This window comes from Zosterops lateralis (assembly GCF_965231275.1).
Source record: "Zosterops lateralis genome assembly, chromosome: 1".
NCBI lineage: Eukaryota > Metazoa > Chordata > Aves > Passeriformes > Zosteropidae > Zosterops > Zosterops lateralis.
This window is the reverse complement of record NC_139762.1, coordinates 153,496,860-153,607,202: the sequence shown is the minus strand read 5'-3', so window position 1 is coordinate 153,607,202 and position 110,343 is coordinate 153,496,860. Positions and strand designations below refer to the sequence as shown.

At 43.9% G+C, this 110,343-nt stretch overlaps 1 protein-coding gene across 3 annotated transcripts; it reads right to left on the bottom strand.

Annotated features, from left to right (window-relative positions):
- Window positions 1–7,095: 7,095 nt before the first annotated feature.
- Window positions 7,096–76,868, bottom strand: SLC45A4 (solute carrier family 45 member 4). Of its 3 annotated transcripts, XM_083885182.1 has the most exons (14): window positions 76,669–76,868; window positions 73,769–73,875; window positions 69,736–69,818; window positions 68,836–68,939; window positions 66,254–66,893; window positions 63,390–63,512; window positions 44,186–44,267; window positions 43,416–44,034; window positions 19,244–19,432; window positions 16,661–16,840; window positions 15,475–16,550; window positions 15,275–15,374; window positions 14,090–14,301; window positions 7,096–13,242 (listed from the first exon to the last, which is right to left on the bottom strand). In XM_083885182.1, the coding sequence occupies exons 8-14, from the start codon at window positions 43,657–43,659 to the stop codon at window positions 12,880–12,882; spliced, it is 2,364 nt and encodes a 787-aa protein (XP_083741308.1). In that variant the 5' UTR covers window positions 43,660–44,034; window positions 44,186–44,267; window positions 63,390–63,512; window positions 66,254–66,893; window positions 68,836–68,939; window positions 69,736–69,818; window positions 73,769–73,875; window positions 76,669–76,868; the 3' UTR covers window positions 7,096–12,879. The 3 variants fall into 3 exon arrangements, with proteins under 3 accessions (XP_083741308.1, XP_083741310.1, XP_083741309.1); XM_083885184.1 differs by lacking the exons at window positions 63,390–63,512; window positions 66,254–66,893; window positions 68,836–68,939; window positions 69,736–69,818; window positions 73,769–73,875; XM_083885183.1 differs by lacking the exons at window positions 44,186–44,267; window positions 63,390–63,512; window positions 66,254–66,893; ... (1 more) ...; window positions 69,736–69,818; window positions 73,769–73,875.
- Window positions 76,869–110,343: the final 33,475 nt, after the last annotated feature.

The following is a 110,343-nucleotide window of genomic DNA, read 5'->3' as shown; positions in this document are numbered from 1 at the left end:
AGTTCAAAAATACTCTGACCATGTGAGCTATGAAACCAAACATGAAATAAATACACCACATATCCCTCATCACACCACCTACAAAGAGAATAAAGCTACACAATAAATCATTAAAAACCACCAAACAGAAAAAAAAACAGCTCTACCCAACCTGAATCCCTCCATACAACACACAAAACCCCAGTAACACATTTCAGAAGTCTCTTTAAAAAAGCTACTTAAATTAGTTCTACCTCAAATACAAACAAACTCACCCATGAGGTTACCTTCACTCAAAAACCAAATTACTCACAATAAATAATACCAAAAAAGTCAGACAAAACACTACACACCACCTAAGAACCTCATATTGAAAAGAAGCCACATAGAAGGGCCACTATTAATTAAAATTCCAGGAGAAAAGAAAATCTCGCCACTTTAAACACAGAGAACAACAGAAAAAAAGGAGTTTCTCCAATCAATTTGAACTCCTTTTGTCTCCATAACTCCTTTTTCTTCTGGGAGCACCGGGGAGGGATTGGTGAGACGAAGCTGAAAAGGAAAAATGCCCCCCCAATAAACCCGCACTGGGTTATTTACCTGTTTGGTACAAAGGTTTGTCCCTCGGCGCTTCCCGAGGAAATGCTCCAAATCCAAATGCTCTTGTAGTCTCCCCATGAATCACACCCAGAACCTCAGGATAAAGTCCTCACTCCCCACAGCTCGATACTCAACTGAGCTGAGGCTCCCCTTTTAAACAGCCCCCGGCTGGAACCGCCCCCTCGTTATCCATCACAGCTGCACCTGTGCCTGCTCTGTCCCCCCTCACTGTTCCCAGCTCACACCCGGGGCTGCTCTCTCCCCTCCCCATCCTGTGCCATCTCTCACCTGCAGCTGCTGCCACTCCGAGGCTGAGGGCAGAGGGGACTTGCTGTTCATTCCCGGGACGGTTCATTGTCTGCACCTGACACGATGGGGCACCGGGCTTCCCTTGCTGTGGATAAGGACCCCTCTTCTCCTGCAGGTGCCCGAGGCTGAAACGGGGACTCCACCCCCGAAAATCCATATGCCTGAGGATCATAATTCCCAAGGAAATTCCCCAGAAATCGTTACCCTTCATTTGAAATATTTCCTTTGGAATCACTCCTGACTTGTCCTTCTGTGGAAGCGTTTCAAACATTCATTGGAGAGTTGAGGAGCCGAGTTGGCTTGTTTATAACTTGGCTGACAAGCCCAGACAAAACCCAAACACCGAGAACTCCAGCACTGCTGGCCCCGCCCCCGGCCGCCTCTGGGCCCCGCCCCCGGCCGCCTCTGGGCCCCGCCCCCTGCTTCTTCAAGTCCCATTTAACCAGAATGATTTTCTGGGGGCAGGAGCACCCAAAGCCAGCAGAACTGACCTTAATCACTTTTGGGGGATCTCTCTTTTCTTCCTCACCAAACTTCCACTGTCAAAACCCAGCCTGAGGCTCAGCTCCCCATCCCCTCAGTCTCTCCAAGGACCTCGGCTTGGATTTCCCAATCCAACGAGGCAGAAATCCTGCTGTCCTTATTGTATATCCTAATTGCAGTAATTGCTTAAGAAATAATTGAAAGATATTAAAAGAAGGAAGAGAAATTAAACAAGAGCTGCCTGCACCAAGGGCCATCCAAGGGTTGCTAAAATCCCTTACCAATCCCTTGGCCCTTGGGGAGGGGGAGCGGATTCCTCACCAAAGCTGGTGGGAAGGAAAGGGGAGTTGCCAGGCCCACCCCCAGGTGTTTAGAGCAGAGTTGGGGCTCCCCAGCCGTGTCCTAGCTTGGGACTAGGCAGAACAGCTTGTCCCTTCCTCCCCGGGAGCCCCATCCCCAGAATGAGGTAAGTGATGCAGGGGCAGCCTGAGCTGGAGATGACAGGAGTAGGAGGGGGGTGACCCAAAGTATCCTTTCCCCCTGTGTAGGGGTTGAGAGGACAGAAACCATCCTTCCTGGTCAGGTCTGAAATCCAAAAGCCGTTACCTGCATTAGTGCTGATGCATCTGACGACAGGAACAGGGATAGGACAGTGTAATATTAGTGTGGAGGGGGCGTCAGGAAAACCCAGCTTGAATATCTTTTTTCCTAGTGCTGCTGCCTGGAATTTTTTTCCCCTGTCTTCGCCTTCTGACTGGGCTTTTCCCAGCTGCAGCCTGTCACCGTACTTCATGCTCAAGACCTTATTTCAGCTTTTGTCCCTCCCACACATCTCCAGCCTTCAGCTTTTGGACCTATGGGCCCCTCCCTGACACACTGTTTGTCCTCTGCCATTAACAATCTCTATCCCACCTCTCTGCTGATTTCATGTGTTCAGAGTTCAGGTGTTCAGCAGTTCTAGAAAGCCCTTCCCAGCCCCAGAGTTTTCAGCTCTGGACCCATAAGCTTTATTTCACGGCCAGCCCGGTTCCTCCACCTCCACATTCATTTTTTCTGCCTGTCTGCGCCAGGTGTAGCTGCCCCAGGTTGAGACAACAGGGTCCTTTTTTTGTCTCTAGTTGTGCGGTTTCAGCTTCAGCTCTAGAAATGCTATCCCACCTCCATCCCATTAATCTTTATTCCATTACCAACCCCTGGGCACGTGTCCCATTTCACAGTCGCTTCCCAGGTCTACACTCATTATCCCCTTTGAACTGTGATTGCAATTGCAGCACTGCAGTCCCCAGTGATTTCAGCTTCAGGCCCACAAGCTTTATTTCACTGCCAGCTCTTCTGTTTCACTTCTGTCTCCACATCTTCCCAGCAGTGGCACAAAATGCTGCTTCTGGTTCTCAGAGTACGATTTTTGCTTTTGCTCTAGCTTTGTGTTGTTTCAGCTCAGCTCCTGTTCCCATAGTCCAGCCCCAACCTGCTAATCCTTACTGCAGCAACAGCTCTCCAGTCCCTACCCCAGCCCTTACAGCGATTTCAGCTCCAGCCCGCAGTTCCCGTCCCGGCTCCATATTCCCCAGAGCAGCCCCCCAGGGGTTTTACCCCAAAGCCTACCATCTTTGTGTCTCCTCCAGCTCTGCTGTCTCAGCTCCAGCTCCTCAGCTTCCCACTGCCTGCAGCTAAAACTGCTACTGCTTCTCACTGCAGCCCGGGGCTGTTGAGAAGGCCACAAGTCAGTCATTGTCATCACTTCAATGTCTTTAGGAGTTGTATCACCCACCCTCCTGGGTTCTCAACCTTGGGGACACTTGAAGCCCGAAGGCCAACATGTATCTCCCCCCTTCCCCTGGGTCTCAGCCCAGCACTTGTCCAAAAGCCCCCTCAGCTCCCCCAGGCAGCACCAGGGGCTGGGAAGAGCCACTGGGCCCCTGCTCCCTCATCCCAAAAGGTGTCCACGGGTTGATTCTCGGGGCCTGGAGCCCTCCGAGCCCCCACAGCCTCAGCCTCTGCTGGGTACCACGGGGCAAGGGCTGGTAACCCCCCAGGCATCTCCTGCAGGCCCTGAGCTGCAGCGCCATCCCCTTCTCCCGTGGGGAGAACCCTCCAGCCCCAGCATTTCCACCGTTCCACACTGTTTTGGGCGTGCCTCTAGTGCCAAGGGCTTTATTCCACATCCTGGGGCTTTCTGTCTCTACTGGGCTCACAACTGCTGTTTCAGCCCTAGCCCTACAACCTTTACTGAATTAACATCAGATATTTAGAAAAGAAAAAAAAAAAAAACAACCCACAAAAAACCAAAAAGAAAAACAAACAAAGAAACAAAAAACCAACCGAACAAAGAAAAAAAAAAAAAAAAAAAAAGAAAAAAACAAAACAAAAAAAAAACCCCACGAGCCAAAAATAATGCATTGAAACAAGCAAAATAACGAAAAGATGCACCAAATATGAAAAATATCGTTACTTCTAATAAAAGCAAACTAAAATAAGGAAAAGTGCAAAAAACTGCTGCTTTATTTCTGATCCTGTAAACACTGCTTTAAATCCAGAAACTACAGAAGCGCTTCTCGCCGGCCCCTGGTAGCCACAGCCGGTCGTCCTGCGCCGCACCAGGCCCCGCACCAGGCCTCCGGCCGCCCTGGGTACGGCTGGCGCCACTGCCCCAGGACACCGGCGGCCCCCAGACACTGGCGCAGGCGGACGCGGGAGTCGCGTCCGTGCTCACCCTCGCTCCCCGGGCCGGCAGCTGCGGGCATCCCGTCCCGGCGCAGCGGCGCTCCTCCCGGCCGACCGACCGCGCAGCTCCAAACGCCGCTCCCCGTCCCGCCGCCGGACTGACACCCCCCCCGGCCTCTCAGGGCGCTATTTATGCCCCAGGGCCGGCCAGCTCAGCCAATCACAAGCGGATGCAGCCCGGCCCCGCCAATCCCTGCTGAGGAAGCGCCGGCCAGGTGAGCCCAACCAATCACAAGCGGAGGCAGCGCCGGCCCCGCCAATCCCAGCTCGGCTCCGCGAGCCCCGCCCGCTGTCCCCTCACGGCCCCGCTCCCGCCAGGGCCGGCGGATCGGGGCCGGGGGGTTCGGGGCCCGGGCTGAGGGCGCGGCGGCGTTGCGGTCGCGATCGGGACCGGGAGCGCTGCGGGCGGCAGGAGCCGCTCCTGCTCCGCCGGCAGCCGGCGCTGCGCCGGCGTCCTGCCGGCGCTCCGGGCACGAGAGGACGGCGGCGGCGATTTCCTGGTGCCGGCAGGGCCGGGCCGGGCCGCGGGGAACCCCCGTGCCGGCCCCGGGACCCCCCAAATCCCGCCGCTCCCCGCGGTGCCGGGGAATCTGTTTCCAGCATAGGTAGAAAAATCTCTACGAGAAACCTCAAAAGTCGAGGACACGGGGTCTGAGGGGAGAGCGGAGATTCTGGTATAATTTTAAAACGCATTGGGAAAAATAAATCTATGGAACAGCTCATTTCCTCTCTATGGAAACCTCAGAAGTAAAAGCTGCTCGGTCAATTCCATAAAGCATTCCAAAATCAGGGTCCTGGGGAGCGACGTTCGGGGCAACTCGGCTGGCTTCGGCTCTTCGGGGAAACTCGGCGCTTTCCCTCAGCCGTCGGCTCTTCTCGGCTGTTCGGCAACACTCGGTCACTTTTCACCCCCCCCGGCTCTTTTCGGTTGCGAGAAGCATTACGTCACTTTCGCCCCTCCCCGCCGCCATCTTAGTTGTGGCTGTAGCCAATTCTGGTCGAGCCGCCATCTTTGTTGTGGCACGCTTAAGGACCCCGTTGGTGTCTAACATAGGCGCCTGACTAAATCCACTAACCTGAACCCGGCTGCTGCGCGGCTGAATCCACAGCCCGTGTCCCTACATCTGGAGAAAGCACAGAAAATTTCCCCCGGGCGGCGCCGTGGTCGGGGTTTTGTGCAGGCCGTCAACTAGACACACATGGGGTCTTCTCATTTTCCCGCCCTTTTCGCCGCCATTATTAGAAGGTCAAGCGCCCCGAGCCGCGCCGCCATCTTGGTTGTGGCATCCCCCCCAAATGTCCCCCTCGGCTGCTCGTACAGGCGCCTGACCACATCGCCTGCCCAAACACTGCCGTGGCGCCGCTCAGCCCCCATCCAGTGCCCGCGCACCTGCGTACGCCGCGGAAAATCGCTCCCGGGCGGCTCCGTGGTCCAGGTCACGCACAAGGAGCCGGCTGCCACGCGCCCGGGGTCCTCGCATTTTTTCCCACCTTTTTGGCCATGATCTTTCGGCGCTCGGGCGGCAGCACTGCCCGTGAGCTCACAGCCCGGGGCTGCTGCGGGCCCGCGGGGACGGGCACGGCGGAGCGTTGCAGTACCGCTTTTTATCCACACGATGGCAGCATTGCCGCACAGTTCACAGCCCGGGGCTGCCACACGCCTCGGTGGGGAGAGCTGCAGTACCGCTCTGTGTCCACACGGTGGCAGCGCCGCCGTAGGGAGCGGAGACAGAAAAGAACGTGGCCAAAATTCCCCTTCCAAACATCTCCGAAAATAAAGGCCCCAAAAGACCCCCAACCACAACGACGGGGTGCTTGCAGCAGCACCTTGGTGTGTTTTCTGTGTTCTCCAAGTGAAAATAAGCCTGTCAGGAGCCCGTGGTACCAGCCTGGTGAGGAGCATATCCGTGAGCCGTGGGGTCTCTGGAGTAAAGGAGGCTCGGGGAAGACTTCGTCACTCTCTACAACTCCCTGACAGGAGGCTGTGGCCAGGTGGGGTCAGTCTCCTCTCCCAAGTCACAAGCATAGAGTCATAGAATCAAATAGGTTGGAAAAGACCTTGGAGATCATCAAGTCCATCCTATGAACAGGACAAGCAGAAATATTCTCAACTAGCACCAGGGAAAGTTTAGACTGGGTATTAGGAAGAATTTCTCCATGGAAAGGCTTGTTATGCACTGGAAGGGGCTGCCCAGGGCGGTGGTGGATTCACAGTTCCTGGAGATGTTTAAGGAAGGACTGTATGTAGCACTCAGTGCTCTGGTCTGCTTAACAAAGGTGGGGATTGGTCATAGGCTGGACTCAATCTTGGAGGTATTTTCCTGTGTAATTGATTCTGTCGTGATTCTATGAAAAATGTACCAAACCCAAGGTGGGCATTGACTTCTCAGAGCTGCCAATTCTGAGGAATTTCCTTTAGGGAGAATCAATGATGAAATCTGTCAAGGAAACTAGAAATCAAATGGGACAAACGAGCTCTTCACTGCAAGTTCATCCATCAGCTGGTGTTTGTGATCTGGCTCCGGCTTTCCCCTCTTGCTCTCAATACTCCAAGAGGTTGATGAGTTTGGATGGGAACTGATTTCTTTGGAGCTGCTTGTGGCTATTAAATCATAGACTCAGATGTGATTAGGGAGACCCTCAGCTCCTCAGCCCTGATGATGACATGAAGAGTTGGCAGAGAGATTCTATTGACAGCCACCACCCTTTGTCAGAGCAGAGCCTGGAGTTGGGGACACACACCTGCCCCAGGTATCCCCGTTTTGTTCCACCTGTGCTCTCTCCTGGGTTACACCTGAACCCTACAAGTGTCGGGTGAGTTTAGAACCATCCCTGAATTGCAACACCTGCATTTTTGCCAGGCAATGTTTGGCAGTAGCATTTTTGGAAATACTCATGAAGCTCTGGGGTGCAGGTGAGTGTTATTTGCCTTGCACAGCTCAGGGATCAGGTGTCTCTCTGCTCACCTTCCCCACAAACACCACAGGGACACGAGCCACCAACTCTTACTGAAATGTTTATTAAGATCGAACTTCGGAACAATGGATTGAAACACAATGTCTCGTGGAGTAGAATATTTCTAAACTGATTTTTTTTCTTTTCTATGCATAAATGAAAAAAACAAATCAAGATTATACAAAAAAAGAACAGAAAGTGCAGAACACAATAAAACAGTTCTCATGCAACAATTTTTTTTAACCTTTAAACAGAAAATAAGCTCAACAGTGTAGAAATAAAAATCATACATCCATTATGCCGTCTACGCACTCAAACATTCATCTGTGACATCACTTTTCTTTATCCCTTTTTCCTCATAAAACATTATGTGTTTAACACATGCTTATAAACATTGCTAAACTCAGCAAGAGCTATTATAGTGCCCCAACTTAATAAGTTGATAAAAAAGAGTTGTCATATGGCCAGTTCACAAAGGAACTAAATATTCTTTTCTTTTTTTTTTTCTTTTTTTTTTTTTTTTTTTTTTTTAATTTTTTCCCCGCTATGAGATGCCTATATGCAGCTTTCTAGTAATATGAGGCATTTGAAATAAGCTGGTCATTTGGCTACTTAAAGGGCTTAGTGTTCATGTTACATCAGGCAAAACAAATTCAACATTGGGAACTGCTAATTTGTTGAGAGAAAAGTCTGGATTTTGGGGTTATTTATTACAATTTGGCTGTCACTAAGGACTGAGTAGGTGCACAGTAAATAAGGTGATACTGAGTTTGACTAAATGCTCCCAGAGCTTCACCCCAAACATCCAAATTTAAGAATAAATGTGCCAGAACAGGTCAAATTGAACCATGCTCTGCATTTTTCCTAAAATTTTAGCACGTTGCAAGGGCATGAAAAGCCCTTTAATTACAGCAGAAGTGCTCTTTTGGTGGGGGATGTATTTGTCCCTCCTGGGCACCCCTTGTGCTCCTTGGGGCGAGGGAAGCTGAGGTGGAAATTCAGGTGAAGCTGCTCAGGTTGAGGAACCAAACCAAATCGGTTTTCCAGGAAGTGATTTTAATTTAAATGACAGGAAAACCCAGAACACCTTAATAAGCAGATCAGTGGGTGCAAGTGCCGTGCCAGGAAAAGGAGTTGAGCCTTTTTGATGTTTTCTAAGGCAGTTTCTGAACTGCTGAGCCTCAAATTCAAACCCCAGTTGGTGCTTGAGCTTCTGTAGCTCCTTTGGATGCAACACAACAAAGAGAAAACTTTGGGTAACTCCACTTTTTTCAAATGACCATTTTGTGACGTGCTTTACAAACGTTCAGCTTTGTCATTTAAGGAAGGAAAACAGCTAAAGGACTCTCTGGAACCATAAAGTTTTCTGCAAAGAAAAATAAAATTTGGTATTTCTTCCACACAGTCATCAATGACATTTCTGTGCAACATTTGGTGTCCATTACATTTATTTGGCCTTTTCAAAGGAAGGGAGGACAAAAGAGCTGCAAAGAAAACCAACTTCTCTGTCATGACAGACACTTCAGATGCCGAAGCTGCTACATGTGCTTGGAATACCATGCAGGAGTTCATTTGTTCATTTAAATAGGATACATATTTATAGCTGAGCTTGTCTCACATCAGCCTAGGATGAGAGAAACCTGGAAGAACTCAGTTGAAAACATTGTGGAGTACAGTGACAGTAACACACAACCCCCAAAGGTATTTTGGCCCAAGCAGTGCATCTGGAAGTACAAACACAGAAGTACAGACACACACACACACATCCCTAAAACCCTCCTGTGCTTCCCTCCTGCCCAGATGTCCCAGCTCACCCAGGAATGAAATGTGACTTTCTCTACCTTCACTCATAAATGTGACCTCAACCTGCATGGCTGTGAGACCTGGCAGCCAGGAAAATCCTGCTTTTCATGGTGGATGCTGGAGGAGTCCCTGGACCAAGGGCAGGGGGAATGCTCTTAATGATGGAACTGCGGTTTTAATGAGGTACCTGGCAAAAAGCACCATGGTTGCTGCTGTCAGTCCAAGTGCTGGGGGATTCAGATCAGGTGGGAGAGGGATAAGAAAGACTCAGTCCTTGCCTGTGAGGAAAACCTCATGCAGCCTGTTCCATCCTGGGGTCTGAGTGCCAGCATTTGCATCAGCAGGAAAACCAGGAGGGTAAATTTGCATCCACCCCCTTTTCAGACTGATGTGCTGGGAGTATTTCAGAGCCTGGAAAAAGGCTCCAAATGAAAGGGGAAAAGGACACTGTATGTTTCAAGAGCACAAATCCCTGTTGGATTTACTGGTCTCCTCCCTCCTGATGATGAACAATCCCTATCTTTCCACAACTGCTCACAGCCAGTGCCAGCAAACCACCAGATTTGTGTTATTAGAAGGCTATTTAGGCAATAAATCTCTATGAAAGCCATCAAACCAGCATGAAGAGAAACATTCCTAAGAAGTTATTGCTTCTGTAGTCTGAAACTGCTGCCCATAAACAGCACAGATCTCATTGGACTGTTGGAATAACCCAACAGGGCCAAACCTACCCTCCACCTTTCCCAGGGGTGATAAAGTTAAAGCTTCTCTGCTCTCACATGAAACATCCCGATGTGCAGCTGGTTGACCACAGCCCTCAAGGCTCTGAGCCCCAGCAGTGCCTTGTGTCACACATCCCTGCAGCAGAACATGTTAAAATCGTTTATACTATTGAACAACACAGAACTGAGCCACTAAACCTTAGTCCTACCACGCTGAAGGTCCAATGGGATGACTTCAACTAGAGAGGAATACAAACAACAAAAAAAAAAAGTTCATTGTCACCAGGAATAACAAAAAAAAAGCCACTTCAAACTTCTCTTTCCACAAGCTCTGCAACAAACACATGAAAATGTACTACTTTAATTGTGACCAAAAAAAAAAAAATCATTTCTGTATCAAAAGATAAGGTAAGAGAGACAGATGAAGCAATAAATCATTTCTCACTCTACCATGAGAAGTGCTGGGGCTAGAAAGAAAACTTTCACATCCAAGGAAAAGTCCTTGGGAGATCTCAGCAGGTGAGGCCAGTGTGGGGGTTTCCCAGGCTGTCCCAAGGATAGGAGGAGATGCTTTGACTGGGGCTCCCCAAGTTAATTCTTCTGGCAATACTACAAAAACTTCAGCACATTTACAATGAATAATTATTTCCTTTGCCTTTACCAGGGAGTGAAATCAGCTTCCTGCTGTGGCAGCGTGTGTATTCCTGCGTTATGAGCCCCATGAACAACTCCAAACATGGATTTTAACATCCAGTTGTTAGAAATGAAGGCATGCCAAATGCTGTCTGTGACAAAACTGGCCCTGCCCTGCCTTTGCTTGAAGCCTCTGGATTTGAAATGAAAGGTCCTTCCTCCCTCCTTGCCCTTCCCTGGCTGAGAAAGCTCCACAAACACAGGTGAGCTCACTCCCAAAATGGTTTCATGTTATCTCTGTGGGATGTGAAGTCAGAGGGACCTTCAGCCTCTCCTCCCTCTCTGCAGCTATTTGGTCAGTGTGATGGTGCAGTCAAAGATCTTTGCTTTAAAAGTGCAATGTGGAGTAATGGAGATTTGATCTACGCTGGTCCATGGAACCCTTGGGAAAAGGGTAAGGCTGGCACCAGTCAGAAGATGCAGACCCTTTCCAGCAGTAGAGATTAAAATAAGGAGTACTTGACAGTGGCTATTTAACCAAAAGCAGAATCTTCAAAAGGCGTTTCAAAAATAAAATATTAAAGCCACTTTAAAATGTGTAACTCAGCATGTAACTTAGATGAATGCCAGTTCTAGGGTGAAACACAACACTTGTCTCTCACATATGAACATCACCAGAATATATTAAATGTAACTGAGATGATAAAATTCATGACAGAATTTCTCACAACTGCTTTCTTCAGTAAAGCCTCATACTCTTCAGTAGTACCATTCCCCTGGCTGAGTGCAGTTCACAGTACATATTCTACATGAAAAAAATATTCACCAGAGGAAAAAAAAAAATACTTTCTCAAGACACTTGGAAAAACAAATACGATCCCTAAGTCCTGTGTGATTACATGCACTTTAGTGCTCTGTGATGTCACCAGCCTAAAAACACAGTCACCCTTGACAGCAGAGGCCATATGCATTGACTTCAGAGAAACCCACGGATGCCACCTGCAAATACACCCAAACATCCATTTCTCAAATACATCGACAATTCAAGTAATTCAATAAAAACTGCTTCTCATATTAAAATATAGCTTCTTTGTCTGAATGCCTGGATTGCAGCATGATTGACACAGGCATTCGCAAGTCTTGGAGGAGGAGGAGTTTGAGGCAGCAGGAATCTCACACTGCACTGTGTTTGCCTGTCCAGCACACGGATTGATGGCAGCCTGGGGGGCCCAAGCCAAAATGAGTCAACAGCATCACAAACGTATCTTACAAATGACAATCAGGAGTTTGTGAAACACAAGTTTTGAAAGTTGCTTTAAATGGCTCCTGGATAATGATCCAAACCTATTTTAAATCAAGTTAGCACAACTCTTTCAACCTCTTTCCAGAAAAGTATCTTTGCACTGCAGCTGTGTCCTGAATCATGGACGGGGACATGGAGGATGTGCTGACAACACTGGTATGGCAGCTCAGAAGAGCTCCGGCCTACAATTCCTCCAACACAGGGACTGGAACAGCAACATTTGAATTTTAAGGCCTAAAAACTGTTCTGACACAGATTTTTACACACCCAGACTATGCCATGAAGTGATGGAGGTAGGCCTTGGGTTCTCCTTGTTGTACTGACCCTGTGCCTTCACCTTGGCTGCTGCATTCCCAGCCAGGAGGTTAAAGGATCATAAAAAGTGCAATTAATCAACAACTTCCTTTCCCTATGGAAGAGAATCCGCACGCCCTCTCCCACAAAGCTGACCCCAGAGATGCCCTTTCTCCATGGCAGCTTCATCCAGAGATGATCAGGTTTAAATGCTGAGAAAACCCCCGAGTTCACGAGCATGTGAAACTCTCAGCTAAAAATTGTCACAGCGTATTCCAACGACATTCATAAAATGTAGCACTTGTGATAAAGAAACCTGTGAGTGCTGGTCACCTCTCCCAGCTGCTGCTCCTTCCATCTACAGCTGACATCCAGTACCCAGTGTCACCCTCTCCTGACAAGCAGCAGATTTGGGAGTGGTTCTGAATAGTATGACTGAAAGAATTCACGGCAGTTTCTTAGAAACCGCAGTAATTGCTTTTTTTTTTTTCCTTGAAAATAATTGCAAATAAAAGGATTCTGCAGTAATTGCACTAACAAAAACATGAAGTCTAAAATTAATGTAGCTGTCAGACCACTAATGTCAAGCTTGTGAAAAAAATCAATTGATGTCTAAGCATTTGATTCAGTTATTATGCTAGTGAAATCTGAAATGTTCAGACAAAAAAATGGCAAGAGACTATAGGTCAAGATAGCTTCCATTTTCTGTTAGTTTAAAAACAGCCGAAAACTTAATTTTTCTAACTGCTAATTGTATACACTGTGAGTCTCATGCAGATTATTAAAACTTATTTGAAATCTAAATGTATTCTTAATAAAAAAGTGTTCAGAAATGACATTTCTAAGTTGTAGAGAAAGCAATTAGCATCAGAGCGACCTGCTCAAACCTAGACGAAAGACTACAGAATTTAATTTACATTTTTGCGTGAAACTGCCTTTTCTTCTGCAATTTTAGCTACAAGTAATGAAGGTCCTAATTTGCTTTCCTGGAACAAAAAAAACACCAGACCACAACAAAAGTTCTTGATCCTGCACCTGCACTCCTTGGAATGTGGGTGAGCAAGGTCGGGGGCCTCACACCGCGGACTCGCCCTCCGGCTCGGCCGCCGCGGCCCCTTTGCGCGTCAGCTTCAGCACCGTCGGCTTCTCCGCGCCCGTGCTGCTGCCCTCGGCTGTCTCCGGAGGACCAAGCCCCTTCTGCTCTTCCTTTGGCTCTTCGTTCACTTCAGGGTAAATCACCAAGAAAGTTGCTGTCAGGAATCCCAGGAAAGATCCCACCGAAGCCACCATGGGGATGACTCTGACGGTGCCCACCACGTCCACCACGCCGCCGAGCGCGGAGGCCACCAGGATCTGGGAGATGTAAACCTGGCACGACAGGATGGCGCAGTCGATGCCGAACCCTCGCTTTGAGTTCCCGGGGCTGTGGTGAATGTACTGCAAAATGACAAGAAACGTGGTAGGAGGTGAATCGATGGATGGAAGCAATACTTAAACACCAGAACTTTTGTTGAATTTCTCAGCCCCACGGTCAACTTCACATCGTCTTTGTGCAGCACCGTGACACAACTCCAGAGCAACAGCCTCCTTACCTGCTCATCAATATGATGCTCCTCAGGACCCTGCAGCACGAGGCTGGGTCACTTCTAGCCCAAATCAGCCCCAAGATTAGGTTTTGTAAAAACAATTTTACATTAAACATTTGGTGTTACATGAAACATTAAATTTTATGATCATAAAAAGGAATCCCCCTTCCAATCGCAATGCAGGGACTTACAATAAATGCTCCTCCTCTAATTTTTAATCCAAATGGAACAGTGGAACGACACTGTTGGGAAGTAAAATTGTCCTTGTTTCCAGCAGAATTGTTTTGCTTTATGCATGACAGCTGCATTTCTAGACTCACTTCAAAATCTAAGACTGTGAAAAACCCAAGTAACACTACCATACCACATCCAAGACAGGAGTAACAACTAGAGATATAGTAAATATGCCAATAATAATTTAATTTCTCTTAATCTGCCACACAGATGCACCCAGATTGTTTTATACCTCAACACAGGAAGAAGCAATCATGACACCCTCTGAGCCAACTCAATGCCAAGACTATGTGATTTCAGCACCGGCTGAAATTTACTATCCATTCAAGCCTTGACACACATCTCAACAAAGCAGGTATCTTCAATAGTGGGATTTAACAAATCCATTTTGCCACCATGATCTTAAGAGAAATATGAATGTTCCGCCTTGATTCACACATATATACTCCAAATATTCCACATACCTGTTTTATCTCATGGTATTGTCCCAAAAGTGCGTAGGGGCAGTAGGAGATGCTCATGGAGACTATTCCCATCGTGCTGATCATTATCATGGTGACGTATACATTGGGGAACATGGCCATCACTGCAGTGCCAAGGGAAAAACCCAGAGTGCCCAGAATGTAGATCACTTTTATGCTAAGGTCGTAGTTGTCTAAGTATTTCTGCAACAAGGCTGCAGGGATAAAGAATAAAACAGGAATCATAGAATGGTTTGGGTTGGAAAGGGCCTTAAAACCCATCCAGCTCCAACCGCCCCTGCCATGGGCAGGGACATCTTCTACTATCCCAGGGTGCTCCAAGCCTCATCCAACCTGGCCCTGAACACTTCCAGAGATGGGGCATCTACACCTTCTCGAGGCAACGTGTTCCAGTGCCTCACCACCCTCATAGGGAATATTTTTTTCCTAAAATCTGATCTAAACCTACTTTTTTTACCTAGAAGCCCTTTCTCCTCACATATCAGTTTACTCACTACAGTTTCAGGGGATGGATGTGGCCAAGGCAGCTCCATACCCTGGTTAGGAGGTGGATGCTCACATTTGAGCTGTCTCACCAGCACAGCTCAGCCCTCAGAGGGAACAGGAAAAGAGCCTGTCCCCATGGTACTGAACTGTGCAGACACGCCTGCTATCTGCTGCAAAAGGTAGAATTTAAGTTTGGCAAAAACTCTTAATTTCAAAGTCTATTGCAAGCCCAAATTATCTGCAGAATGACTTTCAGAAATACATATTTATAATTTTGATTTAAAAACAGTCACTGCAAAAACACTCTTGCATATGCTTAAATCTTTTACCAAGCATGATTTTAGTTTCCTGAAGGCTTGTTAAATGCCACTCAATATCCTTTGATTTCATTTTGTGCTTTATGCCACCTAACCATCTGTTCATATTTCCACCTCTACATTTGGAGGAACTTTTTAATATTGATTCTTAAAGAAGCCCTTCTCCTTATGAACGCAAGAAACGCTTTTCCAAAAATATCCTCTACCTCAAAAAGGAGGTGGATGCCAACTGAAGTAACACTGTTTCAGGAGGGCCAGGATTCAGATGACCCTTGTGGGTCACTTCCAACTCCGAATACTCCATGATTCTACTTTTACCTTAGAAATACATGCATGAGGTGCATTCCACTGCACAGTCTCTTACCTGAACAAACAGCAGCAGTAGCAGCATAAATCACCAGCCCCCAGCATCCCATCTGAACTCCAGCATTGTAGGCGTGCAGCTCAGTCGAGTTTGAAGGGGCCTGCAACAGACACAAACACCAACACCACTTTCTTGTACTGAGCACATCTCAGAAACGAGGGACTCTTGAGCAGCTCTGCCCATGGGAACCGCTCTCCTACCTTTGGATCACCCTGGAAGATGACCTGTCCCATGAAATCTGTGTAGAACACAGCTTCGGCAATGATGGAAAACCAAGTCAGGAGGTGGCAGACGCACAGCCTCAGCAGCTCCTTAGGCATCTTCAGCATGGACAGCCAGAGGAGCCTGACGGTGGTCTCGGTCTCGCCCTCCTCACTCTCGGTGTCCCCGCTGGAGTTAGTGGTGCCGCTCTGGTTGCGGTGGCGGCAGCGCTGCCGCTGCCGTTTCTGCATGTCATAGATATCGTTCATGCTGCGCGAGGATTTGATCAGCACGATGGCGTTGGCCCGCCGGAAGCGGTACCGGTGCGAGCCAATCTTGCCATAGTAGGAGAAGGTGTAGGATGGCTGCCGGTAGAACATGTGCCTCCGCCGCCGCATGGAGTTGGAAGTGCTGGATTGCTTCATGCCTATTCGGGCGTGTCCATTCAGGAACTCTTTTGGTAGGGAGCTGTTGATGTTCGGGACTTTGTCTTCATTTAAACGATTATCAAGCAACATTTCTTCCTCCTTCTCATTCTCCCTGAGGAAAGCAGACAGGTGGTTGAGTTTGGACTTCATGATCTCCTGGCTCATGTTGTGGGGAGTGTTTGGATATGAAGCATCCTGAAAAATGGAGGGCTCGATATCATGCAGGAAAAGCAGCTCTGATTCAATTTCCAATGTGGCATCGGGCATGTGCAGAACTGAGTCGCTCTTGCTTCTGACAATGTTCACCTCAAGGAAATCCATATTGAGGTCATGCTCCGACTGAACCTCGTCGTGGAACATGGAAGCTCCATACGGCTCTTCCTCACTAATTACATTCAGCCGATTCAGAGGAGGGAGACTGCCACTGAATTTGGCACTGGAAAGTGTGTCTCCTTCATCATCGATCCTGTCCTGCTGAGGGTTATATTGCTCTTCTTCAATGCTAAAAAGGTGGAGAGCAACGGAGACAGAGAAAATAATGGCTGCAAAGAAAAAAAGGACTTGCTCTTGAGATTTAAAAATGCTACCCAAGAAGGTCTGTGTCCAGTCCAGGCCTCCTAACATATAACCAATTGCTCCTCCAAGACCTGTGGAACAGAAAAAAGTGAGAAGTGAGTTCAGGAAAAATCAATTCAGCCACAACCTGGCCTTCAGGAAGACCAAACAGCTGCCAAAACCATCTCAGCTAACTCCCTACCAGCTGAAAATGCATGGATGTTCAGGGCCATGTCTTGTTCTTCACTGTCCACCACGTCCAACAAGTAGGCCCGAATTGGCCCTTCGGTTGCATCGGCGCAGAAGTCCAGCACCACAACCCCAAGCACTGTGAGAACTATTCCAATGGGCTGCTTGTCCGGGACATCACCAATAGCCAGACCTGGCGAGAAAAAGGGGAGGTTTCTGAGCATCTCATTTAAAAAGGGCAAACTCCTAAGAACAAGCTTAACACCTTAAGAGAAAGGTGGCCAACATGCTCACTGCAAACATTCCTTTATGGAGCAAAATGGCAATTTCAGCTCTTTGACACAGCATCATGGAAGGTCTGGGACGTGGATAGTTTTTATGTTCTTAAGACTGACATTTATCAAAATGTTATTTTATAAACCATCTCCTAAACTTCTGGGAGCACTGGATATTATTTTGTATTTCTCCCATGTATTTTCCTTTGGATGCTGAAGGCTGTTTTTATAAAAGACAGCCATGGTGGGAGAGGGGAGCATCCAAAATGACATATTTCATCTGTCATATACATCCACAGGTAACTGCACTGCTGGCAGCATTCCTGACAGGATGCTTAGTGTGCAGCAGTAGAAGTACACCAGGAAAAAGTGAAATTTAACCCCTTCATCTCTCTCTTTGCTTTTCTTAAACATTCTTATTTTCTAGATCGTTTTTTATAAGCAAAAATTTTAAGGATGAAGCAACACGAATGTATTTTGCATTGCAAAAAGCATCAGTCAGCTTCTGTTGACAGCATGAGATGAAATGCTTTTTGTCTACAGAGTAGAAAGGCAGCATTAAGGCAGAGCTGGATAATTTGAGATGAACCAGTGACAAAAGCATGAATTACTTGAATCACAGAGATTTAGAAGCTACACATGCAAGGCTGATAAAACCATTAGTGTAACTGATTAAAAAGTCTGTGGAAGGAGATGAACTGGCTAAGCCACCAAAAGTCATCTAAATCTCAAGCACTGATTCCTGCATATTCAATCCGCATTTATACCAAGCCCTTTGAAGGCTAAAGAAGTTTTTAAGAGTTCCACAGTCAGCTGAGCCATACAGCAGAAAACACAAACAGTGCTTTAGATCTGCTGGAAGCCTGAACAGGGCAGGAGAGAACAGGAGTTGGGTGAGGCGTTCTCCTGGGACATGGCTGTACCACGACTGGGATTAGCCAATCTCTGTGTTCCTGGTACCCCTCCCCATGACTGCTACTGCCAGAGGCCACGTTATGAAAGAGGGTCTGATACAGTTTTTGCAGCATCTCCTGTTGTCCCAAACTGCAGTTAGGATTGCAAATAACTAGAGACTAAGGTTAGGAAAGTGAAGAAGAAAAATCGTCAATATTTTGTGCTGATTTATTGGAAGGCTTCAAAATAAGCCTATAACCTGAGCCAGAGGTTTGCTTGCCAGGATCAATGGCTCATGACCTAAACTACTCTATGGAACTGAGAGCTTCTTATCACCTAAAATCTTGTAAGAGGGTTGCAGTCTAACATCTTGCAAACATCTAGAAGAAGAGAAATAAGTCTTGGAGACACAACAACTAAATACAATTGATGACGACTAAATACAATCGATATCAAATCACACAGTCAACCTCAGGACAATGCCAAATGACAACAACTGAAATAAATAATATTTATTGTTTGGATAAATTAAAAAAAACCAAACCCTAAATGTCATCTATCTGAATAGCTTGTCCACTGCAGTTTGCAGGGAATTGAAGCCTGACTTTCTAGTCTGGCTTTAACAGGCTGAGCCAAGGTAACCTTCCACTCATTTCCCTCAATTAGTAGACCTGTTTCACAATTCAGCTGCATCTAATCCCAAAAAAAAGAGAGCCAAGAGGATGTTATTAGGTGCTAAGTTCCTTTTGTTTGCACCAGGTCAATCATTTTGTAAACATTTTCCTAAACGTACTTGCTGTCACCTCTTCTACAATAAATTTACAAAGAGATTGTAGATTAAATTTGTAGTAAACTATGTTCAAGGGAAACAACTATTTTTAACAACTTTGATGGAGGCTCAGGAAAAATTATTTTCCCACACACTTTTTGATAAACAAATATTAACTGTGTTCTGGACTTTTTCAATACCGGGTCTAAGAAAAGCACAAGAAAAAGTGAAAAGATAATTTTTGAAATAATGCTGGAAACAGGATGTGTTGCCAGATATGCATTAAAGGGAAAATGGATCACAACAGGAAACATTTCCCTGTGAACAGGTTGCTACAATTTTCCCATGTCAAGGATCGACCAAATTCGTCTCAGGGACTGCAAACATTATGCTGGCAACCATTGTATTAATAACATTGTTATTAATACCAGTTACAGCTGGGATTGCACAATACTCAGCACACTGCTGTAACTCCTGAGTTCAAATAATAACAGGCAAGATGGACAGAGCTCAAGTGCAGGGTTGTGGAGATTTCTAATGATTATAACATTAAATATGAGTAAACCAACTGCAGAACATTATCTCTACTTCCTACATTAAAATCTCCAAGCAGGTGTACTAGCAGGGGATGCTTGTAGGGGAATTCCTTGCTATTTACCTATGACAGAGCCATTAAGGAAAAGTGCAACTCCAAAGAGGACCCCGATGCAGAGAGCCAGGATAAAGGGCCGCCGGCGGCCCCAGCTCAGCGTGCAGCGGTCACTGGCCGAACCGATGAGCGGCGTGAAGATCAGCCCCAGGATGGGGCTGAGGAACCAAGTGAGGCTGTAGTATTGTTCAGGAAGACCTGAAACGAAGACAAAAATGATGGGAAGGTTATGTGGTGCACGCCAAACATTTCACTCCATGCACGAAGTTTTATTACAGCATTGAAAATGGTAAATTTGGGGTAATTTACCTACAGTGAATTCTCTCCCACATTAAAAGCTCTTTTAAGATTCTTTAGCAATGGTTTAAAAAACAGCTAAGGAAAGCACAGATTTACCTCTCAAATACCTGGGCAATAAGAAGGGAACAATTGGAGTATTTCTGCTACTGAATCCTCTATCGATTCATGGAACATAAACCTAAAGATTGTGGGGTGCTTGGAAGCTGCCTGGCTGTCATATACACAGATCCCTTGCTCAACAAAGCCTTTAAGATTCACAATTGAGCATTATAGTGGTGCTGTTTTCATCTAAGACCACCTCCACAAAAGAGTTATTAAAGATTTAATGGATTGAAAGTGAAGGACAAGAACTTGAATGTCTTATGAAATGTCCCATTTCTAAGCACAAAAATGAAAGGCAGACAATAAAAACAACAGTTAGCAATTATTCATCAACTTAGGTAAATCTAAGGTTTGCTCATCCCCACTGTCTTTGCTTTCTTTAAGAACAAAGATGACCATTCATAGGATCAGATGGGAAAAAGTTAAAATTTACTACATAGCACTTACTAGAAAACAACAACTTGCTAGAAATAATAATTTCTGGAGAAGAAGAGCTGCCAAGCCCTGCTCTCCACATCCCCAGCACGGAGCAGTGGCCTGCAGGTGGCAGAGTGGCCTCAGCAGTGGCCTCGCCGGCTCCTCAGGGACCTGCCTCCCGCTCGTTTATCAGCGCAGGGCAGGTAACACTCTGACACTGCTCTTAGGAAAACCTTAAAAACAAAACAATCTGTTTCTTGCAGTCCAGCTGATGCCAAGACAGAAAAACTCAGTGTCTTTATCCCAGGAAGGAAAACCATTTATTATCCAAACCCATATATGGTGAGTGCAAGCAGCATTTGACCTTTGCTGGGGAGATCAACCTGTACCTTGTGCTCCCTGTTCAGCACACTGAGGCATCCATTACCAAGCAGTATTATACCAATCCCTGCCCAAAATAGCCTCTGATGTAAATTTGGAAGTTTAATCTGCTGCTGTTTAAAGTAGCACCAAATCTTGACTAGCAAGACTGACTTCTTCCATGAGACAGATTTTCCCAAGAGTGTTGCACACTGTGGTGATACAGAGTTTATATTATAGAAAATAAGCTCTTTTTTTGGCATGAATAACCAATTTCATCATCAGGATTCAAAACCCAGGTCTGAGGCCAAGGTCTGTGTGATTTCAGCCAACTTTGGCTAATGAACAAGCCAACAATGATGGCTACCCTGATGAGTCCAGAGTTATTGGAAGAGCCCTGTCCCTGCTGAAACTTTCCAATCTGTGTTTGCCATGAGCCTTGTGCCACAGGGAATGGCATCATGGTTCAGCCACCTTTCCTTGTTTCAGGCAGCTGCAGGCCTGTACTGAGGCCAATACTCCACATCAGTACTTAGCATGGAACTGTTGACTCCTTTTGCACAGGATTTGGATCTTTAGGAAAGGGCTGTGTTTGTACAGGTGGCACTGTGTTCACAAAATGAATCAAATCACTATCTCCTGCTTAGCTTTTCTTCCTGTTTGGTGATGTCTTGGCTGACATGGAAGTTTTAGCTGAGATATAACTCTGTGTGTATTTGCATATTAGACCTAAAGCTCTTGTTCAAGAAGCCACGGTGTCTCCAGACTGCAACATTTATTTGCACCATCCAGCTTCTCTTCCCAAACACTATCAAAGATGCAAGTTAGGAAATCAGCAATTCAAGCAGAAGTGCAAGGAAAACTTCCATCTCCCTGTGGTTTTAACACTCCCTTTAACTTCATCAGGTTCAACAACTTCCCAAGTGCACAAGCAGGATCAGGCACCTCCTGCTGAACTGGCGTCGCACCTGTCCAGGATGTTGACACCAGTGCATGAGCTGACTTCAAATTAATTAATGATGGGGAAGAGGAAACATTTGGTTCAAGTAAAACTGAAAGGCTTGGCATGATTAATTTAGGGAGAATGATTTTTCTGGAGGACACAGAAGGAAAGGCAATGTGTAAATACTCCTCCCATTCTGCCTGCACAGAGCCATCCTGGGAGCACTGGTTAAGCACCCAAGGTCGCTACTGTGTGAGGCCAAGTCCCTGCAGAGCCTGTTTCAAACCCAGTGTAGAGGCTGCAGCTTAACCAATGTCATGGATCTTTACTGGAGTGATCACCAACATCTGGAATAACTTGATGGCATTTCACTGCACAAGGGCTGTGTGCTGAAAGCAGACATTTCTTTTCTGAATTATGCTGTGACTTGTGAGTTATGAGCTGGGACGTCTCAATTGAGCTCATCCATCAGTAAACACTTGCGAGGCGCTGGGAAGGTTTTGCAGTAAATCATACAGAGACTTTAAATAAACACAGGGGTGAAGGCTGGCAAGAGCTCTGTCATCAGCCCAACGAGCCTCATCACATCTCATGTGAATAAACAATCCAATAGACATATTTAAGTAAAATGGACACAAAGATTCTCTTTCAATAATCCAACATCCATTGAGACAAACAATTTGTTTTAATGGAGACTCTGAGCAGAAACAACAAGGAGACACTGGTAGATCAGGAACAAGAAATAGGAGTGCAAATCAGGGACACCAGGGACTGGCACAGCTCACTGTCCCTCTGTCCTTGAGGCCACCACTTTGTCTCCAGTCTGCAATGACACTTCTCTGTGCTATATACAGATCTTAACAACAACAAAAAAAATTCTGGAAAGACACAAACCATTTGAAATTATGATTTGAAATTACTTCTGCAGAAGACTAAAAACTGTTTACAAATATTTCTCCTTCAACTGTAAAACCTGCACATTTCTAAACTGGACAGATAGGTATTTTTTATGCTTTATAGCCACAGCTAACTGTCATAAAAATGTCCTAAAATTATTTAAAATAACACAGTACTTGACTTCAAGTACTTTCAAGATCAGAACTTTGCATGTAATAACTCAAAATCAGATTACGGTCTGGTTTGATTTTACAGGTCAGGAAAAGGAAGGAAAAAAGGTTTTTTTACCCAACCTCTGACACATGACTAAAATTAATGAGTTTTATCTTTTCATGCATGAGTCAGAGGAGAGAGGCTGAAGTGCTTTCTTGGGAAGAATTTATTTTTACTTATTGCAAAGGGTGATCTTCCTAACATCTAAGTATTATAAATAAAAGCCTAAATCTAAATATTTAAAGTGAAAACGGCTTACTTTGCAGAAGACATGAATCTCAATGATTTCAGAACAGAGCCATGGATGTAGCTTTTATGCAAGGGTAAAAAGGACACTTGAAACCCCAAGAACATTATGTTTCAAAATTCATCTTTAGAAAAACCACTTTGATTTTTTTTTAATTGAACTACTCATTAGCAGCCAAAGTATCTATCTTTAGAAAAAGAGGCCACGATGAAAATCTATACAAGAATTAATAGCTCCATGCCAAGAAAAATGGAAGAATTTCTAAAAAGCTTTGAGTGTTCCCCCAAGTAAACAGGAAAGGGATAACTTTCAAGTGAAACATGAGCCATTCCCACAGATTGGGTAATGGCAGGAATCACTGACATGAGCACAACATGCTTTCACTCTTGTTGGAGAAGCCACGCCATGGGACTGCTTCCATAAGCAGAGCCCTGATAAATTGCATTCCAAGAGTAGACCAGCAGTTTATAAAATCATCATGTGTGTTTTACATACAGTTATGCAGAATTCCAAACTGTTACCATTTATTAAGTGACGTGTGTGGCTTTACTGTAAGTATGTAAACTGTGAGATTGTCACATCATAATTCAGTTGGGTACTCAAGTGAAAAACAACTGAGTGGGGTTAGGGAAGACTCCTGGTGGGAAGTGGGTGCACGTGAAAACTAAAAGCAGTACAGGAAAACAATTAATCTTCTGTTGGGAGAATTCCCTCCTGAACCTGACAGACTCCTCACCTGAGCAATGCCTGGGCAGACAGAGCAATCACTGTAGCACTGGGCAGGAAACTGAATTATCCAGAGTTTCATTTTGTGTTTGCTTTCTAGATCTGAAAGTTGAGATGTGTAATCGATAAGCTCAGTCTGCCCAGTGAACTAGAACTCTGAAAAGCTCTAGTGGCCAGAAGAGTCTCCTCTCTCTGTACAAAGGTGTCACCTCTGATGTCTGTGCTCAGCATTGTTGCTGGGAAATGCGACTTTTGAAAAGCTCACAGCCATGTTCTACCAGCAACTTTCCAGGACAGAGTTTTCTGAGGCACTGAGCATGACCTCCACTGTCCCATGAAGTGAGACTTCAAAAGGTACCTCACAGGTGCTCTTCCTAAAATTCACTCTTCATGCTGGCAGAGTCTGCAGGACCTTCATCATTTCAACAGTAGCTTGCTTTAGTGCTAGACATTTTCATATAAATGAGAATATTCCAGACAGACAAGGAGAACTCCAACCCCAAAATACTACTCCTCCCTTAAAAGAGGCTGTTCTGGTTTTAGTATCTTGATGTCTGCATACATGATATGCATATTTAGGTTGGCGTGCATGATTTGGCAGGAGAAGCAAAAAAAAAAAAAAAAAAGAAAAAAATGAAATACTTAAAGAAATTGTGTATGTGCCTGTGTTTAAACAACAGAACCCCCCCTTAGCCTTCCAGAGATTTTCTGCCTCACAAGAATGAGCTCTAAAAATGAAACTTTATGAAAATTCTGTCTGCAAGGGCGTTAAAAAGTTGAGGAAGGTAATTGCATATCCTAATGGTTCCTTTCTCTGTCAATGCATGCTGCTAAACCTACAGAATGTCACAATTTTATGCAATATTTTAAAATGGGAAGACAGTTCAGAAGGCAGCTGAGGCAGGAAAGACAACAATAAGCAGAAATGTAGAGACAGAGGGAATGTTTTGACACCAAGAAGTTCCTTCTGCTGCCCCCATTCAGTGGCAAGGACTCAGCTGGGGGGTGTATTTTAAATAAACTTGGCCATGGTTACGTGCTGGGCCAGCAGCCCTGCAGCATCCAGCCTCTGACGTGAACAACAGATGCACAGATGCTGTCTTGGACTGGATTTCAAGGCAGCACAGCCATGAGATTGTCATCCATGTGACAGCCTGTCCACAACCTCTTACAGCCAAAAGTGAAATGTCCCAACTGCTGAGGGCTGCTGCATCCCCCTAGAACAAATCACAGCTCGGCTGGGACTGATTTTGTATGGCCAAGAGCGGTTCCACGCAGCACATGCCTCTACCAAAGGCTGCTGAGGCTCTCATGCAGGCTCAAAGGCCAAAGCAGCTGCATCCCATTACCAATTTAATGCTGTTCCTTTATTTTGTCTGTAATTTTCCACCTCCACACTTGCCTTGCCAGGTAGCAGCTCTTACAGCAAACCACCATCCACCAACTTGGAAAAGCAGCCTGGTGGCCTCATGGGGGAGGAATAATAACTGGAGGATTATTATTTAGCCTTTTACTGACAGCTAATCTGAGGAAACACCGAGGAGGGAAAAAACATATTGGATAAACAAGGTTAGTATTTGTGGCGTGAAATGAATGTGGAGCAGGTCACAAGGCAGACTCAGAAGCCTTGTACAAATCAGTGAGAAAAAGAGCAAAACACAACAACAGCTTCTGTTAGGAGCGACGACTGCCACTGAGACCCTTGTAATATGGCATTTCCCAGCCAGCTACAAACAAACAGGACACTGGCTTCTAGTAAATAAGGGTTTGTTTTTTCCCAGACAAAAAAAGTGCCCAACAATAGTGGGACCAGCACTGCTCACGGTTCACAGGAAATGCTCACTGTGTCACCATCAGTCTGAGGGCTGTGTGAGGTCACGAGTTACATGGAAGAAAGATTAAGTCCCATGCAGCAGTTTCTATTCAAAATCTCTTTTTGATAAGTTCTGTTGGGGGAAAAATAGTTCTTTATATGCTTAACAATAAGATCTGATATGGGAATAGGATGCTAAGGTCCTATTTTCATTTGTTAGACATCATCACCTAGAGACTTGTTTATATACTTTAAATAAACACCATACAAATTTCTGAACGAACACAAGAAGCTGTCATGCCCTGCAAACGCTTTCTATTCCACAATTTCACCCTTGTATAAAATACTGTGTGCTGCTAAAAATATTTCACATTGATCTGTTTAAAACTGCATAGCTTATACAATCTGCTTTGTTTAGACTATTTTTAAGGAGTGTACAAAGCAGAACCAATGCTTGTCAAAAAGCTGTGAAAAAGTTCAAACTCTGGTACCTGTTTTTCATCTTATACATAAAAATTATAGGAACCACTGCAAACTCAAGCAGTTTAGCTTTGGAGGAGCTATATGAGGAGTAGGGGTTTCAGAATAATCTCGTAAATTCAGCCAAATATGCATTCCCTTCTATTTAAAACAAAAATCCAGACTTGCCACACATTTGTGTCTCCTGGAGAAACTGGAAACCAGCTGCAATGCCTGTTTTGACACCAGGAAACTTTGACAATATATTCTTTGCTTCTTGCTATCTCCCCTCAGATTTTAGGACTTTTAATGGCATAGAGTGGGACCCTGAGCTGCCAGAGAAACCATACCTGAGCCAACACACGTTGAACCAATGCACTGGAATAAGCCTGACTGGTGGTCTGAGCACTACTGAGGTATAATCAGCACTTGTATACACAGTTTGTTGCACCCATGAGAAACCACACTCTAACTTCTGGACTGAAACAGGAACTCTGGTCAGAAAAAGCTTTTCTTCACAGGGAAAAGCTAAAAAAAAAAAAGCACAGTAATTTCTCCTGGTGACCATTACCATGACCTGAGCACTGAGAGTACAAGCTTTTAAGAAGGAAATAATTTTAAGTATTTCTTGAAATCAGAGTCTGGTAGCACATGAGACAACACAGCCTCGAATTCACGCTCCTAATGTGACAGCATCTTACAGCAGCTGGGGTGAGAAGAAATGAAGCTTATATAGGACTTGATTTTTAGGTAAAAATTTTGCTTTTCATTCAGTGACTCCTGCTCAGACTGTATAAGGCACTTGCTCAAGCCAAGTGCTTGTTTGGGAGCTGCGTGGAAGAAGCAGCAAACAGCACAACACTGGTGAAAAATTGACCAATACTTGTGCTCACAGGGCTCAGCTCAGTTGCAAGAGAGCAGATGGAAAAACTCAGAACAAAACTGTGAGGTTTTTCATTGCTGCTCAGCTTCCCACATTAAAATGATTACCCGGCAAACTGTCAGGCATCTTGATCAGTGTCTCAGGAACAACCTACTGCATAAACAGCATCTCAAAACCGTGGCTTCAATCTTCCTACTGGTAAAATTCACATCCTGAAATTCCTCTTGTGCTTAGCCTGCAACATTCACGAGCTGTCAGCACATCTCCACCTCTCACAGGCAGGAGTACGTGAGCTCTGCAGGCCGAACACTGTGGGAACACAAACGTCACCCCCTTGCAAGAAATCTCTACTCTCCTCGTCCCCCTCCTGGTTAGCTCTTGTCAGCAGGGATGGCTGCACAAGGGCTCGCATGCTGAGATCTCACCTCTCTCAGCTGCTCTGGATGATATACAGGCTGCCTCCTCTGTGCAAACAAGGAATTTTTGGTGGAGCACAAGACTGGAGGGATAAAGCGCAATTTCTCCATTGGACGGGGTTATGGGCACTGAGGAGAGTTATAATCAAGAGAACAAATGATTAACAGGAATATTGCAGAGACATGAAAAACATGGCACCGCAAAAACCTGACATCCAAGGACAAAATGCAGAAAATTCTTTCCAAAATTATCAGAAGTCAGCTGCAGCCACCCTGGAATGGTCAGGAAAAACCCAGAGGATCAAAGAGACACTTTGCAGGGGAAAGGGCTGGAGAACTGTCTGTCTTCTAGGACTGGAACCTGCTTCCTGCATTGCTGTGATATTCAAACCTTCTACAGCACATCCAGGCCTTTAAAATGCACACACATTTCTGCTTTAGTCACTCCCTATCATAAGTACAGGACTCTAGACAAAATCTGCATCTACACTAGAGAAAGAAACAAATAATTAATAGGAAAATTAAAATGATGACATTAGGTTAGAGGTGTAGGAAAACTGTCTGACATTTCCTTAAAACTTGTATTTGAAATTTTAGATTTCCTTAGGAGTTGGATGTGAACAAGTCAACACTGTTACACTAGAATTAACTTCCAAAAATTTGGAAACTATTTCACGCCATGTCTGCACCTAGAATAGAGCCATCAATTTTGAAAGACCAGCTAAACTGGTAATAAAACAAAGCCCTTGCTCTTCAACAGCTTCAGTAGAGAAATATTAGTGTGGTGTTTCACACACAGAGCTCTGGAGGTGTTTTTAAGCTGCAGAAGAGTAATATCTCCTTCTGGCAAAGCTATTCTGCCTTTTGAAACTCCCAATGCAATAGCCTGACAGCAGCAACCACGGTGGGTTAAATAACACTTCTGGAAAATGGAATTAAGGAAATAAGTGACAGGCCTCTTAAAGGATTTCATCATCCAGCTCTCCCATTTTCTGTCTCTGCTCAATTATTGCTTTTCAACCTCCTACAACTGTCCTCCCCTTCTCATATTTGGCAACTGTGGGAGTTGTTAGTGTTTCATTAAGCCCTGCTGCTGCACGGCTGTTCTGCCAAAGTTGTAGAAAGGTTTATGTGGCTTTCCTGACAATTTCTGGTTTATAACCCAGTTTTATGGTGCTGTGTCAGGAAAGAGAAGCATATGTTAAGAGAAGTGAGCCAAAGGTATGTGTGGAAGGGGGAGAGGGGAAGCAAAAGCCTGGGAACAGCTGAGGTTTGAGGCATCAGAGAGAGAACACGTGGGCTGATCTGCAGGCAGGCACATGTGATTTTCCTTTTAGCATGATCACAAATGCTGACAAGCATCGCTTTTAAAGCTCCCATTACTTATTTTAAAGTTTCTAACCCTCCTACTAGCCTACTTCCACAGAGGTAACCTATGATAATTCAGGTAGAACACTGTTTCTAGCTTACTGCCTTTTTAACAATCCAGTCTCCTACTTCCTTATCCAATATTGACACATATATCTATTACTTGATTTATTTGCTACTCCTGCTGCTGCAGAGGAATCAAAAGCAATGCATATGACCTGCCCTGGAAAGGCCAAAAAATCAACTGCTGTTGGAGATTTTTTAAATTTTTTTTTAACTGTAGCTAATGAGCAATTCCTATAGTTCCACTGAATTATATCCTTATCAAACTCACGGTATTTATTTTTGTCAGGGTACAGTGTAAAGTGCTAGCTTTACTTAAGACAGAAGCTGAACCTTTTATGCTCAAACACTGAGAATGCCAAACAAGCTTTCTCCATGCTGCATCAGGAAAATAACTGGCACAGAGAGTAAGGAAACAACATTGCCAAAGGCTTCCATCTACTGCTGAAGCTGATTTGCTCAAGTTTTCTGGATTATCTGTGCCATCCTTTTTGGCTCTTGGGAAATTTGTTTTTAACTTTTCTTGCTCTCTCACTTATTAACCAATATTTAGAAATATATCACTTTGACACTAATAAGAAATTTGCATCACAGCGTTTGACGAGCTGAAATGGAATACAGATTAAATCTGATGCAACTTCCAATGTGCTGAACCAGCACTACTAAAAAAATTTCTTTTTAACCACCACTGTAGAGCAGTTTTAAGGGTATAAGAGAGGTGTTTACATCAAGTAAAAAACTGAAAACTTTCTTCAGTGTTCCAGAAAAACACAGGTTGTGTTCTGTATCACAGAACCACCCAAGGCTGACTCCACAATGTCAGAGTATTTATTCCCAGCCTGTCTCCTGTTGCTGCCCAGTTAAGCAAACTGCAGACACAGGACTCAAAGGTCACACACACACAACATCAGCATCCATTTCCCTCTGCTCCTAAGTGTGTAAATGCATGCAGGCCCATGTATGAAGGCAGCAGTCAATAAGCTGTTTCAGCACACTGATCCCTCCCTGGCCCTTATGGGATGTAATTAAAAGGCATCAGCCATACATGATGCCCCACTTGGGCTCGGCGCGTTACGTAACGCTGCAGCACTTCCCGCTCCTCTGGCTGCAAGATCACACATCAATTACTGTGACATGTGTTGCCTGAAGAGATGCAGCATCCCAGTTTATCCAAAGCTCAATAGGGCTTTTCGTCACTGTTTCTAGAATATTGACAAATTTATAAACACAGGACTTTGGCTCGAATTCCTTGAAAATTCCCAAACCCAAGGGGTTCTTACACGCACAATAGAAAATCTTTCAGCAACCTGTTCCGTTAATCGACAGTGGAGCTTTTGTTGCAGTGATTAACACATTAATACCCTGGAATACCATCTACTTATATGGCTGAGTCAAATCCCAACCAAAAATTCATGTTAACCCCTAATTTTAACTCCAAGCAGAACCAAATCTGAACTGTTAACTCTGAGTATTTAAGCCAGATTGAAGAAACCCTCCCACCTCCTAAAAAAGTCTGGCCAACAAACAAATTTTCACCTTAAGAACAAGATTTTAATTAAAATCATACTGGGAGACCTATTCAATAGGGGCTGTCCAGCAGCACCATGAGGCAGCAGTAGGTGCAGCCTTTGCCCTCCTTGCTCTGATGCTGTTCTGCTCCACAGGGCGAGGAGTTTGTGCCCAAAGGAAGCTTTGAGTACCATTTCACACTGCTCCAACCAGACCTCAAGGATAGGTGACAGCCTGATTGACATAACTAAGCAAGGGCAAGATGAACAGCAGGGGTAGGAGATCTCAAATGTTCTGGGACTTGCTCATGGCCAAGACTTTTAAACCACCATTGTAGCAAACGCTGGGCTAGAAGGCATCACCAAGATATTAATTCCTATTCACTGCAGCAGAAGTTTCCCCCGATGTGTCTGTTCCACCCCACCAACTCCCAAGCCCTAGGGAATCATAAAGGGCCTGGTTCACCCTGCCAAACAAATGACTGACATATTCATAATCCAGTATGGCATCTGCTCAGTGTATCCAGGAACAGAACTTGAAAAATGGAAGGCAAGCAGACCTGAGGGTAGCCAAAAAAGTATTTTTTTGTTTGAGCAGGCAGACAGACAGAATCCGGTCAGCACAATATTTGCGCCCTTGAATTGCAAGCAGCAAAGAAAACAGTTCATTTCCAGCCTCAAGAGGAAAATGCAAGGAGTTTGTCTCTGCAATTGATAAAAATCATTCTTTCCTTCCCCAGTTTTTAGACTTGACTACACGCTTGGAAGTCACATGAAAACAGTGACTTAAGGAGGTGCTTTTTGGCCTGTGTACCCTTGCAGACACCATCTGAGAACCCTCTTCTTCCTGGGGATTAGTGACCAGACAGTTGATCTTTACATTTCAGCTGGGATCACATTTTCATAGTCCTTTTAAGGGTCAGAAGGTGGTGCAGGCAGCTCCTTCTACAATTACCCTGGTTGACCCAACAGAAAAAAACATAATATCTAATAAACGTTATAGCTACCCAATATACACTTCCTGTTAAAAAAAAAAAAAAAACAAAAAAAAAAAAAAAACAAAAAAAAAAAAAACAAAAAACAAACAAACAAAAAAAAAAAACACCAACAACAACAACAAAAAAACACACACTAAAAAAAAAACCACCACATTTTTCTCTCAAACTGCCAGAAAAGAAAAAAGCTGAATTGATCCTACCTACACTCCTTAGGCCATTGACATCATGCAGTCTCAAAGTGCTTTACTTCCCTTTTCAAATACTCAAAGCCTCCCCAAAAGGCACCATTCTCATGACAGGCTTACAAAAAGTGTATTGTTAATTGTTACCATGCTGAAAAATCAACCTTCTGGACTTTCTAAAAGCTTTTGGACCACAGGTTTGTTTATGACAGGAATAAACACTCTGCCTGGGATAATTTTGGTCACAACTGTGCTACTGGGGAGCTCTACCAGAAAGTCAGCAGAGAGTGGTAACACAGCATTTGCTTTTAAATTATTTGCTGTTTTTAAAGTGTTGCTGAATTATATGAACAAATATATAAAGAAACGCACTGATTCTTCTAACTCATTATTCATTGTTTGCTTTAAAAAAAAACATTTCCAAACAGGCAAATTTAGCAAATAACCTACCCTAAGCCCCTAAAGAGAAACTGCATTCCTCTACGCAGTTGCCTTTATTGAGGTTAATTCCTCATGTGGCTACATCAAGCAGAACAGAAATCCTATTAGTGCTTTCCCCGTTTGCTGCAACAAATGAACAGCACGTTGGAGTTTGCAGGCACAGTTTTCCATGTACATTGCTCCAGGATAAACACTGCAGTTCACCAGAGGCTGTCACAATCTCTAGATACAAGAATGAAGACTGTCAGGGAGAGTTTTAATCAACAAGATTTTCCCGGCCAAAAAATGTGGGTTTTCTCTGTAGCTATTCATGCCACCAACCACCTGCCTTGTGGTAAAGTATTATAGAAAACCGTCCTCTTGGATGAAATTTTGGAGCTGATTAAAGACAGTATTGGTGGTTATGGAACCTGCCTCAAACTTCCAAACTTTCCTAAGTTGCATGTTTTGGCTTGAACAGTAACTTACATGAAACACATTCTATATGTGTACAGGGGAGATTAAAAAGAAGAGCTGCTTTCACATTCAAGTCTTCTAAATTCTAATTAATAAAACCCTTGATCTTAGTATTTTGAGCTTGCAGGGTCATACTACAGAGTTGCTCTCATAGGAAATTTTAGTAACTAGAGCAGAGTCTCAGGCATCACTCCAAATAACTCACCCACTGTGTCCCAGAGATGTGGTTCCCCCACCCTCACTCAGCTGTTTAAAAATTATAAAACTGCATTTGTACATGAAGGATAATGAGACCCATGGAGTCCCTTTGCACCAAGTAACAGGAATTGATAGTCTGGAATAAAATGTAATAATACAAGATGGATAAGACTTCTTACTGCAGATCCTTAAATGTGATCTTTACTCACATGTATTATGTTGCCCAGTCAGTGAAGCTACATGTGGAAGAATAAATTTACCAATAAAACCTGAAGTTAAACAACCAGAGCACAATCAGCACAAAAGACAGCAAACATTTCCTTTCCAAATGTGCAAATTATGAGAGTTAGACCTCACTGGGGAGGAAGTAGAACAGAACTCAACAACCAGACAAGTATTTTTATTGTGAAAACCAGTTTTCTTTTGTATCACTCTGCATGTAATTTTTTCTTGCCATTTAAACATATAAAAGAATGGAACAAGATATATATTATATATACATGTATATGTTATTATATATGGTAAATATGTGTTATTTATACATGTATACAAATTATTTATAAGTTATAGGTGTAGCCACACAGCATTATTCAGTTATCCAACAAAGAACCTGAACAATTTTTAAGATTCAAATCTAAATTATTTCCAAGATTTGGCATCCTTTCATACCTGACAAAGGTAAGAAGACATACCTCTCCTGAAGGTTACAGCTTAAAAACATTTGAAAACTAATTTTAAACACATTTGCCACATCAATAGGGTAGGAATACCCAGTGCAGAAAAATAACCTTCCTCTCCAATTATCTCCATAACCTCTGGCACACGCTGACTGCTCTCCAGACTGATGGAGTCCCTGGCACAAAATTTATGACGTGTGACTTTGACTACCTGAGAGAAGGGGGAGCATTTGGTAGGCTATTGCTTAATTAAATTACAGAGAAAGAACCACCCTCAGCCTTTTAACTGGTTACATAATCTTATTTTCTCATGCCAACCTCAAATGTCCTGAAGGCTCCCCCATGCACTTCTTGAGCTTCTCCAGTGTTACACAGTGAGACTGCACGGGGGGACCCAGCAGGTCACTGAGGAAGGGCTGTCAACACTGCTGCTCACCACAGGTCCCGCCATGACCTCTGAGAGGTCAGCCAGTTTGGGCTTGAAAACTGTGTTTCTGGCATAGTTCTGCTGCTTGTAATGGAAAGGAAAGAAAAGAATTTAAGTTCTGTTTTAATTTCATACAGATGACAAAGTTTCCTTCTGCTGTTATTTAAGGTCAGTATTAAGTAAGCATTATTTGCTTTGTGTTAGAGGGTAGGTTTAGATTGGATATTCGGAAGAAATTCTACCCTGTGAGGCACAGGTTGCCCAGAGAAGCTGTGGCTGCCCCATTCCTGGACATGTTCAAGGCCAGGTTGGATGGAGCTCTAAGCACCCTGATGTAGTGGAAGGTTCCCTGCCCACTGCAGGGGGTGGAACTGGATGGTCTTGACAGTTCCTTGCAGCCCAAGCCATTCTCAGGACACTATGTTATAAAGGCATTAATATCAGGAATACCCAAAACCTTTTTGCTACAACAGCACACATAGTGCAGAACCACTACAGAGCTGATAAACTAACACCAAAGTCTAGCAGCCAGAAAAGTTCTGCAGAATTATGACTTAAGGGGAGATAAAATGAGCAAAGTACAGTGCATCTGCTCTTCTTTTCTGCTGCAGCTTGGAAGAAAACAGCAGATCAGATATTTCAGTGACATCCAATCACTGCAAAAATTGTTTAAATTGCAGCTGAGTACGACAAACAATCATCCTGAAGTCACCTGATGCAGCCCATGTAAGGCAGCAGGTATGCCTGTAATGACTCTGCCTTGCCAGGAAATGTCTGGCTTGGTAGGACACTGCCTCTGACTTTCCAAATCAGGCAAAGAAAACAAAATGAATACCACAACTGTCTCCACTACAACTAATTAACCCCAGTAAACAATCATTTATCTGAATACCCGAGACACTTTGGTTTTAACTCATGAAGATTCTTCCCAGAGTGCCCAAGTTTAATACTTATTTTAGAATATGTAATTTAATATTTATTTTCCTGCCACCTACATGAACTCTTAAGAGCATGAACTTGATCTCTGTTCTCTAAAGAAGTACTTTACTTTCTAGAAGCATCCAGATATAACATTTGTAAGAGGTATTAAAACACTTCCAGATCAAGAGCTCATTTAAAGACAGGATATTTTTGGAATCTGCAGATTATCCTGGGGGAGGGGAGGCAAGCTAAATTCTGATAGACTGAATTATTGAAAGACCATTGTTTACAGAGCAGCACAACTGATAAAACCAGGAAGTTCGTGGTTTTATACAGCCAATACAAAGAACACATAGAAAATGATCCAGCTCAGTTTATCACTTGAGCCAGAAAGAACAGACACTGGGATTCAGGGGAGGATAGAAATTCAAGGTGAAGATGATCTGAGCAGAAGTTATACAAAACTTACTGGCATAATAAAAGCAATTGCACTGCCTCATGATGGGACACTTGCCAGAGACAAAGCTGATACCAAGGACAGAACCAGACCACTGTAGGGACTGAGCCTTTCTGTTGATCCTTCCCGGTATCAGCATCTCCACGGGGAAAAGTATTCTTGTCCTGGAAGTGTGTTAGGACATTTTGGAGTTGAGTGTGGAAGTTGTCTCCTCACATGGAGGACTCTCAAAAGCCTGGAAAGATGGCACCTAACTTTGCTGTAGAAAACTGTAACCCCAGCAGACACCATTCCCTAAAAATAATAGAATCTCAGATTCAAATTCTGCAGTTTACATGCTCTGCATCTACTACACTGCAAAAAATTCCCCTGGAGGTTCCAACTGAAATCATCAAATGTTAACAGAGTTGGGTTCATCTGTTTTTGGAAAAATCTGCATCTGTGCTGCTCTGTACCCAGCCACTCAAGACTTCAGGGAGAGGAAGATGTTTATGGAGTTACATGAGCTATAGGAGATTTATCCAAAACAATGCAGACACAATCCATAACATGCATTTTCCCTATTTAGTTAAATGGACTTGTATGAAATATTATCAAACTGAATCAGTAGCACAAAACATTTCCAATAATTTCTTGCAAAACAGCCTGCAGGAAGTATATCTGAAACTTCCTCAACTGCTGTTTGGTGAAAAGAGAATGACTAAATGTAGTCCCAGAGAGGCACCACAACAGAAAGACTCTTGCAACAAGCACAAAGGAGACTGAGGGGGAACAAAGCTCAAGGGGTTGCTGCTCTGACAATTCTATATTAAAACATCACATGAGTTGGCTGCCTGACACTCTTCATTTCCAAAGTGGCTTTAATTCTATTTCCTTTAAAAGACTCCTGTCCACTAACGAGTTCCCAGCTATTCCCTTTTCATAGCCTGTCTCACAGTCCACACTCAACAGAACACCACTGATATAAGTGTGGGATTGCCAGTTCCAGTGCTGGGCATCCAAATCTCAGTTCTGCATCTGCAAGGCTCCGCCACCAGAACCCCATCCAAGAGCTGAAAGGTTTCTTTTTACAATGAACAGCAGGCAAATGCCTGCTGGAAAATTGCCTTGGTGGCAATTACTTCGTAATAAGGAGCATGGAAGCACTATCCTTTTTCACCTGTTATTGCTATGGCAAAGTTACCTCGGTCAGAGCTGAGGGTCAAATTCAAACTTTGAGCAGAAAAACTCATTCAAGGCTTCTCCAGACATCTTGTTCCAGATGAGGGTGTTTGGACGGAAGTATAAAGAGATGTTGGGCATGTGCGTGGAAAGCAGATTAAGAGGAAGGGTTTAGGCTAAGAAAGATGTTGCATAATGGTGTGTTTAAAACCACTCAATTTTAGTGCATTGCCAGGAGGCCAAAGTCTGCCCCTACTTCTACTCACAGGACATCTTAGCAAAAATACAGGGATCCTGCAGTTCCTTTATTCCCATCTTTGCCCATTTCTACTTTAGAACTGCCCTTGAAAGCAGCAGAAAGGCTTGCCTTGAGTCTCACAACAAGGTGGGTCTGGTATGTGTGAGAGGAAAGAATTTCAAGTGAATTTGGTGACCCAATGATAAGAGAAATGTAAAAACTACTTGTTTACAACAGACTGAAAAAGAATTTAATGCTACTGGTTGATATGAAAATTAAAATTTAAAAAAATGCTTTAGTTTAGTATGGTTCCCAAACCCAGTTGACCACCCTTAGCTTCTCACAGTGATTAGTCCTTATTTCTGTGCTTTACTAGATCTTTGGGCAGGAGAAAAGGAATTTGGCAAAGAAGGGGAACAGGGATCTCAAAGTACACCTAAGTCATGCCAAATAGTTTAGCCTCTCCTAACCCTTGGGTATTCCAGATAAAAAGCAGACAGTGTGCTGGACAGGAAATATTTACAGGTAGGAAGAAGCACTACCTAATGATAGAGATGTACTTCTTAGAGAGTGATTATTTTTGGAGGCTTCAAGCTCTTCTGTCAAATCACAGACTAAATTGTCTATTGCTGCAGAAAAAAAGTATTTGAAGAACAGAGGTGACAATGAGATCAAAAATTGCTTTTAACCTCCATTCTTTGCTGACAGCCTGTTTTTTTACACAGTTTACTCTGCCCTCCACTGTTTCTATCAGCCCACAGTTTTCGGACCTGTTCATATTTTTTGTGTCATATACTGGTCACTTGCTCTAACCTCAGACCACACAAATTCTTAAAATGAAAACTTCTGAGGATTCAAAGAGTGTTCACTCAACAGTTTTTCCTGTGAACAGTCTTTATGCTATGGAAAAAAAACCCAAACCACATTAACATTCCACAGCATACAATTAAAAGCTCAAGGAATTCTGTTAAAGATCTGGAATGGGGAAAAACAGAACCATAGTAAGTATGAACCTTATTTTAGAAGTAGCTTCTCCAGCAAGCCTTATTCAGCCAAAAAAAGGGAACAAAAAGTTACCTACTGGTAAACAGTTGTAGGAAACATTTCATGCTATGGGAGAAGCCTCTGAAGCCATTTGCACTCAACTTCCCTCTCCTAGAAAGGCTTTTCGTCCAAACTCACAGTCCGTAGGACCCTAGAGCCAGCAGGAGTCCTCACATTATCCAGCTGAAAATCTGCCATGTGTTATCAGTGGTGCCTCTGAAGGCTGCATTCGGTGTTACTTAAAGAAAAACAGAACATTGATATAAAAAATGCTGTAAGGAACAGCTATTGCACAACTGCCAAACCACATGGCATTTGCCTTCATAGGAAATAAAGCACATGCTCCTAACTGCCCCCAGGATAAAAAAATCTCAACAGTTCCATAGCATCTTTCTTTTAAAAGGGCTTTAAATATATCTTTAACCCAACTTTCCACTAAGGGCTATCTGTGTTCAAAATCTGTGCTGCTATTGCTTCGAGGTCAAAAGATATTTTATGTAAGAGTGATACATGATATGAAAGCCTGACTTGCTTGTTAGTTTAAAAAAAAAAAAAAAGTACAGTAAAATTAGTCTTACACAACCCCTTAGTGGGCATAAAATTAGTCAATAAGTATAAAAAGATGGGTGGGGAGGTTTTATAGAGCAATTAAGATGTGCCTGAGGCACAGTATTTGCAGTCTTGTACATTCTACCACATGAGATGTGAATACAAACTTTACATGATCTTACAGACTAACTCTAAAGCTAACAAGGCTGAAAAAAAGGATTTAATTGTTTATTATTCCAGGTTTTCTGGATCCACTGTATATTCAGTTCTTGCCCTCAGGTTAGCTGTGTTACAGCCCTCTCTTGGGACAGGTCAGCTCTCAAGCCATTAATTCTTCCAAAGAGAAATTCAGATCCTTCAGTTTACTCTCAGCATCAAATGCAGCCATGCCTGGGAGTATGGATGCAGCTGGATTCAAGAGGAATTTAACTCTGGGAGTCAAAGGACAGGTTATAGCAACTCAGTTTCTTTGTGGTAAAACAAGGTAAGGTAGGACACAGCTGAAATGGAAGATGCAGCTTTGCAGAAAGGCAGTTAAAAATACATAACCTTAATGTAACCTCTGGCAGAGATGAGAATAAACTCAACTACTCGAGCTGAGCTGAAATAGACTCAGGGCTGCTTTGTGTTGAAGAGCTTCCTCCATCTGCAAGAGGCTTTCCAGTCACTCAGCTCTTTTTCACTTAAATTAGAGGCAGCCTCTAACAGCCCATCCAACCCTTTGCTCCCTTCTTCCCCAAGAGATCTTTCAGGTTTTTAGATTTCCTTTGATCTCAGGCTTAGCCTTAGGAAGGCTATCTGCTTCCACATCGAATTGAGTCAGCAATTGATACCTTAATTCCTTTGAAGGAACAGACCTAGAAGCCAATTCATCTGTAACATTTCATGCTTGGTTTCTAAATACATCTCCATAATCTCACTTTACCTACAAGCATTCTTCCCAGGCAGGTATCAACACTGCCTTTCAATGGGGAGAGTCACTACTGCAGACCAAAAGAGCCCACTCTGAAATACTGAATCTCTTCTGCATAATGAGTTCTCAGCCACCACAGAGATTTCTCAGAATCAGCACTTTGAATTATTGCTTAACACACTTTTTCCATACTGGCAATTTCACATGAACTAGATTTCAAGACCCTTTATGCACAGTCTGCTAAGCTTGAGGCTGGATGAATTTTGAATGTTAGATAATATTTTTTTAATGAGACATTATATCTAAATGCTTTAGCTGTAAAATAACAGCCCAAACTCCTGAACAGCTTTCCTACATCTATGAGACTAGAGCAACTACAGCCTTTCGCTGATTTGAACGGATCTAATGAGAGAAATAATTTCCAAACAAAAATAATCTATAGTATTCTGCTCTGTATAGCTCAGCCTTTCTTTTTAGTAAAATCTAATAATTACCAGTGAAATATTCAATTTCCAGAAATTCTGTTCTTCAGTGTAATTGCCTAAAACAACACTAATGTTCAAGGTTAAGCTTAAAATGACCAACTTCAATATTTAATGTTAGACTAGCCAATGTTTGCTACAAGAATCCATTAACTCTCACAGTAAAACAAAATTATGCCATCGCAGAGAGGCACTCAGATATGAAATGCATAAAACCCACAGCTATTCCTGCAGCACACCAGACAAACCTCCCTAAATTTAAATGACATTGTATAGATAAGCAGCACATGTAAACTCACTTTCCTTATGTCTCCTTATAAAACTATGTAAATGTACATAGACACTTTTAAAGAACACCAGTGTAATATATTTAATTTATGCAGGGGAATGAGGAACAGCCCTGGTGCTGACAGTCACTTCCGTGCCTATTAACTATTCATAAAAAAACCAATAGCGTTGAAAGAGCCTTTGAAGCAACAGTAAAGGTTTGACAAAGCTTTTATCATATTAAATATAAAATGTGAAATTTCTTGTTTACAGCTACCACTACTTATTAATCAGACAGTGGGTTCTTCATGCTGAAAGCAGCAGCCACTCCAAGCCACAGAACACAGGTTGTTTTTTTTTTCTTCCATAGCCCTAACAGGTACATGAATCCCACCTTTCAGAAGAACTAAAATGCATTTTACATCTTGTATTAAAATCAAAATTTTGTTTGAATTAAAGTAGAAATAATCTGAAACTACCAAGTTACATATTTATTAATGGTTTAAAGTGTTATTAACAGAATTAATGTATTGTGATTTCACTGAAGATGTTTCTTCAAAAAACAGTTTCTCCAAGTTTACACCACACCAAGTCTTTGGTTTCTCCTCCTTTTGCTTTTATTCAAGCAAAATCCTGTACAAAATAATTTTATCATGTATCTTCTGTGAACTTATGGAATGGGGATGATTTACGAGACTTAATCCTTAGAAGCCAAGTTTAATAATGGAAGAAAATAAACTGTCATTTATAAACAATAGCAGGGATTTTAATTCCCTCTCACAGATAAGCAGCATTAAGTGCCAGATGTTTCAGAAAACAAAGGCCTCATCCTGCTCCTATGAAATATGCAGTTTATGTGCCGGGGAAGCAAACAGCAGTGTTAATACTCAAGAATAACATGAATCATTCAGTTTCTTAAAACCCTTGGACTCATGAACAAGTAAAACTTAAGTTCTGAAGGGACTGAAAGCTTATTTTCTGATAAAATTTAATGCTGCCTGGGAGAAACTGCTTATTGAATAGGTCCCAAAAAGGTTAATGGAGATTTTTAGGCATTGTAACTTCTGCTAGTGGCAACTAATATAATTTCATCTGGACTCCGACTGGAATTCTCATATTTGGTGTTATTTTACATTGTTTGAATTCTCAACAAGTTCACTGCTTCATTTTTTATTCTTAAGCTGCAGATACTAAGAAATTAAAGAGCAAGCTGGAATTAAAAAAAACCATGTAATATATATTTGGCTTGTACTTGTTGCTAAGCTACTAAAGCTCAGTTATGACTACAAGGATGTTACAGATTTGTAGCTGCATTTCTGACACAGCAATGTAACATCAATTATAGCAATAAAGACAATGATTAAAGTCAGGATTCAGAACCTCTTTCAGCAGGGGTGCAGTAACTTGGGTACTTCAGCACCTTTCCAATCCACAGTACGCATTGATCAAACAGCTTCCACTGATGCTCTCCAGTTCTCTTGTTAAAATTTCAGAACTTCAGGAACCTTAAACACAAGTTCAACCACCACTGAACCGGAAAGGGACCATGTGAGTGACCACCTCCTTCAGCTGATAAAATCTCCTGGGTTACAGAACAAGTAGGACAGGTTGGTCATTTGCCAAATCATAACTACACCTCTGATCCAGGGGACTCAAACTGCAAAGAAAGTCAAATACTTGCAAGCACGGAGTGTGTAACACCATACTAACGTTCCTAAGGCTTTCATGGTGGTATCTGATAAGAATCTCAGATTATTTCAGTGACCAAGGTTTTCCCAGGTGCAGAAAAGCACAAGCACACACTGCAAAGTTTAATTGTTAATATTCAACACACTCTGTGAAGAGTCATCTTTTTTTGGATACCCAAAAGGCTTTTTGTTCTTCAGTGTATTATAAGCAAAATTGGTTGAGTCACCACACTTCCCCAGGTGCCAATTCTCAAACATATTTTCTCAAGCCAATTTAATCTCACAGAAACTGATTTTTGCTTTTACCAAAACAAGAAGCAAAGGGAGTATCACATCAGTTCGACAGCTATATTGCAACCCCCTCCAGTGAGGAATAAATATAGTTCATGCTGAGGCAGACAGATGTTGGGGTTGATAACGGTAAACAGAACCATGTAAGAGGTAATCAACAAAGAGGCCAGATAAGTCACCCATGAATAACCTAACCCTTCAGTGAATCCAACATTGTTTTCAGCCCTGCTGAGGGCACAGGAGCTGAGCAGAAAGATTTCAATTAGCTCCCAAACCACTGACATGTGTAACTGCTACTTCCATTTCTTATCTCTGTGGTTTGGAACATCATTGCTACATCCCCACAGACCTGGACATCACTTTGTCAATTTGCAGCTTTTCTAGAAGTGGGAGCCCTCTTCTTACTTTCCCCTAAATCCCAATGTTATTTTGATCACTGGGGTAAGGGAAGGAAGGGAAGAGGTATTTCTCAATTATCTGGAGGAAACAGCTAGAAAAGCTCACAAAAGAAATGTAAACTGGAAGACAGGTCAGTAATTAAGAGAATGGTTTATTTACACTGTCTGACCTTAGCCTATGGTAAGGTAAAGTCTCAGCCATACATTTCAATCATCCAAATGCCAGCACAAACAAATCAAACAAAAACATCACTTACAAAACCAGGGATCTTCTCCATGCAAAGCAGGATGCAAGTTTTTAAGTTCATGGCAGACAATTACTGAATCAATGCTGCTAGTACAAGGGACTGAAGTCTGCAATTCCCAAATTACCCAAAAGGGAAAACCTCAGAACAAGTTATGAACGTTACAAACACTCCTAGATGGAGCTGCATGTGTTTTATTTAGCAAGTCAGGTTGATCAGGAAAGCTCTTTTTTTGGAGCTTTTTAGAATCTATTTCAACTATGCAAACAACAGATCCGTGAAGAGCTCTGAAAATGAAAATTTTCAGGAAAACATAAAGGCTTAACTCATCAGCATCTCCCATGGCACTAACTGCACTGATTATTCACTCCATTCACTCAAAATAAACCAACTAGCAATTTCAGATGAAAACACATTTTTAACTGCAGAAAGACTGCATGAAAAGACTTGTACATCACATGCTCACAAGTTGAATCTAAAATGCCATTTTCTTATGTCAAGCAAACAAAGCCCCCCAACGTGTTTCATTCAAGATGCTAACCTAGAAATTTTTAAACAATGTTGTAAATAGTATCCATTGAACATTATTATTTAGTTGGTTGAGTGCTTCTGGTTGGCCACAGCTGAGCAAGCTGTAAGGCACACCTGCACAGGTAAGCCAAAACAAACATGTAATATATAAATATATAGACAATTATACAGTGTACACACAGTTGGTTTACTCCCCACTCAGTCTGGCATTTCCATTCCGTGTTGTGTAATATTTTCTGATATACAATTGACAAATGTCTGTATTTGATGAAGGTAGTAACAGATACTCTTAATAATGTAAACAGTTTATTTGAAACCTAATAACAATATTCACCATGAAATTTATCACTGACTACTCTTATTCTAAACCCCACCACTCCCCCCATTATCATCTAAGGCAATTGGTATCATAGTTTATTCATGTGTATTCATATGCTACAAACTGCAGATTAATCACACAAAATGAGACTCTCTAGTGGTTAGAAATAAATGTAGTAGTTCACTGGAAAAAATAAAAATTAACTGTTTAGATATTCTAAAGTAGTAGTCTAATCTGAAGAATTTCTCCATAAATTAAAAAAAATGCTTCACTGCAATCCTTTATACCCCAAAACTGTTTTTAGTTTCTAGAACACTTACCTTGTAGTATAGAATTTTAGAACTAAATCAGGTTACTTTTTTTACAGAGGGAAGCAATATTAGAAGATGAATGCATGTAGAAGGCCTTCCCATTTAAACACGATCACACAGTTGAATCTGTGCTACAGACACTAAGGAAAAAACCAAAATCATTTTTACCTCGTGTACCTTTAGTTGGCAGACACATCTTCCCTCTTTGCCTGACTTCAATCAGTGCAGAAATACACAGAAAGCTTTGACTCACAGAAATGATAGTTACTTACCAATTTGTAACAACACAGGTGTTACCAAAGCTGTCTCCATGGCATAACAAAACTCCCTGCCAAACATTACTGCACCATGCATCACCCACAGGCGTATCGGTATCCGGTCTATGGATCCTTCACTGATGGTCTCCTCCCTGCTCTCATTCTCCTTGTTCTCTGGTTTCTGAATCTGGGCCACAGGTAGATCTTGAACTTGCATAGATTCCGAGTCAGCATTCTGAGGAGCCATTTTCATTACCATAAAAAATATATATATCTGTTATAGCTCTATAAATAATACTACCATAACTCCACAAACAAGTTAGGGTGTCTTCTCTTTCAGCTTCTGTTCCTCAGGCAAGTAATGCTTATATTCCTCTTGTACAAACAGGTATCTTGCAACTTCTTGTATAGATATGAGACACTAAGAATGAAAAGCTATTTGGTAGGAATTTCAACATATGGCTTGCTGGTTTACTGTGAGTTAGAGTTAAAAATCCATAATTGCCATTCAGTTAATACCAGTTTCATAATTATTATTGAAGAAGTGCTGAAGTTGTTATTCGTGCTACACAGAGGTGGAAAGGCAACACAAAGAGGTGTTCCACTGTTAATCCCCATCGAGTGGCTGATTAATCTGCAACAAAAAGCAAGCATTTAAAAATTTCAATAGGACTTTTCAGGATATTGTGTCGTGTCCCCCCCTTAACCATATAACCTATTTCCTGCTTCATGCTTTCCATTGTCCTTGCCTAGCATAGGGTCCTTTATTCCACGTTCCCTCTTACCTCTGCACTTTCCATTGAAAAGCAGTTGTGCCTTGTATTTAAATGATGCTTTACTGTACTCCAGTTCCTCTGGTTTGTGGTCCTACACAAAGCCACAGAAGAATGTCAGGGTACTTGTCCAAGAGCCTCAGAGCACCAAGCACAAGGCTAAATTCTGGGAAATTTAAAGCAGATTGCATTTCTAGTTCTATGCCAGGAAGATGATTCATAAATTACCATGGTCACACAGACATCTCCATTTAGATTTTTGGTAGCTGTAAGTTACTTTGCAGTAACTATCACACCATTTTATACTGAAGATATTTCTCTAGGAAGCATGAGCAAAATAGGCTGTGATGAATATAACTAAGGATTGATATTTAAATATTTAAACTTTGATGAAGACATACACAGAATATGAATTCATCTTCTTTCTGCACACAAGACCAGAGCATCTTACTCCCACATCCTGTGAAATTTGTGAAAGCAGAATGGTACAATATATTCCATATTAAAATTATTAAAATCTATTCTAACCAGGTAAGACAAGCTTCTTCTGTACCTTCCCCTCCTTTGTGCCACAGACAAAATCTAAGCAGGTGTACAGTTGCACCATGCCAATCAAAATGTGCTTAAGCACTTAGGAGAAGAAAACAAAGCATCTTATAAAAAGTCAGATTACATAAGTTGGTATTAGAAGGATGCACATTTACATCTCTGCACAGAGGGTGACTGAGCTCTGACCCCAGGACAAAACCCCTCAGGGATATGGTTCCACGAAATGCTGGCTCTGGCAGCAAACCTGGACTCAGTAGAAGTCCCCATGCTGCAATTCCCTCTCTTCAATTGAGGCAACAAAAACTGTTTGTGGGCTCAAGCACACACCAGGTCATTACGTGGTGAGCCTAAAAGTGAGCCGTAGGAAACAGATGTCATGCTCTGTGTTTTAAAGCACATCACAAGAGCAGCTCTGTTTCAGTGTGACCTGAGACACTGTTCTAGTAAAAGTGCATCATGAGAACACCACCTCAAGCACTCCCTCCTTTGAGCTGTTTATTGCACATATTTTGTTCTTCAATTCAAAAGCATCGTTTTTGGTCCACGTCTTTTCTTCTTCCAGGCTCCCCCAAGATTACTTTAATTCTCACATTTGATCACCTCAACAACAAACTAATACTAAAATTTTATTTTGAGCCGGACAAACCTTTTAATTCCATGAGAAAGTTCAAACAACTTACTGAACTAGTTCTATGAACCAAGTTTTAAGTTCAAGGTTTTTTTCTATGAACATTAAATAGCTCAGAACAAAAAGGATTTGGAAAGCATTTCTCTACCCACTCAGAATTAACAGAAATTAAGATGTAAGTAGTTTATCATAAATATAAAGTACATTTTAAAATGTATTAAAAAAACACATCCACCTTACATATCACCAGTTCTGAGTGAGTAAAGCCTACAAAATACATGTTCCAGAGTAGGAGCAATTATTTTAATTACAGACTAGTCATAAAATGTTTAACTGCTGGCAGACTCAGGCATCATGACATTCACTAGAATTTGGAAGTACAGCTCTTACTATCCAAAAATCAGCAGAACATGTATGTTGTATTACAGACTAAGGGTCAGGGATTACTCTCCTGCACAATCTGGATTTAAAGTCTCTACTGTTTTCTCAGTCCTGATTTCCCCTCCCGTGAAGGATTTGATTCCCTTTCCCTAAACATCTCCTTCCATGTGCAGTTCCAGGGTGAGGCACTGAGAGGAAGGCAGTTCATCACTCCAGAATATTCTGTGATGCACTGGGGAAACCTGCACACAGCAAGGAGGATGACACCAAGCCAGGAGCATTTGTCCTGGGAAAGGATAAAGAGGCAGGACAAAAGAGGATATCTGAGATTTAGCCCATTTGAGCAAGGCTCTTAAGGGATGACTGAAAAAGTTATTTCTGAAGTGGAAGATGATGGAGAGTGATCAGATAATTTAAGAGCCAGGAATAATGGGTGGTAGATGGAGGTAGACTTTGAAGCTGTAATTGACACAGATAAGAACAGCATATTTTAAACATGCCAGAAAAAGCAGTTACGGTGTTCAAGTGCAATAGGAGGAGGCACAATCGACAGGTTTTATCTGAAAGAACAGAGAATTACTGTTCCATTATGTCAATTTTGTGGTAAGCATAACGCTAGACTTCCTGCAGCACTTTCATCTGACTCCAAGTGCACGACTCATACAAAAGCCAGAGAAAAACAAGAGCCTCAGAAAGGTCTTCAGTTCTTTCCTAACCCCTGCTCAGTTGTGTTCATGTTCATTTTAGGCTGATATATATTTTGCTATTGCTTTTTTCTAGTTCATTTTCAATTTGGCAAGCTTGAATAGTGGCATTCTTTCTTCTGAAAGAGGGAGACAAATTCATTTACCTGATGGAAGTAAATATAACAGAGGCTTTTATGCAGCAAAGAACTCCAAAGTAAATGGCACCTGAAGAGAAGCTGGATTAAAATACCAATGCAGAATTCTCTGATGTCTGCATCCAGCACTAATTGTTTATCATGGCTGGTTTTCAAGGGGATTTTCATAACTAACAACAAATAAAGCAGTAGAATGAAGAATTTCATCCACGGGAAGAGGTTCCTGTTGGGCACTGTACACAGGTTGGGTGTGAAGAGAACTTAAGACACAGAAGTATTTCTGATCTTGCTGAATGTTTATGGGAGATGGGGACTGATGACACTGGCTCTTTGTCAGCTTAATTGCACATTTACTCTGACCTTTGGCCATGTTTCAGCAATGACAAAAACCTATAAAGCAATAGTTAATATTCCAACAAAACAGGCGACTAATATATTCCAAAACCTATTCTGTAAGCAAAATATTTTAAAGCTTCTCAAATTGCTTTTAATCTTATCTGTTATACTTTTATTACCTGCCTTCCACTGAGGAACAATATGACCGTGTCAAACACAAAACGTGTTAGAGGCTTTACAAGTCAACAATCCTGAGCCTCAAATAGGAACCATCAAAGAACCAAAGGAAAATCACTGCCTTTCCTCTGGGTTTGCCAAAGAAGAGGAAGTGTTATACAGGTCATATCTGTAGCCCACAAAATTCCATGGTTTTCTTTTCCCTAGGGAGCACTGTGATGCTTGGGATGCACAAAGAGCTCATGCTACACAATTATACAACATGATGCCTCAGGCAAACGACTTCTATCACACATCTCAGTGTGTTTTTAAGTTCAGGATCAGGGGGTTTGACAAGCAGAGTTTCTGCATTTGTGATGCCACCATAGGAGGTCAGAACACTGGTAGTACACCCACGAATACCAAAATAAAATGAGGTTAACAGTGATCCTGCCCAAATCTTTAAGACTGAACTATTTTTGATGCATATTTCCAGCTCTCTCTTGCTAACAAGGAATTGGAATGCACTGTTTGACAAGTAACTAGAATTTCTGAACCAGTGCCAAAGCATTTGACTGTAAGCTGTAGAGTACACAGCACGTTTCAGGTAATCACACACGTATTTTTTTGACCTGTAATAAAGCTTGCCAAGTAGAAAACAACTGGATACCATGAGAAGATTTCAAATCTTTCAGAAGGTTTTCTTCCTGTAAAGCCATTGCACATTCCTTCAGGCATTTACTGGTGTAAGAAACAATCTCAGAAGAGGTGGTATGCACTAATTTTAAAACCTAAGACAGTGAGAAAAATAAGCACAGCCTATGAAAAGCTGGAATGAGCAAACTGAAAACGATGGAAACACTTCTGTCCAAGGACTACTGCATATCTAAGAAAAAAAGGAGAGGACTGAACAGAGATAAACTACCCCTTATCTCATCCTCTCCTTTGAAGTTTATTGCATTAACTTCCAGTCATTTATGTAGTTATCTGCTGTCTTCAAGATCTGCCTCTTCCATTATCATGATTCTTTTACATGCAAGGATACAGAATGACCAAAGTCCTCTCAAATCACAAAGAGCTGCATTCAGTTTTGCTCACAGGAATTATTTTCTAATGATGCCAGAAATACTCTTACTCAAAGATTCTAGGGTTTAAATGGATTTTACCCTCTTGATGAAGAAAGGAATGATTAAGAGACACCTTGAGCCATCATTGCAAACAATGATTTTTCCTTCTTTACCACTTTACCACTTTCCTTCTTTTCCTTCTTTACCTTCACAAGGTAAAATAGCTAAGAATCAACCAATCAGTTACTACAGAATTTAAATAGGCTTTAGTAATTCTGGTCACAGTTATCATTGTCACACTAGGACCTGTCAGTGATCCATTCTGCACAATACATCAAGAGGCCCTAAACAATAAAAAAACCCCAAGTAAGTATACTTACTTAATGAAATATTCAAATGCTTACTTGGGAAAAAAGAGCCTGCAGAAGCTGCCAGTCTAACAGGAGATTTTCATGCCTTCCAGAGCCTTACAACTCACCCTCCTGCAGTGCTGCAATGAGTGCATCCCACAGACACCCAAGCTAGCAACCACACTATTTCACCTGTGAATCATGTCAGGCTGACAAGCCTGTAAGTGCTCAGTCATTCCATTTATTTGTCAAATACTTTTCTGCCAAGTTGGTTTATGCTCAGATTTTCAAGTAATCTGGCCATATCTTGAAGAGTTATCTAGACTGATTTAAGTTTAGCTTTAATATTAGCATTAGAAAGAAAGGCATTCTGAATTTATCTGTCTTTTTCCTCAGGCTAAATAAATGTTTGGCTGAGCACTTCTACCTCCATGTTGCAGACAAACATCACTTATTATTCCCTCCAAAATTCAATGCAAAATGGACAATGGGCTCTGCTTCAGCATCTGACTGACTTGTGGAAAGGACACATTGTATGGGTTTGTGCCTCTTCCAGAGGAAAATGGTTTTTTGTCGAAGCGTAATTGCTGGTGTTTTGAGTTAAAATGCTCTGTGCTCCATCACACCAACAAACAAAGAGAATGCTGCTGTAAAAGAGCAGTTCTTAAAGGCAAGGCTGACCTTCAATCCCTCTGCAAGTGTGGCTGCACCACCTTACAAAGCCTTGTCCATTCTCAAAATACATTAAAAATTACTCTGTAAGATTGGGCAACTAATTTTGTAAAGAAATATCACATAAAATACATTACCAGCTTATCCCACTGCTTACACTCCAGGCTTCTCAATCACTTTTAGCTGGCATAAACAAGTACTTCCTCTAAGAGCACCAGCCTGTTGTTCCTTTTCCTTGTCCCGGTTCCTCACTCCCACTGCTTCCTACGCAGCCACAGCAGCAGCACAGCAGCGAACCAGACACTGTAACCGATCCAGGCTGGAAACTGAGCTGACAAAAACACCTCCAAGCACCTAAAGAAATCCTTTATAAAATCTGGTTGGCTGCAGGCATCCAGACCATCCTAACAGGGAGGCACAGGAGCGGCTAGAAGCGTCCCTTTGGGCAGAGATGCCCAAAGCCAGGGTGGAATTGCAGCTCCCAGAGGAAAGGAGCTGTCGGTGGGTCCCTGTGGCTACAAGGTCAAAAAGCAAACTCATCTGCCCAGCTCCATACACCTGCTGTGCAGAAGGCAGAAGGATCCTCAGGCCTGCTGGGAGAGCTCTCATGGATTCTCCTTGTATTTGCCAGATGCAAGGCAGACCACCACTTGCTTGGCCAACAGGCAGCTATTTTCTCCCTGGCAGTTTTGCGGCTCTGTTGCTAATAATTAGCAGCTGTTTATGGTAACAGAACTGGCCACAAGGGATGTTTTTTTGGCCCATGTCAATACTCAAGTGTTCAGTCACTGCACTAGGAAGAAAAGCATCTAGAACACATGCCTGGAGGTTTTGGCCCAGCTGGATAAATGTGCTCAACTAGCCTACTCAAAGTTCAGAGGAAGGGCTGTATCCTCTGAAATCTGATGAAGTTGTTCCATCATAAAGGTGCAGACACACTCTATGACTTGCTCTACAGGTGAGTCATGAGGCCTTTGGTTCAAAAGGGCAGCAATTATAGGCAGGCACTTGTTTCAATTCCCATTAAGACTTCTGACAGAGCTGAATGCAAACACTGAAAGCTTTTCAGATACTACTTTTTAAAAACAGAACTGTATTAACCCTATCAGAGAGGGAAGACTACACTTAATCAGAAATATTTTTTTTAAAAAAATCAATTATATCATGTATTACTTAATGACATTCCCATACATGAGCTATGTTACCTCTGGATCCTGAAAGTCGACCTCTCATTTTAAAACAGTCTTACATTACGCTGGACTGGCCTGTTGTGAATCACTAAAACCCTGCCAAAGGAAAAAGGTTAAGGCTAACTGGGTGCAATAAAGAACCACACTTGACATGTCCCAACATCTAATTCATCATTTAGGTAATCAAAGGCATTGAAACACAACAGCATAAACCAACTTCTCCTACAAGGACATTGTGCCCAAACAACCCTATGACTAACACTGGCTGCAGGTCAGAGACTCTTAGCAAGTTCATCTTGAAACCTGAGATTTGAAAAAAAAAGGAGAGAAAAAAAGGAGGGGGAGAAAAGAGCCACTGGAAACAGCACAGTGCTTTTGCATCATGACCTACTTTTGAAGCTACCACACAATTTAGGCCACAGAAGCAAGGTCTGGGCAGGGGTAAGTCATTCTGCAGCACGTTGTGAATTAAACTATGGAGCAATCCACCTCACATGAAGAAACAGATTTTTTCCCAACTTCTTCCAACACAAACTTTTGTCTGCCTTCAGGACTCTTCACACACTGTAAGTCAACTGATGTCTTTTACAACCTCTGCCTTGCTGTTTAAGCCAAAACACGATGTTTCAAATACAAATTCATCTAAGAGAAGCAGATGATGCTGGCAGCTTTTCTCCTCTTAACGCTGAACATCTGACATCCTCTATTCCCCCAACAAATAAATATCCAAACCACAATCCAAAGCATAAAAGGAAGTGTGTGAACAGCTTGATTTTGGAAGGGTTAATGAAGACTTGTTGCACCCTTTCCTCGGTACGTATACAAAATTCCAGAAATTATTAAAGCCTGACACACACAGGCTTACAAACTCCAGCCCTGCCTAAGTTAAATCTTCCACAGGGTTTCCTGCTTCCTTCTTTCCATAAAGCATGGCCTTAACTAGAACCCCCTTGGCTTTCTTGGGACCCTCCTTCCACCCCCTCCCAGCTCATTTGGAAAATGACCAAGAGTAAGATTTTGGTTCCTGCTGGAAGATGTGGTGATGCTGTCACAGATCTGGGCATGACAAACTCCCCTGACTGGAATTTTCCTGCCTGGACACATGAGGGGGAATAGAAAACTCAAGAGGCAAAGTGGAGAGGTGAAGGTGCTTGTGACATCAGGGAGAACAGATTTGTAACACAGCACTATTTCATCATTCTTTGTATTTTGGGGGCCAACATAATTTCTCCATTCATTACTGGGAAAAATACATAGGAAATCATGAGTCTTTATGCAATTACTGAAACAATTCTGGGAAGCCATCTTTTTAAGAGGGATCCAGAATTTAATGTGAGACAGACTTTATTCAGGGGATTGGATATTATACTCTCCCTAAAGGCACAGCTTGTTACTAATATTAGATCAGATTACATTGTTAAATCATGGCTGCTGCTGTTTTTAGTAGGAAATACTTCATTTTGTTAAACTGGAGAGGTGGCATTATCTGATTTAACTTGTATTTTGATTTACTGATATGTAAAAAAGTCATATATGCTGACATTACCATCATGTTTATTATTACAGATACATTAAACAAGTAAACAGCTCAGGGGGTATGTGCATAAATAGCAGTAGAGAGGCCTTCAGAGCTAGTGGAAAACACAACAGCTGGGACCAGGGATGCTGGGAAGAAAACAGGCCCTGAGAAGCAGTTCCACAGCACAGCAAAGACATAGGCATGGCCTGATTTGTGATGGCTGCATCTCCATTTAGCAGGTTCTACATCCAAAATTAGGTAAAGGGCAAGCCAGCAAGCACTAATAGCTTTCAAAACCAAAAAGTAACAACCAAGTCACCACAAAAGCACAAAACTCAAAACCTCATGGGGACAGAGCTCACTCAGGCCAGTGTGCAGATCTGCTGTTATGGGCTGCAAGTAATGACTTTCATGAGAAAACTCACTGATTTGGTCAGAGAGGTACAAACTTCAGTCTGGCCAGAGCTAAAGCTATGGTCCAGCCTGGAATGTCCTATTACAAGACCCTCAGGTTTTTAAACCACGTTGACCCCAAATGTTATCTCCCATCTGAATTAAATGGATTTGTTCCCTCTGTCTCTATGGAGTAGAACAACAGAGGGAAATGAAATTAAGGCTGTTGTCAGCAAACATCTTAATACATAACCAAGTGGATAAATTGCACTGGCAGAAGGAAGAGCAATGTCCAGGGCTGGTGGTGCAATCAGGACATCACTGGTAGTAGCATTTTGGGGTTTTTTTCTAAGTTTTTTCACCAAGGCTGTCCTCCTGATTGCAGTAAGGAAAATGGAATACTCCAGGGCAACCTTCGCTGATTCTCCAGAATAAGAAATACTTTCTGTAATAGGTTGAGACTCGAGTTTTGTATGAATATTCATCCATAAAAATAGTCAAGCCAGGACTAATTACTTAGCCTGTATCTGCAAAGTTAGATATCCCTTGCAGATGCTACTGCAAAAAGCACATTATTTTCATGTACTGGCATTTAATCATATTCACTGCCTGAAAATTCACAGGCTGGTTTCTTCAGGCTGCAAATACTTAAGAAACCCAAATACTGCCAGAATATGTATTAGACAATTACAGAAGCTATCCAATAGATCAAGACAAAAAAAGAGCACAGCATAGATCTTCCTAAGCCGACTTCCTCTAGCATATCATTAACGTCTGCAAAGTCTAATTCATTGGAATTATCTTATTTTCAATTACCAGTCCCTAAACGCATTACCATCGTTCAATCTCAGAAAACTCTGGTAAAGGAAGCTTTTGAAAACATCCCTAGAATTTTGTTCACCCTCCAACAAAGACAGAGAAGTCAGGTTTGGCCAGATTTTACAAACTCTGAGGAATAATTACTCCCTCAGAGAAAAACCAAAACATCTCAGAAGAGGGTTTCTCACATATCAGATTCTCCACAGGGTTTGTAAACAAGTATATATAACTGGTTATATCATCTTGCACTAAGTGTTCTCATTTTGCCTTGTTTGAGTAGACTCAAAGATCAAAGGAGAATCTCATCATCGAGATTGTTGGGTAATAAACCAGCATTTACAGCCCAACATGCAAGTTGAGCCCACACCGATTCATCACGACTGCTGGGAATTGTCTCCTGTCAGCACAAGGGAGAGAGATTCTTTCCCTTCCCCACGCAAACTGTGCCGAGCTTCCCTCCATCTGAGCCAAAGAAAATACTCTAACATCCCCTTATGAAGCATTAAATGGAACTCATCACTTCAGTACTGAAAGAAAGGAATAAAAGATGTTTAGAGATAACATTTATTTCTTACATATTTCCTGGCACTAAAAGAATACCACCTCCTCCTAAATCTGTGCTGCAAAGGGTGTGGTAAAAGAGCTGCTTTCCACCCCTCTGGCCCCACACCTTCGCTGCGTGAGGTGGTGCTAACAGAGGGAACTGCAAGTTGAGGGTGCAGCACCTTTGGTAAACATCTCCAGCGCCTCCCTTTAGCAGAACAAATAATTACAAACAAACGTTGGGAAAGCACACTCCATAAAAAGTATTGCTGGAGCACTTGAGCAGATCCCTGCTCCAGTTTTTTAGGCTGTCCCAAATACCAGCCTGACAGACGTGTTTATGTGCACTGCCATGAAGCAGAGCTATTTGATTTAGTTTCTCAATTATTTAAATAAACATTTGAACCTAGCAGTGATGCACAGTCTGTGTATTTTAAGTGAGGTGTAAGACAAACAAAATTAGGAATCCTCCCTTAACCCAAATAATTATTAAACTGTAAAAAAATCAGAGGATTACTGTTTGGTCAATAATATGGATAGATCAGCACTTTAAAGGGTTGCACCACCACAATGATTTCAGACCTTATTTACAGCATTTAGGATCAACAGTAAGAACTTCTATAACCAGTACTTTTAACAAAGTTGGGAACTCACACCACATAAGAGTTACACCTTGTAGGAGACAGAAATACAGGTAATAAACAGACAGTATTTTGGCCAAGTTACAAACCATCCATTTTAGTGCAAATAATATGCTTTAGGCAGCTGGTTTATAAGCAGCCCCATTGAAAGCTGATGGCCACATTTAAGAGCACCTTGATCAGGACATTTTGATTTTGGACGATGAACGTGTACTATTTTAGAATGTGTTTTGCCAAGCTCTAACCCTGTTAGAACTGTCAGGATAAGATATTTACTGACATATACACTAAAATAATAGGTTACAAGTGCTTGGCAGTTGGACTTGATACATGAAGACCAGCTAGCAGGGCAATATTTAGAGGACACAAAGTTCTGCCATTTGTGACTCTAGAGAACTATAAAACAGTTGGCAAAGGCTTGCCAGAATTTGGCATTTTTACCTAATTTGGGAATGACTGTCAGCTGTTCTCCTCTTAGAGGATGCACAAGATCCAGCATCCATCTGGACTGCTGTGGGGTGAGACCTGCAGCACTCTTGCCCCAGGGAAGTGCAGCACCTGTTTACACCCTGCTGTCACATCGGTGCAATCACTACAGAAGTGTTTGCAGATGAAACTATTTGAAAGCAAACCCATCTCCCAGTGTAGGTTTAGCCCTGTCACGGTCAGACCATTCAGTCATGCTCTGTCAGTCCCATCTACTTTTCCTGCAATACACACAGCTGCCATCCTCCAAGGGAAACTCAGCATGTTACCCAAGGGACAGAGCTGCACTGAGAGATGGGGGCAGATCTCATCCATGGGAGTCTAAGCATCACCATATCATCCAGATCATGGGTCTTGCACCTCTCTAAGTTCCCACAGAGACACGTTTCCAAGGCACAGTGGTTAAGAGGAATCAACGGTTTCAGCAGTTGCACCATAACTATTTCTTACAAGGCAGCTGGGACTATCACAAGCAGGTTGTAAAGGCAGTAGAGATGCTAATGTACATTTAAATACCTTGAACGCTGGTTGCCCTTGTGAGCTATTATTTCCACCTCCCGCCAAAAAAAACCAACCAAAACCAACCCGCCCTAAACAAGCAAAGGCTGTTTGAAAGGCATCTAGTCTCCCAAAAGCATTTTCTGTTGGAGGTTACTATCAGATAACAGATGGATTACCTAAAACATCCTCAGTGAGTTAATCGTTCACATGTTAAAGCAGCTGTTCTTGAATATCCATAAGAACAAAACATTGTTGCAATAGTGTCTACAGGACTAGGCAGGTTTCTTCGAGGAAGGGGAGAGTTTCTCTGCATTAAAAAGGTGTTTAAAATCAACAAGTCATAGCCATTGTTAATTCAGCTGTAAGATTCAAAGTGATTGCACTTGAGTAATTCTATAGATATAGGGCTACTGACATAAAGAACAGCGCAGTGAGGGGTTCAGCCTATACAAGCACAATTGATTGTTTAGAAAACAAACCTCATCTAGTGGTTGTTTCTTTATGCAAGGCTAATTGCATGCCAGCCAGAGTGCCTTTCCAGAGCATTCTCAGAGGCAGAATGAATTTGTGGTCAGATAACATCACAGGTATTTCCCTAAGCAGGCAGAGCTGCTTTAATAAGTGCAGGCACTGAAAGCAGTAAATGTGAAGAGCAAAACAATGAAGGAAAGGCCAGAACTGAAGTGCACAAAGTAGCTTGATACTGAAGTGTAACAGCTGAGCTGGCAGGTTATCCTACTAGACATCTAATATCCTCACAAAGGGATGGGATCCTTTCTGCAAAGTGCATTCACAGAAGAAGCAATCTCTTTTTCTCCTTCTATTACCCTGGATAGACCCTGAAATCTCAAGCCGAGGGGGAAATCCAGAGAAAGAAGTAGTAACCTGAACACCTGACAAGATAAATTTGGGTTTGTGCCTTTATTGTTTAAAGAGACACCTAAATACTTGTGCAGTTAGTGTAAGCCATCTTCCGAGGAAGGAATATGAAAGGGATCCCACAGATTGAGTAGGTGCAAGGAACAGCTACAGCTTCAATTCAGGGCTGAATATCTCCTTAAAATTTTAAAAGGCACACCAACTACAGCTTGGAGAGTAACAAGTGAAAATTGATGGGTGTTGATTTGAAGGATAAAGAGGAACAGCAATGTCTTGCTCAGATAAATCTTTAAAATTAGTCTAGCAGGCACCTAACACTAAAGGGCCTCTCAGCTCAGGGGCTGTAGGACTATTCACAGAACAGAATAAGAACTCACCAAACTGTGAGCTGATCAGGGAACGCTGCCTTCAGTGCTCTGAGGCCGCCTGCTTATGCCTTGCGACAGACTGACAGGAGCATTCTCTAAGCTTGAGTAAGAGCATCTAGCAAGAGTGTGGGCTTAATGAAGAGATTTAAGTTAAAAAGCTCTCATTCATCTTCTGTCATCCACACACCTTTATTATAGTGCTTGAAGTTTGTGGTTGCATCACTGACTTTTCCTCATCTTGCTCTACTCACATTCAGTCTGGATTTGTCTCTGCTGCTCTGCTCAGATGACAGAAGAAATATCAGACCAAGAGTTTTAGTCTCTACTCTTTTCTGTGGTTTAATTATCTTTATGGTTTGGCAGCAGCTGTTGGGAACAGGCACACCACAAGATGTAACCTCTGTAAGCTCTCAGAGCTTTCTGTTCTCTGATCCTAAAAGTATAATGGATGCAGAGGTCATCTCACTGCTCCTCTGGAAAGCTGAGCCTGACCTCACAGAATTGCAGATGTTACATTTCCAGCTGCCTGATCTGTCAACTCCTAATCAACTTGCAACTTATTGCAAGATCCTACTTGCAATAATATATTGAATTTCTCCATTTTCAAAACTGTCTTGATGCTTATCTTCCAGGAGATGGCAACTGCCCACAGCAGCACCCCAAGCAAGGAGTATCACTATGGCAGACGTCAGACAAAGGATGATGGGAGCACTCATACACCTGGCTGAAGCTGTTTGGTGTTTCTGACTAGATAAATTTCAAAGGGATGTTCTCCTTTCTGTGCTGCAGAAGAAATCAAAGGCTTGCATTGTGGGGGGAAATGGGGGAGACCAGGAGGACAGCTGCCATTTCTACCAGGGGAAGAGTTAAAGTTACAAAACTAAAGTCAGGTACTTGAATGAATACTGCATGTTTTACCTAACCTCAACTTCTCCAAGAGTTTCACATCTTCAGACTATTTCTTTAAACAACTGCTCTACTTTTAACTGAACACTTGCTCTTATCAGTTTATTCTGGTACAAGACAGTGGCTTGGCTTCCACCCCAGTTCCCATGAAGACAGTTAACACTTACAGATTCCTTCCTCTAACATCACAACCAGCTAAATCCATTTATCACACATGGAGTTGATAAGGGATACCACATTCATTCCTGAATTATTTTGCTGTCTCATTGTCTGCAAGGTGTTGATAAGTAACAGTTTGTTGAAATTAACAGACTTGTCATTCAACTTTACCACCTACTTGGCCAAATCCTGAAAAGCAGACAAAATGTTACCTTTTGCATGTAGTCCTACATATTTGAAGTGCTACACCTGCTTGAAGTATACAGCTGTTAGGAGAAGGCAAACCAAAAATATGAAGTGAATGAGGCTTTGAGCAACTGGCAGTAATCCTGGTGACACTGTGCTGCCATTAACTTTGCCTAGAATTTCTAAAAGCCTTGTGAAAGCACTTTGGCATATTGAATGGCTTGTTGTAGGTCTCTGGTTCAAGGAAGAGATTTTAGAATTGATTCTAGACAAGTAGAATTGCCTGAATTTGGTCACTCAGGAAGTCTTCCAGGGAAAATCCTACTCTGAAACACTTGAAGGTTTTAATAAATCAGCAGTCACATAGGATTTCACAAGTCTTATTAATAAGCAGTGGGATGTGCCATGAATGCCTGAATGTTTTCAGGCTCTGTCAAACTTTGATGAAACCATCACTGAAGTGGGTGGGACACTCAGAGGACATTACAACAGCTTCCACAAATTTTGCTGTGAAAAACAGCTGACTCCAAAACAGTATTCTCAAGTAGGGAATACTGTTTCAGGAGCTTTCTAGTGTTGGTCCAGGAGTATTATCAGCCCATGCACTGAGAGCAGGTTTACTGAACAGGGATCTCTCTGTAAGGATCAAAAACACAGTGTGAAACAAAACCAAAAGGCTGACAAATATTTATTCAAACTCTGCTCCTGATAGTGGTTTAGAGAAGGGACTGCACATTTTTCAGGACCTGTGGATTCCAGCAGAGAAGCACAACCCAAGCCAGTTGAAGGAACATATTCTCACTTTTGTCCTAATGTTCTTTTAGAGGTGAAGGTCATCTCATATGAGAAATGATTCCTCATCAAGCCCAACAAGATTCAAACCAAACACTTCAGTGAGCAAAGCACGGTGTACATCAGACTGAGCCAAGCAGAAAAAACTGGGAGAGGAAATAATCAAAAGGACAGGAACCAGAAGACTTTACTACAAAGTCTGAAGGGCATGAGATTATTTCTAAACAAAGTCTTGACAGATGTTTCAAGTGTAGAAGCTGTTGAAAGGACATGATGTGATCTCTCCATCAGAAAGGTAATGACTCGCCCAAGTTGTAACAGAGTTAGATACTATTTTCTAGATGCAATGGGTAACAGAAGTGCTATTATCCATCATGAGGAGGACAACCAGCAGGTTCACTCCTTCCTTCCCCACTCATGGAACAATTCTCATGGCTCTACAAGCTGAGGTTGCTCCCTGACATTCTTTCATCTTCACTTGTGAGCACACAAGATTTCCCATCTCCCAGAGCCCACAAAGGCACAGACATTTGCATGTGCTGTATGCAAATGCAGGTGTGAGTCTTCAGCAGTAACACAGGAAGCTGAGGAAGAAAACTATTCATTTCTTGTAGCTTGTAAATCCAGTATTTGACTAACAAAATCGTAATGCAAGTTACTGGTCAGCACAGAGGCATTTGACATTTTACACTTTAGTCACTTGTCAGAGTGAGGAAGCCCTTAGGGTGATAAATTTCATGGTTACTGAACCTTATTTTAATGAAATGCATGGCTTGCCATTCTGGGCTGTATTTTATTTTGGCAGCTTTACTGAGAACATTGTGCTTAGTAATTTTACTTTTTCAATTACAGGATCAGCATATTCAATAAACTAATGTTTTTATCATTTGAACAATCACCTGCCAGATTTTCAGGAGGAACAGGATTTGATTAAAGCAATCAGCAGTTAACCATAACATATCCTTAACTGTTTTAGGTTTTAAGAGCCTAAATAGATTAGAAATAATTTAATGTAGCTTTGTACAGCAGTCAAGATTTAACAGATAAAACAGGGGCACCAGATCCCTGTTATCTCATTGAAGTGAAATCCATTTATCATCCTGTTAAGATTTTATTCTTCCAGTAACAAATTTCAAAGTTCAATGTATTACTTCTATAAAAAGATTTCTGCGAAACACATGAGCAGACTTTTGACCCGTAGACTCCTCTGGAGAAGTACGTATGATCATATAGTAAAACAAGCATGATTCAAAAGGTCACTTCCATTTTGTTTTAAACCTTTCCTTTTAAGCCAAAAGATATTTAAATTTAAGTTTCAATTCCACATTAAAACAGCCATGATGTGACATATTACTATCCTTAACTTGTATTCTGGTATTCAATCAAGCTGCAGTCAGTTTAAGTTAACTTAATTGGGGTAGAGAGTTAGAGGATAAAAATGTCTTCGTTTATCAGGAAAAAAATAAAACCTGTAGGAAAAAAATAAAACCTGTAGGAAAAAAGTTCACATGGTGCCTGTAAAAGTCTTCCTCCTTATCTGTAGTAGTGTGAACAGCAGTGTGTATAACTCAAACAAGTTTTTGCTATGAAAGCTTTTTCACCTTCCTCTGAGGACTTTGTGTGCCCTTATTCACCACTCATACGTGAAGTCTGGAAAAACACAATGAATATAAAATGTGCAACTGTATGTTGTATTTTACCTGATGAAAGAATACTTGTCATGTTACAATAAGCATCAACCAGGCTTAAACCTTCACTGGCAAAGAGAGCAAAACTCAGTCTTTGTGAAAAACGAGGTTCACTTTTTAGTAAATTTTAAGGAATATGTTTAATAAAATAATTAAGACAATTAGGAGATAAGAAAAAACCAAGAACGGCCGGCCGGGTGACTTGGCACTCAGCCAAGTCCACCCCTTGCTTTCTCAGAGACGCTTGTTAAATACCCTTCTCGTTATATCGATATATGAAATTCCATAAACTAGTTTCCATATTCCAGGGACTGCCCTGCCTGGCCCCTCCCTGGGTCCGCCTTTTTAGAGCATGCGTGTTTCGTGGCCGTGTCCTTTCTATCGCGTCCAGCTTGGGCCTTGGTCCGTGCCTTCTGCGGGTGGTAGATGCTGATAGTTGGTGTTATCAGTAGCAGAGTCTTCTTTACATGTTCACTGGATGTTATCCCAACCAAACAGACAGTTTAAGCAGCTGCTACATCAACTACTCCCTTTATATTTAGTCTTACCAATAGCAGAAATAAACTTTATATCTTTATATCCTTACTATGTTATTATTCATATAGCATACATCTTGCGAAAAGCCAATTTTATAATACACACATATAACAAACCCCACCTCTTCTTTTTTTATAATTCATTTGGCTTTGAGCCATATTTCTTGTTTTCTAGCTTCCATTATTTCCTCTCATAGGCACTTACTTTCCAACCAGTCACCACTGGTCCTTAAGTTTTCCACAATTTAATATTTTCCCAATTATCTAATTTGGATGGGTTATAACAGTGACTGTCGATACGGGTATGTGCAATAAGAAAGGAACCTCGGTGTCTTTTCATATAGAACTTTCAGTAGTATCTGTAGCATGATTTTGCCAATATCCTATAAGGCAAAAGACAAAGAATGAGTGAAGTGACAGAAAAAGGAATGACAGAGGTCTGGTATGGCTTATACCTCCACCCTCCATGCCTATGGGGTTGCTACCCACAGCAGGAGTATATGATCTTCTTGGTGGCAAGTACAGCGGCCAACCCAGTCTTGCCCTCTATTTCCTTGTTAATTCTTTTTGGTTGTTTGTTTGTTAGTTTTCAGACAAATTGCCTTTGACTTTTTTTTTTTTTTTTTTTTTTTTTTTTTTTAACGGTAATTCTCTCCACTGTTCCTCAGGTATTTCCCACTCAACAGGCACTGGTAATCCCCATTTACCAAGATATATGTACACATGCATCACCAAAAGGCAGTAAAGTCTTTTAATCCAAAGGCCAGCTGCAAAGCCTTTTTAGAACTGACAATTAATTATGCTGGCCATAGCTGCACTTCGAGTAAAACTGCATCTTTAGTTCAGCTATTCCACGTACTGTGATTTTTCCGCATGATCATTTTACTGAAATTAGGGTGTCATCTTCCTCTCTGAGGAATCACTTCTGCTACCATTTAATTTTTGAAAGCTTCCACCTTTTAACTGTAACTAGGATTGAGGGACAGGTTAAAAAGAAATTTAAAGAGAGAAAAAAATTTACTCAGCAAAAAAAATAACTTAAAATACAGAGTGAAAAGAAGAGAAAAAAACCAACAAAAAAACAACAGAAACTTCTTTTACCCCTTCTGATGTTAGAGTTTTATCATATTGAAGGTTTCTGTTGGGCCAATCCTCTGCTCAGCCTATTCTTAGGGCAGGAAGACAATGAATTCTTGCTATTCTAGAAGATTTTCCTTCACTATTTAGGAGAACTTAGAAAGGTACATACACTATAGGATTTATTTCTATCTAAGGCAAACACATTCACTCAATTTGACATGCATTGGTTTGAAAGATTAGATACTCCTTAGAAACTTCGATAAGAACCCCCTTTGACAATCAACACCACCAGTTTTGTGAGCTAGGTCTTATCTGCAGCCAGCTGGAAAACTAAGAAAAAAACCTTCCAAAACAGTTTCTGCAAAATTCAAAGTAACTTATCAAGCAGGGAAATAAATGAAACTACTAGAAAAATTTTGCATATACCACAATAATATTTCCAAGCAGCAAGTATCTTGTCATTCATACTATCTCTCCTTATATTCCACAAGAAAATCTGACATCTTCTTATATAAAAAAAGAAAACCAAAACACCTTCAAAAGTTTCTTAACAAAGACACACAAAGAACTGCCCATAAAAAAAAGGAAAAAACCCTCCAAAAAAAAAAAAAAAACTTTTCAACCAATACCTACATCTCAACCTCTGTCTAAGAGGCGAATGACAAAGTTTTTCCACCTTATAAAGTTATATAGTTAGTACCTTAAATTATTTTTGATCCACCCATTTGAAGAACAAATCTTTATATCCCTTCTCATGACTTCTAAATAGTAGAAGAAAAATTTGCTCTTGAGAATAAACTTGACAGAACTAGATTTCTATCAGTAATTATCTGTACCTTTTTGTGGGGACAACGCTGCCAGCGTAACTGAAGAATGTCTTGTATTGGTTACAAATATCTGCATGTTTGTGTGTGTACACAAAGGAATCACAGCTCCTGTATTAACTTTGACACAGTACCAGTTTAGTTGAAAACTCTTTCCTTAGTTCCCACTCTGTCGGGTAGTAGTTCACCCTATATTTTGTGAGCACTAACATATCCTCTTGGTATTTCACATAGGCGCTCTTCTCTGCCCTCCTTCTTTAAACAAAACAGATTAATAAGTAATAAAATGTCTTTAAGTTAGTATGAAAGAAGTACCTTAAACACACACAAAAATAAGAAAAATAAAGGAGGCAAAAACATATTGTTTGTTCTGTAAGATATAAAACCTAAAATAAATTAGCCAAAATGTTAGGGATATGGAGCCCGTCTTCTTCTTGAGATTTTCATGTACCTGCAATATTATACAGTGGAGTGACATAAACACTTTCAAAAAAAAAACAATATTACATATTTCAATTTCAACTCCCCACACTAGAATTACTTGAAAGTCCATTTCCTTTGCAGCTGTGAAGAAACAGAGGTAGCATTTGACAGACCGGACTGATTTTTAGGTGTTATGCAGAGAAGTAAAACAGAGAAAGTCCTTTGTCCAAAACTTCCAAATTTACTTGAGTCTTTTCCAGTTCATGACCACTCAGCTCTGTTTAAAATTCAACTTTGTATCACCTGGTTTAGATGCTACAGTTCATTCTTGGGTTCTCACACCGGTCTCTTGATTTTGCTGACGTTGATTTAAAACTTGCAGCTTTAGTTTTTCAGCCATACCGCAGCTTCAGTTGCCTGCAATACCTGAAAAAGCATCTTCCCACTGTGGGGTTAAAGAACTTCCTCTCCCATTTTTGCAACTGTAAAGCTATACCCTCTTAACATTAATTTCTCTTTATTTCATAATTTAAACATTATCTCATAGGGTGTTACTTTCAGGTTCCAATCTGGGTTGCATCTGGACTCCCAACATACATTTTACTCATGGCATTTGAGCATTAATTTTGTTAAAAAAATTCCCAATAACAAAAAATCTAATTTCATCCATAATTCCTTCTTCTTCTAATTCCTTCTTATCAAACACCAGAACTCTCACAACTCTTTTGACTCCAATCTCCTGTTCCATTAAAACTATTCCTTCCTATTTCTGAGGTCACTCCCCAGCATTTGATGTCTTATAGCTATCTCTTTAGGCAATTTCAATGCACTCCAAAAAAAAACAAAAAACCAAACCAAACAAAAACAACTTCTAAGACCTCTAAGAATTTCCAAAATTCTCAAAAAACCTTTCAAGACCTCTAACATAAGACTCTCCAAGCTTCTGTCCCACCTTCAGGATTCCATCCAGTCACTGCCTGGTCTCCTCTCTGCCATCCAACAGCCCGAACACCACCCCCTCCCTTTTTCCCCCGAGGCACAGAAAAACTCATCAGCTCAGCAGCACAGCACCATGTGCTGCATACTCCATCTTTCAAAACAAAAACTCCTATTTTACTTCAGCAGTCTATATTACACATACATTCACTCAAGAACAACAATAACAACAACAATAAAAACTCTTCAAAATGAATTTCCCCATTAATCTGCAAAACTGCACCAATCCTCTTTTTATACAGCCCTCTTCTTCTCCCAATCTTTCTCAGGTATGCATTATTCCCCAGTCAGTAAACATTTTACACCTTTTTTTTTTTTTTTTTTTTTTTTTTTTTTAAGTCCCATTCTTTTCTTTAAGATTTTCTTACAAACTATCAATACATTTTCTCTCTTTTTCTAAGAGGATTTTTTTTTTCTTCTTTTGCCAAACTTTCTTTATTCTTCTGCTATAGCCTTCATTCCCAATAATATTCTTAGATCTTTTCCCAACACATTAAGACCCAATTCAGACATTAATAATATATTTCCCATCCATATGTTGGTATTCCTTTTAATTACTATGTTTTTTATAATGTATGCTTCAAACTTTTTCCCTTCTGCAGTCACCATTTCTGAGATTTCTTTACTTACTTTACATCCTATGGGGCTTTTAATGATACATGTTTTCTCTGTTTTAAGATCAACCAAAAATTGGAATACCTCCTCTTTAGGACCTATTTTTAAAGTCACTAAAGGCTTTATAAAATATTCATCCCTTGAAAACCAAACTTTTTGTTTTTCTTTTAGATGTATCTCTGTCGGAGTTTGGTTTTCTCCCTTCTTTCTGTCTTCAAAACTCAAATCGAGACAATTTTGGATTCTAACTAGGCTTCCTGTCTCAAAGAGAAAGTCATTCATTACAGATGTAAGAACAGAATCTGTTTCATGGATTAATTTTTCTAAGGCAGAGGGGAGAAAAACAGGACTCCACGCCGAGCCCTCCGAGAACGAGGGGGTGTGAACCACCTCTGTTGTAACAGAAGCAGGTGAGGACAGGGCTGCGGGGAAAGTGGACGGCGGTGGAGTGGTTGGAGCAGTGGGACCCCCGGCGTGGCAGGCGGGGGCGGCCGCGGTCAGGGCAGCCAAGGCTGGGTGAGACTGAGCTCCCGGTGGGTTTAGGGCTGGCGCGGGGGCCGAGGGGAACGGGAGCACAGGCGGCGACTTCAGTTGCGGGCAGGGGCAGGGGCAGGGGCGGGCAGGCAGCAGCACAGGGGCTAACGCTTCAAAGAGACCCCAATCCTTCTCCTCCCCCTCCCATTCCGCTTCCCGCGTTTCTGTCATTGCAAACAACCTTCTTGAACCTGAATTCTTCATTAATTCCCTTGCAGTTCCCCCTGTTTGTGAGCACAACTCCTCAGAATTCCACTCTGGCCTGCAGTTCCCCTCTTTCCATTCAGACATTTTAACCGTTTCAACAATTCACTTCTTTAACACAAATAAACTCCACAACAAGCACACCTCTTCAGCTACACTTACTTCCACTTACACAAAGACAACACAAAAAGATTGGTACCCTTTTTTTTTAAAAAAAAAAATTGTTAGTTTTTACTCATAGGTATTTGACTAACCCCCAGATGTTCTTAGATTATCACACTTTTCAAGCCTTTTGTATTCCTCAACCTGGCAGCCTTTTCCAAAGCCCAGGTGTCTTGGACCTTACACCTGCAAGGCTTTTTGTGTTTCTATCCTCAATCTGGCAAAAACCCCAAAATACCTATATTTGGCCAAACCCTAAATGCTCTTGGGTCTTACGTAACCCTTTTTCCTGGGACCCCGTCCCAGACCAGGGGGTTCAAACGTTTCCCGCCCCCAGTGTCCCGTTTTCCCAGTGGGTTGTATAGGAAAACTATCGGCTCCCTTGAGGGGTCCAACCCCTCCCTGGGACCATCCCAGCCACCCGGGGTTTTTTACAACCCCCTTTTTCCTCTGGGATCCCGTCCCAAACACCCGGGGGTCACTTTCACACTTTTTTCTTTCACTTCGCTTCCTTACTGGCCATTTCTCTCGCGAGATAATGGAAACGCAGCCTCAGAAGCTCCCACTCGCTTCACCAGTCTGGAGTAGCCAGCCAGTGTCTCATTCACACAGCACACAGACCCCCCTTTTAACCCGCTCCCCTGAGAAATACTCACAACCATTTTCTTTTCCAGGTTCTTCGTGCACGAGGTTTTTATGGAGCAAAAATACTGCAGTTTTAGGGAGCCTTTTCCCTTTTTCTTACTTGCTTTTTTCTTTCTCCTTGCTTGTCTCTTTGGATGTTTACCTGCAATCCCCAATTCTCACCAGGAAAAACAAAGTTTTGGGCCGCCAAAAACCCAGGCGGGGCGCCTCCCTCCCTTCTGGATTTCCTGGGGTTTCAGGGATGAGGTATATCCCGGACAGAGCCCCCAAATTGTGAAAAACGAGGTTCACTTTTTAGTAAATTTTAAGGAATATGTTTAATAAAATAATTAAGACAATTAGGAGATAAGAAAAAACCAAGAACGGCCGGCCGGGTGACTTGGCACTCAGCCAAGTCCACCCCTTGCTTTCTCAGAGACGCTTGTTAAATACCCTTCTCGTTATATCGATATATGAAATTCCATAAACTAGTTTCCATATTCCAGGGACTGCCCTGCCTGGCCCCTCCCTGGGTCCGCCTTTTTAGAGCATGCGTGTTTCGTGGCCGTGTCCTTTCTATCGCGTCCAGCTTGGGCCTTGGTCCGTGCCTTCTGCGGGTGGTAGATGCTGATAGTTGGTGTTATCAGTAGCAGAGTCTTCTTTACATGTTCACTGGATGTTATCCCAACCAAACAGACAGTTTAAGCAGCTGCTACATCAACTACTCCCTTTATATTTAGTCTTACCAATAGCAGAAATAAACTTTATATCTTTATATCCTTACTATGTTATTATTCATATAGCATACATCTTGCGAAAAGCCAATTTTATAATACACACATATAACAGTCTTCAAATCATGGAGCTGAAATTAGCAGAGACAAATTTCCCAGGTATGAAATGCTAATTCATTCTGAAGAATTGTGTAACCAAAACAGACTCCAGTTTACTTTAGGACACATGGGCTAAATCAGCCATCTGGGTAGGATCTTGAGAGGCCTGATCCCACATTTCTTTGCTGAACAGAAAACAAGCTGCACACATGTATGTGCCCTCACACATACTTTTTATTAAACACTCCCTACCAGCAGGAGCAGGCCTGACAACCATTTGCTGAGATGAAACTATTTCAGAAGCGCTGGCAGTTCCGTGTTGCAGCCACAGCTGATTCCCACCAGCCTGTAAGCAGTGACACTTGTCTGTCACTTTGGATACATCCTCCCCACATATGCCAGAAGTAAAAAACCCCCACCTACCTGATGAAAAAAAGCTTCCCCGACTTTCAGGCTTTTGCTGCACAATCTACAGTTTAATTCTGTGCCTAAACTACTTAGAAATCTTGTGAGTGAAGATCTAACATGAAATTACAGGCCTAGATGTAAACAATGTAGGATGTATTCATTGCTCATGTAAGCCTGCTGTATTTTCATTATTCCCTGCCAGGCTGGAAGGGTCACAGCATTATTACAAGCCTAAGCCCTTTCAGATACAAAAAGCCAGACTTATGTAGCTTTAGTCTTAGCTGCTCACATCAAGCAACTCAGAGCTCCAATTTGTCCTGTGAGGCCAACAAATTAATGAAGGAAAATTCTGGACTCTTGCTTGCTTTATCAGAGAGGACGGAGCAGAGAAGTTTCCAGCCTTGGCTTCCTGCTTTCCTCTCCTCCAGTCCAATATTTTAAATATTTAAATTTTTTAAAAATTTCTCTGGTGAAAGCCAAGAATTGGCCAGTGTTCTTGTTATTCTCATTCTTTGAAAAGATATGACTATTACCCAGACAATGAGAAAGGAAGTTATTTAATCCCTACATCAACAGTGAGTAAGAAAATGAAGTATTATAATGACACAAGCATAACTGCATCAGGTAAGAATTAAAAATTATGCTGGACAGTCACTAATGCAAATATAAGGAACCCATTTTTATTTAATGTTTTGACACAGGCAGGCTTCCACTCATTTTCTAAGCTACAGGGAAATGCAATATTAATGAACTGAACGCTGCTACTGGAGAGAAACCAAGTGTTGCTTTCATTTACACAGCACTTCCACCCTGACCACATGGATCTAAATGCAAGAAGGAGAGTACAGTGCATGGTAAAGGTATCATAAATACAGAGCTGAAGTATTTAAACACACAGCCTCATTAGAAAATATACCTTTAATATTAAAGCTTGGGGAACCACTACCAACACCCTTTTATTTCAGACTATTTTTTTCACAGAGAAAACAATTTTACCATGAATGCCTGAAGCTCAGAGCTGCAGCAGCTTTCTTATCCCATATCCTAGGGCAAGATCTCCAAATCATCTGGACAGCAGCAATTTCTGCATGTAAAGCTGAGATTTTATTCCCTACTTAAAGAATTTCTTTTGTAAGCTATGGTGTATATGTATACATATATATACACAGAGAGAGAACCCCAGCCAACACAATAATTGCATGTATGGACTTAAAGCTTCCTCTGGCAGTGATGTTTGGCCACTCAGCAGCAGCGGCTTGGTCAGTGGGGAGCCCCTAAAACTTCAAAGGTCAGAAAAGGCTGTCAGGGACACATCAGTCACCAAGCTCTAAACAGACAGAACGAGGCTGTGATCCACAATGAGGGCAACTTACCAGGTTCACTGAAGGATCCTGGAAGTGAGACGCTCAGCAATACACAGACTCCTCACAGAGCCACTCAGACAGGGAGTCTGTTCACAAAGAGCTTCTTGAAGAGGCTGAAGTGCAAGGAACAGTGTGGCCAGTATTGTACCAGTGATAAATTCAGGCATTAATTACAACCAGTTATTCAGTAACCAGCCTTAACAAAGAACTGGAACTGATCTCTTAGAACGTGCTAATTTAGGAGCATAGTTAATGAGGAAGAGAAAACTACTAAGTGCAGTTGAGGGAAATACCATGCAGTGTTGGGCTGCTGGAATGAGATGGAAGTTTGCGGTCTGGTGAACGTACATGTTCCATAGTTTGAAGTAATTGAGCAGTGGAGGTTTTTTTGCTCAAGTATATCTCTACCACGAAGAAATCACATGAGGCAGTGAAATCTGTTCAAGGAGCACAGAGTCCAGTTTACACTGTACATCACTGGGACTCATTAGGTTTTACATTGACAAAGTGGTGTTACAGAGATCTAGCCATGAACAGGCTAAGAATACCCCAGGACAAAGTAGTGAGGCTTTATCTTAAGTCATCACACCAAGGCTGTTACTTGTCCATAAATATATCCTGCTGTTCCTAACCAGTAAAAGACTTACTAACAATAGAACACCAAACTCACTAGACACACAGGCATCTGATGCTAGCACAAAATTCACTGTAAGGGAATCCAAACTCTTTTATACACAGCTTAGCTGGGGGCTACTACACAACTGAAAGGCCATGGTAGTGCCCAGGTCATCTGCATACAAAGAAGATTAGAGATCTTATCACTGCTATGGGTCAAAAAGCTCATTTTCAACTGGCACCCTGAACTGTCACGCAAACTACTCCAGAGCAATCGCCTGGAAGGGGACACACCTTATCTGATTCAATTCCATTTCTTCAGTAGACTGAAAGATTTGCTATGCAGCTGCATTATGAGAGTTTTGAACAGACCGTACCTGGAAGATGACAAATTGGAAAGGTGATTTGAAAACAAAGCAGCAGAAAAAAGCTACAACTGTAAGGCCAGAAGTGACTGTTGGAACATGAAGGGAACAGATAACTGCTCATTCACTCTTTTTTCAGTTCATTGAAGGGAATTTGACTTTTAGGGAGGTGGAAGGGCTATGACATCGGAAACAACCAAGGTACCTGTGCACTGAGAAATGGAAGCCTTTTCCCCCTTTGCCAAAGTTAGAAACAGAACAAGAGCCAAAGAAAAAAAACAAAAAACCCCCAAAAAAACCCCCAAAAAAACCCAAACAAACAAACAAACAAAAAAAAACCAAGCCCACATCACAAGCTGATTCCCCCAGATAGGGATCAGATAGCAAATGGGATGTGCACTAGAAGTGCTGGTGTTAAAGCAAGCTGTGCATTTGTTTTGGGTTATTTTTTGAACTCTTGGGAGTTAGCTGGCCAGCCACACTACTCTAAGGAGCAAGAGTTCAGACTGTCAAATCACTCCTCTGAGAATACCAGAGCCAAACTGCCCAGGCCAGTGTACTTGCTCAGATACTCCCCTCATAAAATGGGAGGAGTATTCTTTACCCTGCGTGTATGTCTTCTCCGCACTCAAAAAAAAAAAAAAAAAAAAAAAAAAAAAAAAAAAAAAAAAAAAAAAAAAAAAAAAAATCAACTCCCTCAAACTTTTTTTACCTGGAAGTGCAGATCCAGCATCAAAACTATTTAAGAGTTGACTCCTGATCCTTTTATTTGTACTATGTGATTGATAAGAAAGACAGGTTAAACAGTGGTCACGTTAAACGTATTCTGGAAGGTTGTTTGCTCTGTGTAAGTGATGATAGGAAATTAAATGGCACAGAAATCCGACTGCTCTGCAGTCATCACTTGCTGGGTTAAGCCCCTAGTTTCTGGATGTGGTCCAGAAAGATTGATCATATACTCAAGGGCAGAATGCAGAAGATAAGAGTGACATACAGTTGTGCTTTTGTAAAAGAACACTGGGCTCGGCCCCCAGTTAGATCATTTATTTATCTGGCACTGAAGGGTGATAATGGCTTGTTTTCAAGTCTCCAAAATAAATGAACTACACTGCATGCAGAAGTAGTCCAGGCCAGCCAGCAGAGGATAGAAAATATGCAGGGTCAGCATAACACTGGTTTCAATTTCAGTTACAAAAACATTAGAGCTCTCATTTAAAACAAGATGAGGAAACTAGGTCCTCTCTCCACTCTGCAAGAGAGTCAACCTCCTCTCCCCTGAATACTGAAAATCCACTTCAAACAGAGCTCAGCAAAACAATTCAGGGTAACACCTTCCTGCTGCCATTTACATACCAGAATTTTCTTTAAAGTATCTTTGGCTTATTCTTAGGACTAAGCTTTATCTCCTACCCCTTTGTGATTTGCTACATGAGCAGCAGCTATTGACTGACAATTTCAGTCGTGCAAGGAAAGTAATTCTCAGTCCACTCCCAGAACACAGAACACCTCGGGCCACCAGATTAGTCAGTCTTCATATAAACGCTGCAAAAGAGACTGAGTCAAGCCTGAAATGTCAGGCCAGCCAGGTCTCCTAAAGCTAAAGTTTAATAGTCTTTCTCCTCCATAAATAAGAGTTCTGGACATCAAGTCTTCCTCAGCTTTAACTGGGTCTTAAGTTTTGTTAGTGGTTCACATTGTGGAGACCAACTTCCCATCCTCTATAGATTGATATTCATGTTTTGAGCAGAACACATGCCAGCAAGAGCCAAAACCAAGGTCAGGAGCAACTCTTAAGCCAAACCCAATCATTACCCAACAAAAGCCTTGTGTCCTGATGCTTGCCAGACTCACTTGCCAAGAGCAAGTTTGATGAGGAAACCTGGCTGCTTGTCCCGAGTTGTTACAAAGCTGTATGCCAGCCGCAGTCTAAATGACTGCACAGCACTTGTTGGAAGAACCAGCAAGAAGGGGCTTTAGTTAATAGCCACCGTGTGCCAGTTAGGTCGCAGCACAAACCACTCCAGGGCTCAGACACTGCTCTGAGCCCATCACTGAGATGTCCAAAGCCCAGCTTTTAACTCAAGCAAATTCAGTCTTGAGCAACCCTATTGGAGGTCTAGATTTAATAGTATGAAATCAGCTCTTTTTCCTGCAGACTACCTTGTTTCGCTTGGAGGAATATTATACTTCTTTACAACACTAAAGAGTAATCAGTTTATTTAGAAGAGCAATAATTATTCAGTGCTTGGATACAAGAGCCCCTCACAGTCCCAGATGCCAGATCTAGTATCTGTTTACCAGTGGAAGCCTGGGGTAGTTTGGGCGGGGCTGTGACCCAACTGCGAGATGTGTGGGTAACTGATAAGCTGCCGACCCTGAAAGTCACCTGACAGCTGTCAGCTCACCGAAAGCTCGCAGTCCTTAGCTCACAACACTCCACAGCTCGGCAGTCTCTGCTTCCATGCTTGGCTCCTGAGGTGCCAGGATCTCCTGTCTAAAAGGTGACTTTCAGGTTGAAACATCAGCTGTCAAGCTACACACACGGTGTCACTCATCCTGACAGTGTTCTGCTTCGACTTTGACAACTGGATTGTTTTCTGGTTTTGCATGGAGCCTTAAACACACAACAGCTAGAAAGTTTATTGGACTTGATGTAGAATTACTGGGCAGGTGCAATGCTCTGCTTAGGAAAAGTATTGTTTCACTCATGTCAGTTTAGTGCTGGTATATTAAGCTAAGCAATGCCTGCTGCACCCTGTCATCCCCAAGTCGATGGACTACTGCTGAATGAAAGTGTTCAGTAAGGCTGAGCCTAAGCTGAAGAACCCAAAAGCTCCAACAGAAGAGGTGTCAGATCACTTAACCCATCTCTAAGGGAAACAACTGCACACGAGGCTGTTCTGTTGGAGTTTTGGTGAATCTTACACCTACAGTTAGAATAGGTCACAGCCTGGGATCTTGCAAGTATTAGAGATATAAAGGTCATGGGAGTGATCCTTGCCAAACTAAAACACAGCACAAACAGTTCTTCGTGTTACTCATTACTCTGCAAGCTGCTAAAGCTTCCTCCTCCATCACAACAGCCTTGTCACTTCCACAGGGTTCTCCTGGCAGATCAGCTGGAAAGGTCCATTTAACTCCAATAGCTTTGCCTCTGCTCAGCATGCTTTTACACTACTAAAAGCAGCCCATAGCACTGCAGTCAGTTTGAAGGGCAAGTGAAGTTTGTTTTTGTGTCAAACATGACACCAGCATACATGCACTGTTGCTCAACACACACTGCTTGATCATCTGATGCAATTACTTTAGGGTGTTAGAAGGGCAGAGGAGCTACAGACCACAACAAGTTCAGCTCAAAAGCAACTACCAGCTCCAGCTTCTTGTGATGGGCAACGTGAAGGATTTCACTGGTTTTGCCTAACAGGCACGTAGCAGTACCCAGATACTGTGAGTGGAATTGGCTTTCTACTCTAGGAATTGATGCTGGAAGTCACAAGGCACTCAGCTAAGGATGACAATGGTGCATCACAAGGCAGAGTTTACAGACTCAGCTAGACAAGATCAAATGCTCCTGTGTAAAGGAACTGTTTCAGCTTAATTCAGTGTCTGCTGAAAGCCCTGAAGTGTTTCATGCAGCTGTGTTCACAACTGCAGGCACTATCGAGCAGGTCATTCCAGCCATCATTTTCCCACCCAGGAATTCATGACTCCTAAAGCTTTGAAATCTTTTCTAAGCTGCTCAGTTGGCAACATATTTTGACTGCAAGAAAGTTTCTCAAACATTAGATGCAGCTTCACTGGTGAATCACTCTGCAGGTACCATCCAATGTTAATATTCTCCTTGCTTTTATAAATGATCCATTTAAGTTTATACAGAGATAGAGGCAGAGTCCATGCATTCCTGCCTCAGCACACAAGCAGACTAACACTGTATTACCAAGTCTTAACTTTCTAACTCTTACCAGAGAACCCAGGACTGGAGAGAGTTTAAAGGTAATTAATCTTGGAGGTCACAGCCCTGTGAGACAGGTCCAGCTCCAGCTTACTCTCTCAGAGCCTGTATTTCCACCTGGAGGAATCAAGGCAGTTACTTCAGACAGCTCCTCAAAGAGGCTCCACACTCGCTTCAGTGTGAAAACTTCAGGTCACACGCACTCAGACATACAAGCACGTGCATTGTTTCAGTCAGAGTTACACCACGCTTCACTGGAAGCCATGAAAATATTGCACTTGTGTCATCCCACTGAAAAGGCACATGAACAAAGTTTCACTTCATGAGTTTTGTTGTAACACGACACTGAAGGAGCAGCAGGTTCACCGACTGTCAGTCAGTGTTCCTGCCACCTTCTCATGGCTAACCAAGGAGACCTCCAGCAGAGGACAACCTCCCTTGCCACTGCAAAGCAGCACAATACAAATGCATTTAAAACAGTGAATTTTTTAGGCACATTTCAGCTCGGAGGGAGAGGACTGCCCTCGATTGCAGGCAGTCCCCACAGTATCCAAAGCAAGATCACGTCAGCAGCTACTGCTCTTTCCTTTCTCAGGAACAGACTCCCAGAGAGCAGCAGGCTCCTGCAGGAGTTAACCCACAGTTACACGGGAGGGTTTATCTGCAGAACCACACGTTTTCCTTTTGCCAAAGGTGCCTCAGTCATACATAATTGAACACAAGAACTGCTATCATTTACTGGCTCGGAGAGGCATGAGCCAACCCGTGTAAACCAGCCTCTGACACCACAAATAGCTAACTAAAATAGAAGCTGTTCCACTGATCCCACCCATTACATCATGGAAATGGTTATTTTGTCATGAAAACTCCCTTTAGTATCCAATTTAATCTCATTAATAGAGAAATGAAGCTCTCAGTTCCGAGACAGCAGCTGCCACTACCTTTGACATACGCAGGAGCTCACAGGTGTTTTTGGATGCAGAGACTACTGGATGCATCTTCAGGAGTTTAAGGTAGTGTCAGCTTTTCAAACTTACAGTAAAAAGCACTTCTGTAAGCATTTATAGCCAAAGTGTCAAGTAAATAGTTTAATCTCTTGTCTGAAACCTCTTCTCTTATTTAGGGAGGGAAAAATTAAGTATTTCATGAACATTTCATCAATCCAGTGATTAGTATTAATCACTAAACAAACCAAGCAAGGAAGACCTTATCTTTCACAATACTGGTAGGAGGGAAGAAGTCCCACAAGCCATGGCAGTGCAATAACATCAGCAACCCCCCTCTGCCAGGTATTTACAAAAAACCCTGACTTGGGAGGGAAGCAGGAAGTATTCACCAGCTTGCTCTTTGAGCTCAAGCACCTGCTCAAGCCGTATTTCATTAAATATTTCAGTAGCACTGTCTGATCACAGCAGTGGAACATGACACAGCTCACACTGGAGCAGTTTTTGCAGAGCAGAAAAGATACACGCTGTAACAGGGCAACTCCTTCCCACGGAGCCTCATAATGCTGCAGTTATTTGTGCTCTGCCTCTCCTTGTAGAGCCAATTCTTGTAACATATCTTTTCCTGAAGGAGAAAACATCCCCTCTGTCTAACATTCACCATCCTGCAGTATCTCTCCTATCCTTTCCCATTTGTAAGTCTCTGAATTAGCCAGGCTCCAGCAACATTGATTCATTCACCGCGCCCAGTGCCGAGTCAGAGCCTCGGATAAATCCTTCCCTCGCCTCCTTTTCCCCTCTATACCAGGAGAATTCTGAAGGCAAAGCACCCCAACAGAAGACTGCCCAACAGAGAGAGTATTTTTCAAGGTCAAGCAGAGTTTCTCTACCTGCTAAAGATGCTGAATTAAGGCACGTTAAGAGTTGCAGATCACTGATAACACGATCTTAAGGAAAACTGCTGCATTCATGGGAGGTTTAAGAGCTAAGTTGGAAGTAATTTCTTCCCCTAGTACCCTCCCACAGTCATATCAGGCAAGGAGAGACTCAATGGTTTTGTGATAAAGCTTTGAGATCAGGTGACAGATTAAGCGTGGAATTATTCAAATGGCAGACTACTGAAGTTTAACAGTTTAACAGAAAAGGTACACTAGTTTCCACCTTTGGTCCCTTTGTCAAGTCCTCTTCCAGTACCATCTCCACCCAACACAACCCTAAAGGGGCACTTAAATTCTCATGAGAAAGAGCCAGCCCAAACAGACACCCCAAACAAGTCTCTCCAACACCACCTTACTCACTCCTCCATCCATTCCTCATCCCTTGCCAACCTCTGCAGCCCAACATCTCCTTTGAGCCGATTTCTCACCACAGCACATGGCATTTCCAATTTCCATCTCTGCAGCCTAACATGCCCCTCACCCCAAGATCCTCATTACCTTCATGACTTCACATACCTGCACCCCAGAGGTCCTCAACCCTCTCACCTTTCCAGCCTCGTAACTCCGTCACCCAAAAGTCTTCTCAGCCCTAACCCCAAACCTTTCTCATTTTCACCCCAACGCTTCCTCTTCATTAGCCCCTCACCTCCCTCACCCAAACCCTTCCTCACCTTCACCAGCCTCTCACCCCAAACCCTTCCTCACCTTCACCAGCCTCTCATCTCCCTCACCTCAAACCCTTCCTCACCTTCACCAGCCTCTCATCTCCCTCACCCCAAGCCCTTCACCTTCACCAGCCTCTCACCCCAAACCCCTCCTCACCTTCACCAGCCCCTCACCTCCCTCACCCTCACGACCTTCTCACCCAAGCCCTATCTCTCCTCCACCAGCCCCTCAGCCCCCTCACCCAACCCCTTCCCCAGCCCCTCATGCCCGTCACCCCGCAGCTCCTCAGCCGCCTCTGGCCCCCACAGCCCGTCCTCACCCCGGACACCCCCCACAGCCCGAGCTCCCGCCGCCCCCCTTACCTGCCCCCGGGTCTCCCCCAGCACCCGGGACCGGCTCCGTGCGGCGGAGGGGGGGGGAGGCGGCGGCGCCGAGGAGGGCGGGGGGATGAGGGAGGGAAGGGACGAGGTCACTGACGGCGGCGCGAGCGCGGCGGCACCGGGCAGCGGCGGCCGCTTTATACCGGGTCCTCGGGAACCGGCACCCGCTTCCGCTTCCGCTTCCGCCCCCTCCCGCCCCCGGGGTCATGAATATGCAGCAGGGAGGCGTGGCCTCCCGGGGGTACGCGAGGTGTGGGCTGTGAATATGTATCGAGAGGCGTGGTGCCCTCGGGCTGTGGGCGTGTCCCGCATGAATATGCAACGAGGGGCGTGGCCTGGCCATGGTGGGCACGGGCGGGGGACGTTGCTGGGTGAGGGCGGGAAGGCTACGGGGCCGCCCAGAGGCTGGGCGCAGGGGTGCCCGCGTGAGGGGAGCCGAGGCGGGACATGGCGGGACAGGTGTCGGAGGGCGGCGGCGTCACAGAGTGACACTGCATAGTAACAAATCGAGTCCAGCCCCTGGCCCTGCACAGGACAGTCCCAGCAATCCCGCCACGTGCCCGAGAGGGTTGTCCAAATACACCCTGAGCTCTGCCACGCTTGGTGCTGTGACTACTTGGCTGCAAAACTGTTCAGTTACCCCCTGGGTGAAGAACCTTTTTGTAATAATATCCAACCTAAACCTCGCAGACACGACTTCAGGCCATTCCCTTGGGTCCTGTCACTATCACCACAGAGCAGAGATCAGCGCCTGCCCCTACTCTTCCCCTCATGAGGAAGTTGTAGCTGCAATGAAGTTTCCCCTCAGTCTCCTCCAGGGTGAACAGACCAAGTGTCCTCAGTCACTCCTCGTGTTCCTTGTCTCCTCAAGGCTCTTCACCATCTTCATTATCCTCCTTTGGTTGCTCTCTAAGAGCTTTCTATCTTACATTGTGGTACTCAAAACCCCACACTATTCAAGGTGAGGCCACCCCAGCCCAGAGCAGAGCAGGACAATCCCCTCCCTTGCCCAGCTGGGGATGTTGTCCCTGATGGCCCCAGGACAGGGCTGGTCCTCTTGGGTGTCAAGGACACTGCTGGCTCATACTCAACTTGCTATCAACCAGGACACCCTTTCTGAAAAGCTTCTTTCCAGCATCTCATTCCCCAGTTTGTGTAGCAGGAGTTTTTCCTGCTGCCCAGGGGCGAAGGATGAGCCTGTTGGTTCTACCTCTGGGTTGAAGACGGGCTCTTGGTTGGAAAGGGAGCACGAGTGACAACCTGAGGATGGATGGAGGCTCCACCTGCACTGTCCCTGCCAAGGCAGTGGGTGTTTGCACAGAAACAGAGTGCAGACTCCCTTGCCCCTCTCAGGCCAAGTTGTGCCCAGTACAGCTGCAGACCAACAGCTTGGAAAGTGCAGGAGTGAGTAGGTGCTGTTCTCTGCCTGAGATACTGCAAATATGCTGGCCCCAAATTGCTGACATTGTCCTTCATCATAAAGGAAAATAATACCTTTTCCTCATGTTTGGCTACAGTCAGGTTCTGTCCTGCCTCCCCACCTTGTCCCTGCTGCTCTGCCCGCCAGAGGCCATGAGCCACCTCTCCTCATGTCCAGCCCAGCCCTGTGACCGGGTGTGTGCCAGGCCACCATGGAGAGGGTGATGTGGCATTTATCATGTATTTGTCACATCTGCAGAACACAACCCTCTACACACAGTACCCAGTAACTCTTGGGACATTAAAACACTTCATTCCCCATGGCAGCCATAGCCCTGCCACATTTGAAGAACCCTCTGCAAACTTGCCATAAAAAACTGTGTTTTTCTTAGCGCTGGGATGTGTTTTTTTATTCCCAATTAAGGTCTCTTAGCCTTAATTGTGCTGAGTGCATTGTGCAGGCTAGCGTGATATTTAATTTTCATTACTTACATAAACTGGGGATGCATAAAGCAGCCTGCAAGTGGCATGTAAAAACGCACGTTACGTTGCATAAGTGTAATTGTTTTCTGTTTCTCGACACTCCATTAAGTATATATTCCAAAACAAATTTTTTTTAATGGTGAACTTCTTTCTCTACAACTCATGAATACATAAACCATGAAGCATGCCAGACTTCAGAAAAGGAAAACCACAGGAGGCAAAATGGGAGAACTATACGCATCTATTAAAAAGCAAGATGAATCTTGAGTCTAACACACAAACTCTATTACAAGTCCTAATTAAAAAAAAAAAAAAAAAAAAAAAAAAAGGGCAATATTTATATTTTGTTCTGCAATGCTGTTACCAATATGTTCTTGGTTTTAGGCTAATTGAGACCAAGGGCTGAAAGGCATGCATGACCACAGTCATGGACAACTCAGTAAACTAAACATCCTCTGGTGAGGATGTCCAAAGTCCATTCAAAGAGTGATGGCTTTTGACATACAACTGATGTTTATAAAACAAAAAAGTGGCAAAATAATTATCTTCAGTAGCCAAGTTGTGAAGATAAAGGATACACACCTGTGACAGCCCAGTGTAACACCCACTCTTGACAGCGAAACAACATTCATTGTATCAAAACCGTGATACAGCTTAATAAAACATTAAAGTTTCTTCCGAAGAAGAAACAAAATATACCTGTACTTACAGAAATGTCTAATGGTGCTGTGGTAAGAAAAAAGACTTGAATTACTTCAGTGGAAATTCTGAGACCCTAACACACCTAAAACCACCAAGAACTGATCTCAAGATATCATTACAACTTCTAAGATTTGCTTCTTGTTTCCCATGGGTTTATGGCAGTCCTAGCTACCTGATATTTTGACACCTCATTTTAAAATATCTGAAAAAAAAATTAAAGGTACTTCTTTTTCAGTCCTTTTGTTGCCTGCTGTTGTGGTGAAGTGTGATCCTTACCTCAGCCTGGCGTTTTAGACCCATTGTGGCAATGTCCAGACATGTCCGGATGTGTCCAGATGTTTCTCCATTGTATTTCCTCATGTTATTTTCACTTAAGAGTTGCTAATTCTCAGCCTTTAGCTGAGTCTAAAGTCAGAAAGGGGAATTTTCCATAAACCAAACATTTTAGTTTAAAAAATGTGGTTTTTCATACTGAGTGTGGGGGTAGAAAAGAATCCAAGGAAACAGACCCACCTTTTCCCTCTGAGGTTCTTACTCAACTCCAAATATTTAACCCATAATAAATAAACGCACTCTCATGTCTTGGCAGGGGAGAAATGCGTGTCAGTCAGGAGCCTGATGTGCTGTCCAGACGTGTGCTACGTTTGTTTAGGGGGGGGGACTGGAAGAAAATCTGGACTGAGGTTGAGAGTGGGATTGGAGACCACCCCTGAGTGGTCCCCTCAGGTCCTTCCTCAGCAGGGTGGTGAATCCTGTTCTTTGGAGAGTCCCTAGGCAACATGTAGGGATTTGAGGCACTTCAGGGCCATCTTTTCTTAAAGAAAGCATCCAGAAGTCACCTTAAAATCTCTCTCTGGCTCTTGGTGTTCATGTATCCACTTTGTTGAGTCACGTAGTTGGAGAACCTCCCCAAGGTACCGATCCCTGGCTTACCCTCACTTCCACTGGTTTATTTGGCATGCAGTACCTGAGGACTTTAAAAGAAAAATAACCTACAGGACCTCAAACCACTGGAGAGCAACATCCTGCTCCAAACACCTTGCCTTGTGTCTTGGCATGGATGCTGGAGCAAGGGGTCTTCCCTATTTAATGAGATATGTTAATCACCCAGACGGCAGGCTCATCAACAAGCTGCCTGAGTTCTCTGTACTCCATTTCACAGGTACTTGGCTTACCGAATTGTTATGAAAACTCACCATCCAGCCAAGCCAAACAAACACTACCCCCAATATTATTTTACACGCGTGTCAAAAGAAATAACTTGCCGCAGGCCAACCTGGTGAAGGAGTTTTACGAGGCTGAGTCTGTTCCTCCCTTCGCCCCTCCCTTAGACAGTTAAAGAAATGTTTGTATGATGAAAGGGGTAAGGGAGCAGAGGACAGCTGGTTAGGAATTAATGAAATGTTTGAGCATTATCATGCGATAATGGATTTAGCTGACTGTTTTCCAGTGTTTAGATCTAGTGTGAATTGCTTTATATCAAACAAGGGGATTCCTAGATTATACAAACCTCCTGAGATTTCAAATATGCAATTTTAAAAATAAGAAAAAAAAAGTAGTTCTCCCTCTGGATGGACAGAAGCCCTTGGGATTGCTTTGACTTGCTGTCAGAATTAATGCTATTTGACACAGCCGGCTCTCTGAGGTGTCTCCTAATAGGGAGTGGCCATGGGTTTGGGAAGCCTGAGGCTATGCTAGAAGCAAATATGAGCACCCAGAAACCCAGGTGAGGTCTCCCAGCCAGGACATTATAAACAGGACATGAAAAATGAGTCTCAACTTTTACACATTTGGCCTGTAACTCAGCCCCTGGCTATCTCTCACAAAGGGTGATATATCTGATGGGAGACCCAGGCTCTGGACTCGAAACTGCTGTTTATCCTTCTTCCCACCCTCCCCCAACACATGCTGTCATTACGATGGAACTTTAATGGCTGTGTAAAATGGTCCATGTCCCTTGATGCCTATTTTTTTTCCCCTAAAAGCATTGGGATATTTTTGGGTTTTTTTCAGATACGGACTTGTGGCTGGTCAACCGAAGATATTTTGTGTGAACAGACAAGTGTCAAGAAGGTTTTGTGAAGAAGAGCAGGAGATTGTGTGAATTTGTGACTGGCACCCAGACAAGCAGATTTTCAGGTCCATTCGGGTTGCCCATGTTAGCCAAAATTGACTTTCAATTCTGAGAACCGAAGGGTTCTGACAGAACCCACAGGTATAGAGCGTTGTTAGTCAGCCCTTTGTCCTGTCACCAGCCCAAAGTCCACCCATCTGGAGCCAGTTGGTTCGTGCCACCCTAGAGCCATGTCAACAGTCCTGAGCAAACAGGGTGGTGCAGGTATAGGGTCCCTTTGCACTGAAACCTGGAATCCCCCTCTGCTGGGCATTGGTGAGGTCACACCTTGAATCCTGTTTGGACCTCTCACCACAAGGACATTGATGTACTGGAGCGTGTTCAAAGAAGGGCAGTGGATCTAGGGAAGGGTCTGGATGATGAGTGGCTGAGGGAACAGGGCGTGTTCAGCCTGGAGAAGAGGATGCTGAGAGTGACCTTATTGCTGTCTACAAGAGGTGATCTCTATCATCCTTGGGGTGATAGTTTACATGAACAGCTTGACAGTGGTAGACTTGGCAGTGCTGGGTTAATGGTTGGATTTTATGTTCCTGAAGGTCTTTTTCAACTGAAATGATTGTATGATTCTACAAGCAGTAGCCACAACTTCTCTCATGTCATGCTGCTATAGAAAATAAACACCTTATGATAGCAATTATGTTACAAGGTGCTCATACAGGGCTGTAAGATGGGGTTTGCTGCTTCTGCCACTTGTGAGGTCTCATCATGAGTTCATGCCTTGAAGAATGAGAGTTCCCTGACATTATTTTCCTGGTTTACACAGCTGAAACCTGGTATTAATCACTGCAGAAATTATCCTGCCTCTTAACTTTATGTGGTCTATAATTATCTTCATAATAAAACTGTGGGGAATTAAGCTTCAGAGCAGTTTATAGGTGTCAAGGGGTGATGTGATAGTCCTTCAAGGACTGTGGCTTTCAGTCCTCAAGTGCCAAGAGCAGTTAAGATGCTGCTAGACAACACTTAAGAACTGCAGGGCTTGTTCAGTTCAGTCACTGCTTCCCTTGTCTTGGAGAGACCAGAACCTCTATTTTTAATTTTTTTTTTAAAAATTCTGTTTACTTTTCTGAAACTTTTCTGTTTCTCTACACTTGGGAAATGAGCTGAGATTAGTCAGTTTTCCTTCTAAGCTGCCTCTTATGAAATCATGGCAGTGATGTTTATGAGGTTTCCACTGCTGCACAAGGATATTTGTATTTTGGTGGCTCTATTTTTATTGAAAAATTGATATATTTTCATCATAGTGGATGTGCAGAGAGCCAAAATCCTGAACCAAAGCCTGAAGTACAGGAGACTGTTTAAGTTTGAGATGATTTTCAAGTGATTTCATTCACTTTAGCTTTACCCTGGTGAAAGCTCACTGGTAATATTTTCAGCTTACACTAGTGAATATCTAAAAAGTAGACCAGTTCATCTTCTGCTTGCACAGACTCCTGCTGCCTCCCATAGAACCAAATTTTCTGAAGTTTCACCTGAGAGATCTTGTGGCCTTTCAGTACCTAACAGGAGCTTGTAAAAAAGATGGAGAGGGACTTTTTATGCAGCCAGAAAATGATATAACAAGGGGGAACAGTTTTAAACTAAAAGAGGGTAGAGATGGGATTGGATATTAAGAAGAAATTCTTTACTCAGAGGGTAATGAAGCACTGGCATGAGTTACCCAGAGAAGCTGTGGCTGCCCCATCCCTGGAAGTGTTCAAGACCAGGTTGGATGGGGATTGGAGCAAACTTGTGATAGTGAAAGATGTCCCTGCCCATGGCAGGGGGATTGGAATGAGATGGGCTTCAAGGTCCCTTCCAATGCAAACCATTCTATAGTTCTTGGTGACTTAATGCTTTCTCATAATAACACAATGTTTCATGGATTAATTAATAGATGATAGCCAGTTGGGCTAACCCAGAGAGAAGAAAATATCTTTTTTTTATCTGATCACCACACAAATGCTGGGCTTATAGCTCTAGACACTAAGTGATCACCTCTAGTTAACTGAGCATTTATCCCTGTTCACACTGCCTGCTTGTTTTGCAGCCTTGTGGCTCCAGCTGGATTCAAACTGTGCAGGTGTTACTGGGCACGTCTGTTTTGATCACCAGGTGGGACCTGAAGCCTCTGTAGCCTTCTTGGAGGATTCACTTTACTCTCTGCTCTGCTAAGGCCTGTTACAACCACGTGCTGTGATTTATCTCATCTCTCCCCTTGCCTAATCAGTCACATACCTAATTGGTGTTTGCAATATTTTGAGTCCCAGCATAAACAAATTGTTTAGCCCTGTGTCATCAAAACTGCATCTGGACAACCATCAGCATTCTCCATAATTTTGGAAAATCCTAGGAAAGAAGTCAGGAGCTACACCTGTGTTAGCGACTTCTGCAGATATGACTCAGTGTTAGCAGAAGCCAACGAGCAGTCGCAAAAATAGACACTGTTGTGCTGACTGTATTCAGAGTGTTTTCACATTTCCATGAAAACATGAGTAACACTCACCTGGGTGATGGAAAAGTGAGTTGGATTGGCACTGGTTGGCACTGGGATGGAAAATTAGTATGTAAAGGACTTAGTGATTAAGATAATGAAAAACAATGTTAAGAGTCTTAGGTGAAGCCAAGTTTTGTAGCCCTCGAGCTTTTAGTTGTGAAACTGTTGGCTCCTGTGTTGTTTCTGAAATAGAAGTCTATTTAAATGACTTAAGCAACCCAAGTTTCAAGAATAACCCCAAGCAGGCTGTTTTAGTTGTGACTGAGAAACCAAATTGGGTGAATACTTTTTATTCTAATTGCTTGAATTTCCAAACAGAACCAGAAGAACGAAACAGCTGCAGACCCTAAATTGTTTATTATGAAAATAATTTTAAACTTTGAGGAAAAAAAGAAATGCCAAAATTGATTGGAGTGGAAATCCCCTACAAAATACTGAGATTTTTTTAGGATTCTTATAATCATTCCCCCCGCCACTCCTAAAAGCTGAGTGTAAACAGAAACGTTCACAGTTTTTGGAATTAACTCAAAACAGTTGTTTTGAGTTAATTGTATTCAGCAATTTTCCCCTTTTTCTAGACCTGAATGTCATCCCAGTCATTGATTTTCTTGCAGTGTTGGACTTGTGAAAGTCTCTCTACCTGAAGTACAGTGTGGATATTTCACACCACTGTTCTTGGGCTCTAGTTTTGCTTTTCAGCTTAAATGATTTTAAAACCACTTACTCCCAAAAAGAGCAACTTTTCCTTTCCATCTCCTCGTACTCTATAGAATAACAGAATACCTCAATTTGGAAAGGACCCATAAGGGTCATTTACTCAAACTCCCTGTTCCTTGCAGGACCTAAAACTAAACCATATAACATTGTCCAGGCACTGCTTGAATTTTGTAGAGGCCCTTATTAAGACCCCTGCAAATACAATGCTCTCCATAAATGACTGCACTAGATAGAAGCCTTTTGGAATATGGGATATGTAATGCAATTTGCAGATATTTTTGTGGGGATAAATACATGGCAATACACTGTGGAACCCCAGAACTCTGCCACAAGGAATTTTAAGAGTTCAGTCTTGGGACGAGTCAGTTCATCTACTTGATTTGGTAGGAAACCCTAAAAAAAAAGAAGTGTAGTTTTATGTTGAAGAAACCACAGACGTTGACTCATGCCACGGTCCTACACCTTGTGTGAGCCTGCCAAGGCTGCTGGCAGATCGTGGTCAGGCCCTTTCACAGAAAAAAAAATCAGCCTCTAGTTCTCACTTCTGACCCCTGTAAAAATTTAATTTTCCAGTTTCTCCTCAAGCAGTTTCATAATTTTCCTCAGACACTTCCCAGACCTTCTGAGGGCTACAACACAACCTGCTGGAGGGGGACCTGGAGGTGCCCTGTGTGCGTGAACACTGTGCCAACAGCAGAGTCCAGAAAGATTATAATGGAGTTGTGCTTTCCTGCTGCTCTTCTTCCTTAGACAATTCCATCAGTTCAGCAGCTTCTTTCTTTATTTATATCAGGAGCCTGGCAACTTAAGGTCCTGCCTTAAGCACCTCAAAGATTCAAGGCTGCTTTGGTAGGACCAAAAGTTTTGTATTACTGTCAGAGTAGGAATAAAGAACCTTTCTCCTTGAATGTGTTCCAGCCTGTTTCTTTGGACTGGTGATGCATTTACACTGGGCAGAAGGATGCTCTCCACAGAGATGTGTTAGCTCTCACCTGGGCCTGAGCACAGAAAGACAACAAGATGATTTGAATGGAGATCATTTGCAACCTGGAGAGCAGGCTTTAGAGGTTACGGCTGAAGATAAAGAAGTTTGTAAAACTGAGAGAATGTTCCTAGCAATGAGGTTATTTGGGAGTTTTAACAAGCTCCCCAGGGAAGAACTGTTCCTGTGGATAACTGTGAGAAGAGACAGGGAGAAATGTTTTTGAGGAGTTTAGATTTTTCCTGTCAAGGTATCAGCTATGTTTCTGGCAGAAAAGGCCTTCCCCAGTCCCAATTAAACAGGAACTGGCCTAAGTGGATTGCCCTAAATTTGAACAAAACCTTTTTCTTTATTCCAGCTGGCAAATATTTAACATTTTTTTCCTTGCTCTTCCCCTCCCACCCCTTGTTAGTGGTTTTGGTCAGACCATAGGCATATGTTGCAGAATCTGCTAGGAAAAAATGTTTTCACAATTGATATTTTCCTAAATGCCTTTAAAAACTTTTCAGTCAGTGCCCAGGTAGTTTCCTGCTAACCAAGTATCCTCCCAAACAATTTCTTCTTAAATGACCATGCCTTGTAAACTTGAACCTGTTTTCCTGTGGTTTGAACAGATACAAGTCTCTCTACCACATGGATTTACTTACATCAAATACCACAAACCCCATATTTCAGATGAGCTACAAATCCCCTCCTCTAAGAGCTTTTTAAACAAACTTGCAGCATTTCATCCTCTCCGTGGTTTTGATCTCCCTCTGAAATGCAGCTGGATCCAGGATGCTTAAAACTTCTCAGGAAAGGGGACACACTGTTGGACCAACCTCAGCTCTGTAGAATACTGGTGTAAAACTCAGAGACAGGAAGGCCTGTAAATTGGAGTCCCCTAAAATTTCCAGGGCTTGAAGGTGTTTGCACACCTGATGCTGAGTTTTGCCCCAGCTCCATGAGCTCCATCTGAATTTTGCACTTGAAGCCAGCCCTAGGAAAACTTACAGCTCTTCAGACCTTTGCTTTCTATCTGTAGGTGACAAAAAACACAGAACTGGCTGTAGCAGAGGTCTGGCAGCTGCACTGTTAGGAAAGGAAAGGAAATTTCACGAAAGGAAATTTCAGGAAAGGAAATTTCAGGAAAGGAAAGGAAAAGAAATTTCAGGAAAGGAAAGGAAAGGAAAGGAAATTTCAGGAAAGGAAAGGAAATTTCAGGAAAGGAAATTTCAGGAAATTTCAGGAAATTTCAGGAAAGGAAATTTCAGGAAAGGAAAGGAAATTTCAGGAAAGGAAATTTCAGGAAAGGAAATTTCAGGAAAGGAAAGGAAAGGAAAGGAAAGGAAAGGAAAGGAAAGGAAAGGAAAGGAAAGGAAAGGAAAGGAAAGGAAAGGAAAGGAAAGGAAAGGAAAGGAAAGGAAAGGAAAGGAAGAAGCTGTTCAGCTGATCCATGACTGTCTGCAACTCATCTTGAGATGTATTATTTGAACCACAAAATACCTCCACACATTTAATGCCTTGCAGGGATGGATGTTCCACCACCTGTCTCACTGATGGTTTGCAAGATTTACCTTATTATAAATCAGAAATCGTGCAGGGGTGCAGAAATACCCATTGTTTTCAGAGTACAAAATATCTTCTGCGTGTGTGTGCACATTTCATTCACAGACTTTACTTTCTCTCAAATGACCTGTGAGTATCTCTTGTCTCATGGAATTGAGTGTTGTTTGCTTGTTCACAGCTTCCTTTCCTTCCGTTATCCAGCAAAGAAAGTTTGCTTAAGTGGCTTTTGTGAACTCTTTCAAGATCCCCAGAAGGATGATACAGGAAACAGAGAGTTTCCTTTCTATACAAACTTCTAGGGTGTTCCCATAATAGCCTGAAATTTATCTGCCCTCAGCAGCCTGCAATTGGACAAAAAATAAATGGACTGTCAAGGGATCAGGCCAAACATAATTAACATATCAGAGAGAAGAGTTTGCAATAAGAAAAAATCCTCCACTTACACAGCACCTTTTATCCCGTGTTGCCAAACATTTTCCTTTCTACGTTTCCAATTACTTTACAAGTTGGCCATGCTTTAACCATCCAGCCTGAAATTTTCCATAATTGCTCCCTGCCTCATGTTGAATACATTTTCAGAGAGCAGTGAAGGGGGAAAAGCTTCAGAAAAAAAAAAAAAAAAATAAAAACAACCTCTTAAAAAGATGCAGTTATATTGCACTGAGCTTAAAGCTAATGAATTAGTTTTAGGGGTGTTTAAGTATTCTCTCTCTTTATTTTGAAAAGCATGTTTGCACCTCAAGAGGCTGGAGTGGGAATGAGACTCTTGGCACAGCAGCAGTACTGGGGATGAGAATCTGTCACCCTTGCCATGAAAATTCATCTGGGTTTGTCCAAAAAATAAACCACAGACAGACCCCCATTTCAGTGTTTTAGAGGTAGGTTTGTACCTCGGTTTTATGCCTTCTGACTGCTGTGCCTGTAGTTTCTGCAGCTCCCAAAAAGCAGCCCCTGTAAGCAGAACATCTGGACAGGGCGCCGACAAAATGGATTCTCATCGTTCAGGATTTCACCTGGCGTGACCTGGCACTGTGGGTGAGATCTGGGAGGGAGGGCAGGGCCTGTGCTGAAAGCTGACAAGGTAGAAATGTGAGTCATTAAAAGGCAAAGACCAATCTGTAAAGAAACAATTACTTACATATTTAAAAAAAAAACAAAAGTCTGATCTGGAAGGCATGTTCTCCTGGCGGTTGACACTCCCTACAAAAGCACCGTGTTGTTCCAAAAGTCTCCCATGAGATGAAAAAACCTTGCCAGGAATAATCACAGATCTGGAGTTGTATAATTGCTCAACTGAAAGCAGGCAGCGAACAGACAGGGAACCTGTGCTTTGCTTTTCCTGCCCACTTCCTTGCTTACAGGGCTGCGTGTTGGTCCAGAGCACTGGGGCCTGTATTGGCTGGAGCAGTCAGGACACCAGGAAAAAAAAAAAAAAGCTTCTAAGAAACAGCTTCACAGCGTGTGTTGTTTTTAACTCCATTCATAAAAGCAGTGAGCTGGGCTGTGCGAGGTGGGCCGGGGCTCTGAGGGCTTGTGTCTTCTTGGAGCAGAAAGCTCTGGACATGCTCGAGCTGAGCAGCTTTGTACCCTTCCAACACTAATCCAGCAATAAAGAAAATGGCTTTAAGCCACTTCAGACCCATTAGTGCTCTCCAGAATGCTAATATAGCATAGAGATGAAAGGACTGCAGCGAGGGGAATGAGGAGGTGTGGGCAACAGCTTTGCCTCCCCTCTTAGGGAGGTTTGGTTCATTCTCTCAAGGTGTGGAGGCCAAATTTGGGGAGCAGATGCTGTGGCAGCACAGCACAGCACTCCCAAGTCATGGGACTCAGGCAGCATTAACGACAGGGCAGGGGTGTCTTTATTTTTTAGTTATAATTCATGGTTAACCAGAAATCTGATACTTGATCTGCTGCAGCCTGGATTGCCAAGTCCATTTGCACGACCTGTATCTGTGTGGCCACAGGCAGGAGATGAAGTGAAAATCATTTGGTAGTAGCAATTAGCACAGCAATAGTTTTTCTTTATTTTCTAAACAGGCTTAGGAAAATTAATATTTTTTTAAATTAAGAAACAAGGTTTGTCACTTTTAAAATCAAAAGCCTCATGTTTACTGAGAAAGGTCTGTCTTTAGTGCCAGGAGCCTACATTTTTTTCCAACCCAAAAATTCTCTATGAAGCAGCACAATTTTAAAAGTGCTATTTTTTTCTCTGAGGAAAGGTAAAGAGGTTCTGCTAGAAAGTCTCACAATGCAAAGAAACCAAGGAGGATGGTTGATGGACCATCTGGGAGTTCACAGGTTTGGAAACAGGAGTGTGGTGGAGCTCCAGGATGTTTATGCTGCAGTAGGGAAGGTGGGAAGGGGTTTAACCCAGAAATACCTGCTGCAGAAGAAGGTGCCAGGTGAAAGCAGGCTGTCAAATCTATTACAGCTGGAGTTGGAAACAAGATGTTCTCGCTGGAAATCAGGACCAGAGGTTAATTAACTATAGGAACATCCTATTGAGAAGCCATCCTGTGAATTCCTATGTGATGGCTCGAGGCATTGCCATCAGATGCTTCAGGTGTCCCACTAAGCTGCTTACCACGTTGTGGTGGAGATAACCTGCTTTTCCACTGGCTCCAGAGGGATGCCAGGGCTCCTGCTGCAGATCCCAAACCTCAGGACCATGGATACCCCCGGGTGCATTCTGCAGAACTGTGCCCTACTTTTGTGTTTCTCAGTGAAAGAGCCACATCAAGTCTCTGGGGAAAAAAAAAAAAAAAAAAAAAAAAAAAAAAAAGGCAAAACAAGGACAAAGTTCTGCCCTACCACTACTCTGTTTTCACTTACAGCCAAATTCTGCCAATCTTTTAGTGTCTATTTAAAACTTCTATTTCCTTCCCACCAGTCTGTTTCCATGCTGGGGTGCATGTTCCTTATTTTTTTTTCTTTTTCTTTTTCTTTTTCTTTTTCTTTTTCTTTTTCTTTTTCTTTTTCTTTTTCTTTTTCTTTTTCTTTTTCTTTTTCTTTCCCTTTTCCCTTGTTGTTTCACAGTCCACCTGATGATACTCATCACTCATCACTCCAGACACACCAGGACCCTGAGCTGAGCCCAGTCTGTGTGCAGACACTGTTATGTGAGGTGTTAGAGCTTGCTGTGTATCCAGGGGAGGAGGCTGTGCCTGACTTTCCTTGGCTGTGACACTGCAGCTCAGCCTGGAACTGACAGCTGTGGAAAATTAATGGATGGGACCACTATCCAAGGAATGGTCATCAAGGTCATGGTTTTGAGGCTATAAGGGCACAGACCTCTCCTACTTGCAGCCAGTACTCATGCCAGCTTTGCTGTCCCCTCTTCAGATGTCACCATGTCACCAGATCACTGTCACATGAGGACACCGTGGGTGGGGGGGTGCCATTGGCTGCCCAGCCTGTTTACATGCCCAGGGCTTCTATGAATACAGCCTGATGATGCTCGAGGTGTAACTGAAACCTGCCCTGCAGACACATTTCCTGGCTGAGCTGTCCCTGCCCCTCACAAGGCTGAGCAGAGGAGTTTGTTCAAACCAGCCTTCAGGACAGGGTCACCCCGTGCAGCAGCCTGCAGGGAAGTACCTGGTGCTCTGTTGACGGTACTGGCCTGTTTAGTGCTCTTCTCCACAGCCAATTCGGATGCAAAGAAATGGAATTTTTCCCAGGTACAGAAGCTGGAGATCCTTTTGGGCATGGAGGGCCTGGAATACATTGAGCTCTGTCTCTGGGCAGTTTAATCTCACCAGCCAGAAACCTGTACGGATTTACACTTCCATATGCAAGTGTTTGATAGTCATGTTGCCATGGCTACATTTGAATCCTGCAATAAATGTGTAATTTCACACATTTACATCAAAAGGAGCTCCAGAACATACAGCTGCCTCACAAAGCAGCTGATCTCTCTCCACAAGCACTTTCCATTTTTAACACCATATTATTGTACTCACTGGTGTGCTTCTTTTGGGAGGGGGGTGAGGTCTGTGGGGCAGGTTTGACAGTCAGCTTCTTAAGGTCTGATCCATACTAAGGTTCCCTTAGTGCTGACACCAGAGCAGTTGCCCTGCTGGGGTCAGAGCAGCCACTTCCAGGGCAGTGCCAGTTCTGCAGCCACACTAGCTACAGGAGACTGAGATCCTTTGCAATTAAAGGACAAAGTTAAACACAAGGTCCTGGTGTGTCCAAATTGCAGGGACAAGGACTGAGAAAGAGGAGTGGAGTGTAAGGCTCAGCTCAGAGATGATGTCCACCTATCTTAGCAGTTTGGTCTCTTCATCCCCTTTTCATCTCAATCCTCTCAGGTCTTCCTTCCTGGTTCATTGCCTCCTCTCTCCCCCCCTCTGCCATAGTTTGTCCCAGTGTTTTGCCCCCAGGCTACCCGTCCCTCCAGTGCTCTCTGAGTTTTGTCCTACTTATGACGGCTCCTTTTTCCACAGACACTCTCTGTTAATCCCATGGACAGCTTTTTCCTTGGTCCAAGCCTCTTTCTCTGCCTCTGACAAGAGGCAATGGGCAGGGAAGTGTTATTTAGAGAGGGGAAGGTCACAGAGGGAGCAGAGAAGAGGCTGTACCAGGATACAGCTTCTATCAGCAGCAGCTGAATGAAGTGGTAGATGGCACCCACTGAGCATCAGGTCTGGAGAGAAATCTGCATCCAGATTCTATCCCTGCTGACTTAAACAGATTTTTTGCAGGAACTTGAAACTTGGACAGTTCTGCCTTTTTTTTTTTTTTTTTTTTTTTTTTTTTTTTTTTTTTTTTTTTTTTTTTTTTCCTATAGCAACAGCAGCTGGAGCAATGTTGGCACCAAGGCAGGGCTGCAGCTGGTCTCTTCCTTGCTCAGAGCAAAGAGATGCTGGAGAGTCTTCTGCACTCACAGAATATGAACAAAGGAAACATTTCACTTCACTCCATGAATTTACTGTTGTGTGGAGAGAAAGGAAATTTGACTGTGACAAGTGCTCAATACTGACAGTTTCTGTGTGAGAAACTGGAAGAAGGAAAAATATTGGAAAAGCACAAGATTCTGATTTTTTTTTCTCAGCTGTTTATACAATTGGAAAAGTTAACTAAGTCTAATTATTGATGTTATTGGTTTTAATGAGTCACCACCTTGCTGTTATTATTCCTGGTTCCTGTTGCCATAGGACAAGAAGCTGCAGCTGGGCTGAGCTGTGCTACACAACAAATCCTCACGCTTGCTATTCCAAGATTAAGACATAGGAAAATGGGTGGCTCAGACAAATGGGAACAGGGAGAAGGAAAGTGATATTTGCCAATGTGTTGTGTGGCAACATGACCAGTATGCAGATACTGAGAGCAGAGATGGGTTTCTACCAGAGACTGATTTTTGGATGTTTTTTGAGGAGCACTTCCAAAAATGTGATAGAAAAGAAGGTTGGCCACCATTGTGGGCTGGTTGTTGGTGGGAAGGGCTATGGACAGATCAGTAACAGTGTGTTGAGAGTGAAGACCTGAGTTTGGTGTTATGGGAAGGGATGGACCAGTGAAGGGATACAGCCTGAGAAATGGGACAAAAGAGAAAGGTTAGAAGAAAAATCTCCCTGGTGGTATCATAAATGGGTGAGAGTGAAGTGATCTAGTAACAGACGAAGGAAGAGATACGCAAGAGATTCACCTGCAGGTTTCTGAGAAGATTTGGGGAGAAAGTTTGGGAGGAAAGGGATGTCAAAAACTCTGTTTTATCCAGGCTGGGCTTTAGGTAATAATTAGACACCCATGAGATCCTGGAGGATCAGATGTCACTGGAGGATCTGTGCTTGCATGTGCAGTAGCATGGGAGTCAGCTCTGGGCTGTTGCTGATTTTCTTAAATCAGGAGGTCATGATTTATATCAAGAGTTTGAACTACTGTGACTGAGTTCTGACCTGAGGCATTGATGAGGCCTTGAAGCCTGTTGCGCAGCTAAAATTCCATCAGGTGTGTGGCGCAGCTAGAAAAAGACGCCTTAAGGTGTTTGGGGAAGATAATGGGGATTTGAGGGTCACTGAGTGAAGTAGTTAGTAGGCACATGTGTAGCCACCTTAATTGTAACTAAAATAATGTGTGTTTTCATTCTTTCCCTTGCTGTGTGCCAATGACTGAGCTATCCGAACTGTAAACTGTATAGAAGTGTATAAAAGACGCCATTTCTCTCGAAATAAAAGAGTTGCGTAGTGTTAATCACATTGATCGGACCTACGTTTCTCTGGCCAGTCTCTTTTTTATTTATCTAGGTAGCCCTCACTAGACTGGGCTGCTGTTGGGATCAGGCAGGACCACACCAACCCCCAGTGTTTCATTGATTGGTTTCAATTGATCAGTTGTGCAGAAACAAAGCAAACAAAGTTTCCAGTCTCTTGGATGTTGCAGAAGGTGATCGGGTTTGCTTGCAGCAAGTTCATCTTTTTTAGCTGATCAGCTAAAAAAAAAGAACTTTCAGTTCTTTCTCAGAAATTAAAGGGAAGATCTGCTAGGCAATGGACTATCAGACAGGTTTTCTTTCCTTCTCAAATGCATAAAAGAGTGCCCACTGAAAATTCCATGGGAGCAAGTACAGGAGGGGTAGGCACAGAGTGTGAAAGTCATCCTCAAGCCATTGGCTTTTTCCTGGTGTGGCCCCTCCCTGTAAGCCCCACAAGAAAAGTGGCACAGTCTTTTATTCCACCTAGTTTGGACACCGTGTCCATTCAGTTCTAGCATCCATAGCTTGGGAGGAGAGGGAAACCCTCCCCTTTATCTCTATTGCATGGGTAATGTGTATCTCTCCTTTTCACAGCTACCAAAATCTGGCATTTCCTGTTCTATTATCCATTTCCTAATACTTCCCAGGGCTTGAATGCTGGAGTTGGCCAAGACTCCAGAGAGGGATTAGCATGGACTTGCCTTGGCTGGGGATGACCTTCATTCTCTTTTATCATTTATTCTTTCTTGAGGATTGAGGAGAAGAGGAGGGTGAGCCACAGCTAAATCCTGTTCTTGCATCTCCCTTCAGCCACTGAAGAATGAGCTGAGTGCCTAAATGAACCCAAAAGGCACCGTGGGGTGAGGCACATCACATCCAAGCCGGATGTGGTGGCCTCTTCCCAAGTTCCTGAGCTGCCACACACTCCAGCCATGCTTCAGCAGGCAGGACGACCCAGGGACCCTGGGGACTGTGACAGGGCTGCTGCCAAGGCTCTGAGCTCCCCTCTGGGCGACTGGAAAACAGCAAAGACACAGGTCATGAATGCTGTCTGGAATGAGTGACCTGGATGTGTCTGCCCAGACTCTGTACAAAGAGGCAACGTGGCCCTGGCTCTGTTGCTCCCAGGGCTTTGTGCCGGAGGCTGAAGTGGATCCTGTCCAGTGTGTGGAGAGCCACAGCTTTTGCCCAGTTCCAGGAGAGGCCTCTGTTCTCTCTGGTACCCAGAGAGGCTCTGCAGGCCCGGCTGCACAATAGGCTGGTCAAAATGGATGCCAGGAGCATCTCCATCATCACTGCCAAACTTCTTGATTACAGACTGCTCTGCAGCCTAATGCAGCTCACCGAGGGGGAATTTGGATGCTCAGATGAGAACTGCATAATATATTGGCACCTGTCCATGTCTTTTCACTCTTGGGGCCATTTATTCACACATCATGCCAAGCCCCACTGTGCAGCACCACTGCTGTGAATTTTGTAGGTTGCTAAAGTTAAGCTGTGTTTTTCTTTCGGTGCTGATCATTGCTTTCTCTGTAGACTTGTGTGAATGAGGATTATTTTCCTCAAGTCTCTTGCCTCTCTTCCAAAACACACTGAATCCTCTGACAATGGCAAGGAGAACCTGGCTTACCACCCAGCTCATTCTCTCCCAACAGGTACTTGCTTGAAGTTTGTGAACACAGGAGTTCCCAGCTAGTGGCACAGTCATGATCCCAGACAGAAGTTGCTTCTATGCCTGACAATTAGGTAAGAATTACCTCAAATACCCTCAGATAGGTCTGGCAGGACAAGTGCAGGAGACATGGGAGGTTGATCAGACTGACTCTAGCACTGCACAGGGACAGGGCTCAATCCACTCTATCTACTGAATCCGTGAGTATTGGGTTTTCTTCTTCTCTCCCTTGTAAAATTACATGACGGAATGGTTTTCCCTGGGCATTTGCCACTTCTGAACATTATTTAGTGCATTGCATTATAAATAAAGGAAAATACTCAATTTCTTCTCTCTTTTTTTTTTTTTTTTTTTTTTTTTTTTTTTTTTTTTTTTTTTCTTTTTAATGTTAAAATTTTATATCCCCCAATCTCTTTTTGGCAGCTTAAAAATTAATGGATTTTTCAGCATGATCAAGGGACAAATAGAGTATCAGTCTCTTACCAAATGAGACAACATGGGAAATGTTCATTAGATCATCTTGGATAAATACCTTTTTTGCCCTGCTCTTCCCATGAAATCAGTGTATGGGGTACCAGGGCCAGACAAGTGGAAGAAGCACGGCTGCTTTTGCTTCCTCCTTCATCCTGCATACAGAAATGAGGGACGTGAGGAGATTGCAAGCTTGGATCAAAAAGTAGCGTCTGCCAAGGAGCAGAGCTGCTCCTGTAGAAACATCCCTCCATCTCTGCCATGTGGGAAGAGAGATTTTGGCCATTTCTTTCTCTTAGTTATGAACAAACAGCACATGGCCATCACTCACCACTAACTAAGAAGCCCAGTTAATGTATCTGGTGATACACCCTGGCTGCCCCGAGGTGCTGTTGTGTAATAGAAGTTGACATATTGGGCCAAAAAATGCCTTAAAATCTCCCTGCTTCCACAGTAGCTTAAACTCCAGGTCAGAGTGGGCACAGAATACACTGAGCCAGAAATAAGACTTTACAGACCCTATCCATTTCCTTCCACATTTCCTTTTTGCCACCAATAATTCAGCTTATTTAGCATAATATCCCAAACAACAGGAGTCAGTGTCAATGTTGAGGGATCAGCACTGCTCTGCAGCCCCCTGCATGCCAGCTGGGAAGACTCAATGTGCCCATCCTGGAAAGGCTGTTGCAGTGATGAGAAGATGAAGAATGTGTTATTAGACTAGTATGTATGTGCAAGGTCCAAGGTCTGAGATTTCTGCAGAAAGGTGTGACCTTGTCTAATTTAAGGTTGGAAATAGATGGTCTTTAAGATCTCTTCCAACGCAAACCATCCTGTAATTCTGTCTTCAGCAGAACTGGTGACATGAAATGGTTTAGTGCTCGATTTTCCATGAGGATACACCCCTCAGAATCTGTGCCCACCAGCACAGACACACCAGTGATATGTGAGAGCCCTCCCAACCCCTGTAATTAGGGAAAAACAAGAGCTGGCATGAGATGGTGAATGCTGCCATGCGATGTTCAGAGAAAACCTGTTTGCGTGGGATGTGCTGGAAAAATTGCTCAAGAATGGTGCATTCTCATAAGAAAAATGATCTGGCTGCTGTTCAGGTCAGTGGTTTTGTATCAGGGCTGCAGGCTGTGTGGTTGCTTCAGTATATGGTGCAGCCACTGGCAAAGTGTTTGCTGTGCATGTGATACAATTCCCCTCGCTCTGGGGTGTTGGAGGCCCTTGCCTTCACCCAGTTTTGGGTCTGGGTCCATGTTCTCAGAGCAGCTCCCACTGACACAGGGCTCCATGGCAGAGAAAGGCACCCTCTGGATTGTCAGCCCAGGAGAATAGAGCAGTCTGGATCTGTTTGCTGGTGAGGCTTCATCCTTTCAGGGTGGGAAGGTGGGAGGGATAAAATGCCCATGTCAATAGCAAGTGATAACCAGGATTCTGACCCCTGCTGAACAAAGCAGTGACAGTGCTTCAGAGGTGGATAAAGAGGTTTCTGAGAACACAGATCATGAACCAGCATTAGTTGTTGAAAACTAAATTACAGGAATGCCCAGGTGTTAAGTGGAGCCTCCTCCCAACCTCTGACAAGCTCTCAACAGGCCACGAAGGGACAGCCTTCACTACATCTCCTTTTTTCACCTTAGGAATGTCTCCTGCCAGCAAGAGAACTGTAAGCCCTCCCTCACACACCATTCTTGCTCTTGTACCAGCAGACCTCCAGCCTTTGACAACAGCAACATTGGTCTGTGAGTGGTTCCTGTAGCCTTCAAGACTAAAACTATCAGCAGGACTACCACTAGCACCAGCCAGCCCCTGTGATTTCATGGGGTGAGGTTTAATAAGCATGTTTTAATAAGGTTATTCAGTAGAGAGGGCCCTTTTTCCTCAACAGCCTTAAACAAAATAATACAAACAGTAAATTTAATGAAAGAAAATGAAGTAGCCCTCCAAAGCAGGCTGCTGCTTCTGCAGAGGATGTGCTTTTGCACTGCTGAGCAGTTTGGTTCAGGTCAGTTCTGAAGCAGCCACTGGGAATGAGACCAGAGTAAAGTTTTGTCAGAGGAAGGTTGTGCTTTAGGTTCCTTGTGCTACTGCTTTAAAAAAATAAGCCTTCACAGCAACTGCTCTTTTCCCTCTGGAAGGAGAGCTGAGCCAGAGTTTGCAATGTAAAGTTAGAGAAAATAGAGAAATGAGGAAGGAGCAAATTCCCCTCTTCTTGCAGACACACAATATCTCTCATTTGTGGCTTTGTGCATTGCTGACAAGTACAGATAGTGATGGGTCAGCACAGGGATGGCAGTCCCTGCCATCACAAACCCTTGTCCCCTTTACATCCCAGACCTGTCCCAGCACACACCAATGTCATCTCTCCCTTTGGATGCCTGATCACCTTCTCTCCAGGAAGATTCACTGCTATTTGCCTGCCTTTCCAATCCCGATCCTGTCCAAATCAACCCTGCCAAGTTGCCCTTTGTGGCATTTTGACTATGCCACCCCAGCTGGAGCTGCAAATCAAGTCAGACCTCGTGTCTTTGCTGTGTCTGTGCAGGAGGTCCTATGGGAGCACCAGGCATTTGACACCAGCTTTTGAGGAACAGGCACCAGTTTTATCTTTGAGATGCCCAAGACCATGAGGGCTGAAAACTCCAGGAGGATCACCGTATTAAAACCAGCCAGGCTGTCCTTTTAAAAGCACAGCCCTTCCTAACACTCATCACACAGCTGCAGTAATTCCTTGGCTGCATAGCCAGGTTTGGGGTACAACGAGCAGTTCACGCCTCTTCTCCCTAAACACAGATGCGTGTTCACACCCACATGCAAACCCTGGGCGTTAAAAACTTCCCTGTGAGGGATCTTTCACAAGCAGCATTTCTGGGAAGGCCTGGCATTCAGATGGCAGGCAGGACAGCTGGTATCAGCAGTGCCTGTCATTGTGGTGTCAGGGCTTTGCAAAACAGGGTCTGTCTTTGAAAATCTTATTTTATTTTTTTATTATTATTTTTTTCAGAGTAGCCCTCTAAGTTAAGGTCTCCCTGCTCCTGACTATCTCTGAAGATAAATCATACCAAACAATGTTTCCCTGCCTTGGGATTTTTGTACCATTTCATAACACCATTCTGGTCTGGTAATTCTGCATTTTAACTCCTCTGCCAGGCTGCCTCCTTTAGCTGCCAGAAAGCATCCTCTTCCCAAATTAACCCGACCACAATGAGCTGCAGCAGAAGCCACATAATTGCTCTTTCCCCTCCAAACAGCCCGAGTTACAAAGGGGACATTTCCTGCAGCAGCCAGCCCTGCTACACTCATTATTCCTAAATCAGGGCTTGTTGCGGTATCTTTATGCTCAGCTACCGCCTTTAATCTCACACGCTGCCTTCAGCAGCACCACCGGCTGCAGCGGTCCCGCGGGATAGACCCTCTCTCCATCCTCTCCCAGGCAAGAGGCCAGGACGCTCCCGGTGCAGCCGGAGTGACCCGGCGGGAGCCGCATCCCCCCTGGAGACAGGCATGCAACTCCCCCTGCGCGGGCAGCGCGGGGCACTCACGTTGGCGGCAGCGCGGATCCCTTTCAACTGCTTAACTGCGGCTCATTCCTAACCCCGGCCGGCGGCTCGGAGCTGCTCTCCGCAGGGCTCAGACGGAGCCGCCTGCATCACACCGAAGCATCCAGACGCCGGCTCGCCAGCTGACATGTCAAAGCAACGTCGTGGTTAGCGAGCGCATCAACAAACCGACCGACAAGCCCACACGTCGGCGGGAGCGGGCCCTGCTGCTGCCGCTGCTCCGAGGTTTGTGCGGCCCCGTCCGATTCGGTGTTGCTATCTGGCGTTTTCTGCCCGTGTCTAAAATAGCATCAGGAACGTTCCCTGTTGATTTCCCCGGCAGTGCTTGCTGAGCCGTGCTGGGGACCGCGGCTCCCACAGCCTGCCTCCACGCAGCATGTTAAATACATTTTCTTGCTTTCTCCCTCCAAAGGAGGTGGAGAAGGGGGGGGGGAAGCCCTGTTGATGTTTTTCTGCCCAGCTACCAGCAAATCCCGACCTGAGCTAATTCTGCTGAAAGCAGAGGATGCTCTGCAATGCATGAAGCTGATTTGCTGACTTACCCTTCATCTCTCCCAGGAATGCCAGGTGAAGAAGCCGGCCTCTCGCTCCAGGGAAGAGGCACAAGCAGCCAGGCAGCAGCCACTGCAGAGCCTGCTCAGAAGTTCGCTCGCTCTGTCACAGTGTGTGCAGCTTGCCAGGTATAGCCGGGATGAGAACACCCCGTGCTTTTCCCAGGATGAATGAGATCAGCACATATTCAGTCAAGGAAAAAAAAAAAAAAAAAAAAAAAAAAAAAATATATATATATATATATATATATATATATATATATATATGTGATGATTTAGGACCCAGAGGAAAAGTGTTGGTCCACAAGTTGCTCTGCTTTACTATTCAGGATTTTCTGGGGTGAATTTCATAGGGAGAGGAGTTTCTCTTCTGCATTTGGTGTTGTCAGATGTGTTAAAAAGCAAGAAAATGGTGTTGATAGCCATGCGGTAGGCAGGAAGCCATCCTTAGCCACATGAGGTGGAGGACATGTGAAGGGCACCCTTACAAGCAGCAGAGATACCTCTATAACCTGCAGGCTGATGCCTTTTGACTCAAACCAGCACCTTGCTGTTACAGGCTCCACATGGGCTGTGCAGATCCAGACTCCACTGGTCCTGGCTTTCCCGAGTGAGGTTGTTTGGGTTAAGCTCTCTTCCACCTGGCTGCTCCGTGACTCCCCAGGTTGACAAAGTCCCTTTTTCCTGCCATGTCCTTCACATCAAGCATCTCTCAAGGCTCATCACCTGCCTGTCAGGCTGTTGTTATCACTGAGCTGAAGCCCTAGGGTGACAGGGAGGCAGAAAAAGGGCACGGGGTGCTCAGAGGACTCAGGTGGGCTGAAATATTTTGGTGTCAGTGTTATGTCAAAGAGACAATCTTGTCTCTCTGGGTCTCTGTTGTGCTGGGGGGATCCTGTGCTCCAGTGCAAGAGGCTTATGGAATGGCAAGAGTCTTGATGTCTGCCTTCTTCTTAGCTATTGGTTGGGAATCTGTGGGGCACAAGGAACATGGCATTTTCCTTTAGTCTTGGAACCAGAGTGACTACACTGGAGGAAAATGAGACGCTTTCCTCAGGATCAGGCCCCAGGGCTTGTGTGGCTGGGAACCCTGCTCAGGTCCCCAACTCCCTAGCTTTAGCAACTGCAAACCTCCTCTCTTTCCCTCTCCCAAAGCCCAGGGCTAGGAATCACTGAGGCACTGACCTCTGCCATGGACTCGCTGCATAGCCCTGGCTGCGTCTCTGTATGTCCCCATCCCACTCATCTGCACAAAGCTCCTGTGCAGCTCATCCATGCAGGGAATGGGTTCCCTGTCTCTCACACCTGGCCTCATTCCCTGCTGACAGTGAGACTGGAACGTGGGATTTGATGTGGCTGAGACAGTCCCTGTGAATAGGCTGAGGGGGAAGCCTGGCTCCCCCGGGTGTCACTTCAGCAGGATGCAGTAGGGCACTGTGCTGTGCTCACCTGTCACCATCCTAAGGCCAGGTTTGTTCTCCTGCATCAGCAGAACTCATGGATGGCTGCCAGCCAGTCCCCAGGGGAAGGTTTATCCCACCTGCACTCAAGGTCTGGCAGAGCCTTGGGCAATTTGTTGCTTGTCCAAGCAAGCTGGCTTCAGCTGCTGGATGTGCCTGAGCCCCACTGGGTGGGAGAGAAGGGAATGAAGCAATCATGGAGGGCCAGAGAAGATGCAGGAGAAAAGGTCATTCGAGGGCAAGCTTGGCAAGAGTTCTGGCCTGGGGACACGTCTCCTGAGCCCAATGATCTTTGAAGTCACAGCTGAGAAGTGCTACATGGGTCCCTCTTTGAAGAATGGGCAGTGAGGATGGTGGACCTCCCATCACCTCTGCAGAGCTGCTTCTGCCTTTGACCAATCAGGCAGCCATGGGCATGTTTGGAAGCTACACACAAGACTGAACTAACCTACCTCAGGTAAGGCTTGGATTAATTAGTCAATACATGTTAAGTGCTGCAAAGATTTAAGGCTCTGCTTAATCGTTAAGTAACTCAATCATCAGCGGCTGCGTGGGATGCCTGAGGCACAGAGTGGATGAATCAGCCGCTCTCTGGCAAGTGCAAGGCAAGGAGGGAGAAAACTTTCCAGGGCTGGGTGACAGCAGGATGGGTTGGTTCGGGGACAGCAGCAATTACTGAGATCACTGGGACTGACACAGGTTGCCCAGAGAAGCTGTGGATGCCCCATCCCTGGAAGTGTTCCAGGCCTGACTGGAACCATGAGCAACCTGGTCTGGTGGAAGGTGTCCCTGCCTATGGCAGGGGTTGGTATGAGATGATCTTGAAGGTCCCTTCCAATCCAAACCATTCTGTGATTCTATGACCGGGAGCACTTAGGACATAAAAAAAGTGGTTAGGTCCTGCATGGAGCATCCAGCTCTAGGGAGCAGGAGTTCCTTAGGCAATAGAGGGAAAGGCAATGATTTCATAGAAGAAGAGGTAAAAAGACCATGAAGAACTTTATTGAGTTCTTCAGGCTTGTTATGTGTGGGGATGCTGGAATTGTTTTATAGGTTTTTAGTTATAAGTTTAGTATGGTTTGAATTTTAACCCTAGCTAGGTAAGGGCCCCTGTCCTGGAATGTTCTTATCAGAAGTTGATAAGAGTTTCCAAGACAACCTAAGTCTCTGCCTGGAGACTGGTCTTCCCATTGTCTTTTCCCCCATCCCAATGTATCTTCTCCCCCCTCCTGTCCATCAATCTCCCAGGCCCGAGACCTTCTGAGAGGTGTCGGCCAGTGGTTGGTGGATCCCCCAGGGACCCCACCCCAATTTACCTGATTTGTTGATGTTTGTGTATTGCAGTTGGCATTAGCCACCTTGCTTTGTCTCATTGGTTTTGCAACTTGTACCCACCTCTGAGACTTCTATTCAACAAAAACCCCCTGCAGACCAGGCCCTGGGTCACTCTCCTGAGGCACAGGGTCTGGGACCAGGGACTGCCCCTGTGATCCCCGAATAAAACCTTTCTTCCTCGAGCCTCGAGCGTGTCCCCTCTTTCGAACCACGGCGGTGACAGTGAAGGTAAAAGTGCTGCGGAGCCAAAGACCCACATAAGGTCCTGTTGGGCGTATCAGAGCCAGCAGGGTGGTCCAGCCGAACGCTGGGCTGGCCTGAGAGACAGATACGCGAAGCAACAGTTATGGCCAAGCCTCTCTGAAAGAGGTGGGTTTGGGGCTGAACCAAAATGCATTGGGGGATGTGAGAGTGGTTTGGGTGAAGTGGGGAGGACTTAATGTGCCCTGGACTCACCTGTGATTACAAGCTGAGAGGGTTCCCAATAGGAATATTGGCACAATCCATCATCAGCCTGAGACATCTCTTCTGCTGACACCATACAACATGTCCTGTCACTCGGGTGACTTTCAGACCTGGATCTGTTGCCTTGTTTCTGTGCCAGCAAATTGCATCTTCTACAGTCTCCTCGTTTGCCCCTACCCTTCCTGCTGAGCTTTGCCTTCTGCTTTTCTCCATGTTGGAGCTTCCAAGGTCTGTCATGGAGTCTGCTCCCAAAGACCTTTGAAGAGGGTAGGGGTGTCCTCTGAGTCAGCCAGGGTGTTTTCTACCTCCTTGTGAAAAACTGTCCCCTGCTTGAAGGTGTAACTGACTGACACTGAGGCTTTAGCCCTAGGGTTAGTCCCCATGTAGAGGTGACTTCCAGCCATCCATGATCATGACCTCTCAGCCAGATAAGATGAGGGACTCTTTGGCATTGTGCCTCATCCACACACATATTCCCAGGGCTTTCTATGAGGCTGGATGTGGGAAGGGCCTATCTACCTGGCATCACTCTGGCTGGAAAAAGCCTCTGAGTGCTGCCCTGGTGAAACATTCATATTTTCAGAAACAAGGAGTGGGTAGGAACAGCCTGTACTGTTGTGACAGAGCAGCTTGCACGAGATGAACCTCACTGCCAGGGTTGGGATGGGTGCACGTGGCTCATGTGGCCTAAAGGTGTGAGCTCTGGAAGGAGACACAGCCTAACACAAGCCCGAGGAAGAGCCAGCAGGACAGCATGGAAGCATTGGCAAACAAACCATAACTGCTTGGTCTCTTACCCTGTGGGCTCCCACATCCCTGATCCCAATCCTTGTCCTGCAGCTCTCTGTACAGAGCAGCACTGCCACAGGCAAGCAGCCTGGATATGTTGCCTGGGTCTTGGATTAGACCTGCCTTATCCTTGGAGAAGCTGGAATCACCAGCAGGCAGCCCCCTGTCCCAGCACCAGCTGCGGGGCTTGGCGTAGGTTTGCAAGGCATCCCTTGACCTCAGCATCGCCCACATCCTTACAGCCTTGCTTTAATCCTTTTTTAATTAACTGCTAAGGGGTGTGATGGTATCAGGAGGGTGGGAGGGGGGTGGCCTGGGGTGTTTTGGGCTTGGCTTGCGCGCCAGCCAGCTGGGTTTGTTCTGAGCCTGTCAGATCTTACAGGCTACAGTGTTCTCTCTCCAGATCCGGTTGCAGCTCAGGCATTGCTTGGATCATCCCTGCGGCTTCTGCACTGCTCAGGTATCCTGCCGGGTCCCACCTGGCAGGTGCTGGCAGATCGAAGATTGGTGTGAAATTGGCAGCTGAAAGGCAAAGTGGCTTCTCTGACAGCACAGAATGCTGGGGAGGAGGTTTGGCTTCAGTCAGAAAACCCTAGGGAGATAACCAGAGCAGAGATGGAGTGGCCACAGGGATGTCCAAGATGGAAACGGGGGAAAGGTCAGCAGTTTGTTGGTCACTGAGGTCATGCAAAAGGCTCCTGAGGGGTTTGGGTTTATCAGCACTTGGTGGTGGGTTTTCACAGGGATTCAACAAGCTGCTTGCCTGGGGTTTGACTTGAGGACAAAGCATATCCAGGCTTTCTACACCCCCTACACCTCCACAATGGGGCATCTCAGTTACCCAGAGTGTCTCCAGGGATCTGATGCTCCTGAGGAGAACAAGTTGCACACTGGAACCGAATGCCAGGAAAGTGGCTGTCCCCAGGCTTAAAGCAGCCCCTGGCTGAAAGGATGAGATGACCTGGGGACAGATTACCTGCCTCTACCCATGGGCCTGCAAGAAGGCAGGATGGCTGGAACTGAGATCCCAGAGTGCTGGCACTACCAGGACCACCAAAAATATGTGTACTGGGGGTCAGTGGAGGCTATGAGAACACATGTTGAGTCTTAATAAAAGTACACTCAGATAATAACATTCACAGGTCCTGCGTGTCTGTCCTGCACCCTCACTGTGATTTCTTAGAGAAACTTGTCCAGCAGATGTTGATTTGGCCTTTCCTGGCCCTGAGGTGGCTCTTGTTTTTTGAACATCCGAGAAGATCTTGTGTAACGTGGCCTTGAGGGGAATCGAGGGCATCAGAGCAGGGAACAGAGCACAGCTGATCTTGGCCACTGTGGATGATGAGATACAGCTGTGCCTGAAGCAGCAATGAAGTTTGGAAAAGAAAGGAGCTGACCTGGATGAGGTGGATGCAAAGACTTTTCAAGGGGTGAACAATACTTCAGCCCCACTGGGAAAACCAAACCACATCCAGTGATGTGGAGCAGAGACCAGATGTGTTCAGTCAGTCTGATGCTGTCCTGGCTTTAACTGGTGGAGGCTGCAGACGACTGTGGCCAGCCACCTGGGATAGCTGGTGCACATTGCTGGAAATCTCCGCATCAGCACAGCAAAATTATTGCTCAAAAGGAAATTGTGGGCTTGGCAGAAGTGGTCAGTGCTGGACTTTGCAAGAGGGTGGATTGCTGAGCACTGTTTATTCCATGTGCCTTAAACCCCTGTGACTCTAAACCAGCAGCTGGTCACTGGTCCCTCTTAGCCAGAGTCATGAGAAGCTTTGTGAGTCTATTGGATGGCCAGGAGGTGCTCTGCAGCACTACTAACAAAGTCTCTGCTTCTTGTGCACATGAATTTGGGGAGATTTTGACTTTAAGGGAGCCATCCTCATGCCTTGTCTTTGTGCTGTACACAAATAGCTGAGTGAAAGAAGTGCCTGAAACGAGGGAGACCATGTGCAATGTCTCTGCCTGCAACACACCTGTTTCCCTGCAAAAGCTTGCAGGGGTCCTGTCCACCCCTGTGTTTGCTGGCCCCCTTCCCAAGCTGCTCCCTTGGCACTGGGATGTGCACATGCAGAGCAGAGAGGAGCTTGGTGAGGGAAACCTGGGCTTTAAGGAGACAATGCTTAATCAGAAGTATGACCAGAAAAAGGTGGAGGGCAAGGAAATGGATGCATAAATTCTCCTCAATGTCTCATACTGCTGTCCTCTGTTGAAGCTGGGAAATTTGGCAGCAGCAGAAGCCTTGCCCCAGCAGAGAGTCCAGCATGGTAGGAGGTTGCTCATGGCTGGGTCACCTGAGAATCCTCCTTGTCAGAAAGCTTTCAGAACTGTTTGGCCAGATGAAGGTCCCCTCAACTGCTGAGATTCCTGCCCTCTTTTTGGTTATGATAAGGATAAGGCTTAAAAAAATGCAGTGAGCCAAGGCCTCCTGAAACCTCCCTCCAAATACAGGAATGCTTCACTTTGAACTTTTGTTGTTGGGTTGCTTTTTTTCCTGTCAAGATCTGCTGGCTCTGGGGCTGGCATGAAGTCAAATGCTCTTCACTGAAGTGAGCCTTTAGCTGGAGGCAAGTCCAGTTATTCACTCCCTTTTCCCCACTGCAGCCAAATAAGCATTGCTCCCCTGAAGCAACGCTGCTGGTTTTGTATCCCTGCCCCACAGCCCTGCTGATCTGCAACACCGAGGATCCTCAGTCTGGCTCAGCACTCAGCAGCAGCTGGTTCAGCTGGTGGCAATGTGGAATGTTGCAGGCACCCAGGCTGCGTGGGGGATCAGAAGTAACTCAGAGCTAACCTGCCTCTTGTTGCTGGGGATGAATCATGGCAGTGTCTAAGCTTCAGGCAGCAAAGAGGGAGTGGAGCAGGGCAAATGCAGGGTCACAGAAAATGGGATTTCTTCATTCTTCAAACTGTAGTTCAGTTGTGCAGAGCTGTGGTGCTGCTTGGCCACTGTTTGTCTGTGCTCTCCGTGGTTATTCCCCATGGGGCTCATTAAAAGCTCAGTGTCCCCATGGCGGTGTTGGCTTGGAGAAATGGCCACAGGTCTCTGCAGAGTGGAGCAGAGCACGTGTGCTCACTTCAGTTCTGTGGCTGGAGAAATGAAACATGAAAGGGCATCAGGTGGGGAGACAGAATGTGGTGGGAGGGGAGGTCTGCCAAGCATGGGCCATGGCCACAAAACCAGAGCTCCTGAAATACCCTGTGGGGCTGTGGGATTGACCATCTTGGTTACACATGGTCTCTCTGTGCTTCCTACAAGCTGTGCCTGTGTTATACCCTGACCTGTGCCCACACAGCAGACGGGATCTGTGGGACACAGCAGCCCTGCTGCAGACTCTCTGCCAGCTCAGACCAGACCTGGAGGCATCAGGAGAGGCTCAGTGAATGCAGGCAGTGCTCAGCATGGGGAATGGCAAGCCAGCAGGACCACAGATGAGACAAATGGGATGTCCCTGCCAGAGGCAGGTCGTGCCTTGGCTTTGTGCTGTTGAGCTGGTGCAGCTCTTGGCTGGTCCCCCCTGGGAGAACACTCTGCATTGCAGAGGGTGCTCAGAGCAAGGCAGCCAGGCTGCTCTGCACCCTGGTGTGGTGCCACTGGAGTGTGTGTCACTTGTGGTGCTGTGTCACCACTTTCATTTCTTCCCAACATTGTCTCAGACACAGGGAATTGTGTTGCTTGCATTAGCATGGAGAGCTGAGGAAGGTACAGAGAGCTGGCAGGGGAACTTTTTATACCCGAGAGCTGATGGTCAAGTCAGCTTTGTGAATGTTTCTCAGCTTGTCCAGAGCAGAGCTTGGGCCATGCTCTGAGGGATGGAGAACCTCTGCTATGGAGGGAGGCTGTTAGAGCTGGGGTTGTTCCACCTGGAGAAGATAAACTGGGGCTCTGGTGAAACCTTAGAGCCCCTGCCAGGACCTAAAAGGGCTACAAGAGAGCTGGAAAGAGAGTTTTGACAAGGGCCCTCAGTGATAGGTCAAGGCATTATGGCTTCAAACTGAGAGAGGGCAGATTTAGATTAGATGTTAGGAAAAAAATCTTTACTGTGAGGATGCTGAGCCCCTGGCACAGGCTGCCCAGAGAAGCTGTGGCTTTCCCATTCCTGGAGGTGTTCAAGGCCAGGCTGGATGGGGCCCTAAGCAATCTGGTCCAGTGGAAGGTGTCCCTGCCTATGGCAGGGGGTTTAGAGCAAGATGATCTTGAAGGTCTCTTCCAATCCAAACCATTCAATGATTCTATGATGACACAAAAACAAGATGTGAAAGAGAAGAGCTTTTTAGGAGGCTTATTTTTCCCATGGAAGGCTCCTGTCATGCTGGGTGGAGAGGCTCTGCTCTGGGACCTTGGTCTGCAGGGGCCACAGGAGGGGAGGAGGCAAAGGCAAGCATAGGGATCCTGGCAGGCCTTGAAAACACAGGAGAATTGCATCTGCTCAGTGGGAAGGAAGAGCTGGCAGGGAAGAGCTGCAGCTCCCCTTGCATCTGTCCAGTGCTGAGCAAACACCAACTAATCTTCCTGACACTTCCAGAAGACAAGGAAGCATTAGAGTGCCGTAGTGGTCAGTCAGTGAAAACCACAACTGCAGCGACATGTGCTGCATAAACCCACCCCTCAGGCAGGCTTGGCCCATCAGGAGCAGGGCTGAGCTGTGTTTCCCACAGCAGGTCAGGGACAGAACCAGAGGAGAGCCCAGACATCCTGTCTTGCAGCCTCCTGCTCTTGCTTCTTGGCCACAATGAGCTCAATCAGCTGAGGCAATAACTTCCCAAGGGGGCTGTAGGGGTGAGGAAATAATTAAAAGCTGATCTGGGCTCCTGCTTTGGAGGAAGAAAACCTCTCTCAGTTATTTTCTTAATGATTTTAAAGCACCCTTTCATCTCCAAACCGGCAGGAACCTTCTATTGTTTGTTTCTCTTATGTTTGCTCCTAATCAGTTTTCGCTCAGCAGACATGGAAATGTGGGAGCCAATTTATCAGGCAGAGCAGAGGAGACACATGAAGTGGAGTGGAGAAAGTTCTCATCAGCAAATATTTAAAGATTTGCTGCCAAAGGTGCAGGAGCTTGTTCTTGCTGCTCACGCAGATATTTGACAAATAACAGGAGGTATTTGTTGGGAGTTGATTAAATTCTAAATCCCAATAATAAAAAAAACCCCAACTTGTTTTCACTCATTGCATCCAGACTTTCATGCCCACAGCAGCTGTGTGTACCTACCAGTCTGGCACCAAAATACATGAGGCCAAGTCATTTGTCCAGGGTTTCCTGCAAAGGCATGGGGGACAAGGGCTGTCACCAGTTGAACCTCTCCATCCTGTCCCATGTCTGAAAGTCACCAGGATCTACTCAGTGGCCTTTGTATCCTCCCCTGACTGTCCTGAGATGATGTATGGAGATGTGCTGGGATCTTGCTGGCTTGTCCTGCCAGGTGGCACCAGAATGTGATGCTTGTGTAGCCCTTCCATGCAATTTGTTCCTTCTGGTGCATCCACACAGAACATCCACATTCCCTCCAGTCTGAACATTTCTGTTATGGAGCCCCGTACGGCAAAGGAAACCTTTTTCATTTGGAGAGGAGACAGGTACACAGGACACTGTGCTATCTCCACACCTGGAAATAACCAGAAGTCACCCTGGGTAAGATCCCGAGCAAAGTTTGAAGTTGACTCTTCTTAGAGCGGCAGATTGGACTGGAGATGCCCAGAGGACCTTTTTGATCTAATTATTCCATTCTCCTCAGAGTACACGTGAAAAAGAAGATCTTTGTTTTGACAAGAAGAAGAAGGGAAAGAGAAGGAGAAGCAATGACTTCAGTGTCTTTCATTTGCTTTACTGATACACTTTGAATCATCAGTGTACGTGGCCCTGCTGGCTGCAGGAGAAACTGTGCCCTTTCCCTTCACAAGGGTCACAGGGACATGCTTGGGATGGCTAATGAACAACCTCTGCCTCCTTCAGCTGATTTCAGAGCCCAGTGTGGGGACAGAGCTATATCCCATTTTCTGCCAGGAGTGGAGGCATTAGGGAACAGGCAGCTTGCCCAGCTCTGCAGTGATGCTCTGGCAGCAGCCAGACTCCAGTCTCCCAGCCCTCTCCATCTCCAGCCAGGCTATCTCCAAGAATAGCCCTGTGCCAGGCTGCAGTTGTGGTTCTCTCCAGGTCCTTGCTCTGCACAAAGCCTCAGAGTGCTAGCCAGGGTCCTAGAGCGGGCCCAGCCCTGGCTGCAGGCAGGCAGAGATGGTCCCCACTAGATGGGAATGGTCTCCATCTCTTGTCCATCTCCGCAGTCTGAGGTGTGTCTGAGGATGGGCATCCTCCAGCTTTTCCACAGGGATTTGTCTTCACCCATGGTGTTATGGAGGGGACGGAGAAACTGTGATCCCATGCTTTGCTTAAACCCTTTGATCCCAAACACCTCGGTCTCCTCATCCACCATTTTCACATCACACGTTGAAAAAACCTTTCTTTGGACTTCTGAGAGCCCAGCGTTGGTGAGGTAAAAATTGTTGGTCAGGAGCAGAGCTACAGTCATGCACAGTGATTGCATAAGGGGATTTCCTGGCCACTTTGGAAACCTGACAGAAATACAAATCTGAGCAAAAAAAATTCCTTCTTGAAATAAGGTTCCTCAAAGAGCTCAGGGATGTGGTGACTGAGCAGGACAGACAGACACGGACACTGACTCT

What these genes read in the sequence shown, in the direction of transcription:
- SLC45A4 (XM_083885182.1), bottom strand. Translation starts at nt 43,659, where the DNA reads ATGGTAATGAAAATGGCTCCTCAGAATGCTGACTCGGAATCTATGCAA. An exon ending in ACCTGTGTTGTTACAAATTG is followed by an intron (nt 19,433 to 43,415) that starts GTAAGTAACTAT and finishes TCTTCGTTTCAG; the next exon opens with GTCTTCCTGAACAATACTAC. An exon ending in CCTTAATGGCTCTGTCATAG is followed by an intron (nt 16,841 to 19,243) that starts GTAAATAGCAAG and finishes TTTTCTCGCCAG; the next exon opens with GTCTGGCTATTGGTGATGTC.